At 45.9% G+C, this 144179-nt stretch overlaps 1 protein-coding gene across 4 annotated transcripts; it reads right to left on the minus strand.

Moving 5' to 3' along the window:
• Window positions 1–28900: 28900 nt before the first annotated feature.
• On the minus strand, window positions 28901–104010 carry LOC144130229 (uncharacterized). 4 transcript variants are annotated; one of them, XM_077664202.1, is made up of 5 exons: window positions 103932–104010; window positions 85840–85869; window positions 65644–65693; window positions 33477–33557; window positions 28901–29147 (listed from the first exon to the last, which is right to left on the minus strand). In XM_077664202.1, the coding sequence occupies exons 1-5, from the start codon at window positions 103972–103974 to the stop codon at window positions 28956–28958; spliced, it is 396 nt and encodes a 131-aa protein (XP_077520328.1). In that variant the 5' UTR covers window positions 103975–104010; the 3' UTR covers window positions 28901–28955. The 4 variants fall into 4 exon arrangements, with proteins under 4 accessions (XP_077520328.1, XP_077520330.1, XP_077520331.1 ...); XM_077664204.1 differs by lacking the exon at window positions 103932–104010 and adding an exon at window positions 81072–81139 and having other exon boundaries at window positions 85840–85856; XM_077664205.1 differs by lacking the exon at window positions 33477–33557.
• Between the last annotated feature and the right edge of the window lie 40169 nt (window positions 104011–144179).

Below are 144179 nucleotides of genomic sequence, written 5' to 3' on the forward strand. Positions count from 1 at the left end.
CCACCAATCATCTCTCTCCACCTCACCGAATGCTTCTTCTTGCTCTTCTTTATTCTTCGGTTAATTCGCGTCGTCTTTTTCACACCTTTTCCTTTAAAATTTAATTTAGGCTCCTTAATATATGTGACAGGGTTGTAATGTGGCGAAGAGGGAGGATGAGGCGGGGCCGCTGGTGGGACCGGTGCCGGACGTAGGACAGGCGGACTAGGTGAAAACGCCACAGGCCGAGGCTGCGCAGCCACGGCGGCGTACGTCAAGGGCGCCGCCACAGGAGTGGAGGGGCTATAATGTGCCGCGGCTTCAGCGTACTACAAAGGAGGGACAGAAGGAACTTCAGGCAGGGTTGGAAGAGCCTCGGCGACTTGTTCTCGGATGACGCGCTGAAGCGAAGGCACAAGAGGAGAGGCAGCGTCAGGACTCGGGTGGACGAGAGAGAGCTGACGAGCAACTTTTTCGCGAACAAACTGCTTTATCTGGGGTAACAGTGGCGAGTGTTCGGAGTCAGACGCCAAAGCCCCCAGAGGCTCCGGGTTCGAGAGTGGAGAGCGAGTGAGAAGACGGCGCTTGCGTTGTTCGTTGTAGCTTTGGCATTGGGCAAGGACGTAGACCACAGGTGCCGGATTGTTGGCCAGAAGTATCTGAAACGCATCGTAGTCGATGCCATTGAGGATGTGATCGATCTTGGCGCGCTCCGGCATCGAAGAATCCACACGCCTACACAGGTCCACCACATCCTCAATGTAGCTGGTGAAATTTTCACCAGGAAGCTGAGCCCGAGCACGTAGGCGTTGCTCGGCGCGCAACTTGCGCACCACAGGCTGGCCGAAGACGTCGGCGAAATTCTGCTTGAAGGGGGACCACGATGTGATGTCAGCCTCGTTGTTGCGGTACCACAGATTCGCAACGTCCGTAAGATAGAAGATGACGTTGTTCAGTTTGAGGGCATCGTCCTATTTGTTATGGGTGCTTACCAGCTCGTACGAGGTTAACCAGTCCTCGACGTCATGGTCCCCGGTTCCACTGAATATAGCAGGATAGCGCTGGCGCAAAGCTCCAGCGCAGATGAAGGTCGGCGGCAGGGCGGCAGAAGTGGGGCTGGTATCTTTGGGCATGGTGATGACCGGAAGCGTACGACTTCGAAGCTGCAGGGTGTTAGCAAATCCGCACCTCCACCAAGCGAAACGGGGTTTGTACACAAATAAGTCAGGGGAAAGAGTTCACAGCGGGCGACGCAAAACGACGAGCAGGATAGCGAGCAGCGCCGACGGCCAGTCCAAAAATACCAAGCGATCTCGTGCAGCGCGGCGAAACTTCGTCTTTCGTTGGCGCCTCGTCTTCATCGGCTCTTGGTCAATGATCTGCCTATGCGACATCAGGCGCGGCCGTCATGGTTCGCTACAATATGAACGACAGCTGGAAGTTGCAGATTCGCACACTCTGTTCCTTCGCTTGTCACTGATGGCGGCTGTGTCCTGCTGGCGCTTTCGCCGGTAAATTTGTAAGATGGAAGAAAGAAAATCCTTCACGCACTTTGCTGCAGCTTCATGGTTTTTGCTTGCACTGAAGAACACTACAACATACAAACGGTATGCTTGGATATCTTGATATTGTACCTTACAATATTCCGAGCTCAAAGCACTGCTTCTCCTAAACGCTGCACAGATTTTGTTTCCCAAACTAGAGAGCCATGACTTAAATACAGGGAGCCACGGTCCGCCTCTTCCGCGCCATGCGCATTCCTAAAAGTCAAGAACGTTCGTTGAAATTCGTATTTAACTAAAGGGAAAGAGGAACGTGCTCCATTTAGAGTTCCAAAAAAAATTGGGCCTGACAGAATTCCTATTTTTCCTGATCTTTAGTGTCCCTCGTTCACATCCTGAGCAAACAGTAGTTCCATTTCGAATACAACATCTCTCGCTAATATATTTCCTTTTGGTTATATATAGGATTTTCGCGAGTCTTTGGTGCTTCTTGTTTGGTCTAGTTTAGTTGGTCGGCGCGTGGTCTTACACCAAGACGCCTTCTCTCTTTTACCGTCACTTCCACCCTAATTTATCTTCCATATTATCAGCAAGTTCAGCCTCAAAGTTATGGGTGGTGGGAATCAGAGCGACCGATCCGAGCCTGAAAGGGCACCGCTAGTTCAGCGGCCGCACCATAGTGTCCCGGCAGATTGTACGAGCGTCTCCTACGCAAAAAAAAATGTTTTCAGAAAAGTGGAGAGGTTGGAGAGTTGGTAGGCAGTGAGAATTTGACCGCCACAAGTTACGCAGACATAGCAAAAAACACGGAATGACATTACGCTTTACCTTATTTTATTTTTGAGAAGATTCAAACACAAACCTTTGTTAAATTCGGAGACAGATGGATAAGGATGTTAGAGTTTTAAACACTTTATGGTTTTTTATTGGCAGTCGTCTAATCAACTCGACAGACGTTTTCTCAAGTTTTTTACCCTTTTTTTGAAGCACGCAGTATTTGCACTAGCCTCGAAACATCGGTGAAAGGTTTGTATGAGATATTCACTGCAACACATTAAATGAAACGCATAGCTTTGTCCTGTGTTCTCTACTATTGGTCCGTTCTTTTATCTGTTTATGTGTGAAAATATTTTGCCGGAATAAATTTTTTTCACAACCATAATTAGCCTCTTTTACGCCGTAATAAGATTTACCGTGGTGGGCGTCAGGGTCCACCTGCTGTTTCGTGGACGCCTCAAAGGAGCAGAGCAGACACGGCCGCGACAGAAGCGAACGAAGCGTTCTCTTGTTTTCTATGAAGTTGAAGCGCTGCTCTGCGAGAGGCGCAGCTCCACAAAAACTTGCAAATGATGATGACATCGTGATCGGTCAATTAAAAAGTTTCAGCATCCTAACCGGCTAAAATGATACTAGGTATCCTAAATCAGGCACAGGAGCCGGACGGGACGTTTGCCTATAGTTCTCCAATGCGACCGCAGGGAGCAAGAACCTGCTTCGACACTGCGCACACGATGAAGGTCTTCAATTGCAATGAAAGTCTTCAATTGCAAGAGACCAGAGGTGTCCCTGGTCTTGTCGTTCAAAAAGAAGCACTATTGTTCCATGCTTAAAAGGTCGTTTTGTTTTACCTGGTTTTTTGCAAAGTTTCTGAGTTCGCTCAGGTAATCTTTTACCTAGCGTGAACAAAAATACGCAGCTTTCCCACCCGCTCTTGCCAATGCGTACTGAGCTTGTCTGAAAAAGAATTCGGTGGATATGACGAGGGAAAGGGCGGCAGTGCTGTCAGCCGTCGGCCAGGGAAAACTAGTCAGCAGCCGCACATAAGGCTCGTCAACGTCATTAAATAGGCATGTCAGGAGGCGAGAATTGATTATCGCCTCAATTTCAGTAAGAAGCGTGCTCAGTTCACTTTTTCTAAGTAGACGAATTCCCAACATTTTTTGAGAGATATTTTAAACACTGAACGTACGAGTCTGTCATTGACTCCGGCCCACCAGGGAGCATTTGGGCAGATAACCTTCCACTGAACGTAATGAGCCGCGAAGTATTCATGAACATCAGGATGTTGATTTATCTACCACAGATTTTTGAGGTCTTTAACAGATCACACAAACGTTCGTGCGTTATCGCTGTCGATTGTCTGACAGAGCCCACGCGGAGAAACAAATCTTCGCACGACACACAGTAAATTCTCTGTTGTCATGTCTCCAGCAAGTTCCAATTGTACACCCCTTGTTACTGCACATGTAAATAGTCTGATGTACACGCTCTTATGGCCGTCATGCTTGATGCAGAAAGGTCCAGCAAAGTTGGCTCCTGTCACAAGAAAAGGGGAAGTCTGGTTGATGCGGTTGACGGGCAGTGGACGCGTTATCTGTATGAACGGCTTGACTTTCAGTTGCTGACAGATGAAACATCTTCGGATCACCTTAACCAGCTGCCGCACACGGGGAATCCAGTACCTTCCACGGACTTGTGTTAAAGTACCTCGAACGTCAGCGTGATATACCTGCTCGTGTGCCTGCTGGACGATCAATCGGGAAGACTCGCAGCAGCCCATAGTTGTTAAAATACAGGCCATGCTGCCTTATTAAACTTCGTGGGAAAAATGAGACGTTCTTTATGAGGCAGTCTGCCTCGGCTTCAAAATGGGTCTGTTGCTCGTTGTGAACGATGTGACGTTCTGCTTTCGGAATTTCCGTTGCCGAAAGTATTACAATCGCCTTTTAATCGTCTTTCGGGTTTTTAACGTAGCGAAAAATCCAAGCAGTTGTCCTTAAAATCGTATTAAAGACAGCTGAGTCTCTCAATATGAATAGATTAGTTCGTCCAAAAGGTCGTATTCACATGTGAACTGATCGGCAGCTTCTGCTTAGGAATATGAAGCTGAATGTGCTCTAACAATTCGAGGGGCGGCCAGCGTTTGTGGTCTGTAATCCATATCAAACCTGGCTACCATAAGCGTTACTGAGGTAACTGGTTAGGAGTGATCCCTACGGTAAGCAGGTCAGCTGGATTCTCTTTATCCGGACAGAAACGTCGAATGGAGAACTCTGAGAAATCATGAATCTCCTGAACTTGGTTGCGTACGAAGGTCTTCCAGTTGTTCGGGTCATTAATGATCCAGCAAATAGTTATCTGAGAGTCTGACCAAAATATGACGTCGGAAAAGCTGCAATTACAGTTCTTCAAGATGGAGCTGCACATTCTTGCTGATATTAACGCCGACATTAATCAAGCCTTGCCAGTGTGATTGGTTTAGTGGCAAAACTCTAGTCTTTGCAAGCAGCAGGTTTGTTTTACTCTTCCTGCTAGCGTCATAAATGCACACATACGCTACAGCGCCATACCCTCTCGGACTTGTGTCTGCAAAAATACGAAGCTCCATGCTAGCTTCCATTCTTGCACCCAGAAAAGTAGGAACGCTGAATTTGTGATGAGCCGCTACTTCTCCACTCCATTCACACCAGTTCTTTTCCAAAGGTTGTGGCATCATAACATCCCAGTCAAGGTGAGCCTTCCAGAGGCCTTGTAAAAAAATCTTCGCTCGTACCGAAAAGGCGAAAGAAACCCTAACCGGTTGTATATTTTGGCGACAGCCTGAAGTGCGAACCGCTTGGTGGTTTGGTGATGGTGGATAAAATCGAGGATACTGAGAGGGTTCAGTGTGACCGTCTGCCAGCGTGTTTGAAACGAATCCCAATACCTTAGAATTTTCCGATGGGAACACAGCGCCTTTTGCTCTGGTGTCGGTTTCTATTTTAACGTCGCTGTCACGTCCCAGTTGTTAGATATCCGCTTCCGCATGTTCATAGACGCGTCCCGAAAAATGTCGTTGATTTCTTCCTGCATTCAAATTTTGTCTTCAGCAGCTGCAGCTCCGATGAAAAGATCGTCCTTGTACATGAGTCTTGCAGTAGGCGAGCTGTCATGAAGTAGCGAGTCTCAACGGATCGGAAATAGTGCTTCAAAGTAGTAGTGAGTAAAAAAAGACATAAAGTCGCTCCCAATGGGGCTCTAGTCATCCACCAAGTCTTTTTCTGGCAGACGTTCACCATTTTTGGTGGCGTTTTAAACGAGAGGAAACACAGTGCACCCTTGTCCTTGTCTCGTAACGCTATCAGAAGAAAAGAAAGGCCTCCTCGTCGTCGGCTGTCACGGCTAACTTGTATCGTCGGAGCCGAACCAAGCAGAGCTACGACGCCTGGATTTAATTCAGAAGCTGCCTCCAGATTCTCGTTCAACAATTTTGCACTGTTCTCATGCAAAGAGGCGTAGAAAGCAATGCGCGCCTTGGTTGTAGATAAATCCTCACAAATGACCGTACGATGAGGAAGCTAATACTGCCTGTTAGAACGATACTCTTCAGCCAGCGGTACTTTTTAGGCATGGCCATCTTCACGAAAAGCTCTGATGGCGTGATCACATCTTTCGAACAGCTTGTTGTCGCCGTTTAGCTTCTGCAACAAAGCATTAAAGCGCATGGTTGCTACAGTACGGTTGTTGGGTAAATCTACCATTCATTTCCATGGCAGGCCTACCTTATAACCACCTTTCTTCTTATTAATGTTCCGTCCAAAGTCCACAAAGACTGAGACTTGGAGCTCGTATTTCTTTTGTGGATCGTTTTCCTTGAGCCCAACGCTCTTCAGCTGGCGGAAATTAGTGAGGGCATGAGATATTTCCTCAGATTCAGTGAAAGTGCGAAACACCTCTTAGCGAAAAAAGGCTCTGGTAAAAATGCATTTCGAACATATTTATTAATTTCGTATTTATTTAACATTTTTCTGTACCTATGGCTACACATCAGTATGAATGCTTTCTATGTATGCTAGGAGTACTATTCTGGATATTCTTACAAATGCATCAAAAATGCATTTTCGGTCCGCTTAGTATATTTATTATACATTAAAAATATACTAAAAATACATAATAAATTCATTAAAAAATATACTTAGGTATACAATTATTACATTAAATATGCTAAAAATATACAATAAATACATTAAAATTGTACTAAAATATACACTAAATACATTATACTACATTAGAAATACACTAAAATATACAATACATTTAAAATACATTCACTTCGGTTCGGCTTAAAAAAGGTTGGCTAATCGAATTCACCGGATAATACTGATCAATGTTGTCAGCAGCAGAAGTAATCACTGAACTTGTTATAAGCATCAGGAGACAGACAATCCCAGATAAAACGCGTTGTCATCAAGAAGTCTAGGCCAATGTAGGGTCACGTGACGGGACCTGAACGTGAAAGATGTCGCCACGTAGGAAACGCCGTCGGAAAGCGACGTCATGCAGCAAACACGAACTCCTTCGACAAGCCTAAATTTGGCTTGGCTTGGCTTATACATATATATCCCTCGTGAGGGGATACATTATCTTGCCCGGTGAGGCACTTTTCGCGCAAAGACTGTGGGCCCTCAAATTGTCGCACAAGCGTCGGAGTGGCCGCGTTTTAATCTGCGGACTATCTAGAACCGAACTGTTAGTCGTAACTTGCATCAGGCATCGGTCAGGAGTCGAACTGTGAACCAACAAATACATGAGCATCTATGGGAGCCGGTCGGCCCTGCCAGTTGGGGTTCTTTTCGCTGGCATGCTCGGGCCCGGAGGTGCTCATGGCGCCCTTGCCGGTACAATGCTGTCACGCTGTCCACGCTTAATTTAAATAGGTGGCGATTGACCTTCTGCTAGAAGTTACCATAAGCGATTGGACGAAAAGGGAGAGTTTTCACTGCTCCCAGAAGCGTGATATCGAGCACTAGGTCATTCCACGGCAGCTTGAAGTGTGCTGCAATTATGCTGACGCGGACTACCGATTTGTTAGAGTTGAAGTATACTACGCACGAATTAATTTGGTATTTACGAAAGTACAGTTTAAATGAAATGCCAACATGTCGTTTCCGAGACGCGATTTCGAGCGCTAACTGTTCAACGGCAGCTCGAAGTGTGCTGCAAATACGTTTACGCGGACAGCTCATTCGTTAGAACTGAAGTGTACTTTAGAGGAATTAATGGCGCATTTGCGAAAATACACTTTCAATACATTGCCAACATGGAAATGTCATTTCCCGTAACGCGATTAGGAGCACTAGATTGTTCTACGGCAGCTGAAAATGTGCTTCAAGAGTGTTTAAAAGGACTGCCCGTTTGGTGAAATTGAAGTGTACTTGAGTCGAAATAACCTCATATTTACGAAAGTACACTTTTAATACATTGAGAAGATGCTAAAACCGCATACATACTTTTTTACGTGTTTGAAACGGGCTCGAACCACACTTTAGGTGACGTATACATCGAATGCATTAATTTCATATTTACGAAAGTACACTTTTAATATACTGACAAGATGCTAAAACCACATTCGTATTTTTTTCACGTATTTGAAATGTGCTCGAAAATGCTTTAAGTAACGTGTACTTCGAATGCATTAATTTCATATTTACGGAAATACACTTTTAATATATTGACAAGATGCTAAAGCCACATTCATATTTTTTCACGTAGTTGAAAGCTGCTCGAAACATGCTTTAAATGAGGTACACTTCGAATGCATTAAGTTCATATTTACGAAAGTACAATTTTAATATATTAACAAGTTGCTAAAACCGCATTCATATTTTTTCACGTATTTGAGACGTGCTCGAAGCAATTTTTAAGTGACGTATACTTCGAAGGCATTAATTTCATATTTACGGAAATACACTTTTAATACATTGACAAGATGCTAAACCGCATTCATTTTTTTCACGTATTTGAAACCTGCTCGAAACATGCTTTAAATGAGGCATACTTTGAATGCATTAATTTCATATTTACGAAAGTACACCTTTAGTATACTGACAAGATGCTAAAACCGCATTCATATTTTTTCAGATATTTGAAATATGCTCGAAGCATGGTTTAAGTGACGTCTTTTTGGCATATTTTAGGAATATATTTCAAATACTAAGCATAAAATTTCACGAACCTATTTCCGGCATATTTTTAGGGCATTCATGAATAAAAAACATGTTTAAAATACATTTTAAATATCCCGAAGTATATTCCAAACGTATTAGTTTTCGCTAATGGACTATCAGACTGCGCCAATGCTTCTGATGGTTTCAGCAAGGCAGTGGGCGTTAGGCGGTCCATCCTAGTCTTGCCTCTATGGCCATTGTTATTGTTTTCCTAAAATAGGTCAAATTTTTGCCCGACACGATCTCCCTATAATAATCAGATCCAGTAAGGAAAGAGACTGACTTTTCTTGACAGCCTGAAAGTGAAATGAACTGTGGGTCTAAACCCATTTTTTCCATCACTCTGAGCACATTTTCGGGCGAAGAAGGATTGTGCTCGCTGCATATTGTGCCCACTTCGAGCGGTTCTGCTGCTGGTATGGGCTCTTATATGGTCACCAAGAAGCCCAGGAACTGTTTTCATCCTTCTATCTTGTTTTCCGCCAAACACACCCGCTGTCAAAGATTCCTCTTGAATAAACTCGCAACCGAATTTGTGCAATATGGCTGCAGTAATTAAACTCCTTTGAGTACTGCCATCTAGAAAAAGTCGGTAGCGACCAGATGCAGTAACTGCTGAGGTTCTAGCCTTCAAAGTCCGTAGGAGGACTGTACATCCGGATTATTGAGTTAGAAGGTTGTCAGGCGTTGATGTGACGTTCTTAGAGTCAATATGAGGTTTCTCAGTGGTGTACTTGCGTGGTACGTGCCTTCGCGCACATTTAGGACGTCTTATTCGATTTTTGCACTTCTGAGCAAGGTGCCCTTGTTTGAAACAGCGGAAGCACCGGCCGTTATGCTTCAGCAACTGTTTTTTGTGCTACAGCCGACTGCGCATAGCCTCAGTTGCCTGATAAGTTTTTGGGCGATTGACAGAAAAAAAAAACATCCTTTCAGCTCACTCACAGTGGTTGTTTGGAGGGCTGATGCTGTCAGTGTCTTGAGCTGGAATTCTGGTTTCCAAGCGTGTGGCGATTTCACCCTGTTCCGATGACGCTGCGCTGTGTGTTCCGCAACCGCCTCCATGCATTTCAGTTGACGTCCAAAAAATCCAGTAGCACTCGAAGATCCTGCTACGCCTCTGTCTCAAACCCTCTGTAGAAGCGTATTGCGGCGAAGATGACAGCCGAGGTGTTGATAGCTTGGACTTGTGCAGTTCATGAAAACGCCGTATCTTGTTAGAAGGAAGTGTTCTCAATAAAATTTCTCGCAGCATGGAGCAATACATTGGTGAACTTGTACCTAGAGCCTTTAAACTGCCTATATGACCCTGGATTTTGTCATATAAATTACGCAACAGACGAACTTCAGCTGATGAAGGTGTCGCCTTAAAATCCAGCAGACCTTGCAGGTGATCTTGGACTATAGCCCGTTCATCGCCGAAGCGCCTCTGAAGTAACTCGATGACATCCTTTTAACAGCCGGCATTCGGCTTAAGGCCTGCGATTCCGCACACTGTTGTCCCAACCAGGAGCGCATTCAAGTAGTTAAACTTGTCTCTAGGGTTGAGTCCCGTGTTATCATCTACTGTTTGTCCGATCTGACTCCGAAATCTTGATTACCTCATTCGGATCCCATTGAACTTTAATAGATCCGATTAGGGTAAGCGACAATTCACTTGGGACGTCCACGGCTCGTCGACTTGGTGCGCCGTGTAGATAGATCTTTTGGTCCGGAGCCGCAGACGGAGTCTCGCTGTTTTCACTACCTTGTCGCCGTACGTAGCAGCGTCTCTATACTCCATCCCTGCATTTCCTGGCAGCACTACCAAAGCTGCAAAGAGTGCACAGGCAACGTTCAGACGCCGCGGAATGTAGTGCCAGTATAAAATACGCATATAGGCATAAGGAATAGCCTGCTTTAAAGTGCGTGCGCCAAATACTATTTCATGCCGAGACCTAACGTGCCCAGGTGATACGTGCGCTATTTCCCAAGTTTTGCTTGCGTGACACTTGCGTGCTCTAAAACGTCGTTTACAAGCAAAACCTTCGAAGCAAAACCTCTCGCCTCGGACTGAATTCGTCGTTGTTGCTGCCGTTTTCAGTACGTTTACTGGCCATAAATTGGACACCTGGCTCTCGCTTCGTCTAATATCGCCTATTATAAAGCGTAAGAACGATTTGTTTTAGTTTTTATTTAGAGTGATGATTCTGTTGCTTTTAGTCCTAAAGGAGATCGTGGATGCGTTGACAAAAATACTTTCCATTCTAATCCGCAGATGAGCCACTAGGCTTACCTTATCGTTCTGTCTCCGTTTGCATGAGTGGAAGTAAAAGTGCGAGAGTGACTAATGGTGTAACGTCATGCAAAATGCTTTCATTTAGCATTCATAGGCGTGCATAGAGAGATGGTACGTAGACGGCGTCGATTTATGCTGTTTTATAAGCATATCTGTGTACTACGTGAGCAGACGACACGATGAGGGTTAAGCGTAGAAAAACACGTCTAACGAGCTCTCCCGATTGGCTGAGGGAGAGCGCCAATTTTCGCCCTTGTCGCAAGCTTGGCCAGTCTTCTTCACTAATGCCGCGCCTTACGTCACCGTGTGTGGCGTCGTGTGAAATTCCCGGGTTTCGGCACCGTGCGATGGCCCTCAGGGTTGACCTGCTGTTGCTTGGACGCCTCAGAGGAGCGGAGCCGACACGGCCACGACAGGAAAGAACGAATGTTTTTTTTAGGAATACAAAGCGCCGCTGCGCGAGAGGCTTAACTCCACGCGAACTTGCAAGTCATGATGACATCATTATCCGTTGGTGAAGAAGTTCCAGCATTTGCCTTTTATTCGCCATCGACTTCTGGCCCTTTTTTTTCCTGCTATTTTCAACCAATGCTATCGTGCGCCTTACTTCCGAAGGGTTGTGCATGTTTCAAAGAGCAATTTTTTTGTCGTCCTACTCAAAATCTTCGGACTTCAGTGGTTGGCTTATGACCGCGAGAATGGCGAGCATTCGCAAGCCAATTCTGTGGGCTGGTTGCTCCGGGCTCACGGCAAAAAAAGTTGTGGCACACTGAACCCGCACATCTTTACCATTTTGAGGCTCTAAGTGCTCAGGTGCGCACTAAACGAGTTTGCAGCCGTTAATGCGAGTTGTGTGCACCTGCCAGATATTTTTCCTTCGCCTCAAGTTAGCGGCTTTCATGTCGGTCATGGAGTGTTTTTGCACGTCATCCGGCGAATTCCGAAATATTTTAGAAAACAGTCAGCTTGGTGGCACATCGTCCGCCTGTTTCATTGCTGAAAAATTTGATCACCATCCATATATCAATATTTTCGTGCTATTTTGAAATGTATTTGGAACTTCGAGCAACAAGGGGTTCCATGACACACCCGGTCTATGTGACTGACCCTTGACACTTTATTATAAGTTTTTCAACTATTGTGGCAATTTGTCCGAAACTTTTTATACTGCTGGAAAAGTTAACTTCTGTATTCGCGGAGAAAAATCGCATTTTTGGCTTTCCGGAGGCCCGGATATGTATTTCAGATGAAAATTTGTGTTGAAGCATTCTTGCTTCACCTGACCAAGCTTGCGCTTTATGACGCACCGCGCATAATAAATCGGACATCAGTTGGTACAATTTGATAAAAAATGTCTAAAGTCTAAGCAGACAAAGCTACTTTCATAATATTGACGCCAGCGCTCGAGAAGACGAACGCGCCGATCAAGAAGAGAACGAAGTGTTGAGGAAGCGCTCTCCTCCAGGGCTACGCCGCTACTCACTCTCGGTCGCTTAACGCCGTTGCTGACTCTACGCCAACGCCAACATGACATCTGGTGGAGGTGCTGGGTGCACATCCTTTTTGGTGATGTTGTTTAGTCGACGGTAGTCAACACAGATTCGTAAGGTGCCGTCCTTCTTCTTCACAAGCACGACTAGGTGCCGCCCACGGGCTCCTGAAAGGTCGAATTACGTCGTTGGCGAGCATTTCTTTCACTTGTGTGCTAATAGCCTCACGTTCTTTAGTGGACACTCGATAAGGTGACTGCCGGAGTAGTGGAACATTTTAATCAGTAAATATGCGATGTTTCGCAAGATGCGTCCGCCCGACGCGTGACGACGACGCGAAGGCACCACGATAGCGATCGAGCAGTTCGCGCACTTTGTTGCGCTGCTCGAGCTGCAGGGTTGAGTTAATGCCGTACTGAACACCAGGAGGTATATCAGGCTCAGTCGTTGAAGCAGTCGCTAAACTGTGCACACACATAGTTTCACTAAGAGCGTCAATATATGCCACAGTCGTCCCCTTGTTAAGGTGCTGGTGTTCGTTGCTGAAATTTGTGAGAAGAACGTTCACCTTGCTATATTCGAGGCAGACAACCGCCCTGGCGACGGGAAGTCCTCTGTCCAGAAGCAACAACTGCCTGCTTTCCACGACACCCTCAATTTGCCATATGTTCTTTGAGCTGACGGTTACCATTACACTGGAACGTGGAGGCACGGTCACATGCTCGTCTAGAATGTGCAGCGCCGCTGGGAGGATACTATCGACAGATATGATCTTCTCGGTCGAGAACTTGACACTTGACGGACAGCGATTGCAGATCATTGACGGCACCGTTTTCAGTCAGAAAGTCCATGCCGTGTCTGACGTCCCGAGAGCACTCGGCTAGCACTACGAACGTTGCCCGAAATGTTTGGCCTTGCACGGTTACCCGCTATCAAGAATTGACGATGCCTTGGAACGTTTATGCAACAGCAGATATTCCTCCTCCATGGGCCTGAAGGCTGGATATTGGCAAATTGAGGTAGACGAGAGGGACCCCGAAAAAACGGCATTCATCACTCCAGACGGCCTGTACGAGTTCCAGGTGATGACATTTGGTCTTTGTTTGGCACCCGCGACATTCCAAAGGCTCATGGATACCGTTCTTGCGGCTTTGAAGTGGCAAACTTGTCTGGTCTATCTGGCCGACGTCATCGTTATTGCCCCGTATTTCGAGGAGCACCTGCGTCGCCTCGAGGAAGTATTGCAGGCCATAACGTCATCAGGCCTAAAAGCCGAAAAAATGCCATTTTGCATACGAAGAGTTAAAGTTTTGAGGCCATGTCGTGAACTACGAAGGTATCATTCCAGATCCCGAGAAAACATCCGCCATTGCCAATTTTCCAACGCCGCGTGATCAGAAGGATGTTCGTCGATTCCTCAGACTATGCGCGTATTACCGCCGCTTCGTGGAGAATTTCTCTAACATTGCCCCACCCCTTACTGATCTGACAAAGGCGCATGTGCAGTTCAGGTGGGAACCACCACAGCAGATGGCGTTTCAAGAACTTCAACGCCGCTTGCAGGCACCCCCTGTTCTGGCGCACTTTGATGAACTTGCAGACACCAGGGTCCACACCGATGCAAGCAACGTTGGTTTGGGCGCTGTCCCAGTTCAAGTTCGGCGGGACCAACCACGTGTAATCGCCTATGCGAGCCGCGCACTATCGAAGACAGAAGCCAACTACTCTGCCACTGAAAAAGAATGCCTCGCCATCGTGTGGACAATTTCGAAGTTCAGACCATGCCTTTATGGCCGCTCTTTCAAAGTAGTGACCGATCATCACGCACTATGCTGGCTTACCACAGTCACACCAGTCACCGTCGAACGACTTCTTATCATCCCCAAACTACTGGACTGACGGAACGTCTAAACAAGAAGCTTGCGGACAGGCTTTCAATGTACGTGGACGTGGAACATAAAAACTGTGACGACGTCGTACCCTACGTCACGTTCGCATACAATACAGCCGTGCAGTAAACAACCAACATGACACCATTTGGCCTAGTTTATGGACGTCAGGTCAAGACAACACTCGATGCCATGCTGCCTCATGTCGACGATCATCCAAATGACGACGTTGCGTCTTTCTTACAATGCGCCGAAGCTGCCCGCCAACTCGCACAGGTGCGAATTCAGGACCAACAGGGCCAGGACGCACAACGCTACCACCTACGGAGACGGGATGTGGAATACCAAGATGACCTTGTCTGGGTTTGGTCTCCAATCCGACGACGCGGACTGAGTGAAAAGCTCTTGCGCCGCTACTTCGGTCCTTACCGAATGGTGCGACGTCTTGGAGTCCTCAAGTATGAAGTCATCCCTCATGAGACTCAACAATCTCGATGCCACCACCGGCCCGAGGTGTGTCCACGTGGTTCGCCTGAAGCCCTACTACGCAAGGACAGCACACTAGCTCTACTCGAGACCCCCTGCTTTCTTTTCAGCGTCGGGTCGATGCTTTCGGAGGAGGGGGCTAATGACGCCAGCGCTCGGGAAGACGAACGCGCCGATCAAGAAGAGAACGAAGTGTAGAGGAAGCGCTCTCGTCAGGGGCTACGCCGCTACGGACTCTCGGTCGCTTAACGCCGTTGCTGACTCTACGCCAACGCCAACGTATCAATATGACCAATTAGTTTGAGCTGGCTACATTAATTAGAAAATGGCCATTTTGCTACCAATACACTACATTTATTTAATCACCCAAGCTACCCTAAACGTCTTATTTTAGGCGGATTGCAAAATTTTCTCGCAAAGTGTGAAGAGCACCCAACGCGTGTTTAGAGTCTGTATCCTCACGGTCCGGTGCAAGTATTTACAAAGAACAGTGTCCACTTTAAAATGCAGTCATTAAGGAAAAAAATTCACGGTAATATTAATCGCGCTGGTCTTACAGACAGAGAGGTGTTTTGTCGTAGCAAATTCTGGTGAACACTACGTGTCTCTCACGAAAACGGACTTGCAGAGCTGCCAAGCCAGCAGCTGGTAAGGCTTGCTGAAATGTGAACGTCTTTAAAGTGTTTCATAGAAATATCGAGTGTCTGATAGAGCATGCCTTCTTAAAATTTATCGTTCGCTTTTGTGCTTTTTTCAAGAATATGATAGTATAATCTATGGCGGGGGGGGGGGGGGAGGGGAGGGGGAGCAAAACCTTTCTATTTAAAACGATTGGATCCAGTTCATAATCTACGACTGCAGCTATCTTGTGAAACATACAAATGATCTCCGAGCAATAATGCTATTGCCCTTGCGGTTTGGAGAGATATGGCATGAAGTTTGCATTTTGGACACATTACATGAAATTCCATAAAGCCATGGCCAAGTGCAACCTATAGTAAAGTTTTCCGGCAGTCTGTGACTTCACTTTTCCTGAATTCAACAAGAGACGAGCGCCGCCACAAAATTTCCCAAAGGAATAATTTATAGGAAATTCACATCTACGCCGTGTTCTACACGGAGATTAAAGCAGCATATTTCAGATGTGCAGTACAGGAAGAGAACTGGCAAAAATAAGACTTCCACAGTGTGCATCAATATTTGCAGCAGAATGCAAAGCTGTGTTGGCATCTGTAGAGAAAGTAGGATGCAAGAGCGGCGCATCGAGAACAGTATTATCGACATTGATCCCCACAGTTCATTCGCAGTGCTAGACCCCAGAATAGTCACTGTTACTGCCTGATGTATTACGCAATATGAAGTGGGTAATACCGTAAGCACATAAGATAAAATTATGTTGGGTTTTGAGCCACGTAGAAATTAGTTGAAACGAGAAAGCGGACATATGTGCTGCACAAGGTTAATAATAAGAATAATCGGTTTTTCGGGGAAAGGAAATGGCGCAGTATCTTCCTCATATATCTTTGGACACCTGAACCGCGCCGTAAGGGAAGGGATAAAGGAGGGAGTGAAAGAAGAAATAAAGAGAGAGGTGCCGTAGTGGAGGGCTCCGGAATAATTTAGACCACCTGGGGATCTTTAAAGTGCACTCGACTACTGATCCGGAGTTCCCGGGTTTGAACCCAACCGCGGCGGCTGCGTTTTTATGGAGGAAAAACGCTAAGGCGCCCGTCTGCTGTGCGATGCACAAGGTTGCAAAAAAGGAAACTGAAATAATAATAATCCCTCCCAGTAAAGATTGCGCGTAGTTAGTACACACAAAACGGAAGGATAAATTGTAGTCTGCACGAAGTAATCAAGAAAATTGCAAGTTACAGCTGATAAAACCCATTTCAGGAGGATGGAAGTCAGGCACACTCGATACACTTTCGGAAGCTTATATAGATGTCGTCCGCGTATTGGACACACAAAACCTACAGACACCATTATCTTGACGGAACAAGAGAAGCCTGTATGTGAAATCTACGGAAGTATGGTGACCATACAGCACATCTTACGTTCACGCATTAAACACTAGAGAGTGCGGGAAAACTATGGGCCGCGGTCCCGTTCCGAACGTCCAGCCGGGAATCACGCCCACGCGCACTGAAAGCGGCGTTTTAAAATTAAATGGCCTTCGAATTTGCGCTGTACACTTTGACAGTCTGTTCTAGGATAGACTAGGCTGTTCTTCACGAAGCGACGACGTCATAGGTGTATTGTGAAGTCAGAAAACTCCTTTGATTACATTTTCTTCCATCTAATCCTATGGGTGCTAAGCCTACTTTTTACCCCCGTTTTTACATCAGTCGTGCCAGCCGGCGATAGAAGCGCCACTGTATCTTTTTTACTTCACAGATAAGTGTTGGTTTATATCCGCTGCAGAGGCACGCTCCACACACAGGACGCAAGGGAACAAGTATGCATGATGATTATGGAATTTATGGCGCAATGGCATCTAATGGCCAAAGAGCGCCATGGCACAAGGTATTTTCGACTACTCAAGGTTGAGTCCAAGACCCATTTTTCAGACATTTCACGCCAGAAAAGCCGAGCACCAGGCCAGGGGAAAGCTTGTGCCCATTGCATCACCGATGGGTGTCCGGCGGCACTGGGGATCGAAGCCTGCACCTGCCACATGCGAGGCGGATGCTCAACCAATTGGCCACCGCTGCGGTCAAGAAGTATGCAAACGAAAGCTGTGAAATTTGTTTGTGAAGTTCTCATGTTTTCTTGTAGCTACGATGCTGTCACTACTATGTGTTACCGACTCATGCATAAACATACTGTTTACTTATATTTAAAAAAGGATAACATAACATTATTAAAGCAGGGCAGTTTCTATTTTGTGCTGTCACTTAGCACTTGCCACAATAAACATGCCACAAAGGCAGTCTGTCAACGTGATGGTTGAACAAATAACTAGCATCTATGTATTGAGTACACCTCTTGTTTGGGCTGGTACTGTCGTTTTTGTGACTCTTCTGTCCCCCATTGGTCGTACCGTTTTCATATTATGTGCGAGATGTATTATTTTGAGAAGCAGAGGGGAGTTACATTAATTTTTTTGTGTGAGACAATGTTCTCGGCGTTAACTAAAGTAATAACTAGAACACTGCTTGTGAATTCGTTGCTGACGATAATAAACCGGGTGAGAACCAAATAGCAGGGTAAGCGACATTTCGAGGATGCTGGAAGTTCAGTAATTCTTGGATCATTGTTCCATTGCGCGCAAATTTCGGACCACAGTGTATGACGCCTTCTTCGAGCGCTTGCTAAGAGAGCAGGTTAAGGCTGTATTACAGTATCGAAATGGATGCGCTCAGATACCTCTGGTAAGATAGTGTATCGCATGCAATCTAATTCCGGAGACAGTCGCAGTGCTTGTCTTGCTATCACTAGGGTAAATGAACGCAACCTTGACTGCTAACAAAAGGTGCAGAAACCATCAAAGACGTTGTTAAAAACGAATTATCAATAGCCGAAACTCGCACCTCATTATCAAAAACCTCAATGAGGAATGGGTTCTGCATGCCAGAAAAATTTTATTCCACATCTGGCGAGTCCATTAAGTGCGCTGAGGATATGCCATTGTGGATACGCGCTCCAGTAGCTTTTCTCAAAGTTCCCTGACTACGCCCCATTGAAAAGGTTTTAGTTTACACAGTACGTTCTGCGGGCGTATTTCAGTGCCATCTACACATTACCACCGGATTTGGCACTGTGGCATTTTTTTGGCACTTATTATTACTGTACCGGATTCAGTAATTTTAACCGTATATTGGACGTAGTTTAACTGACCCCACAGCAACTGCAGGGGACCCTTCTGCGCGGCCTGAATAGTATTGCGCCATATCGTTATTGGGTTTTCGCCCTTATATGCGGAACTGGTGATTGTCTACATTATATTCATAAATCCCTTGGAACTAGTTTTAACACCCCTCCAGGAGCAGTAGTGCCGCGGTTTAGCGATGCGCCACTGCCTTGTGACTGCCGGTGCTGCCACCGGCTATACTTGTGAGACATAGGTTGCTCTTCGCGAGCAACCTCTCACGACCAATCATTAACTTAACCACCACGTGCACCGGCGAGCTGTTTTCTTAGAACCTGGTGGGCAGGCTCTGATGACGTTGCAAGGTCACGGCACCCACGTGACACACCTGCTTCCAAGGTTGCGTCTCTGAGACTTTTCGTGGAATTTTCGCTTATGGCCAACGACGCCGACGCCGGTATTTCTGCGACATGAGCTTCTTAACGATATCACGTTAAAACTAAATCTGAAAACTGCCTTCGGTGAAGCAATTATATGGGCATTCTTCACACTTCTCTCAGTTATTCGGGTGCCTGAAATAACAAAAAAAAACTTACCAAAGCCCAAAACCAACAAGCGAAAGGAAGCACTGCGTATCATACTCTACTCTCTTGTGCTGGCTTCCCTACGAATGTGAAGATGAGCGGACATGCTCTGTTTATATTTGCAGTGTTGAACATGAACAATGCACCCGTAAAAAAATATAAAAATAAAGTTATGCTTGCAAGCTACTGCCTCTAGCACAGATGGCTTAATATGAATTACAAGTGTCATTGTTTTGACACAGAAGAAGAAGTTATTTTCAGCGCGCAAGATAAGTAAGGAGACGCCTTACCCTCAGCGAAAACAAATACGTTTGGAATATACTTCGGGATATTCAAAATGTATTTTAAACAGATTTTGAATTTTTGAGTACCCTAAAAATATTCCGGAAATATGTTCCTGAAATTTTATGCATGGTATTGGAAATATATTTTTAAAATCTTCCAGAAATACGTCTCTGAAAGTATCCTTCGAGCATATTCAAATATGTGAAAAAATATGAATGCGGTTTTCGCATCTTGTCAGTATATTTAAGGTGTACTTTGGGAAATAAGAAATAAATGCATTCGAAGTATACCTCACTTAAAGCATGCTTCGAGCGCGTTTAAAATACGGGAAAAAATATGAATGCGGTTTTAGCATCTAGTCAATATATTAAAAGTGTATTTCAGTATATATGAAATAATGCATCCGAAGTACACGCCATTTAAAGCGTGCTTCGAGCACGGTTCAATTACGTGAAAAAATATGAATGCGGTTTTAGCATCTTGTCAATGTATTATAAGTGTACTTTTGTAAATATGAAAATAATGCATTCGACGTATACCTCCCTTAAAGCATGTTTCGAGCACATTTCAAATACGTGAAACCATACGAATGCGGTTTTAGCATCTTGTCAGTATATTAAAAGTGTATTTCCGTAAATATGAAATTAACGCATTTGAAGTATACGTCACTTAAAGCGTGTTTCGAGCACGTTTCAAACGCGTGAAAAAATATGTGTGCGGTTTTAGTGTCTTGTCAATGTATTAAAAGTGCACTTTCGCAAATATGAAATTCATTCGTCTCAAGCATACTTCGGTTTTAACAAACGGGCAGTCCTTTTAAACATATTTGAAGCACACTTTATCTGCCGTAGAAAAATCTAGTGCTCCAAATTGCGGTTCGGGAAATGGCCTTTGCATGTTGGCAATTTATTGAAAGTGTACTTTCGCAAATATGGCATTAATTCCCCCAAAATACACTTGAATTCCAACGAACGAGATGTCCGCGTAAACGCATGTGCAGCACACCTCAAGCTGCCGTTGAACAGTTAGCGCTCGAAATTGCGTTTCGGGAAAGGACATGTTGGCAAAGCATTTTATGTGTTTCTTTCCTAAATATGAAATTAATTCGTGCGTAGTATACTTACTACTCTAACAAATGGGTAGCCCGCGACAGCATATTTGCAGCACACTTAGAGCTGCCGTGGAACAACCTAATGCTCGTAATCACGTTTCCGAGAACAGTAAAGACTCTCCCTTTTCTTTCGTGCATTTGCTTATGTTGACTTCTAGCAGAAAGGCAGTCACCAGCGTGGACAGCGTGCCAGCATTATACCGGCAATGACGCCATGTGCGCATCCGGGCACGAGCATGCCAGCGAAAAGGACCCCGACTGGCAGGGCCGACCGACTTCCATAGACGCCCATGTAGTCGTTGATTGACACTTCGACTCCTGACCGACGCCTGACGCAAGTTACGACTAGCAGTTCGGTTCTAGAAAGACCGCACATTCGAACGCGACCGCTCCGACGCTTGCGCGACAATCTGGGGGCCCATAGTTTTTCAGTTCGCGCGTTCTGTACGCGGACCCAGTCAAAAGCAGACAACTTTTGATGGCCGTGCGGACGAGAACAGCCTCCGACTCACTTTTATGCTTCCTAACATGTTTATGTGAGTGTAATCTTTGTAGTAGGCAGTGTTTAACCTCCTGATGCTGCTAGATATACTTTGTGGGAAGAAGCCATTTAGTCTGATTATTCCTTTTTGAAAAGGGGTGAATTAGCCAGCGTGTTAACAATTTCTCTTCAGATAATTTAGCTGCAAACGGCTTACGATTGAAACTCGGTTATTACATCAGCGATTATATTGATATGTGGCTGGTTTTTGGTTCAATGTGGCATTGAGCGGCAGATAGCCGGAATCGAGCTTATCGAAAATGAAGTAGCTAGGCTAGCTGAAGTGTTCGACGAAAAACAATAGCTTTGCAAGCAACGAAGAAGTTTGCAAGTGACAAGGTTTTTGTTTTTGTTAGCCCAGGTATGCGGTAAACCACAATGAGGTGTTGCTGGGCAAATATTTAAAAATAACTAAATACCACTCACGTATGCATGTGAATCCCTTTAAAATTTCTCCTCCAGACATCATGAATTGATTTTGGGAGTGTTATGGACTTTCGCTTACATGCTAATAAAGGTTAGCTGTGGTTTAGTTCTGCTTAAACCTGGAGTGACGCGATAACTACAGTTGGCCGGTCAGTCGAATTGCAAATTGAGCTGATCCGCACCACGTGACCCACAACAGCGCCGCCATGGAGCTCAAGGGGTGCCACGCAGCTCAAGGGGTGCCACGCTGAAGGCTCGAAATGCTAGCGTTATGTAGCTTTCGCTAAAAAAACAGCAAAAAATGTACGGAGACGCCTAATTTTTTTGAGTACCTGCAGTCAATATTAAAATGCTTCATATTCCTCCGTCTGTCGCTTCGGTGCGACAGTAATAAGGGAACTCACAATGTGACTATTGTTTGATGATTTTGTATCCTGGATAAAATAATATTTCCGTTCCATGTTAAAACAAGGGCATGTGTTGCTTAGTGGCATCTGCACACACACAAGCGCATTTCACGGGCTTGAAATGTGGATCAAAAGGAATGAAACATCATGAATAAGCTTCCGTTTCAGGGAAGAGGGGGGGTGGGATCAAGCAAGTGAAGCGCAATTTCAGCAAGCAATCTGCGAACCACGACCGCGCTGCACTCTCTCCCACCAGCCTCATCCCATCTCATCGAGACCATGATGCCGCCACATTTAAAACGTAAGTTGGCACGGCAACAATACGACGCATCACTTGGCTTTCCTAGGATAGCCAAGGGTGGAACTGGCGCTGACATCTGAATTGGCTGATCATTGGTAGGTATACGAAGTTTCCTTCCCCTGGCAAATAAGCTTATGGGCCCTGGACTGGAGCGTTGGGGCAGCCTGGAGCTGCCTGGATGCGCCGTTGTCTGATTATAAAGCATCCGCAAGCAAGATCGCCTTTTTTAAAAACCGGCCTCGTAGACAACTCGGCACGTCTTCGCTACCGACATTTCCATGTTCGCTGAACTCAGGTCGGCGCCTTGCTGGCTGGACAGTTCAGATGATTGTGAGGTCTCTCTGTATTCAAGACTGCGGTAGGCGATATCGATAATATTGACGCGGAAGAAGTGCCGACCCGCCATTTTGTGATGCCGATGACAACAGGGCGTTGCTGGCGCAGCTTTATTTTCGTACTTGATCTTAACGTGCATGTCAGTTGTAGGTTTTGTCGTGCGTTAAAATCGAGGAAATACGGTACTCCAAAAACATCCAGTATCACTCACGTTTAGCTGTACCTCTCAAGAGAAATGTGCATGTTTATAAGAGCTTTAGTTTACCGGCGTCCGCCTAAGCAGCATTACCGTGGAGGCTATCGAAAAGAGATCAACTTAAATTCAGAATTATCCAGCGAGTTAAGGAAAATGAGAGTCATTGGTGTAACGTTATGCAACAAGGGCAGATCAGAATGGATCAGGGAACGAACGAGGGTTAATGACATCTAGGTAGTAATCAAGAAAAACTACATGAGCAAGGCGTATATATCAAAGCGAAGATAATCGATGGTGTTTAATGGGAACGGATTAGATTCCAATAAAAGGGCCGCGTAGCAGGAGGCGACAAAGTTCAGTGCATAGATTAAAATAGGTAGTTATCGTGGATGAGCTTTTTCGAAGTCTAGAAGCATACTATTGACATGGCCATGATTATCTAACCCTGTAGCAAGAATATGGAGGGTTTCAAGGAGTAGCTTACAGAGGACACCTTTTTATGGAACCAAATTACTTTGTGACCATCACGAAAAGCGCTGATGTGTTTTCGAATGCTAGGCTCCAATTATTTTGCGCTAGTGCACACCGGTAAAAGGGTCTAAAACGCACGTTTTGCGACAAAGTATAAGTTATGGCAATGCATGTGACGTAGGCGTATTTTAAATCGGTTGGACGTTGTATGCATGACAAAGATTTATTAAACATGAGGGTCAGGCATGGCACGCACCATTCGGCATACCTTATTAAACAGCAGGTTGATATTCTATCTGCGCCAGCTAACGTCTTAGCACTGAAATTTATTAAAAGTGAAAATACAGGTTCCTGTCGTATTCTGACGCCCCGAAGAGGCGCTCCGTTTTTATAATGGTTAAGGTACAGACTTAAGCTACCTTCACGTATTAAAAGAGTAGAAATCCTCATTGAGAGCGTTTCAAACCGAGATTTTTCAGCTGTGAAGACATCTTTCGGGCCTGTGCTATGTCACGATTTCTTTTCTATAGCAGTTTGAAGCTAAAAATTTCTGGCGACGAAAGGGACACAAACAAATGGAAAAGAAACGATCAGGAGAAAGGCGAGTTAAAAAACGCGAAAAGGGAAAATTCCTCGTTTTTATACTGTGGTGTCAATGGGACCTTAAGCCACAGCTAAGGTTTAGCGAAATGTCGATGACAGCTAGTGTTCAGAGACTATGGGAGGACGATAGAGTGGTGTTGTGCCTTGGGAGGTTGGAATGTAGATTAGGCGTACATCACACCCGGGCGTCAGGCATTGTCCGTATAGTAGTATTTCATCCCTTTATATCAGGTGTGCCTCCGGCGTGAAAGGCTCAACGGTTGCGCCTGACTTTTATAGAGTGAGCATGACGTCACTCTTCAGACACTGGTCACGTCATCATGTTCAGCTCATTAATCTCATTCGCGACATTAGTATGTTTTGATCAATTTGAGCGGCTCTTTGCACCTGGTTGATTTCCTTTTAAGAAAAGATCGACTACACTGGTTAAGTGAGAAACGTGACTTTAAGAGCTTTCATTGCATGAAAAGCAGAGGGCGAATTCCACACATCAGCGGTACATCCAGTATCAAATCCAACCGTCGTAGTGTGGCCCGAGCTGAACACATCAAGGCAGCATTGCAAGCCATAAGCACAATCTGGGAAGGAAACCGTCTGGGCCTGTAAAAAGAACACTACGGAGCAAGCTGACCCGGTAACGCGAACAATGCTAATTAATTTCAAGCACAGTGAAGGAGTCGTGTGAATGGAGAGGCGGCGGGTGGATCGTTGTTTCAGACCTGCTCACAAAGAGCGGGGTGTTGCGGCGAGGGTCGAACGCGCGTAGAGATATTATGTAATTTATAGTCACAAATGTCGACTGTTCACCGAAAGGCGGTAAACTGCCCTTATCTCTGGCCTTGCAACAAGGTGTTCATGGCTCGCAAGAGACTTTCGATGCAGCCCATACCGGAGACCGGTCCCGTGGAGCTGAACGATTCTTTCTTGAGCGCGAGCGCTAGCGAGTCGTTGGAGCTAGACTATGAAAAGGCGTCCCAGGTTGCCGGCAACGCCTGTGCCAGTGGGGGTAAGTAACACTCTTGTTACGTTAGTGTCCCCCGCATGCCCAGTGTGCTACGGACGAACAGTTGAGAGTCAACATAAAAAGTTGATCCAATGGTTGTCCGACTTGTGCACATCTTTAGACCTTTTCACGACCCTCACGAAATCCGGTTTTCTTAGCTCTAGGGAGAATGAGGGTAGGGGGGGGGGGGGGGCGGGGGAGCTTAATCTTCAACTCTTTCCTGCACTATAAGCAAAGCCCAGTGCCCAATATGACGGTGCCCATGGACGTCTTTTTGATAAGGGCTATATTAACATAAATAATAGAGTTGCTTATTTCATTTCCAATATTTCAGTACTTGATACGCACAGCATATAAAGAAAAAATGATATTAGAATTCAGAATGCGAAACTACTCCCATCGATTCCGACCACGGTAATGCGATGCTTTAAGCGCGTCACCAGGGCAACCTCTCTCGCCGTGTTGACGTCCGGGAACTGGATGGCGTTCATTCGTCGGCATGATAAAAGTACCAATATTCCATCGTATATCAGTGATTGATGAAGAATTATGTACTGTACTAAAGTGTAAACGAAACGCAATTTTTTTGTCGGCAGCATTACAAGTATGCTTGAAGGTAATGAGACACTGCGATGATGAGCGAAATATTCGCGGCTCCTTCCTTCGCAGGCCACGTATTGGACGAAGCAGCGACTGAAAGCCCGCACCGCAGCGGGAACGAAAGCGCAGCTGTCTGAAACGCGGAAGTAAAAGTTACCAGCGGGCGATAACTGCCTGTGAGAGAAAAAAAATCTGTCACACACTAATTGTTTTGCTCTTATTCCATCCGACCACCCAGCATTTTCAAATTGCGTTTACGTTTGAAGAGCGTCTTGGCGGGAGTGAATCCTGTGGGTTGCAGCCCCGCCGGCTGGTTGTGAAGCTGTCTGGGTCATTATGCCAGAAATATTCAGATTTAGAGCTCAGTGTGTAGGAAGAAGCGCAGGTGCTATAAAAGCACCGCAACAATTCAGCTCTACGAAATTATAACATTATTATGTGTTTGAGCGATCAAGATTCTGAATGCAGACATAGTCACAGTTTGCAGCTTGACTTAGCACGCGTGCACTCTGGGCTGCCGTGCATGCGCAATAATCTGTATCCTTGAAGTGCTTCAATTTACACGCTGCTGCCACGGCCCAGTGGAAATATGGTTGGGCCCAATGGGGTACGTCTGAAAAGGTAGTGACACTCAAACGAGCCTACAAGAAGCCTCGGCGCATCTTTAAAGACAGGTGCCTGTGCTAGATGACAGCCTTTCGTGGCAATTAAGGATAGGCTGCCGGGGCAGAACGTTCGTAGCTATGTCATTGCACCAAGTATTTCGGCCGCACGAGGGTGCGCCTGGCCGCCTGCTGGGTTGATTTGTAGGCGGTAGCTGCACTCCGTCGCTGGTGCAGCTGGCGTCATTTATAGGGTTAACTGTAACGTGACGGGCATTGCCACGGCCGCCTCGGTTGGGCGCGCGGCTGGTCGCTGCGCTCGATTCAGTCGACCGTGGCCTAGCAAATTCGTTCTAATTAAGAAAACTTCCAACCATTTTTTTTTCTAACGTTAAATTTGGCAGATGTGTGTAGCAATATGCCTTAAGTAATGAACGTTGAAAATCTATTATGTTTTTGTTCCAAACGAATGCATGCAATAGGGGAATATTTTCGGTTCCGTGAGTAGAGAGTGTGTGCCTTCCACTGCATTGCCATAAAATGTTGTCGTGGCATATAGCTGTCGGATACAGGTCTGCACTTTATATAAAAACAGTAATTACTTTTGTCGGGCGGCGATAGCAGCACCTGCCATCACAGGGCAGTGGCGCATCGCTTAACCACTTCACCATGAAGTGCGCCAGGAATAATATGATGACCCCACGGGGATCTGTGATGAGAAGTAGAGGATGACCATTTCCGCACATATGAGCATTAATCCATTACCGCTATCCGATTTGGTGTTCCTTCGTTGAACACTGGATCAGAACAACGAAACCGAGGTGAAAACCGAAGCTCTGGCGCACGTATTTCGCATCTGGCCGAACGACGCTAATCGACCATAATTTTTTAGACATACTGCGTCTTCATTCGGCGCGATTGCAGAAAATGATGATAATTAGAAAGGAGGTAATACAAGAGGCAGTCAAAACAAATGAGTGGTTCACAACGCATATATTCCGGACGAAATGACGGAAGGGGGGGGGGATTGTCGGGCCGAGAAACGCTTTTTGTTGACCTGCTACACCTTGAAATCCGTAGCGGCATCGTTGCACAAGCTAATGCCCATAAAGGAATGCGCCAAAACTGGAGAGCTGATGTGGGCGGGCGCATTCGAGTCTTATACCTAAGACTCTGTCACCAGCCCTTGCTGCATCAAAGTGAAGAAAATACTACAGGTAAGTGTAGTGCGTCGTGCTTGCTTTCGTTTTGCTATTCAGTTAGGATACTAGAAAATGAGATTAACGAAGCAAAAGTAGCCGGTCGGCACAGCAAGCAGCTTGAAACCTCTTTTTCATTCAGAGACGACGTAATTAAGACTGCATAATCGAATAAAGTCTGTTTTTTTAAATAAGCTGCGAAAGCAAGCTAGGTAAACGAGGACAGAGCATTCCACTCGTGAAAGGTATAGTCGTCACGGAACTGCGCTTGCCCGTGTCAGTGCATCATTCACCGGGCACTATGCGCACAGAAAATGATGTTTTTAAAAGGGCTGGAATCAGTGCCAGTTGAACCTTCTGAGAAGACCTTTGTTAGTTAGGCCGCTGCACAGCACTACCGTAGCAACAGGCCGTTGTGAACAAGAGCAAGGACAACAACCGACGCCGTTAGGTTTCCAAGACCATGGAGATGTAATAGTTCGAAAAATTTAGAAAGTTGGGAAAAAACTTCCATTTTTTTTTTCAAAAGATTTTAAATTTAAAAAAAGGAAAACCACTTTCTTAAGCAGATTTACTTGCTTTTCAGAAATAATAGCGGATTTGTATTTTTAGGCAAAACATTATATTCTAAATCCTTTCCAGAAAAAAAAACGGTTATTTCGCCTAAATGCGATTGGCGCAGAGCGTTGCACCAATGAGGCTCGTTACAGATGATTGGAGAATTGCTTGTGAGCTTTTTTCCACGTTAAGATTCCTGCGCTCGTACTCAAGTTTTTCGCGCACGCTGCCTGTTGCGCAGCTTCTATCCACATACCCGAACTGCGACCAGTTGTTTCGCACTACACAGATGATAAAGAAATTCGGAGTTGCCGACACGGGGCTGAGGTAAGCGTTTGGTTCCTACAAAGATATTGCCATGATGTGGACAGCTTCAGACGCTTGGCATCCTCTCATGCAGCTCGCTTAGGGTAAATTTGCAGTGCTTATGGAGACATAGAGAAGTGAGGCTTGCAGATAACTTAATCCGGCTATATGCACTATCGTGCTTTCCAGAAATATGAATAGCAGCTCGTGTTTAGAGTGTTGACCTACAACAATTTTCTCCAAAGATTATCGGAAGGGGCAGCTTCGGCGATGATTTGTGTTTTGGGGAGGAGTCTAGCAATTATGAAGACACTGAACGCTTTGGAGCCTGCTAGCTCGTGTGTGTACATTCGTTGCGCACTTTGTCTACTGCCCTTCCTACCTCAAGGCGGCAACATTCACTGTGGAGCTCACGTAAGTTGTTGGTTGAAGAGACAAGCGCCTCTCGACGGACGCTTGCCTCGTTTATGCGAACCGAAATAATCTCCTGTATCGCGCCTTTATAGAGCGAGAAGGTTGCGGAGTTTTCGCGGCACTAGCAAGCTCTATTGCAAGCAACCGACACGTGAAAAACGGCTCTGGTAACCTCTAAAGGCGCCGGGTCCTTTTTTTGCGTTGCCTGCTTCAAATAACACTCGTTTCCTATCGACGTGAGTTCGCTGTGCGCCTAGCAACAACGCAAATTGAGGAATTTCAGCTATTTCAGCGGGAAATACTGTCATAAGCATGCGGGATGAACTGTCTCTTTTTATAAAAAAGAAGGCTTGCAGCAAAATGACTGTGTCATTGAAAATTAGAATTCTTGATATCCTGCAAAAATTCCGGAAACCCGATGAATTCTTTCTTTCCTCAGCCTAACGAGTTCAGTCACAAAGTTAATCGCGCTTTCATTTCATAGGCAGCCCCAAAAAGGAGCATGTATTTTAATCCAAGACACATCAAAGAATAAGTGCGCTGTGCAAGCTATAATGAATTTATTTGAGAAGGAAGATTCTGTAGCCTAAGCTAATTACTTCCATCAGCCTCCCGATCGTTCGGCAGCATTGTCATTGAATTTAAATCAGGGAGCATTGATGGGACTTTCCAGCATCCGATACGAAGGCCACTACTTTGACAGATGTCTTCAGAGCACACGCCGAGTGGACAGGTGTAGTTCACGTATTCCTTCATCTGGAGGGCTGCTTGAACAGTGGTGTTCTATAGAAAGAAAAAGTTGTGTCATAGGAGTCGCTCAAAAGAAAGCATTCGGTTGAGGTGTGTTTGGTAGAGAATGCAAATTTAAATGACAAATAATAGAAGTAAGAATTCCTGTTATAAAACACGACGCTTTGAAACCTACTCGGGATCCTTATCATGACGGGACAGCGGGCGAATGGCAGCTTGGTTTTTAAGCCCATGTGTAGTGGCCCGCCGAGCCACCCAACAAAAACTGTAGGCATAGGAAGAGGGAACGGCACCTAGGAGGCACTAAACGCTGCCCGTGTTTGAAGAATATGCCATGACTCAAGCAGCAGCCTTCTTCACGGGTTTCGCTTAGGCCCCAGCACAATAGCTGAGTCAAATTAAATTCTTTGGTCATACGCCCAGCAGTGCTCGGTCAACGCACTTAATTCAGCGTTAATTTGACGTTACCTTAATGCTGCTTTATTCTATCTGTGATATTCGTCGTTTCTCCAACGTTTGATTCCGGGTACTCAGAGCACGGGATTCTGTACGCGCCTTGGGCATATTCTTTAGGGTGGCGGTCTTTCACGGTGCAGAGGAGGCGTCTGGTGACTATAGACGCCTTGCATATTGTTTGCAAGCTTTACTTTCCGAGAATATGGTCCAAGCTTTGGCTAGCGCATTTTACCTTTGGAATGCATTCACATTTTTGGTTATGGCGTATGATTGGTATAGGCAGAAAATTACCTTTGTTGACCCTTTATTTGCTTCCGATGATATGTCTAACAAAGGAAGTGGGTTATCCATTTTGTGGAGGGTATCGACGACTTGGTTTCCTTATCTTTCTTGTTTCTTCTTGTATAAGATAAGGGCGCTATCTATGCAATAGCCGACTACCGTCATCGGCTTCCTCTACCGGAACCCAAATGGCCGTATGCTAGAAGAATTGCACAAGATCATGTGTTCTAAATTCCCTGCTCTGAGTGCCCGGCGTCACACATAAGGGAAACGAACAATTTCAAGGTAAGGATGATACTCAAAAAGCTGAAGTCCGGCAAATTAATAGAAAGCGAATTTCGGTGTATCAGCACCGCGATGCATAATGTCCCGGGATTGACTATGATAGAAGTGTTATTCTAGAGACCTAGCCAGACCTGTGCAGAGGGCTGCTGCTTGAGTCCGGGTTACGCGCGAAAATATTACTCGTTCCCGTAGAACTCTCCCCTCTTCCCACTCCCACGCCGTTAGTGCAGTGACCCAGCCGTCATCTACACTGCGGCTTAGAAAGCCAAGCTGCAACTCACCCGCAGCCAGACCTTGATGATGAAAGCGAGTAGGTATGGAAACTGTGTGTGTTCTTAAGCGAACATGTTTGGCGTTCATGTATACTTTTGAAAATTATGAGGTAAAACAATTCCTCGCTGGCGTGACACACCATAGCCTGCCATTTAAACCGGGGCTCACAAGATGTCACCATTAGTTTTTGGCTGTCGTCCTGTAAACAACCTTTCTTACAAAGCAGATGCGAGGTGCAACTGGTAGGATGCGTAATTCATCGCTGCAGGAGTCGAACGATGGGCGTTATTTTTTCCGCGTTTTTCATGGCGTTGCACTATTTCTGAAGCGCTTGAATACAAGAAGCTGGCTTCGTTACAACCCAAATTAGAATTGCTGTCGGCCATCTCGGACAGAACTGTGGCTGTGACTAGGTATTTGAAGGTTTTACAGCCAGAGCCGTTGGTGCCTTCGGTGACGATATCATGGTGGTGTAGGTCTGTGTTCTAGTCCACAAAAAGAAACATAGGGGAGGGTAGAGTGCAAAAGAGAAAAACCTATCAAGGTACGGCATGAGTGAAATATAATGCACAATCGCCGACGAGGAAAGACAGCGCGGCTATACATTGCGCTCGTTTGGTTTAGTATAGACGTATCGAAGGAGCGGCTGCAATTATGAAATCTATGAAAGGCGAGCTCTTTGGCGTGGTAAAATGCTAAGAAGGCTGAATAACATGATGTAAATTGGGCCTCATCTTAGAAACAAAAGTAGAACAAAAAATCTGTTTTACCGCCTCTAATAAGCGGTTTTCTGGAAGATGATCGGCTCCTCACGCCGTCGCCTTGGAGACGGGCGCAGGCGCCAGCTTTACTAATCCTTCCCGTAGCTTGTTTGGCGTGTGTTTCATAACCACGTGACATCGCCGAGCTGCAATTGTGCCGAAACTGATAAAGAGCGGGAGCTTCGAAAGCAAAGGAAAGGCGCATAACTGGCCCCCTGGGACATTGGACACCTCAGTGGCGTTTTAAGCTACGTACGTGGCGTTAGTGACAATGTTCCGCCGCGGTGGCTCAGTGGTTATGGCAGTCGGCTACTGACCCGAAAGACGCGGGTTCGATCCCGGTCGCGGGGGTCGAATTTTGATGAAGGCGAAATTTAAGAGGCCCGTGTACTATGCGATGTGAGTGCACGTTAAAGAACCACAGATGGTCGAAATTTCCGGAGCCCTTCTCTATGGTGTCCCTGATAGCATGGGTCTCTTTGGAATGTTAAATCCCCATAAACTGAACTAAGCTGGCCATACAAGTTCACTGAATGCGTTGGCGTTGACAACGTTGTGGCATAAAGCGGTACTGAAGCTTTTTAGGCCGCCGATGTTCATTGTGTTCAATACTGTCGGCGTTGACACGTTCTGGACCAATGATATTGAGGAAAGGAAGCGCGCATAACTGGCTCCCTTTGTCAATGGACGCCTTAATCGCGCTTTGAGGTACGCCGCGGTGACTCAGTCGTTAGGGTGCCTGACTACTGATCCGGACTTCCCGAGTTCGAACCCGACTGCGGCGGGTGCGTTTCGATCATGGCGAAACGCAAAGGCGCCCGTGTGCTGTGCGATGTCAGTGGACGTTAAAGATCCCCAGGCGGTCGAAATTATTCCGGAGCCCTCCACTATGGCACCTCTTTCTTCCTTTCTTCTTTCACTCCCTCCTGCAACCCTTATCCTTTTTCCTTTATCCCTTCACACACACGCACACATGCTCTCTCTCTCTCTCTCACACACACACACACACACACACACACGCACACGCACAACCGCCGCCTCCCCGTGAGCTTTAATTGCCTCCATACGACCGCTTCAACCGAACCTTATAACAACGCAGTCGCCTAGTTTAGCTGATAATTTTCGAAAATTTTAAAATTATCTTCAGTCCTCGTCTTACTTTGCTGCCCATGTCTAAAATCTTTATAAAGGACTTACGCAAAGGAAGTCCAGTGACAGTGATTTCCTCTGAAACTTCATGGTAGCATTCACTCGACATTCTTCGCATACAACGCGTAAAAAAAAAAGAAAGCGAAGCGAAGAAATGAAATAAAAACACAAAAGCACACCAAAAAGAAGAAAGTTTTTTGTCATTTATTCAGTTCTGGAAGCCTGTGCATGCAGAAATGCAAGTCCGTCGTACATGTGAGTGGAGATGTACAGAATACACCGCTTTGAGACGGGGTATTGTCTCTATACTAGTCGACAACTTAAGTTTTAAACGAAGGGAAAGCTACAGAGACAGAGCACTCAAACTGTGCCACTCTGCCAAACAGTTTGACCGCAAGGCGGTGCACATGTCGCATGGCGCACTGCTCACCGATTGGTTGTTTCGCTCCGTTGTACGTGTACCTCACTCCATCTATGAAGGCTTCTTGTTAGGACCTAACAACAATATTCATTTTAACAAGAAGAATGTGTGCTTGTTATTCTATAAGGTTAGAATTTTGAAGTCAGGTTTGAAATATGCCTCAAATAACGAGAGTTACCAATACAAAATGATTTCAAAGAAAACTTATATGTGCAACGGTGGACTAATATTTGGTGGCAGGAGTCTTTCGGCTCCAGTACCTTGTCTTCGTCGCTTTGAGAAGAATCTCCGATCTATAAAAATAAGGCACTATATTTGTGCACACATGTATGGCGCATAAAAACGCGTTGGCAGCGGCTAATGTGAAGGACCGTGGTTCGCAATGGCAAAAATCGCACTAACACCACATTTGAAAACTAGAAGCTTGGCATATTCCTGCATTTAAAAAACCTGAAGAATACCACACTTGTAAAACATGAAGTTGAGCTCGAATCGAACAAAAATAAGCGTGGCACCGTCTGTACCAAAATACAAGAATGTTAAGCTTCTTCAAAAGGAGACTGCTTGTTATCACATTCACTAGAGATAGAAAAATTAGCACAATTAACGCAATATATGTATACATGAAACTGATCTCTGCTAATTTTCTTAAATTTAGGTATTACCTCGAGCTTATGAAAGTGCAGGTAGCTGTGCAAAATGAGGGTAGTGCAAGTAAAGAAGTCTGGAACCTACCACGCAAGTCTGACTCAATCTTAGATAAGTCGTATCAACATCTGGTATTCCGTTACGGTAATAAATACATCCAACAAAGATCTGAAAAAGGCATAGAAGAAACACGTTTAGAGAGGCAAACTCGCTCAAAGGGGCTGCCGTTGCGAAATTATCTGTTACCAAATTTATTGTCACATTGCTTAGAAGAAGAGGTTGCAGAAGTTAATGTCCTGCCCGCTAAGGCTTTCTCAGCCGGTTCCGGCAGTTCTTCGGCACCCGACTGCTTCTTTTCTAATACACGTTAGAAATTTGGTCAAGGAGCCGGACATGTTTCCATACGCGGGTAGGGTAACGATCAGCACAGCTCTCATCCCTGTACACCAGCGCCGCTGCCCCGTCTCAGTGAAGTGTCCGCTGAATTCAGATGTGACTGGTTCCGGCCGTCACAATGGCAACGCCGCCTCGGACGCCACAACCAGCGTCGATGACAATTTAGAAAAGGCTCTCAAAGAAAATCTCAGTGTGTGGTCAGTCGGGAACTGAATCATCTGTTAACGGCGATGTGTTCAAGAACGCCAATGATTGGCTTTCTAGCGTGTCGCTCGTTACAGCCGGTGCAGCGATGACCGTAAGCTGCACAACTTGACTCTTGTATAGCAAGCCCGTAATTGGGTCGGAAACCATACGGGTTGGTTTTGCATCCTGCGAGGCCTACCTCGCAATCTCCTGGCCACGGGAGAATAAGATGCGCTGTACTTATGCAACTATAGCCTGATTCGAGTGTACGCGCTTGTAAGTACTTCGAAGAGAACCAGTCCTTCAAGAGCGGGTACCCAAGAATGACGGAATAAAAGAAGCTTCACCACCTCATGAAATGCTTTTAGCTCCCTTTCTCGGCGCTCCGCGGGTGACCTTGGCACCTGAACGCAGGAGAACATGGAGGCGAGCCTAAATGAACTTTGGCGAAGCTTTCAGTCAGCCGGGTGCTAGGTGCCGGGCTGCCACCAAAGCACCGCATGCTTTAGCAGCAGCGTCTATGTGGTCTCATGTTGAGCGAAGCTGTTGCGCGTTATCTGTTAACGGCGAGTGTTCAAGAACTCCAAAGATTGGCTTTCCACCGTGTCGCTCGTTGTAACGGGTGCAGCGATGACCATAAGCTGCACAACTTGCTACTTAAACTTGAATAGCAAGCCCGTAAATGGGTCGAAAACCATACGGGTTGGCTTTGCATCCTGAGAGGCCGTCTGCGCAACCTCCTGGCCACGGGAGAATAATATGCGCTGGACTTATGCAACCAACGCCTGATTTGAGAGTACGTGCTTGTAAGTACACACTAAACAAATCCTCACCCTTAAGGGTGCAAATCAGCTGTCCCCAGGCGAACACCCTTTTGGGTGGTAAAAAGGGTGCAGAGATCAGCACCCTTCAGGAAGGGTGCACGGGTGGATCATGGGTGGATCAACGTGGAGCACCCTTCCAACATGCATTCGTAGCGGTGTTACGGAAAAATAGTACCCTTTAATGACGGTGCAACCATTACATCGTGTAAAGTATCATTAAGTGCACCCTTCCTTAAGGGTGCTTATCTCTGCACCCTTTTTTAGCACCGAACAACTGGAAAAGGGTGTTCATCTGGGGACAGCTGATCTACACCCTAAAAGGTGAGAAATTGTTTAGCGTGTACTTCGAAGAGAACCCGTCCTTGCAGTAGAGGGGATGACGTAGGCAATAATAGTGAAATCAAGTCAGATTGTTAGGCTTGTAGCGCATCAGGCAATGCGGTCAGAAAGTGAGGTGGGCAAATGCTCTCACCCGCCGCGGTGGCTCAGTGGTTAGGGCACTCGGCTACTTATCCGGAGCTCCCGGGTTCAAACCCAACCGAGGCGGCTGCGTTTTTATGGAGATGAAACGCTAAGGCGCCCATGTGCTGTGCGATGTCAGTGCACGTTAAAGATCCCCAGGTGGTCGAAATTATCCCGGAGCCCTCCACTACGGCACCTCTTTTGTCCTTTCTTCTTTCACTCCTCCTTTATCCCTTTCCTTACGGCGCGGTTCCGGTGTCCAACGATATATGAGACAGATACTGCGCCATTTCCTTTCCCAAAAACCAATTATTATTACGATTATCAAGAGCGGGCACCCCAGTTTGACAGAATAAAAGTAACTTCACCACCTCATTGATGATTTTTATTTTTGTGCATGAAATGCTTTCGGCTCCCTTTCTCGGCGCTCCGCGGGTGACCTCGGCGCGTGAATGCAGGAGGACACGGAGGCGAGCATAGAGGAACTTTGGCGAAGCTTTCAGTCAGCCGGGTGCTAGGTGCGGCGCTGCCACCAAAGCACCGCATGCTTTAGCAGCAGCGTCTACGAGGTCCCATGTTGAGCGAAGCTGTTGCGCGGCACGCAGCCCAAGTTGTGCCCTGTACTCCGAGAGTCGCAAACCTAGTCGTGGCGGCAATTGACAAGTTAGGTTAGTAACGCCGCGCAAGTTGCCGTCATTACCCAAAACAAATTAACCGTAGAACACAGGCAGTAATTAGCTGCAAGTTGTTATCAGTCGATGCGCTGGCGCCATCGCCTCTTGTCCAGCTGGTCGCTGGGTCGCCGCATTTAAAAAGCGACAAAGAGAGTCGGGCGCGTTGTTGCTCGCGAACAAAAGCTAAAGCAAAGTGGCTGGTGATAGGCGCTCCCTAGGACATGTGTGCGGCTATCTGTATCGAGGACCCGTCCTAGATTACGGTGCCCCTTTACTGCAGTGATGCTTACATCTACTCTCGACGAAGAGATATGTAAATTTCAAATTCTATTATGATGTGCTCCCTAAAAGCCACATGCTTAATCCAATAAATGCACTCAAAGCAGTGAAAGAGAAGAGAAGAATGAAAAATTGAGGAGCGAATGACAAAAGAAAAATGAAAACAAATAGACCATATCAGTGATAATGAGTTATAGAAAAAGATAACAGTCAAGGGTATTAGCTCCCAGTGCACGCAGTAGGTTTTGGCTGAAAGAGTAAAAATCCTCTTCAAATGCTTAACGGAATAATGGCGCAGATCAAGTGACAGGACCGCAGGAGAGCACAAACTCACACAAGCGCCAGTAAAGGGCTGTCAGCCTTATGTGTTTTCGCAGAGAAAAACACTTCTAAACAATCTGATTTGCTTTTCCCAATACTCTGCACTAAATGGTCGAGCTGAAGGCGCTTGCAAACCTTTTTTACTTTAGTTTTTACTTTGGCAAGTGATACACTGGAACACCGGTTGAAAACTGACCCCAACGCAGAGAGGCTTTTTGTTTGAAAAGACGTGAAGGTAACAAAGCAAACCCACCTTCTTTGTCTGCTGGGAGAAGACAAACACCCTTTTCCTTCTGAACTGAGGAAATCCGTGACAAATGAACACGATGTCGTGGTCGGTGACAGCGGGCTAAAAAAAGTCTACACCTTGCGAAATGCACAGATCACCGCCATTGTCCGAAGCCCGTTTGGACACTTCCCTTACAACCGCCACCAGTTCCGGAGCACTCTTTCATGGTTCCACGGTGGACTTGGGTCCAAGGCGCAGCACTTGTGTCACATCGTCAGGAAGGCGGACCTGTCACTTGATCTGCGCCATTATTCCGTTAAGCATGTCTGACCAACTTGCCCAATCCTTCACGCTTCTTAATCACATTTCTAGTACATCGGGTTCTTTCAATCTTGAATGTGCTAACCCGTGTTTCCTCGTTTCCTTGACTGCCAACGCTGAATGTCAAGCACGCGCCCTCGGATTCTGCATCCGTTCTAGTATTCTACCTCCGTTCATCAAGGCAATTTTTGGTGGCTTCCTACCGTCGGTAAGCCATGGTGTACGGATCTGCAAGATTTTGCGGTCCGAATGGCGGAGGCAGACTAGATTTATCAGGGACTGAATTCACGTGACCTTATTCAGGAGTGAGCCTCCAGGGAGAGCATGCTTCAAATGTCGGGAGTATAATGGCCTATTGGCCCGAACCACCGAGTGCATATGGAAGGCCATGTTGACACATCTACGGGGCTTGCTGCCTCCGAAGAAGCCGAGCAGTTCTAACCAGCTGCATACTCTTGGTGACGTCCGCCTTCCTGACTATGTGACACAAGTGCTGCGCCTTGGACCCAAGTCCGCCGTGGAACCAAGAAAGAGTGCTCCGGAACTGGTGGCGGTTGTAAGAGAAGTGTGCAAACGGGCTTCGGACAATGGCGGTGATCTGTGCATTTCGCAAGGTGTAGACGTGTTAGCCGGCTGTCGCCGACCACGATATCGTGTTCATTTGTCACGGATTTCCTCAGTTCAGAAGGGAAATGGTGTTTGTCTTCACTCAGCAAACAAAGAAGCTGGGTTTGCTGTGTTACCTTCACGTATTTTCAAACAAAAAGCCTCTCGTGCGTTGGGGTCAGTTTTGAACCGATGTTCCAATGTATCACTTTCCAAAGCAAAAAATAAAGCAAAAAAGCTTTGCAAGCGCCTTCAGCTCGACCATTTAGTGCAGAGTATTGGGAACAGCAAATCAGATTGTTTAGAACTGTTTTTCTCTGCGAAAACACATAAGGCCGACTGCCCTTTACTGGCGCTTGTGTGTGTTTGTGCTCTCCTGCTGCCCTGTCACTTGATCTGCGCCATTATTCCGTTAAGCATGTCTGACCAACTTGCCCAATTCTTTACGCTCCTATTCAGATATCTCAACACCACGCGGTGCCATGGCGTTTTATGTACACATTACTCGCACACTGTGGCTTAATTTTAAAGCTCACACGAAAAACACGTGGGTCTGTCACACTGACTATCCAGGCACTCAGAGTTTCATCAGATATGCTAGCTGCATGCAGTTAATGTCAAGTGTCCAAGCCGATTAATCCCAGGGCGCATAGAGCAGCCCTATCATCGTCTCGGGGAGCAGTCAAGCAGAAAGCACGACCCATGGAATTCCTCTTAAATCTTTTGCATATTTTCGCGTCTTTGCAAAAACGTGCGGCATATCTATCTTCAACTAACGAAAACATACTAAAGTCTCGACATGAAAATGCTACGTTACGAAGCAAAATGTCTTACAGTACTAGACGGGACCCTGTATGCGCGGGTCACCATGCCATGCACGCGCAGGCTGGAGTGCCTGACCTCCAAAATGTAAAGCGAATATTAGACATTAGCATCGAAGTGGACAACTAAATCACGAACAAGAGACCCCCGAATATCAGCCTGATTGTGGAGGGCGTAGAAACCCCATGAAGTAGGCCTTACATTAGAGATATTATGTCTTATTTGCATTCAGTTAAACTTATTCTTACAAACAGCACATAGACATGCAGTTAACATCCTCTTCGAATAAGCTACAGCAACGAGAACGGCGGACTATGATGAATATTTTTAGTTCTTCAGCATATTTTGACATCTGAGAGAGAGCAACAGCTTCGTAAATATCATTCTGGAAGATAGTGGGAGAGTCACGAAAGGAAAGGAGCATAACTGACCCCCCGGGTTAGTGGGCACCTGTTTCGCGCCTTGAGCTACGTGACGGCTGTGACGACGAAATGTGCGATGCATGCGGCTTGGCAGAAATGCGCCAACTTTGGTCAGGTCCTAGAAAGCATAACTCAGAACGTTACGATTGCAGTCACCAGTAATATTAAAACATGGATGAGCGAGTCTGGCCCATCCCTGGACCTCAGGCCTATAGTCCAATAAAGGACGTTAACCGTCCATCAATTTACACGAAATTCTGACCTGAGCGTAATCGCCGAATACTCCGCGGAGCCCCTTCCAGATCAGGGCTTGGGAGCCGTAGCTGTGGAGTCTAGCTTCACGCAACCCAAAATTAAACATGGCACAGCCGCCCCCAAAAGATCAGGCTTTCTCTTTCATGCAATGCCACGGTTTCAAAGACTGCAAAAAAAGAGCTAACTTGAGGTTTTGTCTCGACACTTTTGACCACACGTCAGCATTAGTCGCACTCCAGAAACCTGGGGCTGTGGGGAGGCTGTCAGGTTTCAACACTTCCCAACGGAACCTGTCTACCTGTCTTCTTGTCCACAAAGGCTTTACCGCGCACGAGGTCGATCTCGAAGTTAACCTAACCTATACGTACGTGATGATGACAGTCCTCCACCTGCGTCACGCTCACCCACCCGTACACATTTTAACTATATACTGCCCCAATAAACCTAAGAGCATTACGTTCACGAACATCTTTACCAAGACACTAAAGATAGCAGGTCGCGACCCCCGTCTTATTGTGGGTGATGTCTAGGCCCTCCGTCACTTGTGGGCCTATCGTCAGGAAGAATGGCGTGGCAGAAAGCTTGCGGAGTTAATCACCATGCTGGGCACAACTCTCCATACTGACGCCGGTGACTGCGTAGCTCGGGACACTTATCCCGGTCTTACCCTCACCCGCAACATAATACACGCAGACTGGATCAATACCGAGGATACCTTTGGTAGTGGCCACTGCATTATCAACATTATCATTTATACTCGTCCCCTACAGTGCCCAATAGCACAGGCCCGCCTGCCAGACTGGACGGCTTTCCGTCAATTCCTCCCTCCGTACAGTCGGCTCCAAAATAACTATTCTTCCTGGGCGCACACAATCGACCAAAGTCTACAAAAACATGAGAAGCAAATGCAACAGATAAGGTGACGGATGTGGAAGACAGTCTCCTTCATCTATCTCCTTGATACTCGGGAAGCGCGGCGCAGACTCGCTATGAGGTGGCGCCGTCGGAAACATAACAAGAAACACCGCCTGCTGATTCACGACCTCTCCCAATAGCACTAGAGTATGCTGCCCAGCTCACCGACTCTAATTGGGTGGATTGCTGTAAATCGGCTTCTAGAAAAATGTCTAGTCGCAATACTTGGAGGATATTGAGCAGCCTCATAGACCCAACTTAGACCAACACAGAAACGTCTGCACCGAGCAATTCATAACTTCAAGGGTAATATGGATAGCTTGCACAGACTCTACAGGATCAGTATCTGTGGCAAGTTCAAGAACACCATGGCCCCGGGGCCAGGAATACCTCTATGCAGGCAGAAATAATCCGGATCTGGATCATCCGTTGCAACTCCACGATCTGCGGGTGGTTCTTGATAAAATGAGACGGGGTACCACGCCGGGCAACGACAAGGGTACGGTCAAGCATTTGGCCAACTTTCCTGACACGGCGTTGAGGCTCTCCTAGAAGATATCAACGCAATCTGAAAAAGAGATATACTCCTCTCGCTAGGTTGGGAAACGGCGTTTGTCACCTTCATCCCCAAGGCAGGTAAGCCCATCAATACCGATAACCTCCGACATATATATTTAACGCCTTGTCGGCGAAGCTTATGGAGGCCATAATTCCATATCGCCTCCGAATCCTCCGAAAATCTGGAGGCCCGTAACACGTTCACACGATGTTCGAATTCTATCCTCGCAAGTCGGCACAGGACATTCTGCTTCAATTCTGCCACGATGTACTCCGCCTGTCGAGCACCCTCACGATGGCAAAGTGGTTCTCGCCTTGGATTTAAAGGACGCCTTCGACAACGTGAAACAAAGCGTCATCCTCGCTCACCTCAGCGAGACAAACGGCAGACACAACCCTTTTAATTACATCAAAAGTTTCTTAACGGACCGCGAAGCCTTTACCCGCATTCACGACAAGGAGCTCTGCCCTTACACTATGGGTACGCGGGGCACGCCACAAGGTGCAGTGCTGTCCCCACTACTCTTTAATATGGCAATGCTCCATCTCCCTGCCAAACTGGATGGATTTGAATGTGTACAGCAAGCACTATGTGCCGACGACATTATGATTTGGGGAACAGAAAGCAACGTTAGCCAACTGGAAGATCGCCTGCAAATAGCGGCTGGCATAGTGGATCGCTATGTTGCGTAGTGTGGTGTCCAGTGCTCGCCTCAAAAATCATAATTCGTGCATCGCCGCCGCTAGCCAGATGCAAGACACCAATACTTCTCGCTTTGGCTAGTGGACCTTTACACGAAGCCACTCAGATCAGTCCTCAGACTCTTTACGAGCAAAATCTCCGCGCTGACACTATCTTATCCAAGCTTCTCAGGGCTGACGACCAGATTGGCTACAAGGTTCGCCGCGTCTCCAGCAAGCGTGGGGGCAGCAGAAGGAGGCGATGCGAGTCGTTCAAGGTTTTTTGACAAGTCGAATTCTTTATCCGTCTGTATACCTGTACTTGCGCAAGCATGAAGAAGACATGTTATTTATTGATTTACAATATTTCTAAGGGCCCTCGTGCAAGGGTATTACATAGGGGGGGGGGGGGATACAAGCATAAAAACACGGAATTGCGGTGGAGGCACTTAAAATAAAACAAATTTGTGTATGTAATAACGAATTATGTAATAAAAGTAGTATTGTACACAAATAAAACAGCGAACAACGCAAAATAAAATTCCCAGTAATACTATAATGCACCCAATACCACAAACATCGTAAATCTTTAAGTCCATGGTATGATTTAACAAACGCTGAAAGGATTGTAAGTTAACCTCAGTAGCTATGTGTGATGGCAGGTTGTTCCAGCCCATTACGGAATGAGGAATGATTGATTTCGCGTAAAGCGTTGAATGGCATGTTATGAGTTTTATTTTGTTATCATGGTCACTTTGAACAAAGACTGCAGGGTGTGGAAATGAGTGTGGGATGATAAAACAATTTGTGAAGTAAGGTTAGGCGAGCTAAATAGCGTTGACAAGATAGTGGTTCCAACTCGGCACGTTGTTTTAGTGCTGTGACACCGGTGAAGCGTGAACAATTTGAAAAGAAGCGAACAGCACGTTCTCGCAGGGATTAAATCTTTTTTATGACGTATGCTTCTTGAGGATCCCACATGGCAGAAGCATATTCAATTTTCGGGTGGATTAGCGTGATGTAAGCACGTTTCTTTAAATGTCAAGGCACGTGTTTGAGATTACGCCTAAGAAGGCCGATTGCGCGGTTTACTGACGCTAAGAATGCTCTAATATGGTAATGCCAAGTCAGGTGAGACTGAAAGTTTGGTTTATGGGTGTCTAACGTCCCAAAGCGACTCAGGCTATGAGGGACGCCCTAGCTGAGAGCTCCGGAAAGTTCGACCACCTGGGGTTCTTTAACCTGCACTGACAACGCACAGTACACAGCCTCTAACATTTCGCCTCCATCGAAATGCGACCACCGCAGCTGGGATCGAACCCACGTCTTTCGGGTCAGCAGCCGAGCGCCATATTCACTGAGCCACCGCTGCGGCTTTATGAGACTGAAAGTGAACTCCTAGGTACTTGTAAGTTGTAAGGTCTACGCTATCGTTATTGAGAATGTAGAATGTAGGAATTCGAGCGGGAGCGGTTAGTAAACGAAATTAACTTTGTTGTAGATGCATTTAGAGACCACAGCCAGGAGGAACACCAATCCGTTAAAGCGCCAAGATCAGTTTGAAGAGAATGCCGGTCGGTTTCTTTAGTAATGTTACGATATGTAGCAATCATCCGCGAATTACCTAATTTAAAAGATACACATTTGAGTAGATCGTTAATAAAAATTAAAGAAAGCGGAGCACCAATTACCCTGCCTTGGGGGACTCCACATGTTACGGGAACAGTGACGAGTTAAACTCATTGACAGAGGTGAATTATTTTCTATTGTAGAGGAATTGTTTTCTGCATGAAATAACATTTCGTTGGAGATTTAAGCGTGTCGATTTGGGTAGGAGCTTCTGATGGGCAACGCGATTAAAAGCTTTAGAAAAGTCCAAAAATACTGCGTCAACCGGTAAGCCTTCATCTACTGCGAAAAATATGTCATTATTAAAACTAGCGAGTTGGGTGTTGCAAGAATTATCGCTGCGAAAACCGTGCTTGTATTTGAAAATGGTACCGTGCACCTCTCGATAATTATTAACTTGAGTATGTATTAAGAGCTCGAGGAGTTTACAGACGTGCCTGGCTAATGAGATAGGGCGATAGTTAAGTGAAATAGTCCGATCTCCGAACTTTAAAAGGGGTATTCTTTTCGCAGCACGCCAGTCATCAAGAATTGTACCAGATGATAATGACTGAGAAAAAAAGCGATGAAAATACTTGATAGAGGTTTAGAGAGGAATTTTTTAGTATTTGTTATTAAAACCAAGTTGATCAGAGCCAGTATTAATTTTGAGGTTATAGAAATGGGCAAGAATGCCTGAATCACTAATGATAATTTCTGGCATGGAAGTTACGGAAGGTGGCTTTAACATGGGCGAGGAAGTGGTGTCTTCATGGGTGAACACGCATAAAAACGCTTCACTAAAAAGCAGTGCACACTCCGTTTCAGTGACTGCTTCACCCTCGGTATGAATCAGTACTCTTTCGGGGTGGGATGTCGGATTGATGACGCACCAGAATCTATGAGAATTGTTGGCTAACATGGTGGACGGGGCGTCACTGAAGAAATGATGACGAGTTGTTTGAAGCAGTGACTGATATTCTTGATCGCAATGCCTGCACTTTGGTCATGACGACAAAAGACCTGTTTTGACTGCTTGGCGGTAAAAACGTGTCTTTTTATTGTTAAGACGACGAAGCCAATTTGTGAACCACGGTGCAATTTTATGAAATCTGATGGTGATGACTGGCACAAACTTGTCAACCAAATTAGTCAATGCGCCTTTAAGCGATTGACAATTTATTTAGACTGAGCGAGATAAATAATGAGCTAGGAAGGCCTCCAAAAATTATTGCTGTCAACAGTTAATCCCAAAAAATTAGCAAAGAATTCGCTTCGTGGAAGATTTCTTTATACTGAATGGCCGTGTGATGTACCCGGGGATGATGTCGTGATCAGATAATTTTTTTTCCAAGATACCTGAACAAACCTCAGGGTTACTTGTTAGGGCGAGGCCAAGAATATTACCCGTTGTAGCGGAGCGCCGGGTAGTATTACTGATAAGCTGAAAAAGCAGAAAATCTAAGCAGGTATGAAGGAACGCGTGGACTTCCTCATCACTGGGGTGAACCGTAAGATTAGGTCGGTCAATGTTTGGGAAAATAATATCACCAAATAAAAAGAAGATGATGTCAGGAAAACGCATATATAAGTCCTTCAGTAATTCATGAAATTACAAAGAAACTTTGGCGGTGATATCTGGCGGTCGGTAGAAGGCAGCAATGACATCAGCAACTTCGATTTTCCAAAGTATACAAACACATTCAAAAAAAGTAGTGACAACGAGGGGAACAGCAGATATTTGTTTATTTGTAGCAACAAGGACGCCACCTCTGTTTCTATTTTGCCTATCACAATGAAAAAAGCAAATACGGATTCATTGAGAAGAAAGGTAACATCATTGAGAAGAATTGAAATTGCAGCCATCACCTGTCTATCAACCTTCGTATAAAAAATTACATCCCACCTGTCATCATGAAAAATGTTTGCTTCCTTATGTTAACCCCACCCCTTATGTAAAACCACCTACAGGGGGTCTTTAAGAAAATAAAAATGAAATAACATGAAATCCGGAATGAAATCATCCAACCAAGTTTCACTTAATACCAGAAGTGAAGCGTACGTTGGATCGACGAGTGAAGAAAGGGCAAGAGATTTTCCAAGTACGCTTGGAATGTTTGCGAAAAGGAAATTATTACTGCTCTCTGAACTAGCACGTACGTTCAACGAGGATGACGAAGACGCTGGAAAGAATTGGTGGCTGTTGGAACAGGTCAGTTTGCCGCGTAATGACTACCTGGCACGGCTTGGGCGCTCGCGACATCCCACAGATAAATATCCTGAATGATATACAATTTGTCGAAAGTCAGGCGCACGCGCTCACCTTCTTTTTTTAGTTTGTAATCGTTTTGGAGAACCGAAGCTGTTGGCGCGTTTGTCACAGACAGCAAGCGAATAGTCACGTTCGTTACTAAAATCCGTTTTCTTAAGCTAGCGGCCATTACTTAATATGGTTTCAATTTCCTTATGGTTGAAAAACTTCGTTATCACTGACCGGGCCTTCTCGGTCGTGAAACGGCCCACACTAGTTGCCCTAGCAACGGAATTGTCACAGTGACGCCAAGCTTATCGCCGCAGAAGCCGTTGAGAAGTTGCTCTGAGCTCTCCCGACTTTCGGACGAGTCACTCTCGGCGATACACTAGAAGAGAGCATTGAACGTCACAACCGGCTTTACAGAACATCCATTTCATTAACAACGTAAGATAATGCAGCTTGGAGATTTAGAATTTTGGCGTGTTTTCTTAATACGCCATGACTGTTTTCAGTGAAGTGAGGCTTATCGCTTGATCGTGTGATAGATGCTGTGTCCGGGTGACGATTGTACCTATGAAATACGTCCCTTTGAACTAAATAAATCAGTTGGTACCAAGCACCCATTTTGTAAGCATTCCTTCTCATCGTCCACGCCTTCTTGACGCTGTTTGTAACAGTTCAAAGAAAAAACTGGTTATTTTTATTACAAGCAATTAGCTTGGCACGGCTATTGAAAGGAACATCAATAGATGGCGCCAGTTACACCAGGAACCAAGACCGCGAACAGTGCAGCACGTCAGGCCCCCATACGCACCTACGCGCTCTGCCGAACTATTTGACGCAATCACATCGTCACGGCTGCTTTACACAAGTAGGCTTTTTTCACATCGTCACGGCCGCTTTACACAAGTAGGCTTTTTTCCAAAGAAGTAATTTATTTCCGGTAATATATTACAGAAAAATAGTAACTGAATTACCCCAAACAGTACTGTTAGAGAAAAGTAATCAATTGATTACAAAATGATAGCAAAATGTATTTAATTACAAGTAATCAATTACGTACAACTCTGGTCTGGACAACGCTGGGAGCCGCAGCTGTCAAGGTGATGCCCCTCTTTTGCGTTGCTCGCCCGCCTGCCGGCAGTGCTGGTAAGAGGAGGCATTCAGTGGTGGAGTTCCGGAATAAACTACTTTGCCTGATGCCTACTACTCGGTGTGTTGTTATTCGTTGCCGCAGCTGTGGTCCAAGCTCGCCGAGCGGTTCTAGTCACAGACCGCGCCACAATCCCGCCATTGGCGCGCCAACTTGGGCAACCTCTGAAAATTCAGTAGGGCAGGGAAGCTCCTTAAGAATCGCAAGACGCCCTACGCAGACGCCGTACTGTGAGGCCCATGAATAAAGTCGCAAGTATGGCTAGCGACCGAAATACTGCTCTGTGGGATCCTTGCTAGCATCCGAAGCCAAGCCGCGTAGCTGAGGCATATGGACATCGTCGCTTCGATGCGACTCCGGTGCGACCGTAGGCGTGGTGCGCCGAACGAGTTTCTCTCGAGGAGATCCCAAGCTACTCGTCAAGCTGCCACCACCAGTAGGCGACAGCCCCCCTTCCCACTCCGCTAAAGCAAGCCTGCCAGTTGCTGCAGCTAGCGGAATAAGGCCACGCGCTCCAGCTCTGCCAGCGCCCGCACATGCAGCAAGTGGCGTATAATCGAGCAAGGTGGAGGATGCTGAACGAAAACGCTATCGAAGCATGCCGAGTCTAGGCTGTCCATTTCCGCGGCCCGTAAATGCTGGCCAGAAACCGATTGCTCGGGAGTTCTTGAAGCATAGGTGCAAATGAACTGGCGTCGCATTAGATAATGAGTGAGTTCATTCGCATATGGCGGATCGCTTTATGAGTGAGCGGATGCCGTTGAGAACGGCGAGAGTGAATGTACTTTCGCGAATGCGCTGTCACGTACGAATACCGATTAATGACACCCAACCATTAGGCGTAAGGAGCTCGTAGCGAGGAACACCCCGTCTTAAAAACACCGAGAGCACGCGCACTTTGTTGGAGCGGGAATCCTCCTCGTGTTCGTTCAGCAGACAAGAGCTTCCCAAGGCTCAATAGGAAAACTCACATTGTCGGGAGCGGATAACATGTCTTATTGAAGAGACAGACCCACCGAAATGTCGACTTCTGACGCCGTGGTATCCTTCACGGGATTATCTGTCATGGCATGTGCACTGAGACCTATGCGTCCTCGTGCAGGGGCCGAAATTTCTCTCTCTCTGATCCATTAACTGGTGTATATGCGTCTTTCTCATAGTATTACTGAGTTTTGTCGTCTCATATCGGGTAATGCAAGACCTCACGATATTATCGCCGCTACGTCAAACCTTGTCTCGCATTTCCTCATGTTGAAAAATTCTAAACACTGGCGCAGAAAACGAGGTTAATTCAATTTTTAGTCTCAGCTTTCACTCTTCAAAGTCCACTCCCTGTTTGTTAATACCTTTGCGGAAAAAGCGCTTATTATCTTAAACTGTTTCGTAGTGGGCGCTCTTTATAAAGCTCTCTGCTGCTACTGTTCAAACCTACGCCATCGTATCTATACTGCGTGACAGGCTGGCCGGTTCATGCCTATTGTGGCAAAGACATTGGTCATCGGTACAGTGCACTGCAATTCTACTTTACTGACTGTAGATTCCACGCCTCTATTTTTACCTCCGCGCTGACACTATCTTATCCAAGCTTCTCAGGGCTGACGACCAAATTGGCTACAAGGTTCGCTGCGTCTCCAGCAAGCGTGGGGGCAGCAGAAGGAGGCGATGCGAGTCGTTCAAGGTTTTTTGACAAGTCGAATTCTTTATCCGTCTGTATACCTGTACTTGCGCAAGCATGAAGAAGACATGTTATTTATTGATTTACAATATTTCTAAGGGCCCTCGTGCAAGGGTATTACATAGGGGGGGGGGGGGGGGGGGATAAAAGCATAAAAACACGGAATTGCGCTGGAGGCACTTAAAATAAAACAAATTTGTGTATGCAATAACGAAGTATGTAATAAAAGTAGTATTGTACACAAATAAAACAGCGAACAACGCAAAATAAAATTCCCAGTAATACTATAATGCACCCAATACCACAAACATCGTAAATCATTAAGTCCATGGTTTGATTTAACAAACGCTGAAAGGATTGTAAGTTAACCTCAGTAGCTATGTGTGATGGCAGGTTGTTCCAGCCCATTACGGAATGAGGAATGATTGATTTCGCGTAAAGCGTTGAATGGCACGTTATGAGTTTTATTTTGTTATCATGGTCACTTTGAACAAAGACTGCAGGGTGTGGAAATGAGTGTGGGATGATAAAACAATTTGTGAAGTAAGGTTAGGCGAGCGAAATAGCGTTGACAAGATAGTGGTTCCAACTCGGCACGTTGTTTTAATGCTGTGACACCGGTGAAGCGTGAACAATTTGAAAAGAAGCGAACAGCACGTTCTCGCAGGGATTAAATCTTTTTTATGACGTATGCTTCTTGAGGATCCCACATGGCAGAAGCATATTCAATTTTCGGGTGGATTAGCATGATGTAAGCACGTTTCTTTAAATGTCAAGGCACGTGTTTGAGATTACGCCTAAGAAGGCCGATTGCGCGGTTTACTGACGCTAAGAATGCTCTAATATGGTAATGCCAAGTCAGGTGAGACTGAAAGTTTGGTTTATGGGTGTCTAACGTCCCAAAGCGACTCAGGCTATGAGGGACGCCCTAGCTGAGAGCTCCGGAAATTTCGACCACCTGGGGTTCTTTAACCTGCATTGCCTCTAACATTTCGCCTCCATCGAAATGCGACCACCGCAGCTGGGATCGAACCCACGTCTTTCGGGTCAGCAGCCGAGCGCCATATTCACTGAGCCACCACGGCGGCTTTATGAGACTGAAAGTGAACTCCTAGGTACTTGTAAGTTGTAAGGTCTACGCTATCGTTATTGAGAATGTAGAATGTAGGAATTCGAGCGGAGCGGTTAGTAAACGAAATTAACTTTGTTGTAGATGCATTTAGAGACCACAGCCAGGAGGAACACCAAACCGTTAAAGCGCCAAGATCAGTTTGAAGAGAATGCCGGTCGGTTTCTTTAGTAATGTTACGATATATAACAATCATCCGCGAATTACCTAAATTAAAAGGTACACACTTGAGTAGATCGTTAATAAAAATTAAAGAAAGCGGAGCACCAATTACCCTGCCTTGGGGGACTCCACATGTTACGGGAACAGTGACGAGTTAAACTCATTTACAGAGCTGAATTATTTTCTATTGTAGAGGAATTGTTTTCTGCATGAAATAACATTTGGTTGGAGATTTAAGCGTGTCGATTTGGGTAGGAGCTTCTGATGGGCAACGCGATTAAAAGCTTTAGAAAAGTCCACAAATACTGCGTCAACCGGTAAGCCTGCATCTACTGCGAAAAATATGTCCTTATTAAAACTAGCGAGTTGGGTGTTGCAAGAATAATCCCTGCGAAAACCTTGCTTGTATTTGAAAATGGTACCGTGCACCTCTCGATAATTATTAACTTGAGTATGTATTAAGAGCTCGAGGAGTTTACAGACGTGCCTGGCTAATGAGATAGGCCGATAGTTAAGTGAAATAGTCCGATCTCCGAACTTTAAAAGGGGAATTCTTTTCGCAGCACGCCAGTCATCAAGAATTGTACCAGATGATAATGATTGTGAAAAAAAGCGATGAAAATACTTGATAGAGGTTTAGAGAGGAATTCTTTAGTATTTGTTATTAAAACCAAGTTGATCAGAGCCAGTATTAATTTTGAGGTTATAGAAATGGGCAAGAATGCCTGAATCACTAATGATAATTTCTGGCATGGAAGTTACGGAAGGTGGCTTTAACATGGGCGAGGAAGTGGTGTCTTCATGGGTGAACACGCATAAAAACGCTTCATTAAAAAGCAGTGCACACTCCGTTTCAGTGACTGCTCCACCCTCGGTATGAATCAGTACTCTTTCGGGGTGGGATATCGGATTGATGACGCACCAGAATCTATGAGAATTGTTGGCTAACATGGTGGACGGGGCGTCACTGAAGAAATGATGACGAGTTGTTTGAAGCAGTGACTGATATTCTTGATCGCAATGCCTGCACTTTGGTCATGACGGCAAAAGACCTGTTTTGACTGCTTGGCGGTAAAAACGTGTTTTTTTATTCTTAAGACGACGAAGCCAATTTGTGAACCACGGTGCAATTTTATGAAATCTGATGGTGATGACTGGCACAAACTTGTCAACCAAATTAGTCAATGCGCCTTTAAGCGATTGACAATTTATTTAGACTGAGCGAGATAAATAATGAGCTAGGAAGGCCTCCAAAAATTATTGCAGTCAACAGTTAATTCCAAAAAATTAGCAAAGAATTCGCTTCGTGGACGATTTCTTTATACTGAATGGCCGTGTGATGTACCCGGGGATGATGTCGTGATCAGATAATTCTTTTTTTCCAAGATTCCTGAACAAACCTCAGGGTTACTTGTTAGGGCGAGGCCAAGAATATTACCCGTTGTAGCGGAGCGCCGGGTAGTATTACTGATAAGCTGAAAAAGCAGAAAATCTAAGCAGGTATGAAGGAACGCGTGGACTTCCTCATCACTGGGGTGAACCGTAAGATTAGGTCGGTCAATGTTTGGGAAAATAATATCACCAAATAAAAAGAAGATGATGTCAGGAAAACGCATATATAAGTCCTTCAGTAATTCATGAAATTACAAAGAAACTTTGGCGGTGATATCTGGCGGTCGGTAGAAGGCAGCAATGACATCAGCAACTTCGATTTTGCAAAGTATACAAACACATTCAAAAAAAAGTAGTGACAACGAGGGGAACAGCAGATATTTGTTTATTTGTAGCAACAAGGACGCCACCTCTGTTTCTATTTTGCCTATCACAATGAAAAAAGCAAATACGGATTCATTGAGAAGAAAGGTAACATCATTGAGAAGAATTGAAATTGCAGCCATCACCTGTCTATCAACCTTCGTATAAAAAATTACATCCCACCTGTCATCATGAAAAATGTTTGCTTCCTTATGTTAACCCCACCCCTTATGTAAAACCACCTACAGGGGGTCTTTAAGAAAATAAAAATGAAATAACATGAAATCCGGAATGAAATCATCCAACCAAGTTTCACTTAATACCAGAAGTGAAGCGTACGTTGGATCGACGAGTGAAGAAAGGGCAAGAGATTTTCCAAGTACGCTTGGAATGTTTGCGAAAAGGAAATTATTACTGCTCTCTGAACTAGCACGTACGTTCAACGAGGATGACGAAGACGCTGGAAAGAATTGGTGGCTGTTGGAACAGGTCAGTTTGCCGCGTAATGACTACCTGGCACGGCTTGGGCGCTCGCGACATCCCACAGATAAATATCCTGAATGATATACAATTTGTCGAAAGTCAGGCGCACGCGCTCACCTTCTTTTTTTAGTTTGTAATCGTTTTGGAGAACCGAAGCTGTTGGCGCGTTTGTCACAGACAGCAAGCGAATAGTCACGTTCGTTACTAAAATCCGTTTTCTTAAGCTAGCGGCCATTACTTAATATGGTTTCAATTTCCTTATGGTTGAAAAACTTCGTTATAACTGACCGGGCCTTCTCGGTCGTGAAACGGCCCACACTAGTTGCCCTAGCAACGGAATTGTCACAGTGACGCCAAGCTTATCGCCGCAGAAGCCGTTGAGAAGTTGCTCTGAGCTCTCCCAACTTTCGGACGAGTCACTCTCGGCGATACACTAGAAGAGAGCATTGAACGTCACGACCGGCTTTACAGAACATCCATTTCATTAACAACGTAAGATAATGCAGCTTAGAGATTTAGAATTTTGGCGTGTTTTCTTAATACTCCATGACTGTTTTCAGTGAAGTGAGGCTTATCTCTTGATCGTGTGATAAATGCTGTGTCCGGGTGACGATTGTACCTATGAAATACGTCCCTTTGAACTAAATAAATCAGTTGGTACCAAGCACCCATTTTGTAAGCATTCCTTCTCATCGTCCACGCCTTCTTGACGTTGTTTGTAACAGTTAAAAGAAAAAAACTGGTAATTTTTATTACAAGCAATTAGCTTGGCACGGCTATTGAAAGGAACATCAATAGATGGCGCCAGTTATACCAGGAACCAAGACCGCGAACAGCGCAACACGTCAGGCCCCCATACGCACCTTTGCGCTCTGCCGAACTATTTGACGCAATCACATCGTCACGGCCGCTTTACACAAGTAGGCTTTTTTCACATCGTCACGGCCGCTTTACACAAGTAGGCTTTTTTCCAAAGAAGTAATTTATTTCCGGTAATATATTACAGAAAAATATTAACTGAATTGCCCCAAACAGAACTGTTAGAGAAAAGTAATCAATTGATTACAAAATTATAGCAAAATGTATTTAATTACAAGTAATCAATTACGTACAACTCTGGTCTGGACAACGCTGGGAGCCGCAGCTGTCAAGGTGATGCCCCTCTTTTGCGTTGCTCGCCCGCCTGCCGGCAGTGCTGGTAAGAGGAGGCATTCAGTGGTGGAGTTCCGGAATAAACTACTTTGCCTGATGCCTACTACTCGGTGTGTTGTTATTCGTGGCCGCAGCTGTGGTCCAAGCTAGCCGAGCGGTTCTAGTCACAGACCGCGCCACAATCCCGCCATTGGCGCGCCAACTTGGGGCACCCTCTGAAAATTCAGTAGGGCAGGGAAGCTCCTTAAGAATCGCAAGACGCCCTACGCAGATGCCGTACTGTGAGGCCCATGAATAAAGTCGCAAGTGTGGCTAGCGATCGAAATACTGCTCTGTGGGATCCTTGCTAGCATCCGAAGCCAAGCCGCGTAGCTGAGGCATCTGGACATCGTCGCTTCGATGCGACTCCGGTGCGACCGTAGGCGTGGTGCGCCGAACGAGTTTCTCTCGAGGAGATCCCAAGCTACTCGTCAAGCTGGCACCACCAGTAGGCGACAGCCCCCCTTCCCACTCCGCTAAAGCAAGCCTGCCAGTTGCTGCAGCTAGCGGAATAATGCCACGCGCTCCAGCTCTGCCAGCGCCCGCACATGCAGCAAGTGGCGTATAATCGAGCAAGGTGGAGGATGCTGAACGAAAACGCTATCGAAGCATGCCGAGTCTAGGCTGTCCATTTCCGCGGCCCGTAAATGCTGGCCAGAAACCGATTGCTCGGGAGTTCTTGAAGCATAGGTGCAAATGAACTGGCGTCGCATTAGATAATGAGTGAGTTCATTCGCATATGGCGGATCGCTTTATGAGCGAGCGGATGCCGTTGAGAAAGGCGAGAGTGAATGTGGTTTCGCGAATGCGCTGTCACGTACGAAGACCGATTAATGACACCCAAACATTAGGCGTAAGGAGCTCGTAGCGAGGAACACCCCGTCTTAAAAACACCGAGAGCACGCGCACTTTGTTGGAGCGGGAATCCTCCTCGTGTTCGTTCAGCAGACAAGAGCTTCCCAAGGCTCAATAGGAAAACTCACATTGTCGGGAGCGGATAACATGTCTTATTGAAGAGACAGACCCACCGAAATGTCGACTTCTGACGCCGTGGTATCCTTCACGGGATTATCTGTCATGGCATGTGCACTGAGACCTATGCGTCCTCGTGCAGGGGCCGAAATTTCTCTCTCTCTGATCCATTAACTGGTGTATATGCGTCTTTCTCATAGTATTACTGAGTTTTGTCGTCTCATATCGGGTAATGCAAGACCTCACGATATTATCGCCGCTACGTCAAACCTTGTCTCGCATTTCCTCATGTTGAAAAATTCTAAACACTGGCGCAGAAAACGAGGTTAATTCAATTTTTAGTCTCAGCTTTCACTCTTCAAAGTCCACTCCCTGTTTGTTAATACCTTTGCGGAAAAAGCGCTTATTATCTTAAACTGTTTCGTAGTGGGCGCTCTTTATAAAGCTCTCTGCTGCTACTGTTCAAACCTACGCCATCGTATCTATACTGCGTGACAGGCTGGCCGGTTCATGCCTATTGTGGCAAAGACATTGGTCATCGGTACAGTGCACTGCAATTCTACTTTACTGACTGTAGATTCCACGCCTCTATTTTTACCTTTACCCTTACCTTCAACTTGGCTGGATGTTGGGGCCTAGTCCCGTACAGCCTTCAGCTCGTGCCTCTTTTTTGAACTATTTGCGTTAGTACCGCCTCTTCTTAATGCTGAAAACACATTTGTTGCGGTAAGCTGTATCATTATTGGTCACAAATGCAATGCCTAGTTGGTGCCTGTTCACGTTATAGCAAAATGTGTGACTCTCATTTTACTGAAAACAGGAATGCACGATGGCTCCTCGAGAAGCGCGGGTAGGCTAGCCCTACTAGACAAGGCTGCCCTTAGACAAGGGCAACTTTAGGCTTTAATCAACAAAATAATGAGGCAGGCCTTCGTAAAGGATATACGAAACACTTCGTATTCACACTATCAATCAGGTGACAAAGAAATGCACAGAATGTGAGAAACCCTTATATATAGCCTTCATTAATTACGAGAAAGCATTTGACTCAGAGGAAACCTCAGCAGTCATACAAGCATTGAGAAATCAGTGTGTAGATGAGTTTTATGTCAAAATACTGGATATATAAATAGCTTCTGCATAGCTACCATAGTCCTCCATAAAGTCAGCAATAAAATAGCAGTAAGGAAGGGCGTCAAGCAAGGAGACACGATCTCGCCAATGCTGTTCACCGCCTGTTTACAGGAGGTATTCCGAGGCCTGATTTGGGAACAACTGGGGACAGGAGTTGATGAAGAATAAGTAAAGAATCTGTAATTCATTGATGATGTTGCCTTGTTGAGTCACTCTGGAGCGGAACTGCAATTCATGATCAATGAGTTATACAGACAGAGCAGAACGGTGGGTCTAAAAATTAACATGCAGGAAACTAAAGTAATGCTTAACAGTCTAGCAAAGGAACAGCCGTTCACAGCTGCAGTGAGGTGCTGGAAGCGTGTCACGGATCTCCCCGAATAACACTCGGACCGAAAGAATAGACTAGGCGACAGATGTACCCACACAAACGCACATTTAATACACCGTACGTAACACACACACTAGAACACAAAACTAACAGAAAACACAAAAACTATAAATACACACGACCCGTGAACACTGCTACCAGCGTCTACTATTAGTGTTCTGCTGTTAGTGGTCGGCGTTCGTGCTCACGGTTGGTTCGGTGCAGCTACGGCGTTTTATGGATCCAGTAGCCAGCGGACGCTGCGTTGCTCGGGCTGTCGCTTGAGCTCTTGTCTCCACTGCCGACGAGAAACTGACTGCACCCGACAGAGCGGTCGCGGGCCTTTCCTCCTTTGTATGTTCTTCAACGTCGAGCATCCTCCACTCGATATCGGGCTCTTCGACACTTCTTGCAGCTGTAATGTTTACCAAGATGAAATCGTACATGGGTCGGCCTACGCATTTTGCCACTACCTGCCCAGTATAATATGGCGTGGACACTAGAATCCTGGCTTCAGGAAGGTACCTCACTGTGCTATCTACAAGAGTGACGGCCGACTGTTCCCCTGTAAGATCCTCGTCCTTCACCAGGCTTCTCCGGACCAAAACTTTGTTGGCTCCGCTGTCTCTAAGCACCAATATAGGACGGTCCCCTATTTGCCCAACCACCGCCGGCATTGCTGGTTTCGACTGGAGTGTTCCACCCACCGCCTCATTTTCCAGCGACGCTTGCTCTCCTTTCAGCTGTTGAACTTCAGGTGGCGTGACAAGTTCTACCATAGCGTCGACAGCGCATGCAGCTCGGTCCTGCTTTCTGTATCGGCGCTCATCCAGAGTATGACCCCTCCTCTTACAACCTTGACACACAACCTGTGTTTTTCGGGCAGCGGTACTAGTCCGACAGTCAACTGCACGGTGTCCCACCTTGCCGCAGAGAAAACACCTTACTGGTGCCTTAGATGCACCGCCATATGCTCTTGGTTTTGCCGCATCTGTCTCTAAGGTCTTTTGGGTTTCCTCCTTTGCCTTACTAAAATTTCTTAGCCTTCAGCCTCGAGGAATCGGTCTGCGGTCGGTGAACTTTTCCATTAAACACAACTTTCATTCTTTCAGGAATAGCGCTAGCTTTGAGCTGCAACAAGCTAAAAATTGCTCTGTGACCAGCTTGTCGCGCACCCCTTCAAAACTCTTTTCTGTGTTTGACATATAAAGCCACCTATCAAAATATTTGGTCAGCCTGCAGGAAAACTGCTTAGCGCTTAAAAAGAATGGAAAGTTGGGCTAGTTGGTAACAGTTCATGGTGGGTGGAACAGCGCGAACAGACGAAGACGAGAAGAGAAGACACAGACAAGCGCTGAGTTAAAACACGAAAAAGGGCCCTGTGCAGAAGAAATACACTGAAGAAGGATGGAAAGTTGGGCTAGTTGGTAACAGTTCATGGTGGGTTTAACAGCGCGAACAGAAGAAGACGAGAAGAGAAGACACAGACAAGCGCTGTTAAAACACGAAAAAGGGCCCTGTGCAGAAAAAATACACTGAAGAAGGATGGAAAGTTGGGCTAGTTGGTAACAGTTCATGGTGGGTGGAACAGCGCGAACAGACGAAGACGAGAAGACCAGAGAGCGCTTGTCTGTGTCTTCTTTTCTCGTGAGATGCTTAGCGCTTTCTGAATCCACAGGTTTCGCGATGCGAAATCTCTCACGAAAACACTTTGCCTTAAGCCTGAACCCTTGAAGGAGCGCCTTTTTTACTTTCTCGCAGTCCATGGAATCAGCAGCAGGCATCCTTCCAAACACATTCAGCGCCTCTCCGACAAAACACATGCTCAATACCGTGGCCCATTCACTGCGCTCCCAGCCTTGCCCCAAAGCTAACCTCTCGAATTGTTGCAGATATGCATCCAAAACATCTCTTGTCATCAAAAGGAGCCATCAGCTTTCTTGGGCAAACTCTGACCGGTCTAGGAGATTCTCTACCCGCTAAGTAACGCTGATCATTGTACGTGATCTCCTCACACCCTCCCGCGACATGCGCCTGTTTCCACATAATAAACTCCTTCGCCCGTTCTATCATTCTTTTCTCCTGTTCTGCCTCGCGAGCTCTTCTCTCTGTCTCGCGAGCTCTTTTTCTTCTCGCTCTTCTGCCTCACGAGTGTCTGCGCGTGCTTGCGCCCTTTCCCCTCTCTGCCTCTTTCCCTCCTCCACGTACAGACGCATTGCCTCTTCCATGCTTAACCCTAGCTTGAGCGCTAGTTCTAACGTTCTTGTCAAGTCCATACTTTCTGCCGTCGAGAGACCGGAAAGATCCGATTGAAAGCAATAAGGAAAAAAAGCAAATGAATCCTGGCACAGGCTCGCCACTTATGTTTGTCACGGATCACCCCGAATAACACTCCGACCGAAAGAATGGACTAGGCGACAGGTGTACCCATAGAAACGCACATTTATTACACCCTACGTGACACACAAACTAGAACACGAAACTAACAAAACTAACACAAAATACAAAGACTACAAATACACACGACCCGGGAACACTGCTACCAGCATCTACTACTAGCGTTCTACTGTTAGTGGTCGGCTTTCGTGCTCACGGTTGCTTCGGATCGGCTGCAGCGTTGTATGGATCCAGTAGCCGGCGTCGAGGCGGAGTTCGACGTGCTGGGGCTGGCGTCGCTGGCGGCGTCGCTGGCTTCGTCGTATAAGCTCCCGGTTCAAGCGCCCGTGGAGGTGATGCCGGTGTTAGCGTTGGGGGCAGCACCTGGATCGGTGGCAACAGCGCTGGAGAGACCCCTGGCCGTATCAGGTGGTAGCGTCCTCCGTTGACTCGCCGGAACGGGCTCAGGCACGGTAGGAAGTCCACGATGCGAAGGCGTAGAACGCGAGTTCACCGGAGCAGTAGCCGGCGTCGCTCTCTTTCAGCCATAGCGTCCCTGACCCGCAGGAGCCTCCGCTTCTCTGTTCTCCCCCACCCCATCCCTCGCTCTCCCTCGCCTTTTTATAGCCTTGGCGTTAGTCCGCGTAAGCCTTGTCGTCGTCTCCTCCTTCTTCTCTTCTCCACCAATCATCTCTCTCCACCTCACTGAATGCTTCTCCACCAATCATCTCTCTCCAGCTCAACGAATGCTTCTTCATCTTCTTTGTTCTTCGGGTAATCCACGTCGTCTTCTTTACACCTCGTTCCTTTAAAATTTAATTTAGGCTTATTGATATAAGTGACCAAGTGACAAAATAATCTCCTTTGAGCAGATAGTGAGAGCTGATCCGTATAATTAGAGGGAAATAACTAGAAGGATAAGAAGTGGGTGTAGCGCATAAGGCAGGTTATCTCAGATCATGAATGGCAGACTATCAATATCTACCCTAGAGAAAAGTGTACAACAGCTATATCTTACTGGTACTCACCTACGGGGCAGAAACGTGGAGGCTAAGTAAAAGAGTTCAGTTCATTTCATTTCATTTCATTTATTTGTCCCTTAAAGGCCCGAAGGCATTACATAAGGGGAGGCGTACATACAGGTTGGAGGGTAGTAGCAGAGAACACAAAAGAAAGGGGGAAAAATACACGGGGTACCAAAAAAGTGTACAATAATATAAAAACTAAAAGCAAGAAATAAACATACAAAAAGAAAACAAGGAACAGTTGGCACTTCGGTGTCGCAGTATGAATATGTTTATGAGAAGTGATTAGCCAGTTTCTCGCGGAAAAGGCGGCGATCGGAGCATGTTATTACGTTGTCGGGAAGGCCATTCCACAGCACTATGGCGTCGGGAAAAAATGAACTGCTCATTGCGGAGGTGCGGGTTTTAATGCGTGCGATTGGGTTACTGTGGTTTAGGCGGGATGACGTACGTGGGGGTGGCTGCAGCAACAAATGTCTTGGTGAGCGATAAAAGAAAGAGTGAAAGAGGCATAGACGGGAAATAAGCTAAGGACAACGCAGCGAGCCTTGGAAAGAAAAAAATGGTAGGCGTAACGTTAAGAGGCCGGAAGCGGGTAGAGTGGGGAGGGAGCAAACGCGGATTAATGACATCAAGAGGAAGAAGTGGACTTGGGCAGGGCGTGTAATACGAAGGCAAGATAACCGGTGGTCCTTAAGGGTAACGGAGGGGATTCAAAAAGAAGACAAGTGTAGCAGGAGGCGGCAGAAGCTTAGGTGGGCGATTGAGATTAGGAAGTTTGAAGGTGTAGGGTGGGCGCAGCTGGCAAATGACAGGGTTAATTAGAGAGATATAGGAGCGGCCTTTGCCCTGCAATTGACGTAGTCAGGCTGATGATGATGATTATGGTGACTAGACAATGTCGAGATGTGTGGCTGATTGATTTGGCTAGCTGGTCCGGAATCTCGATTTCTGAAGAGTTAAAGTATAACTTCTTCGCAAGAGGTAACCAGGCAATGGGCGTCTTGAAAGTGATGGCAAGTGTTCTCCTTATTTTGTAGAGATTCATAGCACAAGAAGCCCTACAATTGGTTTACTGCACGGGTAAAAAAACTCCCTTCTGCATTGTTAATTTTGGAAAAGACAGTGCATATATAGTGAGCGGGTTTTTTATTTTTTGAATAACGCAGTTTGCAGTACTGCTTGTTAATGCCATTCCCCATGTCTACGTGTAAAAGTTTGGTAGAATAGAACAGCGCCAAGAAGGAAGGAAGAGACGACGACTCAGCGCTTGTGAAATCATCTCTCCTTCGTTCAGTCATTCATGTAGCTGTTCTCTGTTATGGCGAATCCACTAGCCTGCAGCAGTGCACCTGCGATTAGTACTCCTGACACGACGTCCCTGAATAAGGCTCTTCCAGGAAATGCTCCCTAGTTTAGTGCTGAGTAGCGGCCAATATCTGCATTTAGTGATTTTTAGCTCCCTCATCAGCGCTAGAGACCTGACTGCCGCTATAATGAGCATCTCTCCAGCCACTGTGAACTGAAGATCGCTTCCGAACTACTGTACTACCTCGATGGAAAGAAACTCGAACTCGGCGCCAACACGCCCTGCTGTTGGAATTTATCTTCATCGCGCTTTTAACTGGGTGGTACGAGAAAAGACGTTAGAATCGTACTAGAATGTATAAAGGACGTGTCTAGGGTCTTTTTGCTATCACCCAAGTAAAAGCGCGGTGAAAAGGAATTGAAACAACGGAGCGTGTTGGCGCCTTGTTCTTCGCGCTTCTATCCATTGAAATAGTACACTTGTAGGTGTCGGTTGCTAATTACTAGTCCAGGTTGGCCGAACGATTTGACTGATAGGCGGCTTATTTTTCATTATTGGCTTAGTAAAAATGCGTTATAGCTAAACCTTGACGAGCATTGCCTTATAGCCCGAGATCACTTGCCGGTTCTGAAGCAGCCCCACTGGCTTGGCTATTCATGTAACACAATTGTTTTTAGTAGAGAATAGTTCTGGCACCGTTTTTCAAACCATTCGTTTATTGCAAGCCAGGCAGATACTCAGTGCGGTCGCTAACACCTGAAGACACCATAATCTGTAAAATTTTTCGCAACCGCTCAGCCACATCCCTAACAAAGGGTTGTTTGAATATTTCGATATGTTATTATTTATTTACACAGTGCAAATTTTTTGCGTCTTGTAGATGTCTGCATCGTAACCAGCAGTGATTACATCAGGAATTTAAGGTTCCTATCAACTTTCTAAATTTCTTTATGATGAAAGCACAAGATTTAGCCCCATCTTCCTGTTTGTACCCTGTATATAAACTATGGAAAGGCATTTCACTGTTTCCACAGAAGGCTCAAACTAAGCTTATCAACCGGTCCCAGACTGTTTGGATGATTTTATATGACTTCATGAACTGTTCGAGGAAACTAAGGCTTCAACTAAGCTTATCAACCGGTCTCAGACTATTTGGATGATTTTATATGACTTCGTGAAGAACTGTTCGTGGAAACAAACTACACCCTTTTCGCCCCAATCACATCATGTATGGCGTGCGACGGGGCTTGTTTGTAGGTCTTTCTTCTCTTTATTTCACTATATTTATATACGCCGACAGCTTACCTCTTAATAAGTAATCGACCATTTTCCTATCTCTTTGCCAGGTAGACGACTTTCACATCGATCTTCAATAAGTTATTACCACCTAATTATGGAAACTACATGATTAATGACACACTTCAATCATGATCTGAAAATCTGTCAGGAAAACGTTTCCGTTACATTTTCTTCAAGATATGTCTATTCCAAATTACTTATCAAAGGCTCCGCATATCACCCGTCGGCTGCGTTATGTCCTCACGTTCTGTTGCACGTTGCACGCGTATATAATGTCGATAGTTAACACACTAACAAAACTCCATTCTTGGCTGGGTATAATTCAGTCCTTGATTTATCAATCATGTTAAAAGCTCTCATTCAATTGCAGTTAGATTTCGTTTTGGCCATTTGGGATCCCGCAGGAACAATTCTAGTTCATACTGAGAAAGTGGATCAAAACCCAGCCGTTTTATTGTATGTAATGTTTCTGTGGTGTAGTAGTGTTATTTACTTCCAGCATGAAGCAGGCTCACTTCGCCGTCACAACCTCTGATGAAATCACAGGGATGTCTCACAACCTCTATCACGATTTGCCCTTGAGCTCCACTTTTCGACATAATAAGTGTTTTATAGCGTGTACCGCACATCACAAGGTTTTTTTTTTTGTAATAGCGGGGACTGCATCTACATTTCCACTTTTCGTTTTCAGAACAGTCGCTGAGTTGAACAATTTTTCCCACCGCATCATACTTTAAAAAGCCCAGTTCGCCTGAAGCCAGCCATAGAATCGCTCTTTCTATAACCTGCTATTATTCAGCCCACATTTAAAGTTATTCCCAAGACACCAGTATACAAATGTCTAGTTAACGCAGAAGACGGGCTCAAAAATGTGCCGGACACACAAAAATGCGAGAGAGTCCACGCCCGTCATTGCCTTGCTGCTGCCAGACAAATATAGCTTAAAGTGAATTCTGCAGTCTTGAACTCACACTGGTGATAGTACTTCCTGTGTAAAAAAATCTAAACGTTAAAAGTCCAATTCTTTAATAGCTCTATGTACAAACGTTGGCGCAAAATAAGAGACAATCACAAGAAAGGTGGACAAGACAACGCGCTCCTGACAACTGATTTTTATTGAAAGAAACACATAATATAGAGGCTCACCGTCACGCCACCTATTAGCTGCAGCAAACGTCAGAAAGATGAATAGAGTCATGAAAGCGATAAAAAAAGAAAAACACTAAACACATGACTTAGTTAAAAACGATAAGATTGGAGAAAGAACATTAACAGGCATGGCATGTGGTGTAAAGGACCAAAGGAACATGACTGATTGGGATCTGAAAGGATGACGACCAACCAAAAAGCATTAAAACCGTAAAAAAACATAAAAAGCGCGTGAGACAAGAAAACATCTAAAAGGCTTTGTGCACTCAACCTTTCAGATTACACTGGGAAAAAAACCATAGCACCTCTACACGTGTGCTTATCAGGGAAACTTTCCTAAAAAGGCTTCTTCGTTTTTTTACAAGAAGATAGAAGCATCGCTAACGGCACTCAGACCCGTTTTCCTAATTAAAAAGGCTTCCTTTAATTCGCGGGACACTCGATCCCGGCCTCTACCTAAAACTACAGTTTTTTCAAGAATGGGCCCGCAGGTGCTTTGTTCACAGTCCTTACAGTGAAGAGGCAGATTAGAACCTGTTCCCGTCCCCATCGGACGCTCATGCACCCTCAACCTTTCATTTAGGCAACGCCCCGTCTGCCCAATATACACTTTCCCACACGCGAGCGGGATCTGATAAACAACTCGTTCATTGCATTCTACGTACCTACGGGCATGCCTGGTTCCGCCGGCTTTTTCTTTTCTTTTTTCTGAGTTTACAGGAGGACATAATGAGGTCAGCTTACAGGGAGGAGAGAATGCAATTGGAACTTTGAATTTTGATGACACTTTTTTCAGATTATGGACAACGCGGTGGGAGCAGGGCACCACTTCTGGCCTAATTCTCTCCTCAATAGGCATAGGCTGTTTACGTTCCACGCCTTTTATACTGTGAAGAAGGGACTCCACCACACTAGTCAGTACAGTCTGCGGGAAGCCTGCATCCTGAAGCCTTATCATCTGCAACTGGAAGCCCCTTTCTATTGCATGGCAACAGTATTTCGCAATAGCGGCATTTAAACCAGACGTAGCAATGGCTCGCTTCACTGTCTTAGAGTGTGCCGATTCATATGACAAGAAACCTTTCTGGGCGCGAGGGTGTTACATCCAGCAAATTTTCTCTTTGGTTATGGAAAGTATCAGGTCTAAAAATTGCAGTTCATCACTTTCAGGTAGCTGCTGTGTAAATTCTAAGCCTTCTCCGTTTTCACTAAAAATTGCTAGAACCTCGTTAACTGTGCCTAAGTAGGACTGTGTTTCCTGTTTTTTTAGTAGGATTAAAAAATCATCGACGTATCTGAAAACTCTCTTTACCCTATTCTTGTTCAACTGCTCATTCACACTTCGATAAATCATTGAAAGGAAAATATTGCTCAGAACCGGGGCCACACACGAGCCAATACAAATCCCTTTCTTCTGTATAAGCGATCCACTTTCAAACTGTAGAATTGTGGCATTAAGATGAAATTCTAACAAAGTCATGAAATTCCCTACTGACACACCAGCTGCGTTTTGAAAAGATGTACACCCGCTTTCTTCAATGCATGCTTGAACGTCTGTGAACAATTCTTTTGGGGAATGGAGCAGAAAAGATCTTTAGCATCTACAGAAAAGAAATACCCAATTTGCCGATTACCGTCCAGAAATTCAATTATATCCAAAGAGTTCTTTGTTGCGAAAAGATCAGTGACCCCAAGCTGGTTAAGATGCTTCAGCAGGAACTGACTAACAAGGCGTTGCCAAGATCCGCTTTCGCTTACAATACAACGGAATGGTACACCTTCTTTGTGGGTCTTAGCTGTAAAAAACATGCTAAGAGTTTTGCCCTTAGTCACTTATAGACTTTGCTAATCTTTGCAGCTCCAATTCGTTGCAGAGGGCGATGGCTCTTGACTTAGCCTTCACGGGCTTGAGTTCGGACCGTTTAAAGTTTTTCTCAACTGCACGGCACGTTTTTTATTATATACTCTCTTAGGCACCACCACAAAAACACCTCTTTAATAGCACTAAAATCAAGGTGCCAGTGTACAAAGAGGTGTTATTTGCATTGTTTAAAAATGTTTGCGATGTTAACTGGTCACAGTAGTGCAGCAGCTTGTAGTACCACTTGCTGGCTGTTCCTTGTCTCTCGAGATAACGGTTTTAACGTTCCAGTATCCCTGTTTATTCCTACCTGCGCTTTGCCCCAAACATGATGACAGTGTGGTGCAGACGTTTGTGGTGTCGCTTAAGGGTTGTACATTCTAAACTTTAACCTCCCTGTAACCCAGCTTATCTCTTTTTAGCGTTTCTTTAGATTATTTTCGCTCAGTTTTTTACGCGACAGCGTTAAGCAGCTCCTGCCCCAGAAAACCCGGCTAGCCGTCGGCGTCGTCTTCGTATGCATCGTCGTTGACCGCGAAACAAATTCCGCGAAAAATTTCCATACAAGCCACCTAGGGGGCAGGTGGGCCACCTGTGTCACGTGACCCTGTGGCCTCATCACAACCTGCCCACCGTAATGGGAGAAAAGTGCGCATCATAGCAGGTCTCAGTTAAATTATTGATTAGAAGTTGCCCACGTAAAGCTACCTGGGCTCACAAGCCCCATCGATGACAGCCGCTGCCATCGCAGGGATGTGCGCATCACTTAACGGCTATACCACTGCGCCAAAAGAGTTATGAGCACTCCAAGTACTCGTTGAGTTTTAAGTTAAGATTGACAAATTTTGCATATATGGGCATCAACCCACTGAAGTTATCGCTTCACACCTTCAAGGCGGGACTTAATTCTCCCCTCCATTTTTTAAACTTCTCTCACCTCCCCTCATCAGTTTAGGGAATTATACTGCAGTTTTAAAACCAGCAAAAAATTTAAATCTCACCCATTAGGTACCACAAATATTTCCTTCAACAGTTACGGCTAAGTAAACGCAATCAGTGCGTATTGGTCGGTAGTTCAAGCTTTTCCAGCAGTCAGACTGCTAGAAGTATTAATTAATTGCGAGTATTCTGGTGGTATGAATTCTAAATGTCAGGAAATAAAGAAACAGCGGGTGAATAAGTTCCAGATAAGACCATGTACGATTTCGTAACATCCATGTGCAAGTGAACCAGTATTTTTGGAGCAGCGTCAAATTTTGTAATATATATCTATTGCAAAGCTGCTCACATGATACCTGAACAAACGTTTACTAAGGATCATATTGTCAGTATGCTGTATAGGCTGTTGCCTCCGTACCTTTAGATCTGCGGTAAATGAAATCGAAGAGAAATACTAACCGGTCCAGCTGGTGTGTCCAGCTGTGGAGGAAAGATGGGAGCTTTGGTAGCTGCAAAATACCAGGGGAGTTAAACGCAATACATAAGAATCATTGAGTAATGTTTCTACCAGCCGAGCGCATGGTTACAAAATAAATGGGCTAGGAGAGAGGCAATACATAATTTTTTTACAGTCCTTCATGTACCCCTTCCTTATTGGTTTGCTTTAAGCGGTTTAACGTCGCAAAGCAATTCATACAATGAGGGCGCTCGACATGCTATCACTACCGCAGGAGGTATCTGTAAATAATAAAGGTAGAAATTTAGTGCAAAGCGCGCTTTTTAACACTGTGCGTTTCTACAGCGTCCTCCAGAGGAGAAAACCACGTAGTGGAAACCTTCGGTGCCTAGCGCATAAAGTTCTAGCGACAGCCGGCTTGTGCTCCCTTGCTATTGCAGGTAAATATCCAATAGCAGCTGTTGTAAACGAATGGGCGCTATGCTGCGATGGACACCCATTGTGGAATGTACAACATGAAACCAACGAAAGTCAAAAGCAGAAGACGACACAGAGAGATGGCTGTCGCTTGTCTCTGTCGCGCTGTAGCACCACAGTTATCTAACACCTACTTGCCCAGCTATCCACATTTCAATTTGTTAGACAAGTACAAAAAAGCAGGTGGTAATAATGCGACTTCATTAAAAGCTCCATGGGGCCAAAAAAGTCTTCTGAGTCATAAAATTTGCCTATTGCCTGAAGGTGACTACACCAGGCCGGCGCAATCCTGTTGGCTGGAGGTAAATGACGTCACCATGCAGGAGGTGACATCACTTGCATAATATTGAATGGTATTTTGTTTGTTTGTTCGTTTCAACATCTTGCAAGTAGTTACTGCATTTTAATTTCGTTTCACTTTCAATTTTTTTCCTAACTGATGTATCATGTTCTTTACACCTCGCATGCCTAACCCAGCACACGAGCAGCAACGCTAATGCGGGCTTGAGCATGTAGTGTACCAATTGATGCGAATAAAAGATATTATATATAAGTAATGTGGTTCATGTAATCTGTTCTGCAGTTTCTAAAATAGGCGCTTTTTTTAATCAGCACTTTTTTCGAACGGCATTGTAGGGAGAGTAGCGGTTCAGAATATGCACGATGTGCTAACTAGCAGGCAGGATAAATAATAATAAATTTCTAACTTATTATGTATATCATAGCAATCCTCTCATTTGCATTCCGTTGTCAGCTCAATAGCCAACCAGGGCCTCGATTCTGGCAGTCTTGATGTCGTAATAGCATAACAGGGTTTTCGCACAGCTTTCAATCTCACCGTTGGACCGTCACTACTTGACACTCGCGGCAATACAGGGCGTATTACGTAGTGCACTGCTATAGACGAAGGTGAGCACCCTCTAGGCTCGTTTACACTACACATAAGTGCCCCGGAAAGCAAAGTATTGAACAACGTCGCTATAGCCTAGTTGGTAGAGCACCAGACGCGAAGTTTGGAGTTTGACGTTTCAGATCCCACCGGCGACATGTGTTTTTTCTTCTGCTTTGTTATCAGTTGTCTTTAAAAACACATCACCGTATTAATATTCTATCTATGAGCACCACAAGGAAAACGTCTTATATTGCTTCAGTACAAACCTCTCCAGTGGCGCCTTGGCGCTGCCGCACTGTACGACCTGCTATTTGGCAAATCTTGTTGTTGTTGTTGTTGTTGTTGACCTCACACGATGGCACATACCCACAAGGGGGATTGGCCATAACCAGGCGGTGACTATTTAAATGACCAGTTGCATGTGGCAAGCATGGGATGACCTACCAAAATTTGGATCGCACAGTTTCCGTAGCCGAGGTGGTTGCAGGAGGTTAGGGGGGTGATACAATTTAAAATTTAGGCAAAGAAGGGGCAGGGATTACTATAAGTGGTTGTAAAAACCGAAATACAGAAGCTGATAATGGGATGGGCAGGACGAAAGCTCATGATGGTAGACGTTTTGATTCTAGGAGATAATTTTGAACGGCAGAGCAAACATTCCCATTGGTGTGGCCAAGCATAGAAGTGTCAAGAGACAGAACAACCGCAGAAGACAGGCGCAAACTGAGATTCTGTATTGGAACTTCTAATAGTCACCTCCTAGTCGATGAGTAGCGACGGCAAAAAAGAATAAAGTGCTCTATTGTTTCCGGCTCCGCACAATACGGACACAATGGGGAGATCGCCAGACCAGGCCTGTAGAGGTAAAAATTTAGTTGCGGCACCCGGCAACGAAGCCTCGTGAAGGAAACTTCAAGATTGCGCGATCGCCAGACTGAGCTTCTCCAAGGGAACAGTAGGTGCTGGAAGTCGTCCAAGGAAGCAAGCGCTGATGCGCCCAATTCGTTCATTACAGTGTACCGTCGAAAGCGTGCCGCCGTGATGTAAGCAGCTGTTGGAAGCGGGTCAACAATCGGTCCACTCAGGGCTGACTTCGCTAAAGCATCAGCTGATTCATTTATTAGAACACCCCTGTGCCCAGGAACCCAAAGAAATCGAATTTATGTGATGTGTGGAGGGATCAGGAATTTTAGTATCCGAAAGAGCTGCGATTCAGTGGACGCCGAGAGGGAAATGCATAAAGATAACGAGTCCGTAATTATTATTACTGCTGATAAAGAAATTGGTACCTTGCGCAGAGCGAGAACCACTACTAGAAACTCAGCCAGATAGATAGGAGTGAAATCTTGGAGACGGAGAGGAAAAGACCAGTCAAGGGACTGTGAGTAAATACCTACACCTGCCTCTTCTGCACACACCGAGCCATCAGTCACAATTGCAACATGTGAGCTGAAGGTCGACAAATAACCCTGCAGCATACCATTTAACCATGAGAAAGGCAGTAAGTTTGCATTACATGGATAAATGTCATCGTAGATGATAGACACCGTTGCGGGGATGGACCGCACCGGAACAATTTCAGGTATTCGCACGTTGAGTGGGACCAGCAAAGATTCAACGAAACAGATTTGGGGAGTTTGAAGGCGAGACCATCCGACACGCAAGAACTCCGCTCGCTGCCCTAGGAAGATCAACTCGGATGCATGCTGCTCCGAGTCGCAAAACTTTAAAAACGGTCGTACTGTCAAAAGGCGAAACCTTGCAGTAAGAGACGGCACCCGCGCTTCCAGATACAAAACATTGTTTGCCACGTATTTAGGGAGACCCAAACACAGGTGCAGAGCTTCTCGCTCTAAGAGCAGAAGTGGGCGCAGTTTGTATGCAGCTGCTCCAGAAAACAAAACGCAACCGAATTCCAAGATTGGCCGGATATACATTTTGTAAATCAGCAGAAGAGAATGTCTGCGCATACCGCAGCGAGGGCTACTCATCCTTCGCAGAAGGCCTACCGCCTGAATTTCTTTCGCAGCAACCTGATCTATATGTGACCGCCAAGAGAGAGAGGAGTCATGAGTTACCCCGAGATACTTTAGGGAACATACCTGAGGAATGACATGATGACAATAAGACAATGAAATGTGTACCTGTTGAGTAACCGGAAAAGGTAACAAAGCGCACTTGTTTACATTAAGACTTAAGTGTAATTCAGATAACCATCGATCAAGGGAATTTAAATATGACTGTAAAACCATATACACAGAATGTAAATCACTCGCAGCAGCAAAGAAAACTATATCGTCTGCATACACGTACTTAGTCACGTCAGGGGAAGTCGGAATCAACTGAGTAAGAGGTTGAATAGAACAGGGGAGAGAACTGCACCTTGAGGCCCACCTCTAGATTGATGAAATTTCCTTGTAGAAACTCTGCGTTGACAACAATAAAATTCTCTGTCAGCCAGGAAAGCTGACACCCATTCCACAAAATAACTGGGCAAGCCCAGAGCCCGTAGTCGGTACATCAGAGGCCCATGTTCGACACTGTCATATGCTTTCGAGATGTCTAGAGTTACCAGCGCAGCATACTGTCGACGCCGGCGCGCTAGTCGGACACGGCTTTCGAGGTCAGTATGCGCACACCATAAAGAGCACCCAGGCTTGAAACCAATCTGACAGGGGTTAAGTAGTCCCTTTTCAGTAATGATGGGCATGATTCGTCCATACAGCACGCGTTCAAGCAATTTCACCAGATTCGATGTCAATGAAATTGGTCGAATGTTGTCTAAGACCAACCCTCCGCCTGTCTTTTTAAGCACCGGGATAATTTTGGAAACACGCCATACATCCGGGATCCATGGGGTTCTAATAGAGCTCCAATATAGCATTGGGGGATTCGTCGAACAGTATTTTAATCATCGCAGAGGTGACACGGTCAGGACCAGGAGCTGCAGAAGGTAACCGATTTATCACCTAGGAGAGCTCAGAAACCGAGACATTAAGGAAATCATCATAGTGATTCCCAAGCAGTTGTGGGCGAGAGAGCGCAGCCGAAAAATGGTGTTCCAAGCCTTTGCCAATTTCTTCTAATGACCTGGCAAGCTCTACTGGAGTCAGCACATTAGAGGGAATGTTGTGAGGCGGTGGCAGCCTGTTCCTTGACCTCGGAAAGCGAAACAAGGCTTGTCTGTTATTAGATTTTGATAGATGGTCATAATTCTCTTCATCATATTTTTCTTTTGCCCTAGCGACTGTGCGCTTGAAGGTAGCTGTAAGAAACTTATAATCGATCCAATTCCGGGGACATTGATTATGGATAAGTTTCTTCCAGGCTGCCTTGCGCCGCCTATAATCCTTTGAACATTCTGCATTCCACCAAGGGCTCAGAGAAGTGCCTATGCTATCGCACACTGTAAACTCCGATTGCCTCCGTACCCGATCTAAAATAGAGCATAAGCCTAACACCCTGCTCTCCTGAGACAAATTCGGCAAAGAGTGTAGTTCTGAACTGAGTGAACTTTTGAACTTGTTGTAATCGACTAGGGTGCAACTGAATCCGCCGATAGAAGTCTTCGGACACACCATGTCAAAAGTGAGTGGGAAATGGTCACTGTTGCAGAGTCAACCGGAGTCCAGGAGGAAACTGCTACCCCTGGGGTTGAAAACGTTAAATCCAATGCTGATCAGGAGTGCCCACGGAGAAAGGTCGGAAAACCCGAGTTATGACAGTTTAGGTTATTCACACAAGCCCAATCCCATAAACGCAAACCGCACTGGTCTGTTCGATAACCCCAAGTCAAGTGATGCGAATTGAAATCCCCAACAAGCAACACATGTGATCTGCTGACAGAGAGTAAGGAATCTAATGGCCGTGTGTCATGAACCCCAGATGGAAAATATACATTTGCGACAGTAATGGGATGGAAACCAGGAACTGAAAGATCCACTGCCTGAATTTCGCAATGAGCGTCCACGCGCTGAAACACCAATCGTGCCTTGTGACAGAATCTGGATGAAACCAGCAGAAGCAAACCGCCCCCCACTGATGGGCGGTCCATTCTAAAAATTCGATAATGTTCCATTTGAAATGAAAACTCTTTCGACAACCAGGTTTCTTGAAGTGCAATGACATGAGGAGAAAATCGATTTGAAAGAGTTACTAAATCAGTGAAGGCTGATTGAATGGAACGGCAGTTCCACTGCAGCACTCTCAGAGACCCTATTCTGCCGAGCGATCTGCAGCAGCAACTGCCTTTTCCAAAATGCTGTGGTGACCAGTTTTTCCTGAATTACTCTTTTTTGTTTTGGATTGAGGGGAGCTAGACGGACCAGCAACGGCCAAAGGAGACCGGCTACGTTTCTGAGCTCGAGCATCGAGCTCCATCAGCTCAACACACCCATCAGCTACATGAGTTGGAGGCGTGCGCTCTTTTTGCGGCTGCATTGAAACAAGGGAAGGCGTCTCCGCACTGAGTTCAGTAGGTACTGCAGGATCCACGGATGACTTCAACGCAGCATTGGAGGTCATTATTGAACAGGTCATTTGCGCCATCATGACTTGCGATATGCACTCTGTTACTGAATTCACTAGCCGATCCATGACCTTGGCCATTGCCTTTTCAACCGCTGTAGCAATCGCATCTGACAGGCTTGAATCCACAACCGCAGTCGTCTGCCGTGCTGCCACACTTGAGTACCCGTACATCCTTTCCTTAACAAAAGCCATAGCCTCGCGCCTTGAGCACCGGCGCTTTTCTAACACTTCCAGCACCTTAACCTCCTCAGCCCTTGCAGGACAAATAGAATATGTGGCGGAGTGACTACCGCTGCACAAGCAACACATCTCATCTTTTGAACACCTTCCTTCATGGTCATGATTACCACCACACACACTGCACCTTGAGCTCGACTTGCAGGCGTTCGCGCTGTGGCCAAACCTCCAGCAGTTGCGGCATTGAAGTGGACTTGAAGAATACGGATCGACCCTGAAAACCAGGGGCCACACCTTCAACTCAGATGGACAGGAGAGACCCGCAAAAGTGGCAATTACCGTTTCAGTTGGAAGTTTTGTTTCCTCGACGACTCCAGTGCACCGATGTACAGAAATCACCCCTGCGGAGGAGAGTTTCTCTAGCATTTCCTTAGGGCTAAGGCGTGGGTCAACCCCTCGCACCAGACCTTTAGAGCACGCCAAGTGCGGCTGTATAAATGCGCTTACCGACTGGCTTCCAAAAGCTGTGCACGTTAAAAAATCCATGATGCAGGCCTGGTCGGCCGACCTGCACACCACGCCTCCTCTGCCGTACTGCCGGACATCACAGATTTTTAAGAAGTGAGGCGTAATCGCCTGTAGCGCAGTCTGAACCGCATCCGGGTTGTTGAGTCGAATGGCGCCACCATCCGATGGAACCAAGGCCACGCGAATAGTGCCGACGCCACTCCGAAAGAAGGCGTCCAGGGGGAGTTGGTTAGGGGGGAGGCTGGCCGACCAGGGGGAGTTCCCCTGGCCAGGAAAGGACGTCGAAATGCGCCCCTAGCGGCCTGCAAGCGCCCTGCAAAAGCGAAAGACAATCAAGCAATCAGAAGCTAGTGATACGAACAGTCACCGCCCCGTGAGACCAAGCCCGCCTGTGGTATCTTAGCTTCGAGGTAGCCTGCCCATCTTGGGGATTTAAGTGGATAGAGGATTGTCTTCTTCCTCTCTCGAGCTCTCTGCTGTCTTGTGCGCCCAAGCACATCGATGTAGACGTGTTCTGTGCGGCCAATACGCAGTTTGAGAACCACGAAGCTCCTTAACCAATTGAGATGTTTTTTCCAAGAGCTGTTAAAAACATTTACTACCAGCGAATGAAGGAGAAGGCTGAAATCGCACTGCACTCGAGGTTGCAGCAGACGAATGAGAGCGTCGCCTTGTTCATCGAGGACAAGACGCGACTCTTCAGTAGGGCAGACCCGGCTATGCCCCAGGCCAAGAAGGTACACCACTCAGTGCGTGTTGCAAAGGAGCACTTGTGTGCCGGACAAGTCCGTGACCCGGCAAGAACGATGTCCAACTTTAGTAAGCAGGCAACGAGTATGGAGTGTTCTCTGCAGGAAAGGCGTTCGCACTACGGTGGCTACTGTAGCAGCAGCAGCCCAGTGCACGCCTACGTCAGGGAGCTCCCGCCTGGGAGCTTTGATAGCTTGTGAGAAGCCTTGTGCGTGAGGAACTGGGAAAACTTCGTTTCGAAGCTCTACCAGCCCGCGCCGCTGCCGTAACGGACGTGGTCCGTGATGAAATCCGGCAAGTCGTGTAACCACTACTTGCTCCACAGCTAGCGCCCTACGCGATGACCTACACCGACGCACTGCCAAGTTTTGGGCCAGTGATGCGAGCCTTTTCCCCATCGCTCCGGTGCCTTCTGTGCGCCGCCCAATCTCAGCTGTACCCGCCGCGCAGCAGGAGTCCAGGCCCACCATGAGCAAAACGCACGTGTGGTGTGAGCCTAAAAAACAGCCGCTCTGCTACCACTGCGGAAAGCCCGGCTACATCCACCGGCCACTGCTCGTACCGCAGAATGGGTTTAAGGGGTTTGGCACCTGACGCACCTCGACCGAGCTACGGTGAACGGCCGCGGGATATCGAGCCGTATCTGGCCGATAACGTGCAGCCCTCGACCTCGCAGCAACTCCAGTCCCGATCGCCATCCCCAAGGCGGTTTTCTTCACCCAGCCGCCCGTCGTCCTCTGGCCATTTTACAGGAACGTCTCCACAGCAAGAAAAGTGACGGAGTCCTCCAGGGGTGGGGCCGCCGCTACTACACCTAGTCAAGACCCGGAAATTCACCGCGACAGTACGGCAGACGACGGCCTCCACGAAGCGCTACGACCGACTGGTTATCGCTGAAATTCTGGTAGCTGCCGACAACCACGACGTTACCACACCCGTAGATACCAGCACTGGTTTTTCTGTAATCAACAGTCGCTTAGTGTCACGGATCTCCCCGGAGAACACTCGGACCGAAAGAATAGACTAGGCGACAGGTGTACCAACACAAACGCACATTTAATACACCCCACGTGACACACGCAATAGAACACAAAACTAACAAAACACACAAAATACGAAGACTATAATGCACACGACCCGGGCACACTGCTACCAGCGTCTACTACTGGCGTTCTACTATTCTTGGTCGGCGTTCGTGCTCATGGTTGGTTCGGTGCGGCTGCGTCGTTGTATGGATCCAGTATCCGGCGTCGAGGCGGCGTTCGGCGAGCTTGGGCTGGCGTTGCTGGCGGCGTTTGACGCGCTTGGGCTGGCGTCGCTGGCTGCGTCGTACAAGCTACAGGTCCAAGCGCCCGTGGAGGTGATGCCGGTGTTGTTTGCGTTGGGGGCACCACCCGGATGGGTGGCAACAGCGCTGGAGACACCCCTGGCCGTAGCAGGTGGCAGCGTCCTCGGTTGACTCCCCGGAACGGGCTCAGGCACGGCAGGAAGTCCACGATGCGATGCCGTAGAACGCGAGCTCACCGGAGCAGTAGCCGGCGTCGCTCTCTTCCAGCCAAAGTGTCCCTGACCCGCCGGAGCCTCCGCTTCTCTGCTCTTCCCCCTATGCCTCGCTCTCACTCGCCCTTTTATAGCCTCTGTGTTAGTCCACGTTAGCCTTGTCGCCGACGTCTTCTCTTCTCGACCCCAGAAGAACCCCAGGTGGTCGAAATTTCCGAAGCCCTTCACTACGGCGTCTTTCATAGCCTGAGTCGCTTTGGGACGTTAAACCCCCATAAACCATAAACTTCCCACGAGTTGCATTGTATTATAAATCACTGTTTATGTGCTCTGTATCGTTTCTTTGCTGTATGAGCTTTGTTTTGTTTGTGAATCTTTGGCTCCGACCCAATCTCTGGCTTGCGACCGGCGAAAACTGGGCATGAAACGACCATCCCGCTTTTCACTGTGTAGCTGGTGTCTCTTTGAGCTTGCCACGCTGAGTAGATCGCGTGTCCTTTGAGACCGCGCTAACACGCTCTAAGGGTGCCTAGGAGTGCACGCAAAAGTTCGCGAAAAGGTGACAGCTACCGTGTTCCACCTCACAATGAAAATCAGTACGCGTGTTTCATATTCAAAAAGGGTCCATAGAGTTCACCCTCATTGCGGCTCATGTCTTCCCTTTCTCCCAATTGGACTGGGAGAGGATGAATGCCATTATGGAAGCAACCCGGGCTCGTTAGATTATTAGCGGCGATTTGAACGGCCTCCACCAATTGTGGGGAATTGATATAATCAACGCCAGAGCATGGAATGTGGCCTTATTTTCTTCCGGTAATTAAATTTACGTAATGAATGACGGCAGCCCGAAGTACCTGCAATGCAGTTCATAATGCAGCTGCCTCGAGCTGACGCTACTTTCGCTGTCTCTGCGCTGGCGTGTCCAGTGGTTTTGTGATTTGGAGACTCTCGGGAATGACCACATACCCTCCCGCCTCAAGATTCCAGGTCTTGGGGCGTCCGGACCAACTTAACACGCGCACATTGATTGGACGGCATTTAAAACACATATGGAAGTGGCATCCAAAGGAGCCCTAACTTCCAATTTGGAAGACATTACAGCAACAGCACTGGAGGCTGCTACAGGCTACCTGACGTCGACAAGAATGCGCATTGAATTTGATATGGAATTAGACCACGCAGGTGCTATTTGGAGGCGTGCAGAAAGTTTCTACAGATGGACCAAATGCTTAAGAGACCTCAGAGAGGCGCGTTGTTTACAGAGTAAAATCAAGCCATGAATGGACACGCTGGCGGACCAGCGCTGGAAACCCTTCTTTCCATCTGTGTATCCTCGAATGCCCATGTCCCTGATTTGGCAGGTGGTGCGGCGCCTTCGAACGCTTCCACAGCAAAGACAGCATTTCTATGCGTTACCTTTGCATCAAAGCTGTCACCAGGTTGAAGTTGTAACTGACTTCTGCAATACGATTGCGAGTGCAGTGGCTATGTCGGGTTCTCAGCGTGTTCATCCCGCATCACAGGATTCAGCGATGTATGTTATCTTTGCTCGTGAGGAACGGAATGATTCCCTAGTGGAAAGTAATCTTTCGTCTTCATCTGGGCCGGGAGGCACGACATATGTTTCGCTCTGCCACCTTGGACACGGCGCGCATGGAAAGCTGCTTAGCCTTTACAACTTCGCATGGCAAGACAGTGTTGGTCCTCCCCAGAGGAAATCCAGTCGCATGGTACAGCTATAAAAACAGGGATATCCCAGATTGACCTGTCGTTATACAGGACAATATCTTTGCCCATTTGTGTGAAAAAAATCATGGAAAGAATGATTCTGACACGCTTTGAGTGGTACCTTGAGCACTATAAAGTGTTTTCTTACGCCATGGCGAGTTTCTGGTTGGATGGTTCCTCTGTGGAGAACCTATTGATCTTGTGCCTACAGTACAGCAACAGAAACGCCCGAAGCGCGTGTGGGCGGCACATTTTCTTGATGTCAAAGGTGTTTGCGATGACGTGACACATCAGGCTATCCTTGATGCACTAGAGGCTGTCGGAATCGGTGGACGGATGTTTAGGTGGATACAGAGCTATCTGACTTAAAGAAAATTTTTTTATCATGTGTGATAATGGCTCCACACCTGCACATTACACCTACCGGGTCATTCCCCCGCTCGGAGTTCTCAGCCCAACTTTGTTTAATATGGCTCTTATAGTACTCTCAGAAAACCTACCAAATACCATCCAGATCTCTGTGTATGCCAAAGACATCTGCAACTAGCCGTCCTCTGTGACAGGTCTCCAGGTGCGAGCAATACAACAGCGGGTAGCAACCGTATAACTTACTCTTATCTGCGAGAGCAAGGTTTGAGCGTTTCAGCCGAGAAGTGTTCTATAGTGGCATTACACGCAAATGTACGACTCAATATTCGCTACTTATCGAGGGCTATATTATTGCTTACCATGCTTCTCGTCGTTTTTTAGGCATTATAAGAGACCGGAATATATTATGGAGCACGCATTGCAGCTTCTTAATGAAAAAGCTAATCTCTATCGCACGCCTGCTTATATTTCTCGGTGGAATATGACGGAGTTCGTCGTTTCAGTCAACGCTGCAGCTGTACAGAGCACTCTTCTGGGATTTTTGCGGTACAGTACACCCGTGCTTTCTAACACATGCAAAACAAATTTACGTGCTCCCCATACTCTACAAGGTCAGGCACATCGGACATGCCTGGGTCTCCCTCGCAGCGCATCAACAGTTGCTACCATCGCTATCGGCCAGGGCTACCCACTTTTGACGTGCATAGCCTATGACAGCCTGCGGATCCACATACGTCGTCTAACAAGGATTTCCCAGCATCAGCTTGTGTCAGTGGCGGTACAAAGACCACACGCAGCGTTTTAAAAGGTTACAGCAGCACACCAGTCGTACATCCAATCACAGTTCACACCGGCGTCAGGGCCCTCCTCTGCGCTGTGGTGTCTGCTGGAGCCATGTGTTCCGGGCATAACAAAAAAATCGATTGAAGCCGGCCAATAAACAGTTAACACTCTAACTACTCCATGCCGAATATAGTGCCCGCTCTCATGTGCCTACAGATAGTTTGGTCTTACCTACAGGTTCAACTTGCCTTGTGGCCATTCCTGCGCGAAAGGCCAGTACTAAACAGCTAACTTCGAATTGATCAACATACACCGGTAGGAAGCGGGCCGCGTTCTGCGGTTCAAAAACAGCCCTGCAATGTCTTAATTCGGCTTTACGGCATGGTGATCACGAGCAACTCGTAGCTGAAATATGACATTTTCAACAGCAGGCACAGGAACAGGGTCATGACATCGTCTTTCTGTGGATATCTGGACAGTGTGGCATCGTCTCAAACGACGCAGCAGACACTGCAGCTTGATCAGCTCATGGCAGTACCAGCATTGACCAGATACCATTGACAAGAGCCGACGCAAGACATCTGCGAATGTTTGGCCGAAATGAGATTTTAGCGCCATGGTGTTCTCCTGGAAGCTCCGCATGCCGTCTACACCGCCTCGATCCCTTTCTTAACTCAAGGCTCAGTCCTGCCTCTCCCGCTGCGATGATCGGCTGTTTTGTTGCCTGTGGGTGGAAGTGCCGTTTACAAATGGCAGACTCTCCTGCATGAGAGAACTACGTGTGCGACGAAACAACAGAGCACCTGCTTTGTGACTGCACTCGGTTTCAGCGTGAGTGTGGCCTCCTGGCTGCAATACTCCACCACTTAGACCCTGCGCCCCTTACTAAAGCGAACATTCTGAGTCCTTGGACTAAACCTTCCTGACAGAGGACAGCTGTGAAGGCACTTTTCTCGTTCTTGAATGAATCAGGACTAAGGGCAAGGTTGTGAACTATCAGTGTGTGCCCTGTGTATCCTGTAATAATGGCCAACAGACAGGCGCAAAAGTTAACTCTCTTTCCTCTCTCCCCTTTCTATCTGTCACACCGTTCCCCTCCATACGTGTAGAGTAGCATGCTGGGTGCTGCCTAGTTAACCTCCCTGCCTTTGTGTTCGTCTTTATCTCTAGCCGCACGAATCTAGTTCTTACACACTCTACCTCTGTTCGAAATGTCTCCTACATCATTACAAGACACCGAGGTCGTGTACCGACGAAACAGAAACATTCGCGACATTTTAACTTAATCCAAAATTAGCATTCTTTTAAGCGCGGGCTGCCCACCCTGCAACAATCCTTGCCCAGGTCAGCGCCCGGACGACCCCATCAACCACCGCCTTCAGTACAGCCTCCTACTTTCCCATCAAATAAAACTAAACTTCAGTTATCACAGCTTGAATTAGGTATGCCGTGCTGAGGCAGGCATACATGTAACTTTCAATATATCGGCCAGATAGAAAGGCGCGTCTAAATACGGCTCAATAATAATCTTGCGGACGCTGAGTCTTTTCCCAATCTCCTCTGCTCGAATAACGTTAACATTGCTGGTCAAGAGTTCAGTAACCTGAAAATAACCGTCCTTGAGTCAAACTTCGCACGCAAAATGAGAGAAAAGTGCGAGAGTCCTATCTCATCTATGAATTTAAAAAACCTTTCTAGGAACTTAACGAGAACCCTGGTAAACTCAGATTTCTATTAAACGAATAAAAATCATTACTAAATTAATAATTTAGTAATTAATACCTGCTTTTGCGGGTTCTTAGTCATAACTCATGAGCCACAACAGTGGAGAAAAAAACAGCTTTGTTTTCAATTTTTTTTATTATATTCTTTTTAAGTTATTTTCGCAGTCTTAATTACGTAATTACTCTTTACAATTTCGTTCCCATTCCCTCTTTTGTACATTGATTACTTTTATGTTCATTATTTACACCTGTTCTGCCACACTGCGGTGAGTCATTGGGTTCTGTTGACGTAATGCCCCAAGGCAGGTATATTCTGCAAGTTGCAGCCTGAAACATTGGCTCAGTTCTTTCCTCCACCCCTAATCACCCCTTGCGCAGATTTACACCTCCCCACTAAGGTGGCAGTCTGGTCATGTTGGTGACTCATGATGAAAATGTACAGCGCAAAAAAAGACGAAGACAGGAAGAAGGCACATGGAACACATGAGCCCTCAAAGTACGTTTTCATCACTACACATGCCCGTAGTAAAAATGTCAAGCCCATCATTTTTAGGTAAAGCTAGGGGAGACTCCGCTGGCATAATCGTCAGGGCATTGCTTTACACCAGGCTGGAAGTCTGATATCCCCCTTCCTATGTGGTATAGCTCTTCCCGGAAAATTAGACCGGCTTCCATATTCCTGGATCCGAATGCCTATCTGTCTGACGCGAGCCCGTCCTTAAATCAAAGCAAGTACTTCTCATATCAAGACGACATGTTTTGAACAACGCACCGCGCACTGCGGACGATGAATATGTTGGAAACTCCACTGGAATGGAATGTGTGTTTGCGTGTGTGTGTTCTGGCATATTGTGCTGTGTGCTGTGCGTGTTTCCGCTGCGGCGTTTTGTGTTATGCCCGAAGTACGGCAACAGGAATCTCTTTTGCGCATTCAGTCATATTGCAGCAAGCGTGTAGGTGCCACTTTTGTGAAGCTTTGTTTAGGGGTTCAACTCGGGCGCATTGGGGCAGCCTTTTTCCCACCCCTATAAATACTCCTCTGGAATAATCATGTAGCACTGTGAAGAAGACTGTGGAGAAATGTCAGTAAACACTTATGTTCTCAAGCATGTGTCAGTCTACTTTTTTAAGTATATAACTTCTGGTTCATAGTGCCTTCCTCGCAAGAGGCATATTGGTATAAACATACACACATAGACATGAGGTGATTCAATGACGCCTTCCACAAACTTATATACATAGGCTTTTGAAATATGATGACGGCTCGGGCGGAGAAATAGTAGCAGCGTCGGCACATATTAGAGAATAAGCGAATAAGGCTGTCAGTAAGCCAGTATAAAATTTGTGATAATTGAGCTTTTAACCATCAAGATTACACGACTGACTGCAATTGCAGATTTCTAGCCCGTCAATAGTAACAACCATATCACTGTTTAAAACTACGAAATCTCGACTACCCTGGGCGCTCTAACCCAACAAATTTTGGCTAAATGGTGCGAAAATGCATGCGCTTTCCAAAAGCATGAAGGCAAAGCTACCTCTCCACGGAGAGGTGCGCTGCAGAGCCCGTAAATCGTCGAAATAGCCATATCCAGGCAGTGGCGGTAGCATTCCGATAGAGGCGAAATTAGAAACACGTGTTCTGTGCGATGTCAGACCGCATTAAAGAACCTCAGAAGGTAGCAATTTTTCTGAGTCTTGCACTGCAGAGTCCCTAGTAGGCTGAGTAGCTTTAGGATATTAAACCCGACAATCTAAACTAGAAGCACTTGGACACAGCACGTCCTAGCTCCTTCCAACCTTCCATTTGCGACCGCCGTCAGACCATTTATTACGGTTCACCACCATGCCTTTGCCTCGTATCATGGACCGGCGCAGGGATTCGGGACGCCAAGAAGCAAGGACATGTCACCTCAAGGCAAACCCATGAGACCTACTACAGAGATGCAACTTTCGCCGAATTCTACACTACCACTTCGTCTGTAGGCCACCGCCATCAGAAAATCCGTCAGCAGACCAGTGTCCCTGACCTGTCTTCATCTGAAACAAAAGCAATCCCAAAAGCAAGCCTTGACGCTCACCAAACTAACACCATCGCAGTCAGCACGGATAGCTAACATGGCCGTCCATAACTTCGCCACCAGTATTTTCTCGGGACATCGCCTCGCACTCTTAAACACCTGCCTTCACGAGCACCAATACTTTCACGTCCTTCTGGTATCGGTCCTAGGTCATCATTGATTAGAAGGAAACAAAAGAAACAAACATATGCATGTGCATATAAGCATAAGCGCATATGTGCTCCGAGCTTGAACACAAATTCAAGCTCTCTGGTCACCCTCTCATCTCTCATATCGGCCACGTAATGGGCGTTACGGGCTCGAATTCTCTACGAGAATCTCAGGACGGCGATCCGGATGAGGTTAAGAAAAAAAATGATTTCTCTCTCTTCTCTTATTTATACATCTTTTCCCTCATTCCATGGAAGTAGGTGCTAGACATGAAAGCTGGCACAGAAGTTAACCTTATTTGGGTAAGCTAAACCCGCATAGAAAGAATTCAGTGTCGGTGATAACAGGAGTGCTTTTTTCGGTCCATGCATGAGGAGTGCCTGTGACTTTGAGCTGTTTAGCTTAAAGGTGACGACGGACTTTCGAGACAGGGGGCATAAACTAAACATCCTGTTCTCATTGCATCTTTGATTGCGTAGGAATATCACATAGGAACGTACCGAAAACTGGAAGCATTGGCGCATTGTAGCAACTGGAATTATTAGTGAGCATATAGCCGGGCCTTTTGTTCCTAAGGCTCTCATTATCACTGGCAGCAGAACACTAAGGCGAATACACTAGGCGGTCGTTACATTTGGTTCTTTTGGGATCCTACTTTTAATACTACTTTTAAAGTTGATATTTGACTCCGAACTCTCATGCTAACGATTGAATGCGGCTGCGAACCATTCGTAGAAGAGATGAAACGGCGCGATTCCGCACTCCCCGGTGCTCTGTGAACCCGTTCCAGCGCTGCTGCGCTATGGAATTTTTTATCACGATTGCCAATGCACCAAAAATAAATTGCCATCATAGCTCTCAGGACCACATTTTAAATCATTTTTGCAGGCGCTGCAGAAAAAAGATTAATACCGTGAGGAAACAAAACTATTTTCAGAAGTGAGTACACTAGCGAAATGTTACCATCATTACGTTCAGTGAAGTTTCCTGTACAAAGTAAGCATGAGCTTACGTTTTCCAATCAAGAACAGCGAAGATGGTGCTTTAGATTGAAGATATTGTTATCTACAAAAGCTACATGTTGGAGGGCACTGTTGGATGACAGCAAAAGCACGGACGTTTACTAAAAACGACATGTTGTAATTCGTTCCTACTTCATTAGAGACTATGCCACGGAACATGTATCAGAAATCAAATATCTAGGATTACATTCATCTTTCGACCTTACTTGGAATATTCACATTGAGAACAATACTAACAATGTCACTGAAACTTCCGGATTCCTGAAGCGCACCCTGTATCAAACCAATCAACCCTTAGCGAAAACTAATACGTTTAGAATATACTTCGTGATATTTTAAATGTATTTTAAACATATTTTGTATTCATGAATGCACTAAAATATGCCGGAAATATGTTCCTGGAATTTTATGCTTGGTATTCGAAATATATTCATATAATTTGACAAAATACTTAACTTAAAGCATGCTTCGAGCACATTTCAAATATGTGAAAAAATATGAATGCGGTTTTAGCATCTTGTCAATATATTAAGGTGTACCTTCGTAGATATGAAATTAATGCATTGGAAGTATACCTCACTTAAAGCATGTTTCAAGCACATTTCAAATACGTGAAAAAATATGAATGCGGTTTTAGCATCTTGTCAATATATTAAAAGTGTATTTCCGTAAATATGAAATTAATGCATTCCAAGTACACGCCAATTAAAGCATGCTTCGATCACGTTTAAAATACGTAAAAAAATACGAATGTGGTTTTAGCATCTTGTCAGTATATTAAAATTGTACTTTCGTAAATATGAAATTAATGCGTTCGAAGTACACGTCACTTAAAGCATGTTTCGAGCACGTTTGAAACACGTGCAAAAATATGTGTGCGGTTGTAGCATCTTGTCAATGTATTAAAGGTGTTCTTTCCTAAATAAGAAATTAATTCGTCTGAAGTTACTTCAATTTTAACAAACGGGCAGTACTTTTAAACATATTTGATGCACACTTTATATGCCGTAGAACAATCTAGTGCTCCTAATTGCGCTTCGGGAAATGGCCTTTGCATGTTGGCAATGTATTGAAAGTGTACTTTCGCAAATACGGCATTAAAGCCTCCAAAGTTCTCTACATTTCTAACGAACGAGCTGTCCGCGTAAACGCATTTGCAGCATACTTCAAGCCGCCGTTGAACAGTTAGTGTTCGAAATCGCGTTTCGGGAAATGACATGTTGGCAATGCAATTAAATTCTACTTTCCTAAATGCGAATTCAATTCGTGCGTGGCATACTTTAACTCTAACAAATCGGTAGTCCGCGTCAGCATAATTGCAGCACACTTCAAGCTGCCGTGGAACGACCTAGTGCTCGATATCACGCTTCTGGGAGCAGTGAAAACTCTCCCTTTTCGTCCAATCGCTTATGTTAACTTCTAGCAGAAAGTCAATCGCCACTTATTTAAATTAAGCGTGGACAGCGTGATAGCATTGTACCAGAGAGGCACCATGCGCGCCTCCGGGCCCGAACATGCCAGCGAAAAAGACTCCGAATGGCAGGGCCGACCGGCTCCCATAGACACTCATGTATTTGTTGGTTCACAGTTCGACTCCTAACCGATGCCTGATGCAAGTTACGACTAACAGTTCGGTTCTAGGTAGTCTGCGGTTTCAAACGTGGCCACTCCGACGCTTGTGCGACAATTTGAGGGTCCACAGTCTTTGCGCGAAAAGCGCCTCACCGGGCAAGATAATGTGTCTCCTGACTTGGGGAATATATATGCTAAGCCAAGCACTAGGCTTGTCGTAGGAGTTCGTGTTTACTGACTTCGCTTTCCGTCGGCATTTCCTGCGTTGCGAAATCTTTCCCGTTCAGGTCCCGTCTCGTGCCCTTGCATTGGCATAGACTTCTTGATGACAACGTTTTTTTCCGGGATTGTCTGTCTCCTGATTCTTACAACCAGTTCAGTCATTACTTCTGCTCTTGACAACATTGATCAGTATTATCCGGTGAATACGACTAGCCATCCTTTTGTAAGCCGAGGTGATTGTATTTTAATGTATTCATTGTATACTTTCAGTGTATTTTTACTGTAGTTTAATGTATTTATTTTATATTTTAGGATACTTTAATGTATTTTTGTATATTTTTGCATATTTTTAATATATAAATTGTATATATTTAGTATATTTTAATGTATTTATTGTGTATATGTAGTATCTTTTAATGTATTTTTTGTGCAACATTTTTAATGCATAATAAATATACTAAGCGGACAGAAAATGCGTTCTTGATGCATTTGTAAGAATGTTCAGAATAGTACTCGTAGCATAATTAGAAAGAATTCATACTGCAATTTAACCATAGGGACAAAAAAATGCGAAATAAATAAGAAATAATGTTTGGAATGCATTTTTAGCACAGCATTTTTTCGCTAAGGGAGCAAACAAAACTTCTAGCCTATACATCTGTTGTCAGGTCTCAAATTGAATATGCATCCATCAGCTGGCACCCTCATCACGCTTACTTAGCAAACTCTATTTTATCACTTCAGTGTAGAGCAGCTAGGTTTATTGCCCACAATTATACCCACGTAACAAGAGTAAGTAGCCTTAAACAAAGGTTTAGCACATTACCACTTCAAACTAGAAGATGAAATGCCCGCCTATATTCAATGCATAAACTATCACGGTTAATAAAACTTTCGAGAAACGTTTTTTTGCCCTGCTCTCCATATATCTTGTTGTTTAGATAGACTATATAAAATTAGCTCCCTATTTGCGCGTACAAATTTGCTTAGATATTCAGCGCTGCTACTTGCCATCTCTCATTGGAACAGTTTCCCTACAGATGCGCTTCCATACTTGACCACGCGTGCTTCCGCGAGGCTTTGAACGGACTAAAATGTTTAGTGGACTTGGTTGGTTGGTCGTTAATAATTTACGGAAGTTATTTTTTCACGCTTGATTTATAGGGCTTTATTCCCTGTTGTAGTTCAATCCCTGTTCGGTATTACGTGCGCATATAATGTAATTGTTAAGACTATAACACTGTTGAATGCCATATAACTCCTATGTAAATAACGTAGCTTCCTGAAAATTCTTTCTTTGGACTTGCATTTCTGCCGGAAAACCACTCTGTGTACTTTGTGAATCGCGATTTTTACTTACGTGCTTTTTATTAAACATTGTTTATTTTACTCCCTCGCTTTAAAATGCCCGGAAGGGCGCTTGGAGTTCATCAATAAATAAATTTCTTCCAGCTGTAGAACCCAGACGTGAGCCCGTTGCTTCAGAACTTCAGAACGCGGCGTCAAAACCGTACCATCTTAACTACTCGACCAAGTTTTTGCAACGCTTCGCTTGTGTTTGCGCTCTACAACTGCCCCACATAAATAACATGACCAAAAACACGCGGCATGTCGGCTCTTGGTGCATTAAATGTCTGCAATGGACCCCGTTTCATTTGGAAAACTGAGATTTATGCGCACTTGAAATACTTACTTTGGCAGAGGCCAAGTACTGGTAATGAGGCTGAAAACAAAAACATTAGACTATATTAAGCTTCTAGGTACTCCAGCGCGACTTCACAGCACGGTCATGTCTAAGCTCATAAATGATTTCGGTTTGCCGACGTCATTTGTGATTCGTGTTCATCATTCACCATAAAGAGGATTCCCATATCTCAATAAAGATCGGAGCACGTCACGCAGAGCAAACGCGGCACACAACGACACACTCCAGTCCAGTCCCTAATGAATGTATATTGGCGCAGCCAGTACGCAGAAATACATATTTGGATGAATTACAACCATGTTTAATGAAGAGATATGGAAGATTGCTTGCTCTGCAGTGGGTGTACTCTGGCTGATCACGATGAGGACAAATTCCCTTTTCGAATACCGGCTTGCAGGTTCCACACAGGGCAACTTTTGCAAACATCAGGTCAAATTTTCGAGAGTTGTTAGTCACAGTTTTAGACTCCACGTATTATATTTGCGGGCCATTGCTGTTCTTAAACAACTTACCTTGGATTTCATTCTCGGTGCCTGTGGCAGTAAATTATTACGCTTTTGACAGCTTGGTTTTTGGGGTGCATTACCCAGTCTGGCGCCAAACGTCGCCTTAAAATTTAATAACATTTTTGATACGTTCAATACTGCTCTTCCTGGTACATGCAATGAACTCTTAACTTTCGTTCTAGCTTATGTGTCTTATTGCGCGCTACCTGGCTTTTCAAACAAGATATATATGAGAACCGTTATTAAACTTTTTTTTTCGCGAAGAAACTTGCATGGAAACAAAATGAATATCTTCTCATGATGCTAGGTTATCTAGCCACATTCGAAACCCACTATCAAAAGCTTGTCACCTTGCTTTAATTGAAGAAATGTGTATGTAGCGAATTCCAGCCGCCGCGGAGGCTAAGTGGTCATGGCGCTTGGTTGCTGACCCGAAAGACGCGGGTTCTATCCCGGCTGCGCCGGTCGCATTTTTATGGCGGCGAAATGCTGGAAGCCCATGTACTGTGCGATGTCAGTGCACTTTAAAGAACCCCAGTTGGTCGAAGCTTCCGGAGCCTTTCACTACGGCGTCCCTCATAGCCTGAGTCGCTTTGGGTTACACCCTCAGAAACCACAAACAAAACCAAATTCCAAACAATGGGAATAGGGTCAGTTCGCGCAAATAATCTCACTTGAGTGAAAGCAAAACCCGAAGTCCTCAAACCTACTTGGAGACAAAGGAAAGGTTAATTGATTGCCCAATGAACGACTTCAAGTTTGTTTTGCAAAAGTTGTGAGAAAATTAAAAACGAGGTGTCGGTGAACGACAACTGGCACTTGAAGATTCGCACACTCTGTTCCTTCGCTGTCAGGGTGGAACCAGCGGAACACAGACGCAGAACAAGAAAAGGAGGTACACACACCACACCGCTGGACTTGCAACTGATTTATTTCGAAGAAAACCACCACATTTAAAGGATTCCCTGCGCAAGCGCACACTCTGGATGAAGGGAACAACTGTATTAAGATAAAAGAAAGTTATATTCTTTATCCGTGATAAAAACCGAGGGATCGCTGACACACTTTTCCTTGTTTTTCCTGATTAGAAACGCTTCAAGAATTTCACGCTCTCGTCTTGTTCTCCCCCGACCGATAATGCTCGTGCGGTGAAGCAAAGGAGAACATCCCTCGCATACCTTAACATGCAAGGCTAAATTGCTGCCAGTGCCTGAATTGAACGTTGTTCGGTGCTGCCTCAGACGTTCATTGATGCACCCTCCGGTTTGCCCGATGTAGGTTTTCCCACAGGACAATGGGATGCAATATACCACCCCTACTTTACACGAAGTGAACCTCGTCTGGTGCTTGGTTTTACAGGTCCCCTTTTTCTGCGGACCACCAGACATACGGGCGCACAAACCAGATAGTTTCCGGGGGGCAGAAAAAACCGCAGTGACACCGAATTTTTGTGCCACTTTTTTTAGACCATGCGATGTCTTGTGGCAGTAAGGAAGCACTTCAATCTTCTTCCTGTTCTCTTGCGATGGACTAGCAGACTTAGCCGACAGTTTCTTCATCTTATTCCCCAGTGATTCAGCCACTGCAAGCAAAACCGACGAGGGAAACCCAGAATCTGACAACCGCGCGACCTGCTCGGCCAGACTTTGCTGCATGACATGTGGGCAACTTTTCTTGAGAGCGTTCGAAAAACACAAATTTGCGATGCTGCGCTTCACCAGCTTCGAATGCGCCGATTCATATGGCAAAAGCGACTTTTTAGTCCTGGGCGAATATTTCCAACACACGTGCCCATCGGGTAAAAAAGTCAATTCTAAATCAAGGAACCTAATGGTCTTGTCAGATGGAATCTCTTTGGTAAAAGCCAAGTTGTTAGAGCATGCGCTAAAAACATTTAAAAGCTGGTCTGCCACAAGAGTGAGCTTGTCAGTTTCGTTTAATTTTAAAATGACTAGAAAATCGTCCACATATCTGAAAACCCTAATAACACGTGTGTCTTGAATGGAATCCTGTATAACAGAAGAAGGCTCGTGGCAAAAAGTGGTCTCCAACTACCTCAAGGTTTCCTTCGATGGTCTGGTGCCGACGGATCCCTTTAGGGTGAAGAGCTCACTGAACCTGGTGGAGTGCCTCTGTTCCGGTTTTCCCGGTGCCAATGCAGCCTTCTCTTTGGACATTGAGGACTTGTTTTACTCTGTTCCGCATGATGAACTCTTTTGTGCTGTACGCGAATTAATTGAAAAAACGGGGACAATTTCCTTCCAGAACAAGTGTGGCATATCTCTGGAATCTTTCCTTGAGCTGTTGAAGGTGTATTTAAATTCGACAATTGTTCAACATGATAGCAAGTACGTGGTGCAAAACCGAGGTATCTACATTGGCTCGTGTGTAGCGCCATTTCTGTGCGAAATTTTTTTAGCAAAATTTGACTCGATTCTACAGGATTCCATTCAAGACACACGTGTTATTAGGGTTTTCAGATATGTGGACGATTTTCTAGTCATTTTAAAATTAAACGAAACTGACAAGCTCACTCTTGTGGCAGACCAGCTTTTAAATGTTTTTAGCGCATGCTCTAACAACTTGGCTTTTACCAAAGAGATTCCATCTGACAAGACCATTAGGTTCCTTGATTTAGAATTGACTTTTTTACCCGATGGGCACGTGTGTTGGAAATATTCGCCCAGGACTAAAAAGTCGCTTTTGCCATATGAATCGGCGCATTCGAAGCTGGTGAAGCGCAGCATCGCGAATTTGTGTTTTTCGAACGCTCTCAAGAAAAGTTGCCCACATGTCATGCAGCAAAGTCTGGCCGAGCAGGTCGCGCGGTTGTCAGATTCTGGGTTTCCCTCGTCGGTTTTGCTTGCAGTGGCTGAATCACTGGGGAATAAGATGAAGAAACTGTCGGCTAAGTCTGCTAGTCCATCGCAAGAGAACAGGAAGAAGATTGAAGTGCTTCCTTACTGCCACAAGACATCGCATGGTCTAAAAAAAGTGGCACAAAAATTCGGTGTCACTGCGGTTTTTTCTGCCCCCCGGAAACTATCTGGTTTGTGCGCCCGTATGTCTGGTGGTCCGCAGAAAAAGGGGACCTGTAAAACCAAGCACCAGACGAGGTTCACTTCGTGTAAAGTAGGGGTGGTATATTGCATCCCATTGTCCTGTGGGAAAACCTACATCGGGCAAACCGGAGGGTGCATCAATGAACGTCTGAGGCAGCACCGAACAACGTTCAATTCAGGCACTGGCAGCAATTTAGCCTTGCATGTTAAGGTATGCGAGGGATGTTCTCCTTTGCTTCACCGCACGAGCATTATCGGTCGGGGGAGAACAAGACGAGAGCGTGAAATTCTTGAAGCGTTTCTAATCAGGAAAAACAAGGAAAAGTGTGTCAGCGATCCCTCGGTTTTTATCACGGATAAAGAATATAACTTTCTTTTATCTTAATACAGTTGTTCCCTTCATCCAGAGTGTGCGCTTGCGCAGGGAATCCTTTAAATGTGGTGGTTTTCTTCGAAATAAATCAGTTGCAAGTCCAGCGGTGTGGTGTGTGTACCTCCTGTTCTTGTCCTGCGTCTGTGTTCCGCTGGTTCCACCCTGACAACATTATGAACCAACTAGCCCAGCAATTTACGCTCCTGTTCCTTCGCCTGTACCGCAGCGGTGGCCAAGTGGTTGAGCATCCGCCTCGTATGCGGGAGGTGCGGGGTTCGATCCCCAGTGCCGCCGGGTACCCACCGGTGATACAATGGGTACAAGATTCCCCTGGTCTGGTGCTCGGCTTATTTAGGGTGAAATGCTTGGGAAATGGGTCCTTGATCCCACCTTGAGAAAATTCAAAATACCTTGTGTCATGGCGCTCTTTGGCCATAGATGCCCTTGCGCCATAAAAATCCATAATCATCATCATTCCTTCGCCTGTCACTGACGGTGGCCCTGCTGTGCTGACGCCCGCCAGTAAATTTGTTAAATGGAATACAAAAATTCCTCCAGCAGACTTCGCTGCAATAAATGGTTTTTGCATGCTCGGAACAACACCGCAGCATGCAAACGTTATGTCGGGATATCTTGATATTGCACCTTATGGAAGTCAGGGCCCAAAGCACTGGTCCTCATAAACGCTGCACAGACGTAATTAACCAAACTAGAGCGCCATGACAAATAAATACAGGGAAACACGGCCCGGACCATCGGCGCCATGGCCATTCCTAAAAGTCAAGAACATTCGTTTAAACTCGTATTTAACTAGACGGAGACGAGCACGGGCTCCATTTAGAGCTCCAAAAAAATTGGGCCTAACAGCATTTTTAATTTTCCTGTTCTTCAGTCTCCCTCGTTCACATCCTGAGCAAAACAATAGTTTCATTGCTCATACAACATCTCTCGCTGCTATGCTTTCTATATATATATATATATATAAGAAAATTGAAGAAACGTAACAGGATTTAATTCACGACGTCTCGGCTGGAGGACAAGCCTTTATATATATATATATATATATATATATATATATATATATATATATATATATATATATATATATATATATATATATCGAAGTATACGCTACGTTTAAGGAAACATTTTTACTTTACGTTTCGATCGGAGGACCGATCTTTTTCAAGAATGATCATACACATGCATGGGTGCGTGTTCTTTTAGCATGGGACTTGACACGCAAAAGGCTTAAAAAGAAGAGAAATAAGGAAATGTAAAGAAAAGAAAAAAAGAGGGCGGGAGACCGGAACACAACAGACACCTATGCCACATTAGGGAAGCAAAGGCGGCGTATCGTGTACCCGTGAACTCACTGCACGCACGCACGCACGCACGCACACACACACACACACACACACACACACACACACACACACACACACACACACACACACACACACACACACACACACACACACACACACACACACACACACACACACACACACACACACACACACACACACACACGCGCGCGCGCGCGCGCGCGTGGTGAAAGAGGGATGCCGGGCTGGGCGCGCGCACGCGGCTACTGCGCGAAGAAAAAAAAAGAGCGAGAGAGAGAAACAAAAGCAAAGAAAAAGAGAAAAGCAAAGAGGAAAAAACGTCTGGCCGCTTATGTGCGGCGCCGTGCGACTCCGAAAGACGGCCGAACGAGGGGGCACAGGTTGCGACTGCCCAATGTGGCTCCACATGGTGACACGCGAGCCGCTAAAACCAGATGAGCTTCCCATAGGAGGACCAGATGGAAAGGCTTGTTTACAGGAATGCAAAAAAAAAATAATGCACAGAGAAATTTCAAAATTCGAGACACTTTCGAGACACCTTCGCGAAAAAGGCCATGAGTTTGATAAAGTAATGATATTACAGAGTAGATTTAAAAACACCCGGAAGCGTGAACAACGCGAATCATACTTTATTTTCAAATTTAACACAGTGCAAAAGGGCATCAACGAAAACCATGGCACCCTATCGTCTCTTTCGTTGGCAGAAACCAAAGAAAATTTCAACCCTAATAGACAAAGTACCTCCACTGACTGAGTCGTCTGAATTCATACCCCTGTTGCATGTCACTTTCGGCTAGTTGTTTCCATCTGCCGCTCAACTCAATCTTTGGTCCCTTGACGCCCACATGTCCCCTTCACTTTCTTCTTTTTTTGTCATTATATATTTTTTCATATTGAAATTTCTCTGTGCATTATTTATTTTTTGCAGTCCTGTAAACAAGCCTTTCCATCTGGTCTTCCTATGGGAAGCTCATCTGGTTTTAGCGGCTCGCGTGTCGCCATGTGGAGCCACTTTGGGTCGTCGCAACCTGTGCCCCCTTGTTTGGCCGTTCGGCCTATCGGCAGCTGGATGGGACCACTGACTATAGTGCTCGATTGCGACCGTAGGGAGCAGGAACCTACTTTGACCTCGCGCCTAAGATGAAGGTCGTCAATTCTAGCAAGGAACCAGAGATGTACCGAGCCTTGCCGTTCACCAAGAAGCACTACTTTTCAGCGTTTCAACATGTTGGGCTGCTTTACCTGGTTTGTTGCAAAGTTTCTGAGTTCGCACAGGCACTCTTTTACCCTGCGTGACCAAAAAACTTGCAGCTTGTTCACCCGCTCTTGCCAAAGCCTACTGAGCTTGTCTGAAAAACAATTCCGTGTATATGACCAGGGTAAGGGTGGAAGCGCTGTCAGCCATCGGCAAGCCAAAACGGGCCGGCAGCAGGCGATGAAGCTTGTCAACATCATTAAATACGTATTTAAGGGCGCGAGAATTGATTATTGCCGCAATTTCAGTGAGAAGCGTGCTCAGTTCACTATGACTGAGTAGACGCCTTCTCAACATTTTTGAGATATATTTTCACGGAATGTACGAGTCTGTCATAGACTCCGCCCCACCAGGTAGCATTGGGGCAGATAAATTTCCATTGAACGTCATAAGCCGCGAAGTATGCGTGAACATGAAGATGTTGATTTATCTCCCACAGTTTTTTACCTTTTTAGCAGATCACACAAACGTTCGTGCGTTATCGCTGTCCATTGTCTGACAGTGCCCACGCCGAGAAACAAATCTTCGCACGGCATACAGGAAGTTCCTTGTTGTGATGTTTCCAACAAGTTCCAAATGTACAGCTCTTGTTAAGGCACATATAAATAATGTGATGTACACGCTCTCATGGTCGTCATGCTTGATGTACAGAGGTCTAGCAAAGTCAACTCCTGTCACAAGGAGAGGGACAGACCGGTTGCTGCGGTTTACCGGCAGTGGAGGCGTAATCTGTATAAACGGCTTGGCTTTCAGTCGCTGACAGATGAAACATCCTCGGTTCACCTTAACAAGCTGCCGCACATGGGGAATCTAGTACCGTTCACGCACTTGTGTTAAGATACCTCAAACGTCAGCGTGATAAACCTGCTCGTGTGCCTGTTGGACAATCGATCGGGGAGAGTCGCAGTAGGCCATCGCTGTCAAAATATAGGCCAAGCTTCCTCATTTACTTCCTGGGAAAAATGAGGGTTTCTTTATCAGGCAGTCTGCCTCGGCTTCAAAATGGGTCTGTAGCTTTTTGTGAACGATGTGATGTTCCGCTTTCTGAATTTCCGTTGCCGGAAGTGGTCTAGTCGCCTTTCACGGTTCTTTAAATTGTTAACGTAGTGAAAAATTCACGCTGTTGTCCTTAAAAGCCTATTAAGGGAGCTGAATCTCTCAATATCAATAGATGAGTTCGGCCAAAAGGCCGTATTCACATGTGAACTGATCGGCAGTTTCGGCTCAGGAATATGAAGCTGAATGTCGCTCTAACGAATCGAGGGGCGACCGGACATCTGTGGTCTGTAATCCATATCGGACCTGGCTACCATAAGCGTTACTAAAGTAGCTGTTTAGGAGTGATTCCTCTGGTAAGCAAGTCGGCTGGGTTCTCTTTACCCGGACAGAAACGCCAACAGAACTCTGAGAGATCACGAATCTCCAGAATTCAGTTCTGTACAAATGTCTTCCAGTTGTTCAGGTCTTTCATGATCGAGGAAAGAATGATTTGAGAGTTTGACCAAAATATGACGTCAGAAAAGCCGTAATTCCAGTTCTTCAAGATGAAGCTTTACATTGTTGCTGCTATTAACGCCGAAATTAGTCAAGTCTTGTCAGAGTGATTGGTTTAGCGGCGCAAATCTTCTCTTTGAAAGCAGCAGATTTGTCTTAGTCTTTCTGTTAGCTTCATGTATGCACACGTACGCTACAGCGCCATACGCCCATAGAATTGCGTATGCGAAAACATGAAGCTCCATGCTAACTTCCATGCCTGCCACCAGAAACGTAGGAACGCTGAAGTTGTGGCGAGCGGCTACTTCTCCGCTTCATTCACACCAGATCTTTCCCAATGGTTGCGGCATCATAACATCCCAGTCACGGTATGTCCTTGACTGGGATGGTATTATAACAAAACCGCCTTCTTTGTCAGCCTGCACAAGCTGCAGATAATTCGCTCTAAAACAACAAAAAGGCAATAGAAGCAGTCAAGAAGAACTTCAGGTCCGTGGAAGTGAAAACGAAGCAAATGAAGAAAGGTGCAGTGTCGTTTTGTGAGGAACTGCACCTGCATAAACTAGCTAGTGCCATCAGGAAGTGTGAAAAGAACTGCCTTTCAGTCTTTTTCTCGGCGAAAACTCACAAGCCGGAAATACCTTTCCGGACAATAGTAAGCGAAAAGGATACTTGGCAACGGCAAATCAGTCAATTTTTGCTCAAGCACCTGAAGACTCTGGAAATAGAAGACCCCTTTGGAACTAAGATCTCTGATGATGTGATAGCCTTCCTTCAGACTAATAGGAACATTAGGTCTGGTTTTTCCATTGATGTAGAAGATCTTTTCTACTCGGTTTCTCATCGACATCTCATTGCTGCAGTGCGTGATTGCATTGATAGGAATGGAGCCACGACTTTTCAAAACGCTTCTGGTTTGAATGTGGACAACTTCATGTCATTACTTGAGTTTTATCTGAAGGCCACTTTTATTGATTTCAATGACCAAACGTATCTACAAAGAAAGGACATTTGCATTGGCTCGTGTGTCGCCCCTGTACTCTGTAATATATTTTTATCTGAAATTGACCGCTCCTTGAGTGAAGCACTTGACACGGATTGTATAGTCCACGTTTTTAGATATGTAGACGATTACCTGGTCTTGTTGGCAGATAGCGAATTTAGTTTTGACGAAGCAGTAGCTGATGTTTTAGGTACGTTTGGTCGAAACAGCATGGGCCTCACCTTCACTCACGAACTGCCTAGCAGTAATAACCAATTAAAGTTTTTAGACCTCAACCTAACCTTTCACCCTTCACATGTTTGCTGGCGATACTGTCCACGCGCCAAGAAAGATTTGTTGCCATTTCATTCAAACCATTCTAAGACCGTTAAGAGGGCTATCGCTTCCCAGTGCCTTGCGTCCGCACTAAAGAAGTCCTGCCACCATGCCATGCACGCCAGCTTTGCATCTCAGGTGTCCAGGTTGCAGAATGCAGGCTTCCCGGCTCCCCTGGTTCTCTCCGTGACGCAGAACTTGCTGAAAAAGCTGAAGGGCAGCAATGAAAACAACAGACCTCAAGAAAAAAGGCTGGAAAGGCCGGAAGTTGTACCTTACGTACACCACACCTCTCATAACCTCAAGAAGGTGGCCAATAAGTACGGCGTCAACGTGGTATTTTCAGCGCCGCGAAAACTAGCCGGAATGTGCTCACGTATTGGGAGAAAGGAAATGCAAGAGTGCGCCATCAGACACCGAACGCCACTTGTTGGCTGCAAGAAAGGAGTGGTGTGCGAGTTCCCGCTTACATGCGGGAAGGTATACGTTGGACAGACCGGCCGGTGTCTTAATGAGCGCCTGCTTGAACACAAGAATTCATTGAATAAGAAAGGAGCCCATCTTCCAGACCACTGCCAAGCATGCTCGAAACAGAAACGTATAGTCTGCAAGCCCCGACTGCCTGAATGTAAAGTGCTACTGAAAAGCCGTGATAAGACCGAACGTGAGCTCGTGGAAGCCTTTTATATCAAAAAACGAGGCGACAATTGCATCAGTGATACCTCGGTTATTATCCGGCACAGTGAAATGATGTGTCTTGAGGCATATCTGTGAAAGGTAGATGTTTATCAAATTGAGATTAAGAGCATGGATAAGGTCAGAGGCTATATATACGCTCTTCCCTGAATAAACCCTGTTGAAAGTGTAGCGCTCGTCCTGTTCCCTTCCTTGTCCGTGTTGCCAGTTTGCGCTCTTATGTCTTTCACGAATATGCACCAACAAGCCCAGTTGCAAGTACTTCTTAGAAGAAGTCGCTAGGGGCCAGATGCAGTAACTCCTGAGGTTCTAACTTTCAAAGTCGGTAGGATCTCTGTACATCCGGTGATTTAGTTAGAAAGATAACAGGTGTTAATATAACGTTCTTAGAATCTGTGGGAGAATTCTCAGCAGTGCACATGGATGGTGCGTGCCCTCGCGAAGATTTACGTCATTTAATAAAACTTCGCAGTTCTAGGTAAGGTGCCCTTGCTTTAAACAGCGGAAGCAAGGGCCGTTGTGCTTCAGCTGTTCTGTTTTCTGTGATGCAGTCATCTGCTTCGAGTCGCAGTTGTCCGATAAATGCTTGTGCAATTGACAGAAAAAAACATCCTTTTAGCTGACTCACAGTGGTTGTATGGAGGGCTGATGCTGTCGTTGCCTTGCGATAGAATGCTGATTTTCGAGCCTCTGGCAATGTCACAGTGTTCCGACGACGCTGCACTCTGTGTTCCGCTGCTGCCTCCATACATTAGAGATGACGTTCGAAAGAAAACAGAAGAACTCGAAGATCCTGCTCCGCCTCTCTCAAACCCTCTGTGGAAGCGTATTGCGGCGAAGATGAAAGCAGGGGTGTCGATGGTTTGGGCTTGTGCAGTTCACAAGAACGCCGTACCATGTTAGAAGAAAGTGATCTGAATAAAATTTCACGCAGCATGAAGCAATACTTTGGTGAAATCATTCCTGGTGCCTTTAAACTGCGCATATGCAAATGCACTTCGTCACATAAATTGAGCAACGGACGAACTTCGGCTGATGAAAATATCACCCTCAAATCCAGCAGACCTTGCAGGTGATCTTGAACTATAGCCTGTTGATCGCCGAAACGCCTTTGAAGCAACGCGATGACATCCTGTTAATAGTGGGCAGTCGGCTTAAGGCCTGCGATCACTGACGCTGCTGTCCCAGCCAGGAGCGTGCTCAAGTAGTTAAACTGGTCTCTAGAGTTGAGTCCCGTGATATCATCTGCTGTACATCCGAACTGACTCCTAAATCTTGACCACCTCATTCGGTTTCCATCGAACTTTAAGAGGTCCAATTGGGGCAAGCGACAATTCACTTGGGACGTCCGCGGCTCGCCGATTGGTGCTCCGTCTAGGTAGAACTTTGGGTCCGGAGCCGCAGACGGAGTCTCGCTGTTGTTTTCACTACCTTGTCGCCGTACGTAGCAGCGTCTCTATACTCCATCCCTGCAATTCCTCGCAGCACTACCAGAGCTGCGAAGAGTGCACAGGAAACGTTCAGACGCCGCGGAATTTAGTGCCAGTATAACGTACGCATATAGGCATAAGGAATAGCCTGCTTTACAGTGCGCATGCGGCAAATGTGTCGCGAATTGGTAGCACGTCCCCGGCTTTCACAGGGGGAACGCTATCGCGTGCAGGTTCGAACAAGAGAACAGGAGAACACAGAAATCAAACAAAACAAAATAAGCCGTGCTTATAGTTTAAAGGAAAAGGGGCCAATAAGAAACAAACACGCCAACAAGAAAAACACACACTCAGCAAGCGTACAACACTACAGAATAAAAGGAAAAAGTTCACTAGGTACTGAGCGTCCCAGGTGAAGCGGGGATGCCTTGCATACAGGGCGAACGTGGGTCGATGTAGTGCGACGCGTCGCTGGCGATGCGTCGATGGAAGCGACGGAAAGGAGCCAGGTGGTATTAGGACCGGAGAGGAGCACAGGGAGACGCCGGTGGTCTCCAGTCAAGAGCCCGATGAGCTTGGCAACAGCAGGAAAAAACGTAGCCAGATCTCGTCGACGGCGTCACGAAACGCCAGAGGCTTAAAGCAGGCTATCCAAGAGTGCCATTAAGCAGCACGGATGCTCAGTCCATAGGCTGCCGCCTCCACACTTGCAGAGAACGCAGGAGGTTTTATTCGGTGATCCCAGGGAGGCCCAAGGCAGCAGGGACCAAACGTCCGAAGGCTGCCGCCTCCATGCTTTAATGACATAATCTCCGCTGCGCTGTCTTCCTTAACACCTCGGTTTTCTGACCCGCCAGCTTTCCGCTCCTCGTGCTCGCCGAGATCTTTGTCGCCGTCGCCTCGCACACACCCTTCGCACGCGCTCACGCGCAATGCTGGGCTGGCACGCGCAGCGCTCCGCTGTCCGACGCACCGCTGTCGACGCACAGCGTTTGAAAATCCAAGATGATTTGGTGTGCACCTCACAAAATGATATTTCATGTCGAGACCTAACGCGCGCTATTTCCAAATTTTTGCGTGCGTGACTCTTGCGTGCTCTAAAACTTCGTTTACAAAATGGCTGCGCCCTTCGAAGCACAACCTCTCGCCTCGAACTGAATTCGTCGTTGTTGCTGCCGTTTTCTGTACGTTCACTGGTCATAAGTTGGACACGTGGCTATCACTTCGTGTAATGCCGCCTATAATAAATCGTATGAACAATAAATTTGCTTTATTTTAATTAGAGTGACGATTCTGTTACTTTTAGCCCTAAAGGGGACCTTCGATTTGCTGACAAAAATTCTTTCCATTCAAACCCCCAGACGAGTCACGAGGCTGACCTTATCGTTATGTCTTCGTCTGCATGCGCTGAAATAAATGTGCGAATTGGACGCGTGGTTTAACGTCATGCAAAATGCTTGTATTTAGTGTACATATGCGTGCATACGGAGATGGTACGTATAAACGGCGTCGATTTATACTGTTTTCAAGCCATATATGTGTACTACGCGAGCAGACGACACGCAGATAATTATGCGCGCTAGAACACGTCTAACGCGCTCTCCCAATTGGCTAAGGGAGAGCGCCAATCTTCGCCCCTGTCGCAAGCTTGGCCAGTCTTCTTTACTAATGTCGCGCCTTATGTCGCCGTCGGTGGTCTCGGGTGAGATTCCCGGGTTTCGGCACCACGTGATGGACCTCAGGGTTGACCTGCTGTTGCGTGCACGCCTCAGAGGAGCGGAGCCGACACGGCCGCAACAGAAAAGAACGAAGGGTTTTTTTGTTCTTGTTTTATGGATACAAAGCGCCGCTGCGCGAGAGGCGCAGCTCCACGAGAACTTGAAAACGACGATGGCATCATTATCCGTCAATGAACAATTTCCAGCATTTTCCTTTTATTCGCCATCGACTTTTGACCAATTTTTTTCCTGCTATTTTCCGCCTGTGCTATCATGCGCCTAACTTCTGAAGGGTCGTGCATGTTTCAAAGAGCAATTTTTTTTGTCTTCCTCCTCAAAAACTCCGGACTTAGTGGTTGGCTTAAGACCGCCAGAATGGCAAACTTTCGGAATCCAATGCTGCGGGCTAGTTCCTCCGTGCTCACGGCAACAAATTTGTGGCATAGTGAATCCGCACATCTGGACCATTTTGAGGCTCAAGTTCTCAGGTGCGCAATAAGCCAGTTTGCAGATAATAATGTGAGTTGTGTGCGCCTGCCAGATATTTTTCCTCCTCCTCAAGTTAGCAGCCTTCATGTCTCTCATGGAGTGTTTTTTTGCGTCATCCGGTGAAATCAGTAATAAGGTGTTTGTCTGGGCTAGTCGGTACATGGTACTAACAGAAGGCACAGCGCACGAAGGATGGGACAAGTAGCGCTGTGTTTGTCTCTTTCTTGTCCCGTCCTTCGTGCGCTGTGCATTCTGTTAGTACCGGTGAACTCGGTAGCATTTTAAAAACAGTCAGCTTAGTGGCACATCGTCTGCGTGTTTCATGCTGAGAAATTTGATCACCATCCATATATCAATATTTTCGTGCGATGTTGAAATGTCTTTGCGATTTCGAAACAAAGAGGGGTTCCGTGACACTCCAGGTCTATGTGACAGGCCCTCGACCCTGGACACTTTATTCTAAGTTCTTCAACTAATGTGGCAATTTCAACTATTCTCGCAATTTGTGAAGAAAATTTTTATATTGCTGCAAAAGCTCACTTTTGATATTTCGATGAAAAATGGTCTTTTCGGCTTTCTGGAGGCCCGGATATGTAATTTAGGCAAAAAAAAATTGTGTTGATGCATTCTTGCTTCACCTGACCCTGCATGCGCCTTGCGGCGCACCGAACATAACAAATAGAAAATCAGTTGGTACCAATTAATAAAAAAAATTGTGTAATGTCTAAGCAGACAAAGCTACTTTACATAATATGACCAAATACTGTGAACTGTCTATATTAATTAGAAAAAGCAATTCCGCTACGAATATACTAAAGTTATTCAAGCACTCAAGCTACTCTAAACTGGTCTTATTTCAGGCGGATTAAAATATTTGTCGCAAAAGTGTGAACAGCGCACAACGCCTGTTTTGGGTCTTTATCCTTATGGTCGGGTGGAACTATTTACAAAGAACAGTGTGAAAATTAAAATGCTGTCATTAAGGAAAAAATTACATGGTATTATTAACCGTGCTGCTCTTACACACCGAAAGTTGTTTTATCGTAGCGAATTCTGGTGAACACTTCGTGTCTCTCACAAAAACGGTCTTGCAGAGCCGCCATGCCAGCAGCTGGTAAGGCTTCCTGAGATTTGAACATATTTAAAGTGTTTCATAGAAATATCGAGGGTCTGATAGAGCATGTCTTCTACAAATTTATCGCTCCCTTTTAAGCTTTCTTCAAGAATATGATAGTGTAATCTATGCCTGGAGCAAAACATTCATATTTAAAACGATTGGATCCAGTTCATAATCTACGTCTGCAACTATCGTGTGAAACATACAGAACGTTCCTAGTAGTGAGCCTACAAGTGCAAGCAAATGAGCGCTCTCTAGAAAATAGAAAAATAGCACTCACATGTGTTTATGTTCTTCGAGCTGGATAACAAAGAAAAAGCTCTTGTTATCCAATCGTCACAAATATTCTGTCTTGAATAATATCGACCAATGATCTCTGAGAAACAAAGCCATTGCCTTTGCGGTTTGAAGAGATATGCCACAAACTTCGTATTTTGAACATATTACATTAAATTCCACAAAGCCATGGCCCAGTGAAACCTATAGTAAAGCTTTCCGGCATTCTGGGACTTCACTCTTTCTGAATTCAACAAGAGGCGAGCCCCGTCTCAACATTTCGTAAAGGAGTACTTCACAGGAAATTCACGACATCTACGCCGAGTTCTACTCGGACGGTACAAAAACTACAGAATATTTTAGATTTACAGTAGAGGAGGAGAACTGGGAAAAATTGGACTTCCTCAGTGTGCATCAATAATTGCAGCGGAATGTAAAGCTGTGTTGGCATCTGTAGAGAAAGTAGGAAGCAAGAGCGGCGCATTGAGAACAGTATTATCGACATTAATTCCCTCTGTGTATTCGCAGCGCAACTCTACAGAAAAATTCATATTTATTGCCTGATGTATTACGCAATATGACTTGAAGAATAACGTAAGCACATAAGAGAAAATTATGTTGGGTTCTGAGCCACGTAGAATTTAGCGGAAACGAGAAAGCGGACATATGCGATGCACAAGGTTGCAACAAGCAAATGTAAAAAATAATTCCTACCAGTAAAGATTGCGGGTAGTTAGTACACAGAGACCAGAAGGATAAATTGTAGTCTGCACGAAATAATCAGGAAAATTGCAAGTTACACCTGATAAAACCCATTTTAGGAGAATAGAAATCGTGTACACACCAGAAACACTTTATTGAGCTGATATAAATGTCGTCCGCATATTGGACACACAAAACTCAAATACACCTTCATCCTGGCGGAACAGGAAAAGCCTGCATGTGAACTCTACGGCAAAATGGTCACCACAAAGCACATCTTATGCTCAAGCATTAAACACTACACTAGAGAGTACGGAAAAACCATTTCCACCATGGGCCGCGGTCCCGTTCCGAACCTCTAGCCGAGAATCACCCCCACGCGCACTTAAAGCGGCGGTTGTAAAAATACATCGCCTTCGAAATGACACTGTATAATTTGACGGTCTGTTTTAGGATAGACTGCGCTGTTCTTCAGGAAGAGACGACGTCATAGGTGTATTGTGAAATCAGAAAACTTCTTTTAATACATTTTCTTCCATCTAATCCTAGGGGTGCTAAGCCTAATTTTTACCTCCAGTTTTACATCAGTCGTCCCAGCCGGCGACAAAAGCGCCACTGTATCTTTTTTACTTCACAGATCAGTGTCGGTCTATATTCACTGCATAGGCACCCGCCACACATAGGACGCAAGGGAAAAAGTATGCATGATGAATATGGATTTTTATCGCGCAAGGGCATCTATGGCCAAAGAGCGCCATGACACAAGGTATTTTCGACTACTCAAGGTAGGGTCCACGACCAATTTTTCAAACGTTTCACCCAAGAAAAACCGAGCCCCGGGCCAGGGGAAAGCTTGTACCTATTGTATCACCGATGGGTGTCCGGCGGCACTGGGGATCGAAGCCTGCACCTGCCACATGCGAGGCGGATGCTCAACCAATTGGCCACCGCTGCGGTGAAGAAGTATGCAAAGAAAAGCTATGAAATTTGTTTGTGAAGTTCTCGTGTTTTCTTGTTGCTACGGTGCTGCCACTGCTAAGTGTTACCGAAACATGCATAAACTGACGACAATAAACCAGGTGAGAACAAAATTCCAGGGTAAGCGACATTTCGAGGGTGCAGCAGTTCATGTCATTCTTGGATGATTGTTCCAATGGGAAGCAAATTGCTGGCCAAAGTGTATAAAGCCTTCTTCGAGCGTTGTTAGGGGAGCAGGTTAAGATTGTATTTCAGTATCGAAATGGATGCATTCAAATACCTCTGGTGAGATAGTGTATCACATGCAATCTAATTCCGGAGACAGTAGCAGTGCTTGTCTTGCTATCATTAGGGTAATAGAACGAAGTCTTGACTGGTAACAAAAGGTGCAGAAGCCATTAAGGACGTTGTTGTTAAAAATGAATTACCAACAGCCGAAACCCACACCTCATTAATAAAACCCCTCGGAGGAATGAGTTTTGCATGCCAGAAAAATTTTATTCCACATCTGGCGAGTCCATTAAGTACGTTGAGTTTATGACATTGTGGATACGCGCTCCAGTAGCTTTTATCGAATTTTCCTGACCACGCCCCGTAGAAAAGATTTGAGCTTCCACAATACGTTCTGCGGGCGTATTTCAGTGCCATCTACACATTACCAGCTGACTTGGCACTGTGGAATTTTTTGGCACTTATTATTTCCGTATCGGGTTCAGTAATTTTAACCGTATATTGTACGTAGTTTAACTAGCTCCACAAGAACTGGAGGGGACGCTTCTGCGCGGCCTGAATAGTATGGCACCATATCGTTAATGGGTTTTCGCCCTTATATGCGGAACTGGTGATTGTCTACATTATATTCATAAATCCCTTGGAATTCTCATCACTCCAGGAGCAGTAGTGCGGCGGTTTAGCGTTGCGCCAGTGCCTTGCGATTGCAGGTGCTGCCACCTGCTGTTCTTGTGAGATATAGGTTGCTCTTCGCGAGCAACCTCTCACGACCAATCATTAACTTAACCACCACGTGCAACGGCGAGCTGCTTGCTTAGAACCTGGTGGGCAAGCTCTGATGACGTTGCAAGGTCACGGGACCTACGTGACACACCTGCTGCGTAGGTTGCGTCTCTTGGATTTTATATGAAATTTTCACCCATCCCATGGACAACGACGCCGACGCAGGCCTTTCTGCGGCAAGAGCTCCTTAACGATGTCACGTTAAAACTCAATCTGAAAACTGCCTATGTTGGCGTAGTTATATGGGCATTCTTCACACTTCTCTCAGTTCTTCGGGAGCCTGAAATAACAAAAAAAACTTACCATAGCCCAGAACCAATAGGCCAAAGGAAGAACTGCGCATCATGCTCTACTCTCTTGTACTGGCTTCCCTACGCATGTGAAGATGAGCGGAGATGCTTTGTTTATATAGGCAGTGGCGGGCATGAATAGTATAAAATATAAAAATAAAATTTTACTTCCAAGCTATTGCCTGTAGCACAGATGGCTTAGGAGGAATTACAAGTGTCATTGTTCGTATACAGAATAAGTAGTTATTTTCAGCGCGTACAATACCCAGGAGACTCATTTTTTCTTACTAATTTAACGGCTGGCTGTCTGAAATTTTTAAGCGCGTATTTCAAGGGTTGAAAAACTCTTGTTAGAGGAGCACTTTGAAGTTTTTCTCAAAATCAGTGAATAAAAACTCTGAGCCTATCTTCATTACAGAAATGAGGTGTCAATGATTAAGTGGGCAGCAGTGTTGACGAGCAGGTTGCATGCGCGCACGGCAGCAGTGCACCGCGGAAGGAGAACTACCTATGCCAGTGTAGATACAAACCCTCAGTTTATATATAATTTCGTTCATTGGAGCTATCGAGACACTGCTTCAGGGCAGGTGTTTATTATTTACTTACGCCCAGGCTCAGAACAACGAATGCTTTAAACATTAACTAAGATTGTAGAGCCCACCGAAATAGCGATTGTAGCTAAATTTTCCGCGCTGAACTTCCGTGGCTGCTGTTCTTGCGTTTGGCCTCATCAACCGAAACCATTAGATTGAGGTTTATGTTCGAGCGTGCTGCATTGAGCATAAACTTTAAATTTAACCAATTCGGAGTGTTTTTTTTCAGTAGGTATAACGCTTCATCCTTTGTAAGCGTAGCAAAGTGACGGTCAGAATTGACCAGCTAGGGAACATCTTGTGGTAGATGCTTGCGAAAATGTGAGGCAGAAATGGTTCTCAAGTCAGCAGAAGAACATCGATGCGTACACACCGACCAATATGGAAAGTTTCGCGCATGTGAGTGGTCGATTGACCATGCCAGGTGTGGAATGTTCTCAAATACCAACAAAAATTTATTAGTATACAGACGGGCGGGCATGGCATTCTGCGACCCTTAGCGATGACGCCTCCCCTACTCTTGGAAGCTGCCACAGTTATCAGCGTGGACGTTGCTCCAAGTGTATCTAAGTTTACTCCCATCTGACAAGCTCATCAGACGTGAGATTAAGGGCTCACTTTCAAGGTTATGGTTTCGTATATACGTCGACAATGTTTTATCAGCATATACAGTGCTAAACGCAAGAGCGGTGCCCGAGGAGTGCCTTCTGACTTCTCTTGAGGTTGCCCTTTTTGTTTCTATCGGCAGACGAACAAAAATATTTTTTTTTGCGCAGCTGCAACTTGAAGATGGTATCTGGAAATTCGAAAGGAGCCTCTATCTGCAACCTTCGAGTGTTCTTTTCCAATGTAGAGACGCTATGGAATAAAATACCTCGCCACTTATTAGTGGACGTAATGAATATATAATTTTTTATTTATATCTTGAAAAAAGCATTGTGAAACTTGTTAGAAAGCTTTGAAAACACTTCTTGCGCTGTCTCGCAACTTATGTGTAGACGTCTGAGCAGCAATTTGTCGACGCAGCATTCCAGAGAGCCATGTAGTTTTGTTCAAAAAACAATTGCGAGAAAAAGTACCCCCATTAGTAGAATGTGCGTCGTTAAAGTTTTGCTTCGATGCAGTGCGGCACGCCATTCTCGGTGTCACTAGTTGAGCGGTCATTGCCACCTTTGTAGGGAAAGACAGTATTCTTGAGTCTGCTTTTCAAAAAACAAGAAGAAAACATTTGAATACATCAGCAATATAAGGCAAATATGTAGATTCATTAGCGGCTATGCCGTATTACACAAAAGGACCTGTGAATTTGACGCAAAAATGTGAAACCGACATGTGTTTGGAACTGCTGCTATAGAACAAGTCTTAGATATACCAACGTGCGCCTGTACAAAAAAAGATTGTCGTCTCTACGGGAGTACATTTAAGCATGGAGTGCATGGGAGGAAAACCACAAAGTTTTTGTAGGACGCTCACAGTATTGGACAGGTTATATGGCGTGTCAGGAAGGCCCTCCTTTGTTCTCTGCGAACTAGTCAACGATTTGGCGGGTCAGGAAGGCCCTCCTTTGTTCTCTGCGAACTAGTCAACGGTGACTGGTGGTGATGGTTGTTGTGTTTACGTTCAGGTAGTGTTAACCATATACCTCTGTCATATATACGGCATCTTTAGCGGCAGTTCATTTGACCGTTAGTTCCACTGAACAGAAGTTAGCAATATTACACAACGGATTCAAGGGCCGTTCAGAACTCAAAAGATAGTTTAGTTCTGCTGAGGTTGTGGACTGCAGTTGGAAAGTTGGCGGTCTGTGCACTCGATGCATCAGATGATGTAGTAGCAGTTCACGCTGCCGTACGCTCTCAAGTCACTCCAATGATTCCTTCATGCCGAGTATAAGTCAAAATTTAGAACTTTCACTAATCACACCAGTACAGTCACGCAAAATCACGAACGGCATCAGAAATAGTTCGGCCAAGCGAGTAAGCCAGTTATGAGTGAACTAGATTTTTATGCCTCAGTGTTTTCATCAGCTGAGGTGTACACAAATAAAAAAAACTTGAGAATAAATTGCTATTCGATGGTTTTATGTGTAGAAATCGTTTTTAAAATTTATAACAAAGAAGGGCAAGCATGTTTTTATTCTATAGTTATCCGTTCAGCTTTTCAGAAAGCAAGAATAAAACATCTGAATATATCAGCAATAAATGGCAAATATCTAGATTCATTAGCGGCTATGCCGTATTACGCAAAATGACCTGCGAATTTGACGCAAAAATATGAAACCGACAACTAGTGTTTGGAAGTGCTGCTATAGAACAAGTCTTAGATATACCAACGTGCGCCTGTACAAAAAAATTGTCATCTCTACGGGAGTACATTTAAGCATGGGAGGAAAACCACAAAGTTTTTGTAGGACGCTCACAGTATTGTACCATTGTACCAAAGTGTGTAATTTATTGCATGAACCGAGTTTCTCGAAACGTGCTACGTAATCGCAGAAGAATGCGGTTTAGAAGAACGTCAGCTAAGGAGCTGAACTATTCTTCAAGTGAAATGCAGCTGAACATGTCCGCGCGACCGTCTTATTACACTCGCCTGTCGCCGATTATTCCGTCGGTGTCAACTAACTGAAAGTATGTGCCTATACCAGAGTGAAATGCAGCTGAACATATTCGTGCGACCGTCTTATTACACTCGCCTGTCGCCGATTATTCCGTCGGTGTCAACTAACTGAAAGTATGTTTCTATACCAGAGTGAAATGCAGCTGAACATATTCGTGCGACGGTCTTATTACACTCGCCTGTCGCCGATTATTCCGTCGGTGTCAACTAACTGAAAGTATGTGCCTATACCAGAGTGAAATGCCGCTGAACATATTCGTGCGACCGTCTTATTACACTCGCCTGTCGCCGATTATTCCGTCGGTGTCAACTAACTGAAAGTATGTGCCTATACCAGAGTGCCATAAGAGAGGTACACGATAAGAGATATTTCGTCTGTTAAGTTCGACGCCTGCCGCAAGGTCGTCTCAAGACAGGAAACGAGCAATTTTCTCGAGCCTGCCTGGGTACAATGGAAGAACGTTCCCCCTTGTGCACGGCTGGTCAACAGAGGACGTGGCGGCGAGACAGGCTTGTGCGACGGAAGCAGCCGCAGCAGTGTGCGGGAACAGTGATAAGGCACGTGGTGGCGGCAAGTGTACAGTGGCGAGTCGTCGCCGAAGCCTGAATGGATTAGCGCTGGTGTCGCACAGTTCAGTAACCTCTCCCCCCCCCCCTTCCCCCTGTGTGCCAGGCGCGGATGGGAGCTTCATACGTGAAGGCCGCTGTCTTGCTAGTTTTGCTACTTCCATGTGACGCCGTGCAGCGAGTTCAGTGAAGTCAACAATACTGACGTCCCTTCGCGGGTGCGATACGCGATTGTTCGAGCCCGGCCATGGAGTCACCGATGGAGTAAGGGACACCCCAGCCCTTAACCTAACAAGGAATAGCGTCGCTAATCTCGGTTATTTATGAGGGAGGGAGTGTGTGCACGCTAATATCAGAGAAAGTATACTTCTAGTTATAGAGGACGGCAAGAAGGGAAGAGAGGAGCGGAGATAAAAAGGGAAGGCTATTGGGGAAGGCTAGTCGGGGAGGCATTCGCATTTGGGGTTTTGAGTGCGGGCGTTTGCTTTCCTGTGGTTCATATTCTGAGTGTCTTCTTGTGTCCAGTTTATCTGAATGCGTTTCATCATTTTCATAATGAGAGAATGTATCTGCTGAGGGATACTTAGTGTCTTTGTAACTCTTTTGAATTGTTTAATAGCAGCTGAGGAATCCTTGTAGATATGAGTTTCTCTTATAGACGCTATGTTATTTATACACTCTGTCGCATCACGGATAGCGGAGAGCTAATTCACAAGCGGGTCTGGGTGGTTCTAGACGCATTCCCGATGTGTGATTACCTCAATATTGTAATTTTATAGCTAAAATTTGCGATTGAAAATAAAATCCACGCGCAAAGGGGACGTTGGACACTTCTTGAGTTCGCTCGTTAAAACACTACGGCTAGATGGATGAATTTTAGAAGCGTCCCTTTTAAAAGAGGCACGTTGGAAGTGCTTTGATGCCCGCGACGCCGACAAAACCAGTCTGCTGACCATGTCCTCGCGAGATCGATCGGCCGTCGAGCAAAAATATTGTCGAAACAAGGTCCCGCTTCCATATCCAGCCAGCGGAGAATAAATTTCGGACACATCTCGGCGCTTACTAAACCTTTAGGTTATCATGACAGCCGCACTGGCATCGTGTCAACATTGCTTTTACCAAAGAGGTAAGCTTTAACCCTTCTTTGGGCAGGTTAAGCATGCGCTGGTCGTTTGAAACGGTACCTTCGACACCTCGCACAAGAGTGACTGCAGGAACATTTTCTTCGCAAGTGAAGCGGAGCTGAGCTCCCTAACCGAAGAGCGTCGCCTGCTATTGAAAATAAAAGATCCTATTACCACCGCCGTGACATTAAAGAAGTAGCCTACGCGGAGATATGCGAGGCACTGGGAGGCCAATTCACCGGTACGTACGAAAACTTACCACGTCGCGCAGAGTACCGGCGACCATATCTGACGCCGTGGCGTCTGTTCATATTTTTTCTGTACCCCCACTCCATAATGTTAGCACTGCTTGTCTGGTTGGTGTGGCGTTGTGACTTCCCGACCACCTATTGCATTAACTATGTGACTGGGCGTAGTCCGCAGGAGAAGTGAGACAGCAGCCACCAACTTTATTTAACTGCCACGCTGTACCCATTGCTCCCTTTTCTGACGTTCCTTTTCAGCTGCCCAAGTGGGTGCGCGGTTCGCGAACTAGCGAACGCAGTTTATGTGTGAGAGGCACCGGATCAAAGCCCGCTCCAGCGCAAGCCCCGACGGCATATATCAGCCGAACTGGGCTCGCTACAGAAGCCTGATATTCTTGGCTAGCTCCTGCTCGTCGCAGCCAAGTTTTGCAACACTCCACACGCAGGAAGAAGAGGAGGTATGTTGTGTTTTTTCCTTGATAGCTGCCGAGTATGCAGGGGGCGTTTCTTAAAGAGTTGTATTGAAGCTGCATTACGAGTAAAACCTCTCTTTTTTGAGCATTCAGGAAAAAGTGTTATGTCACTGAATCTTGAAATAATGTTCAAAACTCATTCTGATAAAGCATGTTTGAGGATGAAAACTGGCAGCCTTTATGAAATCAACGGCGCATCACGCCTTCCATCAAGCTGGCCTGAAACAAATCGTTTTGGCCTACACAGATTACATGAACAGAGATTTGCTGCAGGCCATATTACAATGTCTAGACTGGTGTACTGTTTTGCCCCATCAATACAACATTCTTTAACGTGCACGGCTCGAGGTATGAGGAATTTTTTAACAACCCGACTTTTTGTATTCATTTTAACCTAGCTAATGAAAACTCACTGCCCAGATGGTGGACAGGGTGAAAATGCGCATAGCCTCTTAGGAATCACGTTACATTAAAATTAATAGCACGGTGAACACAATATTGACTTCCCCAACCAAATATTTCCATTCCTGTATTTGAGTGCTGAACACCACCGCCAAGGAGTACAAAAGCTAGCATGATGGCTGTTCTGTGGCTTCATGCCTTCCAGTGTCATTGTTCCTGGCCGAAAGGCCCCGTCATTTGCCATGTTGCATGAATGGTTGTTATCTGTGCTGCTTTGTTACATCACAGCCTCTTTCGGGACCCCTTCTAACTTTATCTAAATATTACAAAAATAATGGCAACCACAATAACACACTTGAAACTTCTCAGCTTTTGACTATTGACCACTTCACTGCCTGCCCCTAAGCACAGAATAAAATGTTGGACAGGGTGAAAATGCGCATAGCCTCTTAGGAATCACGTTACATTAAAATTAATAGCACGGATAACACAATATTGACTTCCCCAACCAAATATTTCCATTCCTGTATTTGAGTGCTGAACACCACCGCCAAGGAGTACAAAAGCTAGCATGATGGCTGTTCTGTGGCTTCATGCCTTCTAGTGTCATTGTTCCTGGCCGAAAGGCCCCGTCATTTGCCATGTTGCATGAATGGTTGTTATCTGTGCTGCTTTGTTACATCACAGCCTCTTTCGGGACCCCTTCGAACTTTATCGAAATATTACAAAAATAATGGCAACCACAATAACACACTTGAAACTTCTCAGCTTTTGACTATTGACCACTTCACTGCCTGCCCCTATGCACAGAATAAAATATTGGACTAAGTCAGCAGCAGGGCCGGATAGAGTGAGCAACAGAATGTTGCTTGATTTAGACGACAGGTCCATCGCCAACCTCGCAACGTACATGCAGGACTGCTGGGTGAAAGGGACGATACCCTGGAGTGGAAACTCAGAAACCTCATTTAATGCCCAAGTCAGGAAAGAAACCGGGCTTCGAGAACCTGAGGCTGATATCGCTCACCTCCTGCTTGGGTGAGCTGGCGGAGTACGTCGTTCAAACGCGGCTCAATAAGTATACAGAGGAAATGAGCTGTACCCGGACACCATGATCGTTTTCAGACTAAAGCTGTTGGCATGCGACGTGATGCTGCAGCTCAAGAACCAAATTAGGGAACAGCAAACCCGAGACACGAGTGATCGTGGGGCTGCATGTGGCGAAAGGCATTTGACTATGTGAGACACGTGTCAATCTTGGAGAATCTGAACTCAATGTCGGGAAGAAAGTGTACCACTACATCAAGGACTTTCTTACGAACAGGAAAGCCACTCTCAAGCTAGGGGAAGACTCCATTGAGGACATTACACTGAGTAATAGGGGGCCGCCACAGGGGTCAGTGTTATCACCAACGCTCTTCAACATAGCGATGTTCAGACTCCTGGAATATTTGGCGGAAATTGAGAATCTAAGCCACACCATATAGGCGAAAGACTTAACATTATGGATAAACAAGTGAGGTGACAGGCAAATTGAAAGCTCTCTGCAAAATGCAACTGACACTATTGAAGAGTACCTGAAACCAGAAGGACTTAAGTGTTCAGCCTACAAGTCGGAAGCATTGTTCCTCATGCCCCCCGAAAAATGATGGCTTCAAAAGCGCGAGGCTGACATTCGCTTGCACGTCACCGGCGGAGAGACCCCCGCAGTTGTCAGTATCCGCGTCCTCTGGCTTAGAATTCAGGTGAGCAGGAAGAAACACGAAACGTTTGCTAGGTTAGAAGCCAGCGCAAATCAAACACGTCATCCCTTCAGACGAATAGCAAACAGGCACGCTGGGATGAAGGAGGCGAATCTCTTGAGAGTTGCAGAAGCCTTCGTAATTAGTTGGATAGTGTACGTGGCACCCTACTTCAATCTAACCACAGTGGAACGGAACAAGCTAGAAATCAGTAATAAGTGTCAAGGTGGCACTCGGACTTCCCCCGAACTTGTCTACTGACAGACGTGAAGCTAGGGGTCTAGAACATTCTCGTGGAGCTGACTGAGGCTGCCGTTACCGCGCAGCATGAAAGACTACTCGGATCTAAAACAGGGAGGAAAATTTTAGACAGATTGGTCTACAAGCTCAAGCAGGAGCATGTGCACCCAAGAGACACACCGCTACAAATCAGAGACACGATTAAAATTCCTCCGCTGCCCAGAAACATGCACCCTGAATTTCACGAAGGCAGACGTAAAGACTGAGCAGAGGCATTACAAACTAGGTATGCAGGTTGACAGGGCGTCCTCTATACAGACGCTACAGTATACGAGTTCAAAGCGGCACACGCGCTTGTGGCGGTTAGGGAAGACTGAACCTTGGTGGCATGCTGCACAGTTTGTGGCGTCAAGACCGTAGAAGCAGAGAAGTGGCCATAGCCATGGCCCGCAGCCAAGGAGGTTTAATGCGGTCATCAGCGATTCAAAAAACGTTTTAAGAATTTATGAATCGGGAGGTGACGGAGACTGCTTTTCGTATATTAAATAGGGAAGGAGGACCCAGGGAACTGGTTCTGCTCCTTTGGGCACCAGCTCACCAAGGACTTAGAGGAAACGAGGAGGCTCATTCGGTCGCCAGAAGTCTCAATTACCGGTCGACTCCTGGGACCTCCCAAGTCACCGAAACTATAACCATCAGAGATGACATGCGCTCATATCAGGAAATCGCACTGTAGTACACAGTAAATCGACAAATTTATCCTCCAGCGGACAGAAAGCTCAATAAGAAAGAGGAGATTATGTGGAGAAAATCAAGGACGGGGGTTTTTCCCAAGCGAGTACTCTACTGAAAGTGGCACCCTGAAGTCTTCAGATCCCAGCGCAAGCTTTGCGACGGGGCAGCAACTTTGGTCCACATAGTGTGGACATGCCTGTCTAGGTGCAATAGCTCGCGCACTCTAGAATCCTGGGAGGCTTTGCTCTGCAGCCCAGACCCTAGCTTCCAGCAGGACATATCAGTGAACCCATTGCTGCTATGTGTCCCAAGGTATTCCGGCCGACGGCCCTGGGCGATGGACTTCTCTCTCGGCGTTCACTGACTAGTGTTGCTTTCAAGTTGTTTTTCTCTTTTAATGACAAAATACAATATGAAAATATAGTTAAAGAAGTCCATATTTTACTCTCATGGCTTAAGGGTAGCGGAGTGGATTCTAAGAGAGAGTAAGCGTAGCAGGAGGTGACAGCAGGTTAGGTGGGCGGATGATATTAAGAAGTTTGCAGGCAGAGGGTGGATGCAGCTGGCAAAAGACAGGGTTAATTGGAGAGACATGGGAGAGGCCTTTGCCCTGCAGTGGGTGTAGTAAGGCTGATGATGGTGATGATGTCCCCATTCAATACGACGAGATTACGTTGACCCCAAAAGGTTCTATTTTCACAGATGACTTCCTTTATGGATCGCTTGGCTTGGGAACTAAGGTGTACATGTTAATGAAGCACGACTGCGTTGCCTGATCTCAGCACTACCTATGTGTCGAAACTATCGAAAATTTATGGAGTTTGCAAAATGTTCAGTTGAACAGAACAAAATGTATGCCTTTTAGCTTGATTTCTCAAAAGAAGCATCAGAACAGGCATTGCTCAGTATGAAAAAAACATGAATATTCAACATACTGGTGCCTCTTTACGGCTTTACATCCTGAACGAATGTGACCGCTTGCACTGTGACATTTTGACATGTCTCCAGTGACACAGCGGTAACCATGCCGTGTAGTTATTAAAAGCCTTTGAACTGTGTTTTGCATTTCCGCGCCCGTGTAACGTTAGCGCAAGGTACCTCTTTGTTTATTGCAATTATGGCTTACAAGTCATGCACACATTCCTTAAGATGTACTGATAAGGATTCCACAGTCTGTAACTGCAATGGGACACTCCATTAAAAAGTACAAAAGAGAACACTTTGTAAGGAGAGCAGCAGATGCATATTATATAATCAAGATTGAACAAGTGCAGTACACCTCAGAAATAAGATTACTGCAGAAGAAAAGAACACAACAAATATGAACATAACCATGCATAAAGAAACTTACACCCAAAGAGAAATGCACAAACAAGAATAGGGAAGGAAACAACAGTTTAACAAAGCATAACCAGTAAATACTCAAGAATTCTATGAACCGTAAAAAAGGGCATAGAAATAAACACATGGAGGTATAAGGTGCAACCAAATCTCTTATTGCTTTGCAAAAAAATTATCCATAAATGAGTGTTTCAACGCCCTTATCTAACAACAGATTGTGTTTTGCATTATGCTGCAGCTCACAACCCAGCAGCAGACCCGGTACCCCTGAGCTACTCAGACATTCTAAACTATCACAGGGGAACGCGACTCAAATATACGCCACCCCATAACAGCCTACACCAACAAGATGCAGTAGGCTGGAGGCTGCTGCAAACGGGGACTTTCCCCAATCTAAATACCTTAAGTAAAATCTACCCCACGCAATACAGCAGCAAATGTCCGTGGTGTGGAGAAAAACCCACGTTAATGCGCATAACGTGGGTGTGTCAGAAAAACAAGGATCTAGCTGCAATAAACAAAAACCCGAGTGCGGAACAGTGGGAGGGGATGGTCTCCAGCGAGGATTGGTGCGGAGAGCCTACCTGGCGGCATACCTCAGTGGAGCCCTGGACCAGGGGCCCCAACCCTGTTAAGACGGGCTGCAATAACTCATCGGAAGATGAAGAAGACAGCCCGCGACCGCTAATAACAAATTTTAATATCAAATATAAATAAAGTTTTTCATCCTCCTCCTCCTCCAGCTACAAACCTAGTGTAATTTAGATCTGTGCATTTTGATTTTTATGTTGCTGTTGTTCCGCAATTGGAAATGGCACATAACCATAGTGGGAGATTGGGGAGGGTTTGGTGCAGACCCAGTGACTAATTCGGCCTGAATTAGGATGCGCTATACATGAATTTCGAATTAAAAATCACTGTTTTGAAAGTTTTTCAGTGGTGATAGCACCCGAAAAAAAATTATGTTTGAAATAAATATTGGGAAAAGAAAACGGAATTTCAAACAAAAATCAAGAAAATTAAGGCGTAACACAAACGCCTTCGGATTGCAATATCTTTCTAGAGTAAGTCGCACACCGGCTTTGGGGCATGCCCTTTGGCGGTTGTACTACTGGCTCAAAAGAGTTGCCTTTGACATGACTTGATGGGCCACTGCCCACACTCCAGTAGAAAATGTTTTCTGCCTCAATAACTGCTAGGCATAAGCCCTGAACGCACACCTGCATATGTTCTTTTTAAGATAAGATTAATAATTAGCAGGGTTACAACCTTTGCAATAAACCTATTTTGTCGTGTTCCTCTTTTTTCAGTTGTCTCATAGAGTACTTTCACCCCCTGCTAGGTCGTCTGGCGTCTGCAAACGAAATTCGCCTCATCCTCCGTGTTTAGCAGGAGGCGTGGAGTACGTCACATATGTACAGCACGGCCCCGCCGTGACAACATTCCGGCATTTTCTCCGCTGCATGAACTACTGAACATCAGGCGAGCGAGCAGCAGTGCATGTACAGAGCGGTCAATTCTACGAGCAAAGGGGAGGATGCAGGAACAGCGCAGCGCACAAAACATTCTGAAACGTGCATGGACTCTGAGCACGAACTGGCTGTGCACATGCGTGAAAACAAAAGGGATGAGATAAAAGTGCATGAGTGTCTGACACAAAATGCGTGGTCTACGCCTCCCCCCCCTTCGCACATCGGTCGCATAGAGGTGGCTGAAATGGACATTCTTTCTGCTGGCATGTCATCGACGAGGTTCGGCGACCAGGGCAGAGGATGAGGAGGCTTGGATGTCCGAAATGATTCAGTGAGCTGTGATTTTTGTTTTTGCTGCTTCCCGGTGTGCGCATTACTATAGTATTTTGTGTACTATCTCCGAATCCCCATGGAAGCAATCGGCTTATTTTTTCATTTTTTAATACCTTGGTCAGTGGCCCTTTAAGGTCAGTTTTTGTTCTTCTATGTTAATAGTGGTATTCTGTTTATCAGGAATAATATTGAAAAGCTATTTGGTACTCATGCGCATTCCTCACATAACAAACACAGGGAACTAAAACAACATTCATCACAAATTTCAGCTTGCAACTCATTCTTCCACAGATGGCATTATTGTACAACCTTTTCTTCTTCACATCATACAATTTTTCTAAGAATACATCCACAGCATTCATCTCAATATCTTTATCAGTGGCTAATGGCTGCTGAGTCCAATGAAGAAGGATCAAGTTCCGGCCATGGCTGCTTCATTTTGGGGAAAGCAGCACATAAAAATGGCAATTTTGCTGGGTTATACCAGTGCAGAAGAGACCAGGTGGTCAAAATTAATTAGTAACCCTGCACTACACCATTTCGCATACTCGATATGCAGCTTTGAGCATTGTGAATTACTGTACGGGATAAATTAGCCTTTAAATCCTAGTTAGTACTGGTACGGTGGCTCAATGGTTAGGGTGCTCGACTGCAGAACCCAAGGATGCGGGCTGAACCCCAGCCGCGGTGGCCGCTATTCGATGGAGGCGAAAAGCAAGACATCTGTTTACTGCGGTGACAGTGCACTTTAAAAAGCTAAGATGAAACCCTTCACTGCAGCGCACATGAGTAGCCTTGGGAATTTTAATACTAGCAAAACTATGTTTGAATTGTGGCCTCATACCTTAAATAAGATACAGTGCAGCCTGTCTTGCTTTGACATGATTTTCGTCCCTTTGTTTTTGGAGATTGAACGGCAGTGCGAGCTCTGCAACAACGAATCTGCAGATCCGAAATAGATACTCCTTGTTCCCCACAAATTTGTGCAATGCCAAGTCAGCCAGCACAGCAGAGCAGCGGTGGGACTTTAAGGCCTGTAAAAAAGAGAAGGTGAAGTGACGAAGAAGAAAGAGAACAAAGAGAAGTTCTGCTGTTGTCAGCGGTAGAAACATTACAGAGGAGTCAGCTACGGCTGGGAGCCAATGACCAATGCGCCGGATTTGGCAGCATGATGGCGCATGCTGTCTGCCAAATACCTCTAGGGCCAGAGCGATAGTTGGCCATCCTGAACGTTCATCAGGCCATCGTAAAAATTAACTTGTCACGGCATAGTAGTCCAGTTGAAGTGTCAAATGTCATCGACAGGCAGGAATAAACGCAGATTTCCATTTCAGCTGGACACAAGTTTCCACTGCCAGCTAACTTATATTTCATTGCAGAAGTTGTTCTTGAAAGCTTCTCTAGTTTCTCGAGGACTCCTGCTGCAGTGCCCGCCAGTTTTTCGGAGTGGCTTCATGGCACCACAAGGGTCTGCCCGGTCGCACCAGGTTGCTTGATGGACATGTCCTGCGCATGATCAAAGAATGCAATGCACGACCGTAGCATGAAGCATTTCTTTTAGCATAAGAACACAACACTACCTTAGGCATGAATCATAAGAACCTCCACATTGATGGTGCATGCTTTGTTTCAAGGGACCCGTCTTAAATATTTCTGCAATACTTATTTAACAATTTAAATGCACAGAGTCTACGTTATTCTTTTATAAGGTGTTTTTCACTGTTTCCATTTTTTAATACAGCCAGGACCATTTGGCATTACATAATAAAATGATAATGTGACAATTTGCAAAACTTAAGACATTTTTAACACACACATAATTCCCATTTTAATTGCAGCATCGTCCTTCTTTTTTTACGCATGTTAGGCCAATTGATCAAAAATATAAACTGCTGTTTTTAGGCCTCAGCTCTTAGTCGCTGTTCCTTAACTCCTGTTGTATTTAAAGCGCGGCTCAGGCACCTTTTTCTAGATTCCTAGTCAGTGGCTTGACACGCCACGTGCCAGCTGTGGCAGGCAGTAGCAGAGCGAAATGCCACCTGCTACGGCGAGCAGGTGGTAGATTGGAGAGATGGAAATCGCTTCCCAGCATTTGAACCTGGCAGTTTTGGATCCCGAGTCAGACATTCAACCCTTAGACCATGCAGGGACATTGGGACAGCTTAGTTAAAGTGAGGAGATATATCTATGTCAGGTGGTATTTCACACTGTCTGTTAGGTTACGAGTGTATTCAATGTATATTTCAGATAATGTGAGAGATGGGTATGAGTGAATATTAATGCGTAAGCATTGTATCGCTATGTATGCGATTTTGTGTCAGCACGAGCTTGTCATTACAATAACGTTCGAACGAATTGAGTTATAAGGAAAAAATGGTTGCATTAGATAGACCGTCAAAAATATTCTGCAGGGGAAATCTTGAGGTGCATGTGCGATAATTCGCTAATTAATTATTGCCAAAAGTGTCGAAAAAGTGGGCGGGGCGACAGCGAAAGTGGCGCCAGATTTGAATACACCATATGTGGGCGGAGCTAAAGCGCGGCGCCAAATTTGAAAGAGAGGCGGCAATTTGAGTAAACAGAGGCAAAGGGGCGAGGAGGTGTAAATTGGTGCGCATTCCTCCAATGCGGATGCCGCAGTTGTCTCATAATTTTTAGAGGGAGTTTAAGGGTGCATTGATCAAGCAGACAGCAAAGTGCATTAATGTGAACGTAAATCTTAAAAGAGAGCCGTAGACAAGAGCTATTAACGCGGTAACAATGTACACTTACAGACAACTTGAGAAATGTGCAACTGTCCGTGATGAAATGTTTGCTCAAAACAGACGCGCCCAAGTGGTGCTCAAGAGCAGGTCGACTTAGCACGACAGCCTTGCAGGCAGGTGTCATCACCGTGCCTCCTTTATAACAACCAAGAACTAGGAAAATATTGAGTGCGAACTGCAAGATGGTTATGTGTAGAAAAATACACATTAAGTTCTAAGTGCATGTATATAGAAACATGTCTGCCACAAATTATTTATCTTAGCATATCGCTAAATCAAAATACCTGAATAGCTCCTCTCAAACTTCGCTTTACCGAGTATTGTCATCGTCGGTCAATTTCTTTTCAAAAAATGTTCACACTGTTTCACACTGCGCGGACAGGAATACAGTCAAGCATTGTTACTATGGACAATTTCGTTGCTGAGCAAAAATGTTCATATACAGGCGGGTGCAGTGAAATATGAAGAGATAAAAGGTCAGGAAAAAGCAAACAATTCTATGGTTAACATTTCCGGATCACCAAGTGTAGTAACGTAATAGCATTTACACTTAAAGGGACACAGAAAGGGGGTCTTAATAAAGATGCGATATGTCTGGGATGTTAAAACACGACGGTTTATAATTATCCCCCAGCAAGAATTATTTTAATGCTTTTTGTGGCAGCTGAGTTATATGCAGACAAAATTTGAACTTCCGCGCATTCGCGCTCTTCCCTCTTTTCTCGCACGCCAAAACGGCGGCGCTCCTCCGCCGGCCCCACTCACTCGGTCCCTTCCTTAAAGGCGCGTTCACACTTGGACATTCGGCGGTGAGAGCCAGCGGAATCCGCTGCCGCTGCAGTGATTCCGCCGGAATACCCACCGGAAAGCCCGATCGGTCCAGGACCGAATTCTTCCGCCGGAAAAAAATCCGCCGAATCTCGTCAGCCAATAGGATGGCGAGGAAGCTGCTTCTGCCGGTAGAGCAAGATGGCGTTCGTGCACTCGCAGGACTCTCAGCAACACATCGTCGTAATGACCGCGTCACCGACATCGCAGCAAACAACGGATATGTTGATCGATGCCGTCAAGAATTATCGCGTGCTTTATGACAAGCGGCACCCACAACACAAAGACAACCTTTTAAAAGACCACCTTTGGAGCAAGATTGGAGCAGCCCTTGGCATGAGCAGTATGTATGCAATATTGCCCGCATGCACGTCTTGTTTACATCGTAAAGTCTGTCACAGCTTGCAGTGAATGAGTTACTTAGTACTGGCGTTGGAAATTATCTTGATACAAGCGCGCCTTTACCCGTGCATAAAAGTGAGACTTGTGCACGGCTGAATGCTGCCTGGTAGCATATATAGCTTTGATCGAGGCGTCAGCATAGGGGCTCATGAAATCGTAATGAACCGCGATATGCATTAACCCCTTAACAAACAGGCTCTGAAAAGCTTTTTGACGGCCGAAACGTGCTTTTTCGAAATAAACCGCTAGTTAAAACCGATTGTATGTACCTGTGATTAGCACCCAGCTGACTATTTAGGAAAATAACGGTGCTCTTGTTTGGCGCGAGGCCGTTTTACCAGTGCGCAGCGATTGACCAAAGGCGCGGAAACGATCACTGCATAAAGTCTAGTGCAGTCAATTCGGAAAGTTTTGGACCGCCAACAATAGCATCTGTTGCTGAATGCCCAGAAAACGCATTTGTGTATTTAGGTACCCGCCAGTGTTGCATGCTATCTAAGAATAACTATGCAGTATGTGCTGCATGTTATTTGCGCAGTGATGCACAGCTGAATAAAGGTGTGTGTAAAAAAGTATCCTTTGCTGCACGTATAGCTTGCCAGAAGAAATTTAAGAACCTGAAGGATACGTTCATAAAGCAGCGCAACCTCATTAAAAGCAAAATGAAGAGTGGTGCGGGGACATCAGATATCCCCACCATAAAGTGGCGGCATTTTGACTCCATGATAGCTATTATGGAGCCCGTTTCGCCAGAACCAATGTACGTTCAAAAATTGTGTTCCTTTTGAAACATTTATAGCGCATTTTGATGTAGAAAATAAGGCGAGAGACGCATGTCTCGGATAAGAGCCTATAAACACGAATAGAGAACAAGCACGCACCTCTATGTAACCGCTCTGAAAACGCTGTTATACGTACATGTTGACAGCACAGCAGAATGTTTTACATGACCATGTTCAAAATGCCTTTAAATGTGAATTTGGCAACAGTGTTATGAAAATGTTACTTGTATGCGGGTATCATCGTGGTGAGAACTACAGTACCTGGGCACGCTCAACACAGCATGACCCCCTTTCAGGAAAATTATGTCATGTGCTATGCATTGTAGACTGTCTGGTGCATTGCTATCCATTCTTTTTTTTCTTTAATTTTTTCAGCCTCTGCACCAATCTCACATTCAGCGCCGTAAAAGAGTGAGTAACACCACTTCAACTCTTAGCACTGGAAGAATATTAATAATAATGGCATTTTTAAACGAAGCTCACAACAGAAACTATATTTCCAACAAGACAAGCACATGCAGCTACGTTTCATATGCATCAGAGCCCGTAGTCATTTATTAGGCTTTTCACGTTAAAGAGCACTCACTGTAAACAACTCGAGTAGTCCTGCAGTAAGTTCTTTTCAAGCACACTCGAAGCATTCTTCGTTTTGAAGCAGCAGTTAACACGTGTGTGAACACACATTCATCAAGAAACTATGCGTAACACAAGCCTGTATTCATTACCAGACATCATATGAGAGTCCAAGCAGCCGTGATTAAACAGAGCTGAACTGTACACATAAGAGAACAGAGTTGAATCACACACAAGTTGTAGGTTCAAAATTTCTTCCTATTGGCCGCACTAAAATGCGAGGCTTGTTTTAAAATGTTTTGTCGCAGCTGCAGCAGAATGATGGCATCCTTGTAGGCATTCATGAGAGGAAATAAGTGTGCAGTCATTATTTTCATTAGTGAGTGCAAAAACAACCAGTATTCATTACAGAATGATGTCACAGCACGAAGGCTCCTGTCCGTTGTATCAGTTTATGTGTGGCACATGAAGTTTAAAACTGGTCGCTACACCAGTTGCGACTCACTGTAGGTGGCCATCAAACAGACAATGTAACTGCAATAGAGCAACAGATGCGAGATAATTGGCAGGCAGTAATTTACAAAGTGGCGCCAAACTTTGGTCATGACTTTGCTCTGCATTGCTCTTAACATGGTGGATGCCACGGTGTTGGCGATACGGGCATGAAAACAGCTTTCCATTGATCCAATAAACTGCGTGTATGTCTATTATCACATTCGGATATATATTGAAGCACAAAGCCTATGGTAACTAGGGATCAGTGCACTGCTGTGCACTGGAGAGCAAATACAGCAGCATAGAATGGTGACAGTAGTCGTTGCCAAAAACCACAGATTTGCTACTATTGTTGCCCCCAAATGATTCGGATGCTCTGATACATGCATACCGAGATATGTACTGTGATTTGGTGTTCTTGCCTGCATTGAGAACCATTTGAAGCCTGCAGTCTTGTCAAAATGATTTTTCAGTGAAGAAATACTTCATTCATTCATATTTATTGCAATGTGTGGTACATTCAGTACATGGGGTTATTAGTGCTACCGACGGAGGTCCCAAAGTAATACTGTCCGAGGGACCTCCTGTTCGGAAATAAAAAAAATTGCAGTAGTTCAGGTAAGGCAAAGAAGGTGTATAGAAAGCACACAGATGAAAAGCAAGAAACTATTATGATACAACGCTAACAAGCAAACAAAAATGTACAAATTGTGAAAATACAACACCGCAAAGTATAAACTGCAAGTAATACAGGAAAGATATGTATTCAATAACAATAATTAAAGAAATGTTCCTTTTCAACTTGGCCTACACATTCTACCATTTTAACAGACCTAAAACCAAGAGGTCATTATGTATTTAGACCCGTCGAATAGGTATCATGTGTCGAGAAGCTCTGAAATGAAGCGAAATACGCTGAGCATGAGTTTTCATGGAGCCAGTCAGAATAAGGGAGCTCCTAGTGGAATTCAAGCATTTGTGAACTGGTGGCACATGGGGACTGAACGTAGTGGGTACTTCGTTGAAGAATGATGACATGTATTCACCCACTATTTCGAATATTTCACTCGTAAAATAAAATTGATGTCACTTGTTACCACTGTGATTTGCTAATGCACTACGCATGTTGCTGCAGAACTGCATATACAGAGGGTGACGGAGAAGACCACACAAGTGATCCGCAACAGCCTACATTGGCATGGCTTCCCAAGAAATTTGCGGCACGCCAGCTCAGTCACCAAGTCCACCTGGGACGCCTGGACTTCCGAGACCTGCAGAACCTGAAAATTCACGAGATGACAGGTGAAGAAAAACTAGTCATCTCTGCATTACACAATTTTGACGCAGAATTAGGTTCCTGAGCACAGCTGTGGACTCAGACACTGAAAGGTATACGTGCCTTTATAATAGCTTTTTTTTTGGCACAGGCAATGTGCTTATGATGCAAATTTGTTAAACTCATTCACTTTCTTATCCGCTTTGCAGGCTTCCTAGGCCACCCAAAGCTCGTAAGCTTGCAAGAAATTCAAAAGGAGAAAGGTAAAATAAACAATGCTTTCTCTATGTAAATGGGTGCAGTTAACAAGGAAAATTTTACTTCCAGCTCTCCAGAGGACCCACACTTGGAAGTAGCTTCAGAATATTTGAAACGCCTAGTCCAAATGAAGTCTCCAAAACAGGAGACGGACGATCTGGCGCACCATTTCTGTGCTACACTCGCCATCAAGCTGCGATCACTGAGCCGATCACAGCAGTTAAATGCTATGCATAAGATTGATGTTTTAATGTATGCGAAAATGAAGCAAGCATTGGTGGACCACAGCAGCTGATGATGATGTTTATGTTCAAATAAAACTGAAATATCTTGCCTGTTCAATCTATGTTCCCTTTTATCATGTTCACTTACCATGGTACCTTGCCATCGCTGATAAGGTACCTGCACAGCCTATCCCTCACGTCATAGGCAAGTCTGGAAGAGGAATGTAATACAAAGTTATACCAAAAGCAAAAAGCGCCACTTTGCATGTCCACCACATCTATGCGATGTACAACATGTAAACGACAGAGGGCTGAAAAATTGCTGAGCACAAGCTTCCAGGAGACGTACAACCTGCTGCAGGCTCCCAATACCTGGTTGAGTTGCCGCCTTTGTTTGGCAGGGCACACAGTGCAGAGCTTCCGTCGTCTTCTGCTCTCCAACTTCCATCGACAATCCTGCCTTCCCAGTCAATGTGGTCAGCTGTTCCAGGAGGACAGTATGTAGACCGGGAGCTGGAAGATTCTTTGATTAAGAAATTGTGCAATTTGAAGCATGCCAAGATTATGTAACGGGTGTTTTCTTCTTTTGCTTTGAAGGGACGGCGCAGAATGCGCCATCTCTGGGCCATAATGCCAAAAGCGTTCTCTACTACCCTACGGGCTCTGCTGAGGCGGTAATTGAAAATGCTTCTTTGGTGGAATTCTTCAAAATGGCTTGGTTCAGTGATCGCAAACAGTGGTGGAAGACCTGCAGTATGAAACATGAGTAGAAAACAATAAAAGTGCAGATTAACAAGCCATCAACAGCAGTGTTGAGATGCAGTATCAGCTTCTGTAATGCCACTTTCTTCTACACTTGTTTTGATGTAGCGGCACCTGGTGCGAGTGACTGGAACAGCAAGCACCCCCTTATGCTAGCCAATCGACACGCTTGCTGGGCATGGTAAATGGGTATCTAATTGGAACTATAGCCAAATCGCGGGTGTAGGAACCTTTCGGGAGTCCTTCTATACTGAGTCTTTGCATGTGTGCGCATCTATGTGTGCGTTTGTGTCATAGACTTGCATGATTCTGGTGGGGCAAATCAAGTTGTCTGCTGTAGTAGTACCCGAATGCAGGAAGTTAGCTACGACATAGGTGCGAACACGTTGAGCATGCAGAGAATGTGCGCCAAATTTATGGCAGCTACCATATCGCAGGTCAATCTGAACATAACGAATATCTAAACTGATTCCTGGCTACCGTAAATTAAATACAAGCGCTGCAGTTAGAAACCAAACTGAGTGAAGCATGAGATTGATCTTACACTACAATTCTATCACAAAATGCTAGCTCATGTGATTCATGCTACAATGCTTGTCAAAAGGAAAGACCAGTCACACCTATAAAAAATAGTGCTTTCTGCTACTGCCACAAAGCACTTGCACAAACAAAACAATTAAACATACTTTTCCTTGAGTATGGACGCATCATATATGCCTTTAGGGGAAAAGCCTCGTCCCCAACAAGAAAGTATGGCATGTGTCCAACTGCTCCAAGATGTTTGCCAGGGGGAAATCCTCTTTGGTTCTGCTCAATTGATTCCTGGAGTGTGCTTCGGCCAAACACCCCGCCATCCGACTCACTCCCAAAGTGGCCAACCTCCACATAAACGAACCTGAGAAATGAAACAACAGGCAGAGAATATTTTGCCAATTCAAAATGAATCAGCAGACTGAAAACAGTGCCCTCTTTATCGCTGCTCTCATATGTGGAACAAGTCAAGTTCACACCCAAGTAATACTTGTGCATGAATTCTACACCTCCTCAGAAAGGACACTGCAGGTAGCATATATCCACAGCCCTGCAACATTTCGTGTAGCTAAGATATTGTGAGCCTTCACTGCATACCCCGAAGAATGCAGGTCTGTATGGTTATATTTTTGGCTGACGACCAGTTTATGCAAGAAAATATTCGCACCGGTGAAAATCAAGTTAGCTCTTCGTTTAGGAGGAACTGTGATTTCTTGCTACAAAAGCATAGGAATATTCTAATCAATCTAGCTAGCTGCCTGCACAAGATGCACAGAGGAACGCAATCCACTATCAGGGAGTTATATCTGTAATATACCTCAAGATAAAAGTATACAACAGCTTGATCTTGCTGGTACTCACCTACGGGACAGAAATGTGGAGGGTAACGGAAAGGGTTCAGCTTAAGTTAAGGACAGCGCAGCGAGTTATGGAAAGAAAAATGAGAGGTGTAACGTTAAGAGACCGGAAGCGGGCAGAGTGGGTGAGGGTTCAAATGCGGGTTAATGACATTCTAGTCAAAATCAAGAGGAAGAAGTGGGCTTGGGCAGGGCATGTAATTCGAAGGCAAGATAACCGGTGGTACTGAAGGTAACAGAGCGGATCCCAAGAGACGGCAATCGTAGCAAGGTGTGGCAGAAAGTTCGCTGGGCGGATGAGATTAAAAAAAACGGCCGTGGCTTAGCTTGGTTAAGCCTGGTGATTGCGAAGCAATTTTCTTCGAACGCTCTTGTCTATGCTGGGGTGTTTCTTCTGCACGCTGTTTTCTTAGCTTTTCGTTTTCCTTCTCTCGAAACGCACGTTCCTTCTCGAGCCGCTGTTCCGGGGTTTCTTGGACACGCCTCTGCCGTTTAGTCGCGTTCCAGCGTTCTGAACTAGTAGAGTGGGACTCACTGTCGGGCAAACTCATAATTTCTTCCTTTGCTTCTGCTGTTTCCACAGAGGAGGTTGCACGTTGTCGTCGAGCTCCATACTGGGCACGCCGCTTAGACAGTCGTTCTTCTCGTTCTTCTTCCGTCTCCGTAGCTCACTGATGCCTCCTCTTTGCATTCTGCCGAGCTGCCTTGTTCGTAGGCACCATCGTAACATCTGGCTGTATGACTGCCCTGGCGAGAGGAGCGGAGCTGTTTTATACAGCTGGTGTGACGTCACTCTGACCGTAGCGCCCCTGGTGAGAGGAGCGGGAGTTAGGCCGCCGTTGGTGGCTACCGCCTCGCCTCGCGACGGCGTGAGATCGGGCCCCGTTTTTACACAGCTGGTGTGACGTCACTCTAGGTCACGTGGTGTGACGTCACGCAGCGAGGTCACGCTAAAGGTTAATGGTGCCTACCACCGCCTCGCCACGGAACGGGCTGAAGTGCGACCTAAAGTAGTATTGCTTCGCAATAAAAGTTTGCAGGCATACGGTGGGTGCAGCTGGCAAAAGGAAAGGGTTAATTGGAGATACATGGCTGAGGCCTTTCTTTGCCCTGCAGTGGGCATAGTAAGGCTGCTGCTGATGATGATACCTGTAGTAAGCATCACTGATGGCAAGCAGCGAGTTACTGAAGAAATGTTTGTAGTTTCTATCCATGCTCCCTGAATTTGCAGGACATTCCACGGCAACATGTTTGCCGTCAATTGCGCCTAAACAGTGTGGAAAATTCCAACGCTACTCAAAGTCGCTTGCGATCTGAAGAATGAGAAAAATAATTGATGTCCATATGTAAAGCAATCAGGAAGCACGTCAGAGTCACTTCAAAAATAAGTGCGCGCAGGAGCAATCTGTTTCCTTGTATAACAGCAAGAATAAACAAGTTTTACAGGGTGATCCCCGTGAGTGTGCGTATATGTTTACCTGCAGCCACTCCTCGGGTTCTGTTGGGCATGCGACATATATGGGGCCAACGAGCTCCCAAATCGCCCGGCATGTTGATGAGATGATTCCACACGCGGTTGAACGTCCATTCAAAAAACAAAATGACGACGATCGCAGTGTGTCGCCCGCAGCTAAGAACCTGAAGAAAAGAGATTTCTAGCGAGAAATGAGGCCGCGTGCGAGTTAAGAAATCAACAGTCTTCAATCAATCAGCGTTTGTTGAAGCGTGGCCATTACCTCATAGTTTGGGCAAGGCGGTGCTCTGGTGGGATCGCTCTGCGAAACTTTGTGTCCTTTTTAAGGATTCGTGTCCTGACCAGCTCCAAGATAGTTTCGAATGCTTGAGGAGGCATTCTTAAGTAACTACAAAAAAGAAATTAGCCATTCGCCGTTCACTCTTTCAGCACCGCCACTGCTACCCTGAACATGACAGAACTTCGACAGAAAGCACATAATTCTATCTGAACTTACTCTCGATAATATTCCATGTCGCGAGAACGTAGAAAGGGCAGCAGTTTGTAGGCGTGGCCGAGTTCCTCACGCTGCTGAAGGGCAGGTCGCACCCACCAACGTCGCTGGTGCCGTTTCTTCTTCGCTGCGTCCCGCATACGCTGTCGTTGCCGCGCGGTCAGCAACAAGTTTGCCAGAAGAATCAAGATTATTTCCTCCTCTTCTGAATCGCTCACTATTGTTCACGGTTCGCACGCTGAACGCGAATACTAAAACAACGCGCGCGCCAGCACAAACGAAGCACACTGAAAAGGCGCGTACGAGACACGGGCGAACTGGAGAAGGCGGCACCCTAGCTACCCTAGCGGCGCGCGCGCGCCGCCGTTCGAGTCAGGCCACGCGAAGTCTCGTTCCTATCGGTGGTCGGCGAGAGCTCCTTGTCGCGCCGGCGGCGCGGTTGCCAACAAATGTGAACGAGACAGCATTTCGGCGGCCGCGGATTCCGCTTGCTCTCGCCGCCGAATGTCCAAGTGTGAACGCGCCATAAGCCTGTTTCACATGCAAGCAAACCGCTCGCGAACTCCGCCGCTGCGGCGCATACAGCCTCTCTCAAGCGGCGGAGGAAGCCCCAGCGGCTGCAGCGGCGAGGTTCGGGTATGGTGGCTAGGAGAGGTGTCAGCATCGTTGCGGTCGCGCCGTGTTCGGAGGCGCGCTGGTATTTCATGCCGCCGCGGGGCGGCGCGCAAGTCGCTACCGAGATCCGTCGAGAGCACCCGCCAGCCGCCGTCGCCGCACGTTTCGTCGCCTACAGGCAGGTACAGGCACGTGTTCCCGCAGCGTCTGCAGTGTGCTGGTTTTAAATTGTTTGGGATTGCTACGCACCAACGTGGCCATGCCACAGTGATGTCCAAACAACAAAGACACTGTTTCGCACCTGGATGCAAAGCGGGGTATGTTTCTGCCCGCAAACAAGGGAAGAAGGCGTCTCTCTTCGCTGTTCCCGTCGACGATGAACAACGCAGGGCCTGGGAGCGCGCAATTCCTCGTGATGACAAGCCATTGGAGAAGAACTGCGTTGTGTGCGAGGCTCATTTCGACGAGAGATTCATCGTCCGTAGCTTCAGGCATGTCGTCAACGGCGAGTCTGTGGAAATCCCTCGTGATCGCCCTACACTGACAGACGATGCGATTCCCACGATATTTCCAAATGTGCCTGCTTACCTCACAAAAAAGCTGCCTCCAAAAAGAAAGACGGTGTCGTCCAATGGAGGTGCAACTTCAAAGCGAAGAAAGGTGGACTCCATTCACGACGAACCGCTGAGTGCTGAAACCGACGTTCCGTCAAGTTCGAACTGTAGCGGCGGCTACAATATCTTGGAGGGTATGACGCAAGACTACATTCCAAGTAAGCACTGGGCGAAACACGTAATCCCAAACGATACGGACGTTGTGGCGCTCTCAGTGTGTGCTTCAAGTGGTGGAACTCTGTGCTTTGAAAAGTTACTTTTGTGCTCAAGTAATGCCTCAACCTTTCATTGCACGGCATATGTACAGGGTGTTCTTGTAAAAACAGTGGATGTCGACAGCATTAGTGATGTTAAGGACCTCCTGTTCGAAGTGGATGCCATGATTCCTTGCGAGGGGTTTGAAATGGAAACAGGAATGCAAAGTGGGCAAATAAAAACAAAGCACGGACTCCATGGAGGGAAACTGCACAGCCTCACGTGTTGTGGGACAGTGCAAAATAGAAGCCGATGCTTGCAGTGCAAATACCTTCTTAAGCTTTTGATAAATCAGGCATACTATAAGCGTACAAGAGCGAGAAACGCAAGAGGTAACCTCACTCAGAAGCTAACGCGAAAAAATGCGCAGCTGCGACGGCAAAAGCGCAGCATTGCAAAGTTGAGTGAGACCATGGAAAAGATGAAGCAGGGCAACGAAGCTATAAGCAGCTCAAGTTTTGAAGAAAAGTTGCAAAGCCTGCCAAAAAAGCAGCAAGTGCAGGTACGTGAATGCTTTGAAGCATCTAAAAGGAGAAAAACCAATGGAATGGTATTTCAGCAAGAGTGGATCCTTGAATGAATTGTGATGAATATGAAAAGCCCGCGTCTTTACCAGCACATTCGTAAGCTCAAGATCATGGTTGTGCCAAGCCCTTCGTGCCTGCGTACTTATGTCCGTAAATATAGAAGTGGTTTTGGCTTTAATGAAGAAGTGCTCACGGCTGTTGCAGAGAAAGCACGCACTATTGATCCGTATCACCGACACAGCAGCATACTCGTGGATGAAATGAAACTGTCTGAAAACTTGACTGTAGACAGCAAAGGGCAAGTACAAGGGTTCGTTGACCTCGGCAAGTACACCTCACCAGGGCAAGAAAGTGCTCAATGTGACCATGGCCTTGTAATTTTCTTTCAGCCATTCACAGGCACATGGAAACAAATTCTCGGTGCGTTTGTTGCACGAAGCAATGTAAAGGCAGATGTTCTGGGCAAAATCATTGTTGACGCTGTGATTTGTGCCGAGAAATCGGGGCTCTTCGTGGATTTTGACGGGGCTGTGTGGAACCGCAGCATGTGGAAAATTTTTGGCGTAAGTGGGAAGCTCGAAAAAACAGTGTGAAAAGTTAAGCACCCAGTGGATCCAAGCCAGTATTTGCATTTTTTTGTCAGATTTCCCCCACCTGGTGAAATGTGTGCGTAACGCTGTAACCTCCAAAGGGCTGTTAACACCAGATGGTCGAGTTGGCAACGAATATGTAAAGGAGGCCTGCAAATGCGACACTTCAAGTTCAGTGACACTCAGGGCAATGCCACACGTCACCATGGCTGTTTGTCAGCCTAATGGCTTCGAAAAAATGCGGGTCAACTTGGCGTTCACTTTCAGTGGTGAAGCTTTAAGGGGCCTGTATGTCTACAACAGCCAAGTGGAACCCTGCTATGGCACTGGCTGTACCAAGGCTACTTCTGCATTTGTCTCTATGATGAGAGACCTCATCGATGCCATGACATCGAGATACTCAAAGCGAGGTTTAAGACCAGACAGTAAAGAAGTAGCAAGCATCAAACGCTTTCTGGAGTTTTTAGCGACCTGGGAAAAAACTTTGCCCAAGCAGGGTGGGTTCTTGAGCGAATCAACAGCCGAAGGACTCCGTGTTACTCTTACCAGCACACTTTCCATCCTGCTCTATGTCACGAAAACCCTGGGGTATAAGTACTTGATGACTTCTCGTTTGAGCCAAGACGCGCTTGAAAACCTTTTCGTGATACTGAGGCAAATGTCTGGCTCTAACGATCACCCTACACCGACACAATTTTTGATATCTCTGAATTGCCTCAGTTTTTACAGCTGAGCGCAGTCACCCTCCAGTGGCAACTTTCCTTCAGCAGTCCTGAGCAGCCTTCTAAGTCCGGGCGCTCACACTAATCCCATGAAACTACAGAATAAGCTGGATGAGCTCCTAGATGTGGGACGTCTCAACGAAGTTCATGAAATGATTGTGGCATGTGAAGCACTCCCTGAGCACGCTGAAATCGTTGGACGCAAAAGTGACTCCCGGATCACTTATTACGTCAGTGGCTATGTGGCCCGGAAGATGTTGAAAAAGACGAAGTTTAGCGAATGTAGCAGGCTGTTGCTTCACACGGAGGACTCGAGCTTGCTTCCGGCAGAGTCGTGCCTCGCACGTTACATTAATAGGGGTGGCCTCCTGTACCTGTCTGAGTTCCTAGCAGACCTGGTCAAAGCTATGGAGGATGCTTTTACTTACTGCTTCAGTTTCAACAATTTGAAAACTGATAGCATCATGGACCTCATCTCTTGCCTGTCTGTGAAGAGGTTAAATATGGTCGGCTGTGAGCAGCACAAAGTGGAAGTGACGAATCAAATCATTCGCTTCTTCACATTGACAAGGATGCATTTTCTTGTTGCTGGAGAAAATGCGCGCAACCAAAAAAAGAGAGAAAAGATGAAGTTCTTGAAATTGAGACGTACTACATAACTTTCATAATGTTAACACAGCCAACAAGGTTTTCTTTTTTCATGGTATTGTACATTACCCACATTGTGTCGTCTGTTGTGACTCTTTAGTAATGTCTTATTTGCATTGTTACAAAGGTCCCATTAGTAAATTTGATGTCACAATTTGGCTGTGTTTGACACAGGTAGAAATCAATTTTTGTAAGCTGGTTTATGACTGCATCTGTGTTTGCCAATCGAATCTCAATGCCATGTGTGTATGCCTATTTTAGCATTGCATATTGACTTCTTTTTACTTGCCTTGTTTACTTTTTAGCTTAGTTTTTGTATAACTTGCAGTTCTCACCTACATTCATGCGTATTTTCTGTTCATTTTCTTTTGATGGTGTTTTTGACTTTTAATTGTGTGTGTCAAAATAAATGTCTAGCTAGACCTTGCTTTTCGATGAAGTCATCAAAATAAAGCGTTAAAGTATGGTTTCTAATGCTTCTACTTGAATTGAGACGTCATGGATAACACTGCAGCATTAAATCGAAACTGCACGGACGTTGTTTTGGTGGCAAACTCATGGCAAGTCATTCGATTCGCCACCTTCCAGCGCTTCGGGGTGCCAGCGGCGCACGCAGCGAATATACAGGGAAGCAAGTTCAAACATGGTTTTCAGTGCCTATACACGCTTTGCTTCGAGCCGTCAGAAAAGTGTTCCAACTAGCCTTTGTTGTAATCCGCGCGGTATCCTGAAATAGCTGCGACAGAAAGCGCTACGGGCGCGCGCGGGGAGCGTCTCGGAGCCGACAGCAGCGCCGCCGCGTCTGGATGAATTCTCGCTCCTTCTCCGGCGCGCCGATGCTGATACCTCTCCCTTCTAGCCACCATAGTTCGGGCAAGTTGGAAATTTTCGCGGCGGCGACGCGGCAGCACCGCATCTCAACCAATGACGGCCCGGCGTTGCCACGCGAGTTTGTACGCCGCACGTACGAACTTTTGTTTAGGAAAAAAAAATTGTATAAAGGGCTGTTTAATGCTTAAAACGCAATAATTGTATTGATTTAAATAAACTGTGAAAAGAAATGACAAAATAATGTTTATATAGCACGCTTTTATTGTGTTTGCAGGCCACCAAAACCGGTTGAAGGCGCATATCTTATACCAGCAACATTGGTTTTCACAGCGGTGGGAAACGCGGAGCGCCGATGCATGTGAAACGAAAGCTCGTGAACCACTTCGCAGCGCCGCGCCGCTGTTCGCTCTGTTCGCCAGTTCGCTTGTATGTGAACCGCCCTGTAACCTCCGCCGGCTGCGGAGCGCGCGGACTGGCCGCGGCCGCGCGTCACGTCTGAAAGAATTGGACGCTGTGAAGCAATGATTACCCCCCGGCTGCTGCCGTCATTTGCAAGGCGTGACGTCGTTTTCACGCAAAAGCCCGGCACCGCGCGTCGCCGAGACGTGCGAATGCGAGAATTTTTAATTTTTTTTGTAAATTTTGCACTCGCTTTTGTGGTTTCGTACGCGGCATGAACGCTTGGTGGCTTGTACTCTACATAGTGTAAACATTTTAAAGCCAAGCTCAAACACCCCTTTCTGTGGTCCTTTAATTAAAGTGGTGCAATTTGAAGCACCTAGTGGTCCATGAGACATGTCTCAGAGTGATAACACACCTCCTACTGTGGCTGCTTAGATCTTGCCAACCACTGTGCAACATCTGTACTCAGTCAGTTCACAGCTGCTAAAAGCCAAGTTATATGCAGCCTATAAAGTAGACAGATATGTCTTCACAGCCATTCAGTGAATATGGCAGACAGTAAGGCGTGTCAACTAAACTCTTGTCAACCTAAAGCATGAAACCACAGAAAAGAAGCCATGACTAGAGACATTTCCTTTTTCACTCTGCATTCAATGGTACCCTCCGGTCAAAATATTGGAAAGCTCCAGTTTGAACAGTCAACATTCTGCTACAGTGGTGGCTCGACAATGTCGATACTTCAGTTCTATATTAACAGACGAAAATATATTACCTGCAATGGGTGCTATACTATTCCCTTTCCATTGTCTGGACGAGTTTCCATGGTGACAAGGCACAAAATATATTGAAAAAGCTTGGTCCACATTAAAAGGCGTCGCATTAATGGGAGATAACTGTACTCGTCTTCCACATCGGCAAAGCTCACGCAGCACTTTGAAGACAGCACTGCTGATGTGATTGCAGAGTAAGTGCTTGGCAGTGGCCCTCCTCTCGAGGCCTTGCAAAAGTAATAAACATTGTTGCAAAGTAGAGAAGACTGATATAACAAATGCAAATATTGAACGAAGCACTGCACATAAGAGTACACAAGCAGAAATGATCTGTTGGGTTTACAGTAATAGTTCATGTGGAACCGAAACGCTGAGTCCGAGGGCCGTTAAGATAAGCAATCGTGTATGTAAGCCGAGTGCGATGCTGTCCGTTGTTCTATGTAAACCGAGAGCGACGTGGACCCGTGTTCTAGGTAAGGGCTCGTTCACACTTGAGAGTCGTAGAGGTCGCGCGACTGTTTTGGTCGAAAAGCGACAGTCGCAAACGGTCGCGTTGGTAGGAAAGCGACAGTCGCGTACCAGTCGCTCGCTGCTCAGTTTTGCAGCCCCGCGACTGCGAGTCGCAAACCGCTGAACCAATCAGCGAGCGAGCCGAGCTTTCGGCAACGACGCCGCTCGTGGGTGCGCCGAGCAACGAACAGCGCTATCTGCTCCTTGGCAACTGTAGTCGTCGCTAAGCCTATCCGGTTTCACATCCATGCCGCAGCTGAGGGCGTTTCGGAACTGACCAGTGTTGTAACCAAGATGCTACGTTCGTCACGGCTTTAGTGTGAACCCCGTCTCGTGAGATTATAAAAATATGCTCGATTCCCGCGACGCCTTCACCAGTGGAGAAAGCAGACGCCAGGCGATCGAGCCGCTTTGGGCAACAACAGGAAAGCGGCTAAGAGAAGAAATTTACTTGTATCCAGCAGCTCGGTATTTAGCAAAGACCATCAAAGCATTCCGTTCGAAATTCGACTTTCCAGAGGATGGCATGAACGCGAACAATCAACATACTAGCGCATTTTTTCTGACGCTAGCGGCCGGCATCCAGGTTGGCTGGCAGGCCGCTTGTACGGCCGCGGTGCGCACTGCCGCTATATCTTCCTCTTCGCTCCGGTCGTCGCAGTACATTGCTAATATCGAGGGACCAGAGCACTTTCGAGGGCCAAGCGCGAGCGCAGGAGACGCGGCCAAAGCAGACGAAACTCTCGAAAGCGCGCGAACGGCGTCATTCCCAAGAGTTCTCATTTCAAACGAGAATCGAACGAGAAGGCGACCCGCAGGTCGCCCGTGGAAGTGTGAACATCGGTGTTGTCGAACTACGGTATAGTCGAAGGCGACTGCTGGTCGCGCGGCCTCTGCGCCTCTCAAGTGTAAATGAGACCTAAGCCGAATGCGACGCATGCTTGCGTTCTCTGTCTGCGGCGCGCATGCTCGGAACTTGTTTGCCTTGTGCCCTTGCGGGTATGAAACGAGTACTAAAAAATTGATGATGGCGTAGCTCTGTTAGGCCAGGATACACGTAGCGAAAGCGCGGCGTCATCTGGTTGGGAAGAGTTAAATGCGAAAGCCGCGCATACATTACGTGCGTTTTTATTCACGGTTAGACCTTGAGCCGTCGTGGCGGAGTACGCCACAAAACGCCAGGCCACCTTACCTCTGCATGACCCCTCCTACAAAAAAAATCAAAAGTCTGGGAGGCACACAAATGTCTCCAGATAGGGGAGCCAGCTAGGCGGCTCTTGCAGGGCAGCATATACTTCCCGCACCAAAGCGGGAAACAAAGGAAGCAAAGCTTTCTACGACCGTGGTGATTCGGCATGGCGGCCCATCATGCAGCTCTTCCAGAGACTAAATAGTGTTTTTTGGCGTAAGCGTGCTTAGACTTTCTTTTCGGCAGTATTCCCACGCAATAAAGAACAAAAGAGCCGTCGTGGCGGGAACAAATACTCTGTAAGTGTCTGAGTCATCAGCCTTCCGGAGAGGATATACAGGTAGTCTAAAGAAAAGCACACAGTGAAGAAATTGAAGGTGTCAGCAACTTCCTTAAGGAATCCCCATAAAGCCCCATCACGAGTGTGTCCTGTCGGTGCGAATAGGAAAGGCAAATGAGCACTGAGACGCCTAATATGCACGGCCACTAAAAAAGGGTGATTTGAGGATGTGAGCAAGAAAAAACGCCAGACAAGCTGTTGCACGAATAAGTGGACAAGGCCGATTCCACCAGACTCTAGAGAATGAAATAGGTTATCGCGAGTATTTGTTCCCTGTACCGTTGTATCGGCAACGTTTTCTGCAGTTCTTTGACACCACTGCTTTAAAACGTGTTAGGCGAATGTGCATTTTTTCTGTCGCGAAAACATTCTTTTTAAGCTGCACACGTCAACGCTGGCTGTGAAGGCACGGATTCATGTTAAGGAGATGCTTGCGCCTTAGACGGTGAATTTTCGCCTGTGCAATACACCAGACACAATTGGCCATATTTTTGTTCTGTGCATTGATACTATCTTCTTCTGGGACATTTTACAACAAACAATTAAGAAGGACATTGACATCACACGCTACAGTATTCGTTTTTTGCCTCTGGAGGCAAAACTGTGCTGTGCCATATGATCTGTTTATGTTGCTGGGACTAATGAGTCTGTGGAAGAGCCGCATGATGGACCGCCACGCCGAGTCACCACGGTCGTCGAAATCTTTGTTTCGTGAACAATGCGCTTTGGTGCGTGAAGTGTATGCTGCCCTGCAGGAGCCGCTTAGCTGGCTCCCCTTCTGAATGCATGTGTGTGCCTCCCAGACTTTTGATGTTTTGGAAAAAGGGGTCATGCAGGGGTAAGGTGGCCTGGTGTTTTGTAGCGTAAGCGTGATTTTCTTCTCGGCACTGTTTCCATGCAATAAATAAAAGAAAAAGAGCCGTCGTGGCTGAGTGGTAGCGTCTCCGCAACAAATGCCAAAGGCCCAATTGCGATTCCGAGCCTCGACACAGGTTTCTTTTTATTCAGTGAGAGTGGGGGGTTGACCATGTGGTTGGCCACGTGGTCGGTCCCGTGGTGCGGCGTAGCTGCCGGCGGCACGCGCCCTGGCTAGTCACGTGGTTCGTCACGCGGTTGGTCACGTGGTGCGGTTTCCAGAGGATGCGCAGACCGGCGAGGCGCACGCGGCGGCTGGCGGCTCCGGCGCGCCAGCTGTGCGCTGTGGGACGTCACTGCTCCTCGCGCATGCGCAGCACGACTCTCCAGGAGCCACGTTACAGTGTTCTAGGAGTTGTAGTGGCAAGAGCGAAGCGGGTTTCGATGGGAGGCGCTGAAGCAAAAAAAAAAAAAGGGGGGGGGGGGTCGGCCGAGCGCGGCCCTGCCGTCGAATACTGGAGGGGAAACCTGGCCGTCTGCGTTGCTGCGTGGTTGCATTCAGAGAGTTTGAGCGTTGCCGTTGAGTAACAGTGGCGCTTTAAGCTCATTGGGATAATAAAAGCCTGTAAGCGCGTCCCTCGGAGACATAAACATATGCAAAAAGTCTACCAAACGCGGGTGCTACTCCACACCCAGCCGATCTCGCACATTTCGCCTCAGTAGAGCAAAAGAGCACCTGGGGCTGGGAAAGTGCACTGCTCGAGCAAGTAGGCGGCCAGCGAACACGGGCAAAGTTGACGAACAATTACAAGCGATGAGCAGTGAAGTTCGAGGAGGAGGTAAAAGAAAGTTGGCTAAATGAAATGGAGGTGAAATCACTCGGCAATAGCACGAAACGACGGTAAAGCAAGAATGAAAGGGTGTGGAAGAAGAGTAAAAGGAACAAACGGAGGTGTTGGATAAGATAAAGTGAAAAGTTTGGATCGGTTTTATGTTGTTGAACCTAGGGTTTAACCTCCTACCCTGAGTCGCTATTGGGACAAGTGACTCGGGTCACGAAAGACGCCGTAGCCACTCTGGATAATTTCGAACCCGTGGGGTACGCTCTTTAATGTGCACTGACATCGCAAAGAACACGCGTGCCTTTATAGCACTTCGCCTCCATCTAAATGCGACCGCTGTGGCCGGAATCCAACTCGAATCTTTCGCGCCAGCAGCCGAGCGCGCACTGCAACTATTGATCAGTCATCACGGCGGAAAAGAAAAGAGAAGCGCGAAAAATATACAATAAAGGAAGTGCTCATTTAGCAGGGAAAAGAAGGCAATAAATGAAACTATGGGAAAAGACAAACAGATTAGAGACGTACGTCCGCCGACGCGGACAGAAACGGCATTTTCTTGTCTCTGAGAATGAGAGAGGGTTGGCTGATTCGGCAGAAGCAATTTCAACGGTTTCAGTTATTTCTTTGGTAAGGCGGCCACTATTCGTTATCACTCAGCAGCTCTCAAGGACTGGCAGGCAGCCGCAGTCCCTGCAGTGACAAAATTAAGGCGTCCGGCACGGTACCTTTGAATCACTCTTTCCACGGCTTGAGCATCAGTACGAAGTGGAAACGGGGCAGTTTTCTGCACAATGTATCATGCGAACATAACAGGTGTTATTTTATTAGTGAATATGTCCTATCTGAGAATGTATGTCTAAGACCGAAATGAATGCTCTGTTAAAAGCGGAAATTCGTTGCGTGTTTATCTCGATCATAATTATCATTTTATAATTCAAAAATTGCATTTATTTGGCTTGTGGTTACATTAACGTTAAACTTAAATTTGAAAAAGAGTCATTTCTAAGATTATGCAGGAGCAACATGGATCTCAATTATAAGGTCTGCATTATTTATATAAGCAGCGAAAAACAAAGATTTGAGGAAGGAGTATTAGAAGAACCAGTAACAGCATGGGTTGCCCATTATTGGTTGGGAACCAATTTCAGCGAACTTGAACAAAAATAAGCACTGACATCATGGGTAGAAAATCGCGCACTATAAGACGATTTGCATGAATGCATGAATGGCCTTCATTAAATAGTGGGCGTTGTACAACCTTGCAGCTGAAGGCTACATTTGCGCGTTCCATAAGCCATGAAATGTCCAACTATGGAACGGTAGCTGCGAAATCTCCTAGTAGGTTTATAAGAAAGCTTTGAGGGCATGATATTTTAAAGGGGCTCTGAAACGCCTTCCGAGGAGAGCACATTAACTCTTTTAATCACTGCACTGTGTTGCCATGAAAACCGGAGCCAAATAATATTCTTCTACACGCAGCAGACGATCCACAATCGCGCGTCAAAGTTGGCGAGCCCTTCCCGGCGACTTTTTTATGCTTGCACCCTCCTTCGTCCCCCGCATCTGCGTAGAGAAGGTTAGAGGTGGCCACTGGTTAGATTCAGACGTCAGGCAGCTACCGTGGCCGCTGCCAATAAGCCGCTTATCTCCGGCGGGTCGGGAAGCTCCGCCCCCAGAGGGGGGTCGGCGAAGGATCGCCTGCCTTCCAGCGTGCAAAAAGTGACGAGAGGAGAGGGAAAGGTGCGAAGACGCTGAAATTCAAATTTTAACTACAGATTACTCAGCTTCTATAAAGCGCATTTAAAAAATCCTTGCTGGACACTATTCGTAAAGCGGCGTGCTTCAATACCCCAGACATGCTGCAACTTTATTAGAGCCCCCTTCACGCCCCTTTATTAGCATTATAAAATTTTTACGAATAAAACTACAGTCAGAACGGGGCTGGATTATTAAGTAGGAAATTATCTGGGATCTGTTGTCCTATGTCCTGAACCTCAACGAGTACGTGAGCGAAACAGTAAAAGGCACTTTCAGACTCATCAAGCGCTATCCTATTTCGTCTGGAAGATATTTCACCTGACTTAGGTTCTTCAATATGAAACAATGAAACAAAACCATAGAAAAACAAGATTTGCAGTTCTTGCGTGGCCCCTATGCTATGAAACATCTTTCTGCGCAGATGGACAGGTCACTGGCGGATACTTTTGAGGAAGCCAAATTGCTGAAAACTCTTAGATATGTTGACGATTTTTTAATTATTTTAAAGAAACAGGTTCCTAATCTTACCCACAAATAGTGGAAGAAGTTTTATCTGGTTTTAAACTACTTGGAAAATGTTTGGACTTCACCCATGAGCTTGCCCAAGGCAACAACAGATTGCAGTTTGTAGACATTGACTTCACCCTTAAAGACCAAAGCTTTTTCTGGATGTATCGCCCTTGCTCACAAAAAGAACTAATGCCTAATTCTCCCCATTCAAAGACCTTAAAGCGCGCCATTGCCCAGATGTGCCTGGAAGCGTCGCTGAAGAGATCATGTTGCCATAGAGCAGAGGAAAGCTTTTAAACCCAGATTCGGAAGTTGGAAAAAGCATGCTTTCCAACGACAATCTTAAGCGGTGTAGCTGAAGCTTTGCTGCGAAAATTGAAGAAACAACGCAGTAAAAAGGGTGACCAAGATGAGCCCACGAAAAGCAAAAGTGGACCGGTTGTCATCCCGTACACCCATAAGGGGGTGCACAATTTGAAGCATGTGGGAACAAAATATAAGGTTCCAGTGGTTTTTTCCGTCCCAAAGAAACTGGCTGGCTTGTGCGTTAAAACTTCTCCCAACAAGGTAAACAAAACTGAATGTAAAAAGAGACATGCAGCTCCGCTTGTTTAATGTGTCGTGGGAGTAGTATATCAGATTCCTCTCACAAGCGGAAAGAAGTACATCGGACAAAGCGATCACTGTATTAACGACCGACTGGCGGAACATAATCGGGATTTACAAAATGGCACTGGTTCTCATCTTCCGCATCACTGTAAAGCCTGCGGAGAAGAAAGGAAGATAAAGTGTGTTGCAAGGCTGAAAGAAGCAAAGGTTTTAAACAGAAGTAAGGACCAGACAGCTCGTGAACTGTTGGAGGCCTTCTATATTAAAAGATACTGTAGCGATTGTGTTAGTGTCCCATCTATCTCCATTAATAAGAATGAAACTGGTTTTTTAGATACACGGGTGTGAGATACGTGTGTTCCTCACCTATGTTTTATCAACTGTGTTGTAAAACACTCGTGCGCATGTGTGGTTCTTGCTACCTATCTTGATTTATCCTTATATTCATTCGCATTCGCGGTGAATAAACATTTGCAAGTAGCGCCTGTCCCGTCTCGCTTGCTATGTGTTGTCTTTTTCGGCGCTACACCCTCTTCTGGAAGCATTGTGTTAGCCTTATTTCTGGACTTAACTAATGAATTTGACACAATAGACCTTACGCTACTGCTCGTAAAATTAAACAAGTTTTTTGTCAATTATTTTACAGAAAGGTTGCAGTGTGTGATGCTTGATAATATGCGCTGATATTTAAAAAATTGTTAAATTCGGTGTACCTATGCGCTGATATTTAAAAAATTGTTAAATTCGGTGTACCTCAAGAAAGTACACTTAGCTCACTGCTATTTAACGTGTATGAATATGATTTGGGTTTATTGCAGCTTAAGTGAAATATTTTTCAATATGCTGACGATACAGCGCTAGCACTTGTAACTACTGATTATCGTACATGCGTGGAATTGTTTCCAATAGACATAAGTGCAGTCGTTGACTGGTTACCGCAAAATTTGATCTTTTAAACGTTAACAAAACAAATCTGGCATGCTTTAAAAACCAACATATAATTGTTACTTTAAATCAACAACTGTATCTTCACACAACCCATTGTTACCAGTGAAATTGTAAAGCTATGCAAATGGAGAGAACAGTGCTCTATCTGGGTATCCACTTTGACCAGCACCATACATGCAGCGACCACACCGGCTACCTCTCTAGAAAGATAAGGGCAATTGTGGCTATAATGCCTCACCTTCAATGCAAATCTCCGCCTCATCTTAGAGGACTTATGTATACAGCATTAGTAGAACCTGTTTTAAAGTGCGGCATTACTGTATATGGTAACTGTTCCGAATATGAGAAAGAAGTAAGAAATGTTACCTTAAAAACAATGTTGAACAGTATTCCTTACGCCACCAAACTACACTCGGTTGGCATGAAAGATAAATACGATGAGTTAGGCACCCTTCAGATTCGGGAACTCTCCCACATTGTTGTGTTAAAACAATATTATTATTCAAATGAATATACGACTCCCGTAAAAAAAGATGTCGCCTTGAGAAAAAAAACCTTTTGCTAAAAAACGGGTTTGAACAAGCTACGGCAAAAAGATGCGCAATTATGTGCCGGCTGTATTTAATAATATTCCCAATGATCTAGGCATTAAAAATAAAAAGCGTAGGATGATGATGGACAAGAAATTTGTGGGCAAATGTACTGCCTTGTGAATAGCTTGTGTTCTTTCGTATGTGCTATTTTGTGTTAAGAGTTCTTTCACTATGTTGGCATGACGGTTTCGACAAGAAATGTATGCATTCAGAGTTCTTTCTCCACCCGCTGCCTGATCAGCCAACAAGCAAAATGTGCTTAGGCAGATCAGAATTTATGAATGTGTACGCATACAGACGAATAAATTTTGATTTCATTTAAAAAAAAGAAACTGATAGGCTTGCAGCATCAGGTGCCGACCTGAGTAGGATGGATATAAAACAACTTACATACAAGGACCTCAGACCATTTATAATCACTGCACTTCGCAAAGAGTGGCAGCAGGATTGAGTTGAACAAACAGACAACAAACCGCATGCAATAAAACCATTGATTGGGATGCATGCCACAGAAAAACAAAGTAGATTCCATGAAGTTGCTCTCTGCAGACTGAGGATAGGAGATACATACATCACACACTGACATCTTTTACAGGGTACTCTGGCACCACAATGCGCGAGATGTGGAGCCCACATCTCAGTTGTCCACAGATTAATCATATGCCCCAGACTGGATACACAATGACGACAGCATTTCCTTGAACTTTACGCATTTAAAATACCAATGGACCCTTCAGTATTTTTAGGTGATCACCACATGTTTTCATTGGATAGGGTTTTTAATTTTTAACTGATGTAGGTTTCTTACGAGAGATTTCGTATTCCAAGTAACCTCAGCACCTCCTCTTTTTTGAGGAAAGTGCTGAGCTTGCACATAGCTGCCTGACGCCTCACTCTTCTTGCTCAAGCAAGGACTGCGGTTGAGGCTACCTGGCTTCGTCTCTCATATATAAATCCTCTTAAAACAATTTTAGGCGCTATACATCACTTTAAGGTAGTCCACCAGATATTTAGGTACTCTCTTCATACTTTATCATCATGCACATATCACTACTCCTAGGCCCTCACACCTGGTGTTGATATTATCATCTGTACATATTTTAGCCTGTGCCGACCGAAAACCTCGTGTTAGGCGCTCTTTGGCGTTAGGTGCCCTTTGCCATAATAGCCTAGCATCATCATTATTTTTCAATGGGCTGGAAAATTGTACCTTTGTGTCTTTGATGCATTATCCAACATTCCAGAAGTAGAACTTCTACGGGACACAACTACGGCCACAGTTGTGAGAACACTCAGCGCAGTCTTTGCAATGTATGGATTTCCTATTGAAGCCCGCACACACAATGCACCACAGTTTGATAGTCAGGTGTTTGCATTGTTCGCGAATAAACGTGATTTTCAACACTCCACGTCCAGCCCGCGGTTTCCTTGCTCAAATGGCATCGCGGTGAATCGCGTCCAGATAGTGAAGATAGCTCGGTTACAAGAGCAGTCTGCTAGATGACGGCCCGTCACCTGGAGAGTTACTTCAGGGGCGACGACTTCGAACACCACTCCCTGGCTTCAACGAAGTTCCAAGCAAGTCAGTAAGAAAGCATAAACACTACCGGTTCCCAAGACGTTGTCTTCCTTGGTTCCAAGAAGGCCAGGTATTAAAGTAGAAGGAGACCATTGGTCACAAAAAGCCAGGGTTCCTGAAGCAACTCTTAAACCGAGGTCGTACCAGGTTGCCACCGAAGATGGTTGTGTTATTCGATGCAACTGACAACACCTCAGGTTGAGAGCTGAGCCTTTCAGCATTACACCTAGTGACAACGATATGTGAGATGGCGGCTGCCAGAACAAGGTACCCTGCCAGAGGTCTAACCATGTGCACCACCTCAACTACAGCCTCGACACCGACACAAGTGCCGAGAACATCCTAGCGTAAAAGAAGAGCACCGCAGCGTTTGGGATATGGCGACAACTTTTGCAGGTTCCGTTATGGAAGTCTAAACCATCTGAACTGTGTGGACAAACATTACTTTCCATGGCTGAACAATGTTGTGAAACGAGCGGTTTCTATTTTGTCATTTGCATGGAAGGGAGATGTATCAAGTACGTAATCCATGTACGTATCATTTATATTTGATGACACGACACCGCCGACAATAGCCTTGTAAAGCTTTCGCTGTAATAAACGCCTCATGGGCGTTCTCGTGTGGAACTGGTCCCGACTGTCGTTCGGCCGACACAACTAACAATTCATGGTGTCAGAAGTGCTCGGAAGGCAACTAGGAAGCAGGGGTTCGCGAAGCGCAGAGGCCACGCGATTGAATGTTCCCTTTTACAGTGAACCGTACTGTGCACAACACTACGCCGGGACACAATTTATTCATGGTGGGTCTCCTGGTGGTAGTGCAATTTGCACTTTACCATGTTTAAGCTTCGAGTCAGATTTCAACTAGTGAAGTCGTAAACAGAGTAGCTTCGCTTGCCGCTGCATTAGTAAACTGGGGCTCAGCCGCATCCTAACGAGCTGGGTTTT

Source organism: Amblyomma americanum, chromosome 4 (genome assembly GCF_052857255.1).
Source record: "Amblyomma americanum isolate KBUSLIRL-KWMA chromosome 4, ASM5285725v1, whole genome shotgun sequence".
NCBI classification, from domain to species: domain Eukaryota; kingdom Metazoa; phylum Arthropoda; class Arachnida; order Ixodida; family Ixodidae; genus Amblyomma; species Amblyomma americanum.

Coding starts and splice junctions, on each gene's coding strand:
- LOC144130229 (XM_077664202.1), bottom strand. CDS start 103,974: ATGATGCGCAGTTCTTCCTTTGGCCTATTGGTTCTGGGCTATG. Junction 85,870..103,931: donor CCTATTGGTTCTGGGCTATG/GTAAGTTTTTTT, acceptor TTTTGTTTTCAG/CCTCATTACCAGTACTTGGC. Junction 29,148..33,476: donor GATTGAGTCAGACTTGCGTG/GTAGGTTCCAGA, acceptor TTCTTTCTATAG/AACACCACTGTTCAAGCAGC.